This window comes from Zootoca vivipara, chromosome 5 (genome assembly GCF_963506605.1).
Source record: "Zootoca vivipara chromosome 5, rZooViv1.1, whole genome shotgun sequence".
In the NCBI taxonomy this organism is placed as follows: domain Eukaryota; kingdom Metazoa; phylum Chordata; class Lepidosauria; order Squamata; family Lacertidae; genus Zootoca; species Zootoca vivipara.
This window is the reverse complement of record NC_083280.1, coordinates 90770497-90913608: the sequence shown is the minus strand read 5'-3', so window position 1 is coordinate 90913608 and position 143112 is coordinate 90770497. Positions and strand designations below refer to the sequence as shown.

The 143112-nt window shown below is 43.5% G+C and overlaps 6 protein-coding genes across 7 annotated transcripts; 2 read left to right on the top strand and 4 right to left on the bottom strand.

Annotated features, from left to right (window-relative positions):
- Positions 1-14931: 14931 nt before the first annotated feature.
- On the bottom strand, positions 14932-19117 carry LOC118096538 (potassium voltage-gated channel subfamily A member 6-like). The gene has a single exon (XM_035138486.2). It carries the CDS (start codon positions 19001-19003, stop codon positions 17459-17461), a length of 1545 nt encoding a protein of 514 aa, XP_034994377.1. The 5' UTR covers positions 19004-19117; the 3' UTR covers positions 14932-17458.
- Positions 19118-30148: 11031 nt separating this feature from the next.
- NDUFA9 (NADH:ubiquinone oxidoreductase subunit A9) lies at positions 30149-44716 on the bottom strand. The gene is made up of 11 exons (XM_035138291.2): positions 44624-44716; positions 42371-42535; positions 39942-40039; positions 39697-39788; positions 37945-38086; positions 36767-36869; positions 35082-35149; positions 34879-34955; positions 34039-34134; positions 32144-32210; positions 30149-30423 (listed from the first exon to the last, which is right to left on the bottom strand). The coding sequence occupies exons 1-11, from the start codon at positions 44685-44687 to the stop codon at positions 30250-30252; spliced, it is 1146 nt and encodes a 381-aa protein (XP_034994182.1). The 5' UTR covers positions 44688-44716; the 3' UTR covers positions 30149-30249.
- Positions 44717-51155: 6439 nt separating this feature from the next.
- Positions 51156-59560, top strand: AKAP3 (A-kinase anchoring protein 3). The gene is made up of 4 exons (XM_035138491.2): positions 51156-51338; positions 52480-52572; positions 53910-56027; positions 59247-59560. The coding sequence occupies exons 1-4, from the start codon at positions 51156-51158 to the stop codon at positions 59400-59402; spliced, it is 2550 nt and encodes an 849-aa protein (XP_034994382.2). The 3' UTR covers positions 59403-59560.
- Positions 59561-64070: 4510 nt separating this feature from the next.
- DYRK4 (dual specificity tyrosine phosphorylation regulated kinase 4) lies at positions 64071-102820 on the bottom strand. The gene is made up of 18 exons (XM_035138492.1): positions 102522-102820; positions 97992-98091; positions 97190-97274; positions 95692-95759; positions 93811-93939; positions 92449-92607; positions 86960-87091; positions 83754-83877; positions 82684-82847; positions 81472-81608; positions 79437-79577; positions 77266-77404; positions 75040-75127; positions 73344-73516; positions 71295-71355; positions 70288-70417; positions 67555-67715; positions 64071-64339 (listed from the first exon to the last, which is right to left on the bottom strand). Exons 1-18 carry the CDS (start codon positions 102818-102820, stop codon positions 64071-64073), a joined length of 2559 nt encoding a protein of 852 aa, XP_034994383.1.
- An 838-nt stretch (positions 102821-103658) lies between these two features.
- On the bottom strand, positions 103659-114489 carry RAD51AP1 (RAD51 associated protein 1). 2 transcript variants are annotated; one of them, XM_060275136.1, is made up of 7 exons: positions 114400-114489; positions 112414-112469; positions 110612-110747; positions 110156-110265; positions 108870-109019; positions 108025-108135; positions 103659-104662 (listed from the first exon to the last, which is right to left on the bottom strand). In XM_060275136.1, exons 1-7 carry the CDS (start codon positions 114417-114419, stop codon positions 104535-104537), a joined length of 711 nt encoding a protein of 236 aa, XP_060131119.1. In that variant the 5' UTR covers positions 114420-114489; the 3' UTR covers positions 103659-104534. The 2 variants fall into 2 exon arrangements, with proteins under 2 accessions (XP_060131119.1, XP_034993823.1); XM_035137932.2 differs by having other exon boundaries at positions 103662-104662; positions 108025-108147.
- Positions 114490-114560: 71 nt separating this feature from the next.
- Positions 114561-134430, top strand: C5H12orf4 (chromosome 5 C12orf4 homolog). Its single transcript, XM_035137931.2, has 14 exons — positions 114561-114699; positions 116123-116312; positions 116677-116822; positions 119300-119481; positions 120470-120569; positions 120650-120768; positions 121421-121527; positions 122850-123047; positions 123600-123728; positions 124624-124698; positions 126499-126701; positions 132244-132301; positions 133262-133329; positions 134045-134430. The coding sequence occupies exons 2-14, from the start codon at positions 116135-116137 to the stop codon at positions 134135-134137; spliced, it is 1656 nt and encodes a 551-aa protein (XP_034993822.1). The 5' UTR covers positions 114561-114699; positions 116123-116134; the 3' UTR covers positions 134138-134430.
- Positions 134431-143112: the final 8682 nt, after the last annotated feature.

Sequence of the window (143112 nt, the reverse complement as noted above, 5' to 3'; positions counted from 1 at the left end):
AATTGTTGGGTATGGGAAAAGTCTGTTCGCTCTTATAGGATGCGTAGAGCAAGAACGTGTGAAAATTGAGATATTAGGAAGTGAGTCTTCTACACATTCAATCTGCTTCTCAACTTTATAGGGATACAGTGGTGCCTTGGTTCTCAAACCTAACCTGTTCCAGAAGTCCGTTCCAAAAGCAAAGTGTTCCAAAACCAAGGCACACTTTCCCATAGAAAGTAATGCAAAATGGATGAATCAGTTCCAGACTTTTAGAAACACCCCCTAAAACAGCAATTTAACATGAATTTTACTATCTAATGAGACCATTGGTCCATAAAATTAAAGCAATAAACAATGTACTTGTGGTCACACAGTCAATCAGTAGCTGAACTGGGTTCCACACAGTAACACACACAAAAGAGCCGCAAAAACAAAAACGCAAAACAAATAACAGAAGCAGACAGAGCTCAGCGTGGCACCCAAAATGGAGCACGTTTGGCTTCCAAAAAAAGTTTGCAAACTGGAACACTTTGCAGTGTTTGGGTTCGAAGCTGTTTGAGTACCAAGGTGTTTGAGAACCAAGGCACCATTGTAATGAGGTTCACCTCTCTATTGAAGAGTGTGATCTTTGCTTGGAGAAACTGCAGTGTGATCTATTGGACCGGTTGGTTGGTTGGCAGGTGAGGGTAGCTAGGCTCTTGGGTGGCATGTAGTACAGACAAGGGGATTAGCATTTTCAAAGGCAGCTTTGCGGTGAGGAATATGTAGCCAACATACCAAATATTGCTACCCAGTTTATAGAGGTTACAGTGGTACCTCGGTTTAAGTACACAATTGGTTCTGGAAGTCTGTACTTAACCTGAAGGGAACTTTCCCATTGAAAGTAATGGAAAGTGGATTAATCCGTTCCAGACGGTCCGCAGAGTACTTAAACTGAAGCGTACTTAACCTGAAGCGAACTTTCCCATTGAAAGTAATGGAAAGTGGATTAATCCGTTCCAGACGGGTCCGCGGAGTACTCAACCTGAAGTGTACTTAACCCCAAGTATGAGTGTAATTGGTTCCGGAAGTCTGTTCATAAACTGAAGCGTTCATAAACTGAAGTGAACTTTCCCATTGAAAGTAACAGAAAGTGAATTAATCCGTTCCAGACGGGTCCGCGGAGTACTTAAACTGAACGTACTCAAACCGAAGCATACTTAAACCGAGGTATGACTGTATTTTGAAGCAACCCCCTTGAGTCCTCTGATGTTCCCTATTCCAACCTATGACTAGCAGCCATGGAGTTCTCAAAACAGGTGAGCTACTGTCAGGGGACTACCAGGGGTCAGCAGGGAGCCCAGTGGGTCGGTGGAAGGGCTGTGAGATGCTGCTACTTCAGAGCATCGCCCAGGAGGTGATGCTGAGGCTCTGACGGATCACAGGAACAGTGGGGAAGGTCAGAAGTGTCGGACCTGAGCGCTGTAGAGGGAGAAGTGTCAGCAACCAGAGAACCTTCCCAACAGTTTAGTAGTTCAGGGGGGGGGGAGGCAACGTCCCCGCCCTTTCACCCCAGGAATGCAGGGGGGACAAACATTGGGAGCAAAAGCGGAAACTGAGTGCTCCCAGGTTCCTTTGTTGGCACCAGTCTTGACATGCGCCACTTCCGGATTCTGATTCGGACAGTCATGGACTTTTAGCTCTGTCATGTACATATGTATATAATAAAACTCTGTAAAAAAAAAACCATCTACGGAGTTTGAAGCCTCTTACTCGTGAGAAGCCAACAAGCGCCCTTACAGCTACCTTGGCGATGAAATGCTTTGACTGGTTTTGAAACATGGTAGTGTTGCCCAGCTGAGGAGATCTATGGAAGTTCCCCACTTTTCTCCTTCGGGTAGGTATGCCAGCAGATTGAGGTGAAAGGCTGTTGTTGTATTGCTGCATATCTACTAAGTGTTTCAAGTTAATAAAAGTTGTGACCTTTTAGGCCATATTTTTCTCATCTTCGTGCCGGGTATGGCAACAACCAGTCTACCACTGCCCAGTGGCTTTTTAAATTTGTTGTTGTTGTTGTTGTTGTTGTTGTTGTTGTTGTTGTTGTTGTTGTTGTTGTTTTGCCTGTGTTTCTTGCCTGTTTCCAGCACCCTGAGCCCTTCATAGTGATGAATTAGGTAAGGAATGCCACCACTCATTTCAAGCCTCGGTGATAAGTCAGGATGTTCGTCTAAATTATTTAATAAAGTATTAAGAATACTGCCAAGGTAGCTCTATTCGTTTTCCTCCTTGGATCCGCTAAAGTCAAGAACAACAGCAACAAAAACGTCAACAATACAAGCTGAACAGGAAGAGAGGAGAAATTGGGTTGCAGCTGTGGGCATAGTAAAGACGTCATTGTACCTTTTGTGTGGTGTGATTCATAAATTACTGCAATGGCATGTAAAACAACGTCCAGGGGTTCTGATCACTTGGTGGTCCATGGATTCAAGAAGCACATGGGCAGGGGAACTATGAGGGCAATGTTCCTTATTAGGGCCGGCGTGTCCATTAAGGCGAACTAGGCAATTGCCTAGGGCGCCAAAATGGAGGGGGCGCTGGCATGAAGGGGAGCGCTACTGGCTTTGCAGGACTCGCTCTGCCGTGCGGCCGCTGCACCCCGATGCCACCTACCCGCGTCCAGGGCGGGCAGCAGCAATGGCGCCGGTGCAGCCCAGGCATTCCCGGAGCGCCGAGGGCAGCAGCATGTGGAGGACACGTGGGGCGAGAGCAGCCCCTTCCCACGGCATGCGCCAGAGCCAGGCCTTTGGCTCCAGGCACTGTCACTGCGCTCTACTCTTCTCAGGCAGGCGGGAGCAGCTGCTGTTGCGCCCGGTGGTCCGTGGCTGAAGCCCGAGAACGACCAGAGCAACCCAGCCGTTGACATCGCAGGTAAGTGGGAGGGGCGCTGGGAAGGGAAGGGGGTGAAGGCTGGGCCAGCCCCGCAGGGAGGAGGCAGAAGCCGGGGGGGCAGAAGGCGATCTCGCCTAGGGCGCAAAAAACCCTAGCACCGGCCCTGTTCCTTATGAGGGGCAGCTATTGTCAGGGATAGTTCAGCAGCAGGTCAGCACGGAAACTCAGAGAAGAGCAGTAAAATTGATTCTTTATTCACAGAAACAGAATCCAAACAGAGAATCCAATGGGCATTTGCCAGAACTGACGATCTGGGCCTCCCACTTCCCGCTAGGTCTCCTCCCTGGCCGGCTGTTTCCCCAGCAGTCTTAAACTCCATTGGGGAAGGGGTCCTTCTGCTCTATGTACTTTTTGCTCTGCTACCTACAAAACTCTTCATGCCCTTGAAGATAAGGGAGGAGGGGAGCTGAATACAGTAGGACCAACAGGCTCCTATGAATCTGTTGCAACCTCAGCGCCCACCTCCTCTTCAGCTGCCTGCCCTATGTCTGCAGTGCCTTCTGCCTCTTCTTCCCCTCTCTCTCACTCAAACCTAATAAAAAAAATCCTTCCAGTAGCACCTTAGAGACCAACCAAGTTTGTTATTGGTATGAGCTTTCGTGTGCATGCACACTTCTTCAGATACACTGAAACAGAAGTCACCAGACCCTTATGTATAGTCAGAGGGTGGGGAGGGGTATTACTCAGAAGGGTGGTGGGAATGGGTGATTGGCTGATAGGTGTGGTAAACCTGTTGACCTGTTAACGACTGCAATTGGTTTTACAGGAAAAAGCAAGTGGTGAGATGGCTAAAAATAGCTTTATCATGTATAATGAGATAAGAATCCAATGCCTCTATTCAGTTCAGGTCTCTCCATGGTTTTAAGTTTGGTAATAAGTTGCAATTCAGCAACTTCTCTTTCCAGTCTGTTTCTGAAATTCTTTTGTAATAAGACAGCTACTTTGAGATCTTGTATAGAATGTCCTGGGAGATTGAAGTGTTCTTCTACTGGTTTCTCTGTCTTGTGATTCCTGGTGTCAGATTTGTGTCCATTTATCCTTTGGTGTGGGGATTGGCCTGTTTGTATAATGAGATAAAAATCCAATGTCTCTATTCAGACCAGGTCTCTTCATGGTTTTAAGTTTGGTAATAAGTTGTAATTCAGCAACTTATTTTTTTATTTTGTTTCGACTATGGCAGACCAACACGGCTACCTACCTATCACTCAAACCTGTTGCTTGTTCAGCATCCAACATTCTGCCCCTCCATCACCCTCTGACCTGTCTTCTGTGTCCCACCCCCACTCCCCTGGCTCTGAGCCTTCCTCTTCTGAGACTTCCCTACGGGGTTCTCCTGCTGGAGTCTCCCACCATAGCTGCCAAGTTATCCCTTTTTTTAAGGGATTTTCCATTATGCTGAATAGGCTTCCTCGCGAGAAAAGGGAAAACTTGGCAGCTATGTCTCCCACCACTCCGCATCATAGCCTGGAGAAGAGAAGGTTAAGAAGTGATATGATAGCCATGTTCAAATATATAAAAGGATGCCATATAGAAGAGGGTGAAAGGTTGTTTTCTGCTGCTCCAGAGCAGCGGACACGGAGCAGTGGATTCAAGCTACAAGAAAGAAGATTCCACCTAAACTTCCACCTGAACTTCCTGACAGTAAGAGCTGCCCGACAGTGGAATTTGCTGCCAAGGAGTGTGGTGGAGTCTCCTCCTTTGGAGGTCTTTAAGTGGAGGCTTGACAGCCATCTGTCAGGAATGCATTGATGGCAGCGGCGGAGCTTCATGCTCCGCCACCGGGGGCGGAGAGCAGGCGCGCTGCCCCCAGTGATGTGGCACATGTTCTGGGGGCGGGGCGGGGCGCACATTTGGGGACGGGGCGGGCAGCGGTGATGGCATCCCTGGGATTGCGTCGCTCGGGGCGCTCTGCCCCCACCGCCCCTATCTTCCTACGCCCCTGTTTGATGGTGTTTGGCAGGGGGTTGGACTGGATGGCCCTTGTGGTCTCTTCCAACTCTATGATTCTATGATTCATCGTCCAGCCCATCCCTAATGACATACTTTTTACCAAACCATAAAAAAGTAAAAAAAAGTAAAAAAAAATGTGGTTGGGGCTAACAGGAGGCAAATAAAATTATTGAGGAGCTTGTTCTGGTCTTGTAGGCCACCAGTAGATCACCTCAGCTTTTACCTAATGGTAAAATTCTGTCTAGAAGACCTTGGATTTACTTGTACCTCCGTTAAGAAACATTGAACTTGTATCCACAGTTGCCTGCCTATAAATCAGGTGATCTGGCCCAAGTTCTTGAGAAAATTAACATGGTGAAAATTAGAAAGCACTTTTTGGCATAGCAAAACTGGCAATAAATTTAGTGGGCTGGATTACGTTTTACTTCGTTCGGTACCTGGTCAATTCTTAATAATCATATTCTAAAGAGTAAATTGCTCGATTTGGTTTTGTTATATATTTCATTTGTGTTTGTGGTTTTGTAAGGACATTTGATAGTGTGTGCCAGTCCTGTGCGTTTCTATGATATCCTTGAGTAGACGGTATTGATTAGGCTGGCATTATAAAAGCAGCAAGCATTTACTAGATTTATTATTTATGCTACTACCCCTTTCCCTCTATGCAGAAAAATAAGCTGAGCAAAACATTTTAAAACCTTCTGTTATGGCTCCTCCTAGTGGTACAAAAACTAAAATCACCCATGACAATTTCAGTAAGTGGTACCTCGGTTTACAACCTTAATCTGTTCCTGAAGTCTGTTCTTAAACCAAAGCTGTTCTCATATATATAATATTTATAATATTTATTCAGCAAAAACAAACACAAATATTACTAGTATATTCATATTTTTTCTTAAACAGTGCTATATGACTCCCCCCAATCCCCTCCATCTGAATTTCATATCAAATCATCTTTGGCAGTTCCAAAATCCAATATCTCCTCAAAATCTACCTATATATATAAAAAATATTCTTTAAACTTAACCTAATCTCTACACCGACAGCCCCTAACACTTTCACTAAAGGTTATTCAATATTACAATATTTTCCAAGATATAACTAAAATTTCTTCCAATCTTCCTCCACCTCCTCTTGCCCTCTGCCTGGTTCCCTGTAACTTGGCTTCTCGTAGCGAGGGAACCGCCAGAAGACCCTCGGCACTGGATCTCAGTGTCCGGGCAGAACGATGGGGGTGGAGACGCTCCTTCAGGCATACTGGACCGAGGCCGTTTGGGGCTTTAAAGGTCAGCACCAACACTTTGAACTGTGCTCGGAAACGTACTGGCAGCCAATGTAGATCTTTCAAGACCGGTGTTATGTGGTCTCGGCGGCCGCTCCCAGTCACCAGTCTAGCTGCCGCATTCTGGATTAGTTGTAGTTTCCGGGTCACCTTCAAAGGTAGCCCTACGTAGAGCGCATTGCAGTAGTCCAAGCAAGAGATAACTAGAGCATGCACCACTCTGGCGAGACACAGAATTGACCTGTGCCTCCATGGACAGCTGTGAGTCCAAAATGACTCCCAGGCTGCGCACCTGGTCCTTCAGGGGCACAGTTACCCCATTCTGGACCAGGGAATCCTCCACACCCACCCGCCTCCTGTCCCCCACAAACAGTACCTCTGTCTTGTCAGAATTCAATCTCAATCTGTTAGCAGTTAACTGTGGCAGTTAAATCTATGACAACAAAAAAAGGGGTGAAGCGTACACTCCAACATTTCTCTGATGAAAATAGGGGTGTCCCATTCCTTAATGATAATTTTACTATTTATAACCCTCACATCTTACTGGGTGGCTCCCAACATATATAAAAACATAATAAAACATTAAACATTAAAAAAAACCTTCCCCATACAGTATTGCCTTCAGATGGCTCAGGGGCCTGATAACTCCATACCGTCCAACATTTCTCCAATGAAAATAGGGACATACTAAGGAAAAGTGGGGCATTCTGGGATCAAATCAGAAAACGGGATGGCGCATCTTAATCAGGGACGTCCCTGGAAAAAAGAGAGAGTTGGAGAGTCTGGTGAAGTCATGCCAAAGTGGTTTTTTTTTTGTTCCCCATCTTGATTCAAAATGGCACCCAGTGTCCAATCAGATACTAGATCTGCTGCCTCACCTGTCGTGCAATGACTGGAGTGCCAGGGTTGGCAAGACGAGGACGACGCAGAGGAGGGAAGCAATGGCTACCTGGGGTCCTTGGGAGCCCTCAGCAGCCTCATGGAACAAGAAAAGGCACCAGAGAGTGAGGGGCCAAGGGCATACCTGCCAAGTTCCGGCCTGAGAAATAAGGGACTGGACCGGAAGTAGCGCTGCTGCCATTTTGGAACTGGGCGGAGCATGCTCAGAAGCGACTTTTGATGCTGCTCTGCCCTGTTCCAAAATGGCCGCCACACCAGAAGTCGCGCTGCAGCCATTTTGGAACTGGGCAAAGCAGCATCAAAAGTCGCTTCTGAGCATGCTCCGCCCAGTTCCAAAATGCCCACCGCGCCAGAATAAACCAGGGAAAAACAAAAAAAATCCGTTTTTTCGGCTGGGGACAGCTGGAAAAACGGGGGTTTCCCAGGGAATACGGGAGACTTGGCAGCTATTGCCAAGGGGCCAACAGGAGAGCAGGAAGACAACATGGAATACTAGGAGCTCAGGGAAGAAGAGATCACACAGCCCTCCGACACAAGGGGGCTGGTCCCTGGAGGAACCTGACTCCCCACTGACCCCTAAGAACCAGCAGGGGTGGAAGACTGCAGCATAGCTAGTCAGTGCGCAGGAGCCACCAGCCCAGACAATGGGGCCGAGAAAATCTCGAGGGCCAGCGCCCCTGACCCCGGCTCCCAGCACCCACTGGTAACACCCCCTCAGAATCCCCCATGCTACGTTTAGAGACAATATCTTGAGAGGCAGCAGAACCTATGCCGAAAAAAGGAAGTCAGCCCAAATTCACGTTTCAGTTGGCCATCTTGATTTAAAATGGCTGCCAGGGTTCCAATGTTGATTAGGGTTGCTGCCCCCACCCACCTCAGGAACCCTCATGCTGAGTTTGGCAATGTCTCAAGAGGCGTCCGAACGCATAGAGAACAAATGGGCAGGCAAGACATATTCTGTAATATATAGTGGGTTGAGTGGAAACTAAAAATATTGGCATCAGATTTTGCAAATATCCATCATTTTTAAAATCCAGTTTAGTACCGTGGTTTCCCTTGTTTGCTACTTCCTCCTCCAGCCTAAATTAGCTACATAGACAATCTAATCTAGTCAGGGATCGTTTAATAAACTGGGTAATCCCCGCGACGGGGTGAGCTCCTGTTGCTCGGTCCCAGCTTCTGCCAACCTAGCAGTTCAAAAGCACACCAGTGCAAAACATGTGAAATACAAGATATATAAAAATGTACAATAAGAGGGACGGGAAGTATCTGTGTTTAATTGTTAAATGTAATGGTTGTACAGGGAACCAGGCAGAGGGCCTTCTCGGTAGTGGCACCCACCCTGTGGAATGCCCTCCCACCAGAGGTCAAAGAGAACAACAATTACCAGACCTTTAGAAGGCATCTCAAGGCAGCCCTGTTTAGGGAAGCTTTTAATGTTTGATGGATTTCTGTATTTTAGTGTTTTGTTGGAAGCCGCCCAGAGTGGCTGGGGGAACCCGGCCAGATGGGCGGGGTATAAATAATAAATTGTTGTTGTTGTTGTTGTTGTTGTTGTTGTTGTTGTTGTGTTTATTTTTGATGTGGTTATTATTATTATTATTATTATTATTATTATTATTATTATTTTCTCCTTTTTATTGATGATAGAATTGATGTGATCTTAGATACTGTTTTTTCCTTTCCTTTTTTCCTTCTTTTTTGTATTTGTACCATGTTGTATTTTTGTATTCTTTTGTATATATGTGTTTTGATTCCTTGTGCTTTTAAACGATAAAATTTAAATATTGCAAAAGCACTGCATAGCTGCCAAGTTATCCCTTTTTTTTAAGGGATTTTCCCTTATGCTGAATAGGCTTCCTCGCAAGAAAAGGGAAAATTTGGCAGCTATGAAAAGCACACCAGTGCAAGTAGATAAATAGGTACCGCTGCGGCGGGAAGCTAATCAGCGTTTCCGTGCGCTCTGGTTTCCGTCACGGTGTTCCGTTGTGCCAGAAGCATGCTGGCCACATGACCTGGAAAGCTGTCTGCAGACAAACACTGGCTCCCTCGGCCTAAAAGCGAGATGAGCCCCGCAAGCCTATAGTCACCTTTGACTGGACTTAACCATCCAGGAGTCCTTTACCTTTTTGACCTTTACCTAATAAACTGTACGATCTCAGAATGCTATATTTGATGCTGTAATGTCATTGCACACCCTTAAATAAAATGTCGTACTACTGAAGTCAGTTGACAGCGAGGGCAAACACTTTCCCCCAGAAGTGCTGGAAAATCAGCCTCAACAGGAGATGTTTGGGGCAGTGATGTTGAAAATATATGTTAAAAACCGCTGAAATCTAGCAACTGATACTGCTGTTGCTGAGTTTCACACTTCCTTGCTTGGAAATACAGGTATCGGCACCTCACAGCGCTCACTTCAAATACAATGCAAGCATTTCCACTCTGAAAGTTCTTGTTTGAGTGAGATTTCAATCCCAACCCCTTTTTGAGCCCTCCAGAACTCTCTGTCCTCACGTGTCCCAAACCTGCCACACCTTTGCTTTTGAATCAGAGTTGGACTGATCCCTACACGGGTGTAAATGCCATGGAAATAAGTGGACGTGCATTTTCAATATAGTTAAGAGTTGGGCTGTTTTAGGAGAAACATAGACCTGATTGAAAAAGGGGGAAATCAGACACCAGGGTATCACAAAATAATAGTTCAGCACAAAAAGGGATGTTTAATGACCAAGTTCCTGTACTGTTCAAACTGACACTGGCCAAGGATTAGAAAGCATCATCCTTGGACTCATTAGAAACCTGGAATATAGCTGTCAGAGGATGTTGTTGCGACTACTCTAGAGTAACGACACTCCACATTATTGTCTTTAGACAGTTTTATTTAGTGCAGTCTATTTACAGTGGAACTGGTGTGTAGAACATGTCTGGTTAGTCTGATGCAGAATCCGGCAATGGACCGCCCCTCGACATCTACCAGCATAAGAGTCTCGGGACGGCAAACCTCCTTCCTCTCCTTCTCCTGCGTAATTCTGGAACCGGGGGGAAGGGTCTACGCTCCATGTTTTCCTTCTCCCCCCCCCTTTCCCCCTCTCTCTCTCTTCCTCCCTCACGCGTAGCAGGGGCTCTTCTGTGTTGCCGGAGCCCTGCATCCCTCTTCCTCCTTCCTCACTGGACTCCTCCCCCTCCTCACTGGCATTGCTGCTATTGGAGGAGCTGCTCTTGATGAGGGGAGGAGAATCCCTGTATTCTCTTCCCCTTACAATAACCAAACTGAAAAATTAACCTACAAATGAAGAGTCATGAAGAGAGGACTGGAAACAGACAAATTTGTGGCTACTTGGTATTGTTTTATTGATCCGACAAAGACACTGATTTTACACCGCCTAAAACATATGGAGATCTTTGGGAAACTGACTTCTCATAACTGCTGTATGCAAGGAAGATTCCAGGAGAACAGTGGACCAATTCCTCATGTCATTCCAAAATGCATAAACGTTTTATTTTCCCCGATTATTCTAACTGGGTATAAGGAACCTTCCTATGTTCCTAACCAGTTAAACCGTATATAGAGCAGGCATCCCCAAACGCTCTAGGTGGGGCTACCTTTGAAGGTGACCTGGAAATTACAACTAATCCAGAATGCGGCAGCTAGGCTGGTGACTGGGAGCAGCCGCCGAGACCACATAACACCTTGAAGATCTACATTGGCTCCCAGTACATCTCTAAGCACAGTTCAAAGTGTTGGTGCTGACCTTTAAAGCCCTAAACGGCCTCGGTCCAGTATGCCTGAAGGAGCGTCTCCACCTCCGTCGTTCTGCCCGGACACTGAGGTCCAGCGCCGAGGGCCTTCTGGTGGTTCCCTCGCTACGAGAAGCCAAGTTACAGGGAACCAGGCAGAGGGCCTTCTCGGTAGTGGCACCCACCCTGTGGAATGCCCTCCCACCAGAGGTCAAAGAGACCAACAATTACAATTTAGAAGGCATCTCAAGGCACCCCTGTTTAGGGAAGCTTTTAATGTTTGATGGATTTCTGTATTTTAATAGTTTGTTGGAAGCCGCCCAGAGTGGCTGGGGGAACCCGGCCAGATGGGCGGGGTATAAATAATAAATTATTATTATTATTATTATTATTATTATTATTATTATTATTATTTATTATTATTATTATTAAGTGTATATGCACACTAGATACAGGTTGCTCTCACATAGGGCATTATTATTATAGTGGAATAGCTATACTTTATATGTTCGCTATTTACAGGGTGTCTGCACAAAACAATCTGCTCTAGGAATCAACTGCAACTTTTCTCTTTCAAAGAACATTGCCTTTATACCAGGCATAGGCAAATTCGGCCCTCCAGATGTTTTGGGACTACAACTCCCATCATCCCTAGCAAACAGGACCAGTGGTCAGGGATGATGGGAATTGTAGTCCCAAAACATCTGGAGGGCCGAGTTTGTCTATGCCTGCTTTATACCATTCCCCTGCTTTTGCTTCCCTAAATTGAAGGGGTGGATCATGATCAGGAATACAGCAGAGACAGAGACAGAGAGAGGAAGATTTTAACCCTTCCTGCACACAGAATTGTCTCCCCTCCACCAGCTGGCACAAGGAGGACTCATCAACTGACCACAGAATGTCAGAAGTCTGGAAGCAGAGTTACTATTTCACTTCTTGCTGCTACATTGTCCACATTTAGAAGAGCCAACAGATGCAGCACCTGGAAATCAGTGACAAAATTATTCCCCTGCTGAAATAAACGAAATAACTTGTACATTCATTCAGTGTAAAATGTCTGTTGCGTGCGGCCTTGTACCTTTTCACATTTTATGGCCTCTTGAATCACAACAACACATGCTGCTATTCGCATGACCACCAGACAAACCTTTGTGATGCAAGATAAATTTATTCAACCCCAATTTGCATTTCCGTTCTGTATTTCAAAGTGTGCCTTTAAATGTTCTAAAGCGACGTAATCTCAAGTTGCAATAAAACTACAGGCTTTTAGGCACAAGGCCAGGTTTTTAAAGCTCTGTGTCTGAGTGTTCTTGTGTTCTTTCCTTTTCCCTGTCCCTGCGCTTTATCTGGGAAAGTCCGTCCTTTACAGCTGAATCAGAGCAAACAGCAGTCAGGTTTTCCATGAATTGCTGTGTGCTCTGATTCAGTGGTTAGAATGCAGGTTTTCATGGGGAAAGCGCAGTGACCAAAGCAAAAAAACACTCAGACATACAGCTTTAAAGCACGTGACGGACCTGTGTCTGATAAGCGCAGGGCAAAAGGAAGTCTGGATCGGCCTCAAATGGTTTTCTAGAACATTTGTTGTTGTTGTTGTTTAGTCGTGTCCGACTCCTCGTGACCCTATGGACCATAGCACGCCAGCACTCCTGTCTTGCGCTGCCTCCCGCAGTTTGGTCAAACTCATGTTCGTAGCTTCGAGAACACTGTCCAACCATCTCGTCCTCTGTCGTCCCCTTCTCCTAGTGCCCTCCGTCTTTCCCAACATCAGGGTCTTTTCCAGGGAGTCTTCTCTTCTCATGAGGCGGCCAAAGTATTGGAGCCTCAGCTTCACGATCTGTCCTTCCAGTGAGCACTCAGGGCTGATTTCCTTCAGAATGGATAGGTTTGATATTCTTGCAGTCCATGGGACTCTCAAGAGTCTCCTCCAGAACATACACCAGCTGAAAGTGTCCTTGCGCAAGCTCCCACTGCACCGGTCTGGATTTGATTTCAAAAGGTATCCACGGGATAACTTTCTGCTGCAGTCCTGAATGCCCATGCAGAGATACAGCCTATTGAACTCAATAGGCCTCACTTCCAGGTACGTAACTGTGTTCAAGATCAGTTTGTTGGTGCACATAAAAGGAAGCAGGGCAGAAATTATTTTTATCTATCACAACCTCTTTGGAGTAGTTAAAAGTAGTTTGTCTCTGGAAGCTGGAATGTTTAGCCAGCCCTTTCCTTGCTTGGAAGCCAGAGTATGGCAAGGTATGGAAAATAAGTCTGGGAGGTTGTTATGGAAACAGGTCCCTGAAGATGTTTTCTTTCCACAGACATTTCACAAGGCTGTACTCTGTCTGACAGGCAGCTAAAAAGACACTTTGGGTCAGGATATTTTGGAAAGTGGCTTCGGATCCCACCAGCTCCATGGGAACTAAGAATTCTTAGCCCATATTTTCCCAACACCCAGGGCAATGGGAAATGTGTGCTGCATTACTGGCAAGCTGATCATCAGCAGTGCTGCACACAGCAAGCCTCTCAGACTCGTATCGCCTGAAAGTCACATTGGCAGAAACGCCAGCCACAGAGCCAGGTTATTTTTAATGACTGGAGGTATCGGGTAAAACGGAATGAAAGCTATTTTAAGTCAACGTGAAACAGGAAATGTCTAAATACAACATGCTAGGTTAATTCTGGTTAATATTTTTTTTTAAAAAAACCACTTTAATAGAAAAATTTATGTTGATTTTAAAAGGTGGGGTCTCCGGGGCATATCCCAGTGGTTTTGCATTCTTGGGGCAGAACACTGGAAAGTGGGAAGAGGTTTAGTTCTTAATAGATAAATTAGATAAAATACTGGTGGCATGTTTTGTCTTAGCTCCCCAAGTAAACAGTCAATTTATTCAAGTATTTTCCATAAAAGCAAAAAATTAAGATACCTGGAATATACCTAAGGCATATTCCCCAGCCATTGGTTGTTGATGTTGGGGTGCGGCCGGGGGGGGGCACAACTTCTAGAAAATTATGAAGGAAGAGCCAAGCAGATGTTTCTTATTTGAAGCAAAATGTCTAGTTTGGTCCAAAGGTACAAACACACAAGGATGTAAACTAGATCCATCGCAATGAAAACAAGATACTTTTTGTTAGGCCTCTGTTTCCCCTTGGTAGCCCTGACAATCTTATAAAAATCACCCAGAAGACTTCTTCCAAAATTCCTGGGATTTTTTTTTCCTGACAGAGTTCTGGTGTGTGCTCCCTGCGAGTTCCTTGTTTTCCGTCATCTTTGCGTGCTGTGCCACTGCAAGGACCACAAGATCGAAAACACGTGTCCATGGAAAGGTGGACTAGTATCATGACCCATAACAAAATAGTGTGATGGCAGGCGGTGGAGGGTTAAACACCCCCACCTCAGATACTTCTACACTCCAAGTTTGCTGGCTTGGCCCCGTGATTGAGGGGGCCAAGGTCATGTGATGTTCACACGCCATGCGGCATGCTGAGGTCATGTGCACACACCACACAACATGCTCATGGTGTGCATGCATGCAGTGCAACGTGAGTGAGGTAAGCATGTCACACCACGTGAACACACAACCTCCACTGGGTTTTTGAGGGCCTCGGCCCCCTCCTTTGAAATTTTGAAGGGCCTTTGCCCCCACCACCACCACTCCTAGATGGCACCCCGCTACACCCATCGCTCCCCTCTCAAAACTGATTTTCCTAAAAGTATTTTTTAAAATATTTTTTTAAATATTCACTCATCTCTTGAACAGAACTATAGCCTCAGAGGGGCCGCAACTCGCTCACACATACGCACAGAAAGAGGGGGGGGGTCTCCTGTCTTGATAATAAAAAAAATAGTTTGATCCACAATCCATACTTCTATATTCTTATCTATCTATATTCTTATCTCATTGCCAATACAATTAATAAATAGACCTAAATCTAAATTAGAAGAAGGATTACTGCGATGTGTTCACTGTGGGCCTGGTTTGGAAGTTCCAGCTGGTACAAAATAGCCTCTGCTATTGCTCATCTGCTACAAAGCCAGAATAGAGTGGAACTAGGTACAATATTACTTCCCTCTGATTTTCAGCCTAGCCTAGCTTTAGCTTTTTGCTGCTGCATCACACTGTTGACTCCTGTGAAGTTTTTTGCCTACTAAGCCCCCTCAATCCTTTTCACATGTACGAGTGGCAAGCCGAGTGTCCCCCATCTTATTTGTGTGCATCTGATTATTTTCCCCTAAAGAATAGAACCTTACATTTTCTCTGGTTGTAATTTTGCGCATGTGTTTATTATAGATATAGTTACTGTTGTAAACCACTTTGGTATTTTTTTATGATATAGTGGTAATATACATTTTTTTTATAAATAAATAAGAATACTATAGTATAGGGTTCAATTTTGTCTTATGCCCTTGTCATCTGTTAAACCACCTTAGACCTCAAGCAACACTGGCAGGAATCTACTCAGGTTTTTTCTGCTTTATCTCAATGTCTCGAGGTAGATTCTTTTTCCAAACCCGCAAATTTTTCAGCATTCAGTCAATTCTGGGTAGCTTCCTCAAAAACAGACATAGGAGATATGATAGCCATCTTCAAATAGCTACAGTGAAGATGGAGGAAGCTTGTTTTCTCCTGCTCTGGAGGGTAGGACTCGAACCAATGGCTTCAAATTACAAGAAAGGAGATTCCGGCTAAACATTTGGAAAAACTTTCTGACGGGAAAAGCTGGTTGGCAGTGGAACGGAATCCCTTGGGAGATGGTGGGCTCTGCTTCTTTGGAGGTTTTTAAGCAGAGGTTGGATGGCCACCTGTGATGGATGCTTTACCTGAGATGCCTGCATTGCAGGGGGTTGGACTAGATGACCCTTGGGGTCCCTGCCAACTCTATGATTCTATGGCTTTCAAAATAACTTTTTCCAGTGTTCTAGTGCCTCACTCAGGGATGAGCTGCAAAACCTCTCACGTTGTTAAATTATGTAAACTGTTTTGCATATTACTTATCTTAATGGAATACTACACAATCCATTATTTATGGTGTTTTTCTCCTCGTCTCTTTCACTCATACACTCATTTTCTTGGGGTCATTTGCCAGCAAACCACCTGGGCTCCCCCACCCCCCACCCCAGAACGTGCACTTGGCCCATGAATGTATGCTCCACTGAAGGAAACCCTTGGCTCTCTCGGGAATGCATGTATGGCACATGCATTTTCAAAAAAGGTACCCGTGATGATGCTTTTTAAAAAAAATAAATGTTTTTTTTTGTAAAGGTAGGCAGTCTACTGGAAGCATGTCAGAAAGGGCAAGGCTTATAATGCATGCCAGCACTCAGTTTGCTGAGAGGCTATTAGCACTTTGGCACAGTGAACGAAAGGAGGGGCATCGCAGCAGCAACAGGCCTACGTACTTGCATTCGTTTATAAGCCCCTTCCCCCATGCCTACAACACAAAAGCAGGATTCCTGGGCAATTGGAGAAAGCTCACTTTAGGAACAGTTGTATGCACAGGAGCCTTTTCAGACTTTAAAACGAACGTGCTTAAGTCCAGGGCAGAACTTGCTATGGCAGCCACTTTCACACCAACACACTGCATTCATTTGTACATGTCAGAACATCTGAATGGTGTGTAGACAACCCACTGTCAGCCCTCATTTTGTTTGCGTTATGTTTTTCCTTCTGATCCAACGAACTGCATACAACCCCTAACGCAGAGAATTCCACGTACATTTCATTCCAATTACTTTACTTTTTTCCTTTCTACTAGAAAAGAACCATCTAGTCTCCAAGCATGTTTTCTGCGGGAGGGGGGGATGAAATGAGTTTAAAAGTTTTAACAGGTACACCACTAATATTTTTCAGCGTGCACCTGTTAAACTTTTAAACTCACGGCCTACGGCGCTCCTTTTCATCCACTCTTTCTCACAGGCCTGTTCCAGCAGACTGGATGGTGTTGGCAGGCAGCCCCTGGAAGCAAAATTCCAGCTGCTCCAGCCTAAGAGAAGGCAAAGAAAGGGCAGCTTGCAAAATCAACCTTCAGGGAAATCAGCAAAAATATCATGAGCCCCTCCTATTTTTAGACCAAGCATGGTTGATCATAGACTTTCGTCGCAAATAAACGAGCTTCTCCGAGCTGTGTGTATTCACAAACAAGCGCAACATGACACGACATGACATGAATACAAAGGAAAATTTGTGAAATTGCACGCTGCAAATTCTGGACAACAGCTTTCATTACTCAAAGGCATTAGCCAGTGGCTGATGTGGCTGTAAGAAATGTAAGGCTGGCAGTGGAACTCGAGGGCGTAGCAATTCCTAGCCTAATTGCATACTTGATGTGGCATATTGCTTTTGCTTCTGAGAGTAGATAAGATAATACGATCCATCCGCAGGCAACCGCTGGAATGAAATCTTCTCCGCCCCCAGAAAAATAAATAAATAACGGATACACAACAGGTCAACGCCCCGTTGATGGGGGAAGGAAATTAAGCAACTTATTACAGAAGTCAATGAAGCAACATAAATGAGGGAGTCCGTGTCCAAATCACACAGCAGCTTTTATTCCAAGGAGCACAAATCGTTTCCATTCAGGCAAAGAAGTGTTGTCATTCTCCTGCTTCTCCAATGCAAAGATGATCAGCTGCAGTTTTCGTCTGCACAGCTTGAAGCTGGCAGGTTCAACTGAGGGCGATGGAAGTGATCACACGTCCGTCAACAGCTTGTTCTCTTTACAGGCGTGGTTGCTGGTTGGAATAAAGTTGGAGTATTTTGCAGATTCTAAACCTTCTGCCTCCAGAAAGTCGGATTTACTGAGTGTCTGGTTGCTGTCGCCTTTCTTGGGCTCCGAAGAAGGAGACTGCTGCTGTCCACAAGTGACGTGAGTATAACGGGACTGCTCCTCTTGGTCAGTTTCTCGGTGGTAGAAGTAGTTGAAGTTGGAGACAATGACAGGCACCGGGAGGGCGATTGTCAGCACGCCGGCAATGGCGCACAACGACCCCACAATCTTGCCCCCGATTGTCATCGGGTACATGTCTCCATAGCCCACCGTGGTCATTGACACTACTGCCCACCAGAAAGCATCTGGGATGCTAGTGAACAAAGATTCCGGGTCATCGGTCTCAGCAAAATAAACGGCACTGGAGAAGAGAATCACTCCGATGAAAAGGAAGAAGATGAGGAGGCCCAGTTCCCTCATGCTGGCTTGCAGGGTCTTCCCCAAGATCTGCAGCCCCTTGGAGTGCCTGGAGAGCTTGAAGATCCGGAAGACCCTGACCAGGCGGATGACTCTCAAGATAGCCAAGGACATGGCTTGCTGTTGGCCTCCATTGCTGCTGCTGCTACTGCTGCCCTGCGGCTGCTCCCTCTTCTGCTGCTCCTGAGCCAGCTCCGTCCCCAGCGTGATGAAGTAAGGGATGATGGCCACAATGTCAATGATGTTCATGATGTTCCTGGAGAACTCGGACTTGCTGGGGCAGGCGAAGAAGCGCACCAGCAGCTCGAAGGAGAACCAGATGATGCAGAGCGTTTCGATGAGGAAGAAAGGGTCCGTGAAGAAGGGGCGAACGCTGGACGGTGGGCGCACGGGCAACGGGGTCCCTCCATCGAACTGCAGTGAGAGCAAGTCGTCCTCACGCAGAGGGTCCCTGGGGGGCTCCTCTCCGTAGCTGCCGCCCTTGCTCTCCAGGCGGAACTCGGGCAAGGTCTCCAGGCAGAAGATGACGATGGAGATGAGGATGACCAGCACGGAGACGATGGCGATGCCCCGCGCGGGCCCCGAGCTCTCCGGGTACTCGAAGAGGAGCCACAGCTGGCGCTGAAAGGGCTTCGTGGGCAGCGGCCTCTCATCCTCGGCGATGAAGCCCTCGTCCTCGCGGAAGGCGCCGATGGCCTCCTCGCCCAGCTGGTAGAAGCGCAGCTCCTCCACGAAGAGGTCCAGGGGCACGTGCGCGGGCCGGCGCAGCCTGCCGCCCGACTGGTAGTAGTGCAGCACGGCGTCGAAGCTGCTCCGGCTGCGGTCGAAGAAGTACTCGTTGCGCAGCGGGTCGAAGAAGCGCGCGCGGCGCCGGGGGTCGCCCAGCAGCGTGTCCGGGAAGGCGGCTAGCGTGCGCGGCAGCGTCTCGAAGCGCAGCCCGGACACGTTGAGCACCAGCCGCTCGCCCCCGACGCCGCTCGCCTCGGGGGAGGAGGGCGCCGCCTCCGCGCGGCCGGGGACTCCCCAGGGCGGCTCCTCCGGCCCCGCCATCGAAGCCCGCCGGAGCGCCCTCGCTGCGCCCGCCTGGCTCTCCTCCCGCCCGGCCGCCCCGTCGGGCTGCCCGGGGCTGCGCCCGCCTCCTACCTTCCCTCGCCCTCGGCGGCGTCTCTCTCTCGCGCGCGCCTTCCAAGGATGCCTCGCCCCTTCGGCGGCGGCAGTGGCGATGCTCCGCTCCTCCTGTTGCTGCTGGCGGGCTCCGGGCGCGTCTGGCGCTCGCTTGCTCGCTCGCTCCCCGCCGGCGCTTCTTCGGCTCCTCCTCCTGCTGCTCCTCCCCGCCGCTGTCCTCCGTCGGACCGGCGGCACCCCGCTCTCCTTTTCGCTGCCTGCTTCCTTCCGCGCGCCCACAGGCGGAGGCACCAGAATGCCATCTATTCGGACCCCGGGCCAGGATCACCTGATCTCCCCGCTCTCTCCCCTCTGGACAAGGCAACGCAGGTGAGAGCTGGGTAGCGTTGCTACCGTTCTTCTGGCAAAATACAGGACGGGGCGGGGCGGTTGGGGCCGATTTTGTGTTTCATCTGGTGCTGAAGTGACTTTAAAGCAATCCATTCCCGTCTATCGCAGCCTAACGGGATGACCCCTCTGGAATTTGTCGCGCGCGCACGCACGCACCCGTGCACACGCATAGAGGTGAATTTGTAGATCTGTTCGTACTTGGCGAGGCGATTGTAAGATGAGCTGTTTGTACAAAGGCTACCAGTTGTGGAATGACCCTACTAAATGCAAACACTGGTGAGACAGGTGCATTCTGTGCATACTCATGCCCTTCATTTCTGATGCTTACATTTCCTCATCAAGTCTCCTCTGCTGGTGTCTGGGGGAAGAGGTTTGCAAGGAGGAGGTGTTTGCCCACCTGAGTGATGGAAATGGCACCTGGCAACTTCTCTCCTTTGCTAACCCTCTCCCTTGCTGCTTTACTGCCCACAAGGACAGGGCAGTGGAGGTGGCTCAAGAAGAAGCAGTGACTGCTTTTGTTTCTTTGTTCACCTGCCCTTTCACTCTAGGTCAGGCAGGGAGAGCCTTCAGGTGTTGTACTACAACCGTCATCCCTGACCATTGGCTCTGCTGCCTGGAGCTGATGTCCAAGACCACAGTTTACCCATCTCCTCTCCTGTTAGGGGCAAAAGTAAGGGGCTGGACCCAGTAATCTGAAAGTAGGTGGGGAAGGAGCTAAAAGGAGACCAAGAGAAGCAGAGACAGGAGGGCAAGTATTAAATTGAAGCTAACTAAAGAATGAGGCAGTCTTGAGCAGAGATAAGAGGAGAGGGGGCAGGGCTTAGCAGGACATCACAGCCTGTGTGGAGAAGAAGCACTGAAGATGCCCTGGCTTGGTGCGGTTCAGGAAGAAATAATGTGTTTCTTCAGCCAAAAAGCATGCCAGACATAGAGATGATTTTATACTGGACAAAATCAGTCAACTCTTTTGGACATTGTACACACATCGCTCCTTGCTCTGTCTCTGGTGTGTTCCCGTTGTTGCTGTGCAAATACAGACTACACATGACATTAGCCATGATTCATATGTATCCTGTAGTTTCTTGAGAAATGCTGTTGTTTGGAGCGTTTGCCTTCGAAGCAGCTTCCATCCAATTTGCGCAGGTAAGCCACAGTTGAGCTGGTTTGAAGCAGCCGTTGCACATTTGCAGGTGACCCCTTCAATGAAGGGAGTTCTGTGTGGGGAAACAAATCAGGTAATTAATGTGCATTGGGTGAAAATTCCCCTGCTCCCTCTCTGGTGTGTACACCAATGTAAAAAACAAAACCCAAACAACGAGTTGATATTCAGCAGGGGGAAATGACCTTGAAGCATTTTAAACCAGTAATGTGTACATAGCCTTTTTCTCCTCCAGAGGGCATGATTAGAGATGCTCAGTCTTCTATAAAGAGACGGAGCCATAGATGGAGACAAGAGAGCTGGATATGTCATTGGAATAGGAGGACAAATATGTCAAGGGGTTGAATGTGAATTAAAGGCAGAAGGTGGTAGCAGAGGGGGCAAAGAGAATACCACTAGATCAATGGGATGCAGGTCACAGAATGAGCATGAAGCGGAAATGTTCTGCACATGAACGATGTTCCTTGTTGAAGGAGATGAAGCATTTACCAGACAGAAAATTCTGCATTAGAGGTCAGAGATGGCTGAGCTCTTGATGAAGCCAAGATCAAGAGTGTGTGGGGAGTCCGTCCAAAGCTGAAGACTGAAAGAGGAAATTATGGAGAGGGGCTGGAGGCTGCTGAGTGACATAGTAGCCAATGCTGTAGAAGACAGAATCGGGATTCAAGATGACCTAAACTGATTGGAAAACGGGGCCCAAACTAACAAAATGAATTACTGTTGGGACAAAAGAAAGGTTCTGCACTTAGGTAGGAAAAACCAGATGCACAAATATAAGATTTGGGGGGGGGGGGTCACCTGGCCTGCTAGCAGTACGTGTGAAAAGGATCTAGGGGTCTTGGTGGACCACAAGCTTAACTTGAGTAATCCGTGTGATGCAGCAGCAAAAATAAGTTAATGATAGGTTAGGCTGCATCAACAGAAGTCTGGTGTCCAGATCAAGGGAAGTAATAGCAACATTCTATTCTGCCTTGGTCAGACCACACCTAGAATACTGTGGCCAGTTCTGGGTGCTACAGCTTAAGAAGGATATTGACAAGCTGGAACATATGCAGAGAAGGATGAGCAAAATGGTCAAGGGTTTGGAAACCAAGCCTTATGAAGAGCAATTGAAGAAGCTGGGTATGTTTAGCCTGGGTTTGAGGAGACTGGGAGGAGATATGATACACATCTTCAATTATCTCAAGGGCTGTCATATGGAAGGTGGGGCAAGCTACGTAGCGATGCCCTGCCCCCGGGTGCACGTCATGTTTGCTGCTCCGGGTGCCCAAGCGGCTTCCTACGCCACTGACTGTAAAGCACAATGCCAGTGAGATTGCAGCCCCCTCTTATCTCAATTTGCGGAGGTCCCAACCCATGTACATTGTCATATCCCTATGGCATAAACTCCTGAACCACTATCTCATTCAATGCATGTGGCGGGATGACTTCACAAATTTGTGGTCAGGAAAAATCCATGCCAAATTGCTGTCCTATGAGATCTCGCTCACTGAATTCCTCAAACTGGATCTAAATGCGGCAAAAAGGTGTATAAATCAAAGGCTGGATGATGCAGAGCTATACCAAAATTTCTTAGCTGGTGGTGGAGTCTGCTCGCCGTTAAATTTCGGCATAACCCCTATTTACCGTGCTCCGTCCTATTTAACATCGCTTACGGCCGCGTCTCACCGATATGCCTTCATTAAAGCTAGGTTCAATGAGACATAGATTTACTAAGGGCCAGGTCTCTTCAATGTGTGCTTGTGAAATTAAAACATCTGAATCTCTACATGATGTTATGTTTATCTGCCCTTTGTACAGTTCGGCTCGTGCTAGTATACTAAATTCCATAATCCAGCCTATGGCTGACAAACCAGTTGACCTACAGCTTGCCTGGGTTCTTCAAGATGTGGATCCTTATATTACTCTACAGGTTGCTAAATTCCTAACAGCCATCCTCTCGTACAAGAGACGGAATGGAATGTTAGCTGATTATTTATAGTTACAAGAATTTTCTATAATGACATCAGATATTGATTTTAGAGTAGTGCCTAAATTTTTAATCATAATCTTAAACTTTTCTTTTTGAATTGTTAATATTTGTCCTTGTGAGCTGTGAATTGTGTTATATTATTTGTGGCTTGTACGAGTCCGCTGTTTTATATGATTTATTTTGTTGTGTTGTGCTTTATGATGGGCGTAAAGCCAAATAAACATCTTTTGTTTGTTTGTACATTGCTGTGGGTCCTGTTGATACTCCGTAGCTCAGAGTAAGCCCTGATAGCAAGAGCCAGAGTCTTCGCCAGCCCCCCTACAAAAGTTCACCTAAATGTAAAGTAACAAATGGAAATTTGTGCCAGGGGACTGTGCCCCAAGCCTTTCAAGTGTTTAGCACCTGAAAGGTGTCTGTCACCTACAGAGCCTCAGTGAAGAGCAGTGGGGGAAAGTCCATACAGGGAAATCCATCTTTATAGATCAAACCTGGAGTCCAATGACATTTGCACAAAGGGCAAGCAGCAGAAGGTCCTCGGAGAATCATCTCTCATTTCATAGACCCTCATGACAACTGGATGCAAAGAAGGGAAAGGCAATGCTTTCAGCGAACTTTCAAAGACAAGAGGAGGAAATAGCTACAGATTGGTTTACAGTTTAATTTTTATTTTAGTCCAAGGTCGAGGTCAGTAACAATGTGAAGATTCTGAGACAAGTCTCACTTTTGTGCCATGATAAACCTGCTCCTCCTGTGCCTTAATGGGGAGACGGATGATATTGTCAGATGACTGGGATACGGCTCTACATAATTTATCCCATTTCTCTTGAAATTCCTTCTCAGAGCTTTTGAGAGAGGGATTCTTGTGCCATAATGGAACTGTAATTTTTTTTATACATAAAAAACCCCTTAATCTTTTATGGAAGGAGCACATGTCAAATGGCTGGGGGCTGTTGCATTTTTAATGCAAACTGCATATCCCAGGTTTGCTTTGAAATATTGAGAATTGTTCTCATACAGATCTGCAGGCTAATAAAGATGCTTTGTAAATAAGGGTTCCAAAATAAGCGTTTTTTTCTCTCTTTGCAACGTTTGACCAGTGAATGGCCACTGCAGTTGTGGAGTGACCATTCTTCAGTCTTCTTGTCTATATTGTGGGAATGTTGAGGGTGGCAGGAGAGGATATATTATTAATATCCTTCCTAACTTGTGCTAGCAAGTTTCTTCACTTAGCAGAGTGCATTCCCCTTCTTACGCAGCAGAAAGCTGGTTGCAAACTCGTGTGAGTTTCTTAAGACAATACAGTGGTACCTCGGTTTATGAACACAATTGGTTCCAGAAGTCTGTTCATAAACTGAAGCGTTCATAAACTGAAGCAAACTTTCCCATTGAAAGTAATGGAAAGTGGATTAATCCGTTCCAGACGGGTCCGCGGAGTACTCAACCTGAAGCGTACTTAACCCGAAGCATGGGTGTAATTGGTTCCGGAAGTCTGTTCATAAACTGAAGCGTTCATAAACTGAAGCGTTCATAAACTGAAGCGAACTTTCCCACTGAAAGTAATGGAGAGTGAATTAATCTGTTCCAGATGGGTCCGCAGCGTTCGTAAACCGAAAATTCGTAAACCGAGGTGTTCATAAACCGAAGTTCCACTGTAAACCATTCAATCTGGCTTGCCCAGATTGAGATATGTTCTAATATTCCTGGTAAGAGCCCTTTGAATCTCTCCTAAAAGAATAAAGACAAAATAATCTTATTCATAAGTAACAAAAAGTAGTTTTTACTCATAATGAGGCAGAGCACTGTGTTATCCCTGAAGGCAGGCTTTAGGCTTAAACAGGTTTACCCCATATGGAAGATAACCAGCCAGCAGTACAGCCCAGGAAGTTCACAGGACGAAAGAGAAGATCGAAGAGAGGAAGGTGGCAGTGTGACTTGCCCTTTTATCAGGTCTGGAAAGGTCACGCCCACCTACCAGTCACATGCAAGGAAGGATGCTCCAGGCCAGGAGGAACAGGAAGTTCGACAGGCTGGACCAACATCCCCTGCATGACCACTCTAGCAAAACAGGTAATGTTGTACTTGACTGCTCCCAGTGGATTATATATACCGTATATTCTGGCCTATAAGACGACTTTTGAACCCAGGAAAATCTTTTCAGAAGTTGGGGGATCGTCTTATACGCCAGGTATAAGATTCTGCGGTCACCGCATATGGTGGGGGGAGCTCAAAAACGGCCCGCAAGCGCATCCCCGCCATATGCAGCGACCGTGTAAGCAGCTGCCGCTTTCTTTCCGTGCAGGAAGAGGAGATGGGTGGGGCTTTCCTCCCTGCAGGAAAAGAAAGCAGCAGCCGCTTACTCGCGTGTAAGCAGCAGCCGCTTTCTTTCCGTGCAGGAAGAGGGGATGCACGGGGCTTTCCTCCCTGCAGGAAAGAAAGCAACAGCTGCTTACTCGCATGTAAGCAGCAGCCTCCGCTTTCTTTCCATGCAGGAAGAGGGGATGCACGGGGCTTTCCTCCGTGCAGGAAAGAAAGCAACAGCCGCTTACTCGCATTTAAGCAGCAGCCTCCGCTTTTTTTCCGTGCAGCAGAGGGGACGCACGAAGCTTTACTCCCTCCTCCCTGCAGGGAAAGAAAGCGTCACCTAATTACGCGTGTGTAAGCAACTGCCGCTTTCTTTTCCTGCAGGAAGAGGGGAAAGAAAAGCACAGAAAGAAAATGTGCACGGCAGCCTCTTTCTTTCTCTCTCTCTCTCCCCCCCCCCCACCTCGGTGCCTGGAACAACAGAGTGCCAGTGGAGCAGGCTCCCTCCCCTTCTCCCTGTCCCCACCTCCCTCCGAATGAAATCTACGGTAGTTCAGGTAGTTCTTAGCATACCTGCAAGTAAGTGCATTTAAGCACCTGTGCATTTAAGCACTGATGTCTCTCTTTTGGCTTCATTTACTGGTGTTTAAAAAGCGGGGAGAGGAAGAGATACAGAAAATTTTTAATTGGTGTGCGTTGGAATTTTGGGATATACTCATTAAGGTGAGTATATCCCAAACTCTATATTTTGACTGGAAAAGTAGGGGGTCGTCTTATACGCCCAGTCGCCTTATACACCGGAATATACGGTATATATCCCAGAAGCTAAGAAAAAATGACGAGATTCTGTATGTGACTCTACATATATCTGCATCTTCTTTTTGGCACTTTTACTGATACATACATATACTCTTGCCATTGGTGTGTGAGATCCATGGGGAAAGGCCTCATTCTCCTTGATCCGTGGTAGATGCTTCAAGAAATGAGGTAACTGAAGACCATGCAAAAACATTAAAAGGGACATGGGTGGCGCTGCGGTCTAAACCACAGAGCCTAGGGCTTGCCGATCAGAAGGTCGGCGGTTCAAATCCCCGTGACGGGGTGAGCTCCCGTTGCTCGGTCCCAGCTCCTGCCAACCTAGCAGTTCAAAAGCACGTCAAAGTGCAAGTAGATAAATAGGTACTGCTACCGGGTACAGTGGGAAGGTAAACGGCGCTTCTGTGCGCTGCTCTGGTCCGCCAGAAGTGGCTTAGTCATGCTGGCCACATGACCCGGAAGCTGTACGCTGGCTCCCTCGGCCAGTAAAGCGAGATGAGCGCTGCAATCCCAGAGTCACCCGGGACTGGACCTAATGGTCAGGGGTCCCTTTACCTTTACACATTAAAAGGGATTCAAACAGGCCCTGGACAGATAGCTCTCTGTCCCTAGTCGCCTTCAAGGTTTTCTCTAACTTTCTTATGGATAGTATGACACTCCTTCAATAGCTGTTGTACCCCCAGAATAGAAGACTAAGGCCTTTTAACTGAGGCCGTTTCTCTGTTGGGGTCCCAAGAACCTGCTCTGGGTGAGCTGGGTATATGTTAGCAAATAAAACCAGAATAACGGCAGATTTCTAACATGGTGAAAACGTCAGAAACAAACCCAAGAAAGTCGTAACTCCCCAAATCGATAGAAGACGTACCAACATGGACTGCAATGAAGTGTCTTCTCTTATCCAGGCTAAACCACTGTTCCTCGTAAGCTTGGTTTCCACACCCTTTTCCATCTTGGTCACTCTCCTCTGCACATATTCTACCTTGTCATTTTCCCTCTTAAACTGCAGAGACCAGAAACTGGACACAGGACTCCAGGCAGTCAGGTCAAAGCTACTTCCCTTGTACAGCTGCTACTTCCCTTGATCTACACCAGGGGTACCCAAACTAAGGCCCGGGGGCCGGATGCGGCCCAATCACCTTCTAAATCCGGCCCACAGACAGTCCGGGGATCAGCATGTTTTTACATGAGTAGAATGTGTGCTTTTCTTTAAAATGCATCTCTGGGTTATTTGTCAGGTATAGGAATTCATATTTTTTTCCAAAATATAGTCCGGCCCCCCACAAGGTCTGAGGGACAGTGGACCGGCCCCCTGCTGAAAAAGTTTGCTGACCCCTGATCTACACTATGTTTCTGTCTATACAGCCTACGACTGAATTCACTTTCTTTGCTGCTGCATCACACTGATGACTCAGGTTAAGCTTGTGGTTTACTAAGACTGCTAGATCCTTTTCACACCATACAGTTGTCAGGCCAGGTGTCCCTTATCCTATATTTGTGCCTCTGATTATTCCTGCCCAAGCGCAGGACCTTACGGTTGTCCCAACCGAAATTCTTTTTGTTACTTCGGACCCAGTTTCACAGCCTGTTAAGCTCATATTGAATCCCAATTCCATCTTCTGAGGACGCTCCATTTGGTGTCATCCACAAATGTGTTGGCCGTCCCATCAAGTCCTTCATCCAAATTAACTGGTTAGATAGTATAGCAGGGCATCTGCTGCTGAAGGAATAAGGTTGCCTTCCATTTCTATGTAGGAGTGCCAGTGCAAATAAGTGTAAATAGTGTTTGACTGTCTATCAGCTCCACCTGGTACGCAGGCTGAGACCCTACCTGCCTGCAGATTGTCTTGCCAGAGTGGTGCATGCTCTGGTTATCTCCCGCTTGGACTACTGCAATGCGCTCTACGTGGGGCTACCTTTGAAGGTGACCCGGAAACTACAACTAATCCAGAATGCGGCAGCTAGACTGGTGACTGGGAGCGGCCGCCGAGACCACATAACACCGGTCTTGAAAGATCTACATTGGCTCCCAGTACATTTCTGAGCACAGTTCAAAGTGTTGGTGCTGACCTTTAAAGCCCTAAATGGCCTCGGTCCAGTATACCTGAAGGAGCGTCTCCACCCCCATCATTCTGCCCGGACACTGAGGTCCAGTACCGAGGGCCTTCTGCCGGTTCCCTCATTGCGAGAAGCCAAGTTGCAGGGAACCAGGCAGAGGGCCTTCTCGGTGGTGGCGCCTGCCCTGTGGAACGTCCTCCCATCAGATGTCAAAAAGGAAAACAGCTACCAGATTTTTAGAAGACATCTGAAGGCAGCCCTGTTTAGGGAGGCTTTTAATGTTTAACAAATTAGTGTATTTTAATGTTTCTGTTGGAAGCCGCCCAGAGTGGCTGGGGAAACCCGGCCAGATGTGCGGGGTATAAATAATAAATTATTATTATTTATTATTATTTGACTTGGATCATAGAGGCAATGATTCAAATCCTTGCCCAGCTCAGGAGGAGACCTCAGCCAGTCTCATCTCTATGCCTGACCTACCTTGAGAAACCATGAGGCTAAAACAGTGACAACCTCCATGTCTACTACCACAGTCCCCTTGAAGGGGGTAGGATACACCCACTCCAGCTGCAAAAAGCTGCAACAAACTCCTGGGTTGCAGCTGTTGGGGGCTCTATTATTGGTTTTAGTGCCCCAACTGTTTAAATTTTGGTTTTGATTTGCCTTTGTTTTAAATAAAAGAGCATAGGATGTGCCATGGGACCCAGGTGGCGCTGTGGTTAAACCACTGAGCCTAGGGCTTGCTGATCAGAAGGTCGGCGGTTCGAATCCCTGTGACGGGGTGAGCTCCCGTTGCTTGGTCCCAGCTCCTGCCAACCTAGCAGTTCGAAAGCATGTCAAAATGCAAGTAGATAAATAGGAACCGCTATAGCGGGAAGGTAAACGGTGTTTCCGTGTGCTGCTCTGGTTCGCCAGAAGCGGCTTTGTCATGCTGGCCACATGACCTGGAAACTGTACACCGGCTCCCTCGGCCAATAATGCGAGATGAGCGCGCTACCCCAGAGTCGGTCACGACTGGACCTAATGGTCAGGGGTCCCTTTACCTTTACCTTTAGGATGTGCCTGAGAAGAGAGGGGCAGGGGAGAGCAAGGGGGACCCGCAATCACAGTCGTTCAAGGTAGGAGGTATGGAGCTGGGAGTTGGGACAGGCTGGGGCACACAGTGACTGACTGTGCCATATGCCAGTTGTCCTATCAGCCAGCCTTCGGGTCTGTGGCTGCTGTTGCTGAATGCCAGGTTGGCCCAGAGCAAGACCTCCCTCATCCATGAACCTACCCAGACCCTGAGATCATCCTCTGAGATCATCCTCTGTGTGCCCTCCTACATGAGAGGTCCGGAGGGTGGCAGCACAAGGATAGGCCTTTTCTGCAGTGGCTCCGCGCTTGCTTGCAGAATGCTATCCCCAGGGCATTCCTCTTCAACCAGACCTTTGGCTGATTAACATCTTATACTCTTTAAATGTGTTTGTGTGTGGGGGAGGGGGTTACTGGTTTTTGTTTTTTATTCTTGTTTTATTATGCATTTTGTGTTTTTATATTGTATTTTATGTCGTGAACCATCTTGAGATCTACGGATGAAGGCGGTATACAAATTTAATAAACAAACAAAGGCTAAAACTGTTCAGCATCGCTGACACTGGATTGGGACCAGTTGTAAGGGTAAAAGAAGTGTAGACAAGCAACAGCCCTTGCAACCAAGCCTTGCTAATTCCGATACTGAAATCTGGAATTGCAGCATTCCACTGTATACAGGAGGCACAATGCCTTTGTCCTACACGCTGACAGAACTGAGTACAAACCACTTCCACTTATTGTTAGGACACTGAGGTCCAGTGCCGAGGGCCTTCTGGCGGTTCCCTCGCTACGAGAAGCCAAGTTACAGGGAACCAGGCAGAGGGCCTTCTCGGTAGTGGCACCCACCCTGTGGAATGCCCTCCCACCAGAGGTCAAAGAGAACAATTACCAGACCTTTAGAAGGCATCTCAAGGCAGGCCTGTTTAGGGAAGCTTTTAATGTTTGATGGATTTCTGTATTTTAATATTTTGTTGGAAGCCGCCCAGAGTGGCTGGGGGAACCTGGCCAGATGGGTGGGGTATAAATTATTATTATTATTATTATTATTATTATTATTATTATTATTATTATTTGGAAGAGAAATCAAAGGCAGCTTCATTTCTAAAGTACAGTACTGGTCCTCTGCTGATCTGGAGTGCTTAGCTCAATCTTTTTAACATGTCTGAAAGCAAGGGACACAGATCCGACAGATAACATACCTCTTGAGCAGGGGTCTGGCACCCTCATTACGAAAATCTACAAAGGGACAATACAGGATTTTCTTGGCATATCGTACTCCTGAATAAAACAAGTGACACTAATATTGTAAAGGTTACATGATTTATATAGGGTTTTAGCTTTGTATGTACAGATTTCTTCAGAAATGAGTTCAGTGTAACCAGTCTGAAAAACTCTCAAAGTAGATTACATGTCGGTAACAGGCTTGACTATTTTTGCTTCCTCAAGCTCAGCTTCCAGCCAGCGGAATGTGCGGTGGCGACGCAAGACTTCAATTGCTTTCTGTTCTATAGGAGTTGGGACAATACCCAAGTCCTCCAAGCCAGGAAGATCAGGGAACCTCATATCTGTGGTATGGAACTTCAAACAAACAAACAAAGAAGAAATGAGTGAACGGTGAGCCATCTTATAAATTCATCTCTCACACAGCTGCATCTTTACAAATCAAGTATGCAATATTGTTTGGATCTTATTTGGGGGGGGGGGGGTTCTTTAGATTCCAAAGAGTTCATTAAGAGTTTCACATGAAACAGTGTGAAATAAAAAGTTAACTTCAGCTACAAAATATACAATTAGACTTTGCCAATTTTAACATCTCTCTCTCATACCTGGTCAGAGGCAAGAATGTTGAGTGTATTACCAAAGAACAGTTTGGATTCTATTTTCCTATCTGTGATTAGACTAGAATTGCAATTGTCACAACTTTTGGGTCTGGATTTAAGCTCAATGTGTGCCTGGACTTAAACTCCTGCACAGCAGAAGACATGCCTAAGGCTCTTTGCAAAGTTTCCACATTTTGCACTTGTCATATGGGAGGGTCCTCTAACACCCACCCACTCTTATTGGGGGTTTGCAAACAATAACTTCTAGGGAATACCTGATATCCGATTGACCCACCACCAAAAAGATGCATCCTGCTTATTAAGAAAAAAGGAAGGGTAACGGGAGATGAAGCCTTTAGAGCTACACAGGTTCCAAAGACTAGAAAACAAGAAAGAAGCAGGAAAGAAAACTGCACTAAAGGGGAGAGGGAAACTGCAGCTCTTTAGGACCCCAGGGATTCCTCTTGTCTGGCGTCCAAACAATTATCTTGTCAGTCACAGCTCTGACATTGCTCATTGGCTAAAACAACAAAAGGTGGGAGGAGCCAGGCAGATTCATCCCACCACAGTAATTGCTTAGAACAGTGTTTAGACATTTGCTTTATAACATTTTCTCTAGGACGTTAAATACTTTTTTAAAATGAAAGCTCATAGTCAAGGTCCCCTGCTAGCTTTGGATCTGGTACATCTGTACCCCTGCATCTACCTCTTGGCAATCTTGAATGGACTCAACAGTCTGCAGCCGTCTTTCCCAACCTAAAGATCTCCAGGTGCTTTGGACACGAAGCATTCCTAACTGTTTTTCATTATGGCTGGAGTTGTAAACAGAAACATCTTTAGGGCATCAAGTTTAGGGGGACTAGTCTGAAAGAAAATTACCGGTACCTCTGCTTCCCCGCCCTCTACAAATAAGAAGTCTGCTTCAAGTAAGGCACAATTCAAGATTTAATTCATGGGTAGGCAAACTAGGGGCCAGATCTGGCCCAAGTGCCTTCTCAATCCTGCTAGCAGACGGTCTGGGAATCAGTATGTTTTTACATGAGCAGAATGTGTGCTTTTATTTAAAATGTATCTCTGGGTTATTTGTGGGGCATAGGAATTCGTTCATTTTTCCCCCTTCAAAATATAGTCTGGCCCCCCACAAGGTCTGAGGAACAGTGGACCGGCCCCCTGCTGAAAAAGTTTGCTGACACCTGATAATTGATACGTTGCAACTCAAAAACTAAACATTGATTCCATCCCATTAATAAAAAATTCCATACGTGTGTAATGTTAGAATGCATTCAACCCTAAAAATAATACTGAGAAACCACACACAGAGATAAACTTGTTCTGTATTCATATATAGAGAGAGTTCTTATATTGATTATCATTCTGATATTCTGTATTAATTGCATTTTGTTCCATTCTTAGCGACTTTAGGATTCGCAGGTGATAAGCAATAAACGAGATGAAAATGAAAACAATCTTACACCTACCCGATCCACTTTGTCCCTTGTTATCCATGGCTCAAAAGGATTTATCTCAAACAATCTTGCAAGTAAGCTGTAATTCAAAGTGCCACAATAATTAATACCATGGCTGAACACTGGCAATGATAGAACTGTTCTTCTCTCAAATTGGCTAGTGAAGTTTCAGATTCTCCTTCGAATTGCTCCACCAGACAAAACAGACTACTTTGTACTGTATATTCCGGCGTATAAGACGACTGGGCGTGTAAGACGACCCCCAACATTTCCAGTTAAAATACAGAGTTTGGGATATAATCGCCGTATAAAAAATACGACCCGGCGTATAAGACGACCCCCGACATTTGAGAAGATTTCCCTGGGTTAAAAAGTAGTCTTATACGCAGGAATATACAGTATTTATTAATTCTATCAACCAAAGTAACTGTTGAAAGGAAAGTTAACCGAAGCCACAAGCCACACGTGCTGAAGTTGGGGAAGTGCTGAGAGGACTGAGCTAGGGGAGGACGGGACTGGAGCAGAATCTGACAATTCCCTTAATAATGTTGATTATCTGAAACCTGAAAATGTGTAATAGTAATTTCTGTTCTGCAAATCTCATGGAGGGCATCCATCATATTTGAGATGGTACCACCCTTTGGAGTACATATAGACAGGGCCAATTCCAGATGACTTCACCAGGTGGGGTGGCAGATGGGGGGTGAAGGATATGATTTGGGTCTGCTTCCCTTCTTGGGCTTATTATTAGAGTGGTCCTTGAATCCATGTCTGCTCTTTCCTGGATGAGACCTGCCACAAGGTTCCCAGTTTCCATTGCTGGAATGGGCTTCCTGGACCTGCTAAGTCATCAGTGTCTTGTGGCCACTGCATAACCTGGGCGAGGGCCTCATACCCAGAAAGATCAGGGCAAAGGCTGGAGGAGGGAAGCCATGGTCAGGGTTCAAGGCACCTTTCCCTAGGATGCCAAATGCCCTCCAGGGGCCTCCGGAGAAAGCCCCTTTTTAAAATGATGGGGAGGGGGGCCATTTCTTCTCAAAACGCATTACGGTTCCCTCAGTGTGAAAAGTGAGGTTACAGGAAACCAGGCAAAGGGCCTTCTCGGTAGTGGCACCCGCCCTGTGGAACGCCCTCTCATCAGATATCAAGGAAATAAACAACTATCTGACTTTTAGAAGACATCTGAAGGCAACCCTGTTTAGGGAAGTTTTTAATGTTTGAAGTTTTATTATATTTTTAAGATTCTGTTGGGAGCCTCCCAGAGTGGCTGGGGAAACCCAGCCAGATGGGCGGGGTATAAATAATAAATTATTAATTATTATTACTATTATTATTAATAATAATAACAACAACAACAACCAGTTAAAAGTTTTCCTGAGAGCATTCTGGTTGCCATTTCAGAGGTCCCAAAATAGAGTGGCTACATGCTCTTGCTTAGGGCTCTCTTCACCTTGAGCGACGGAAGGCAGAAAAATTCTCCTGGCACATATTTTTAATGCCACCTCCCTAACTCAACTGCAGAACCTGAGTCCAGACTGATTAAGGCTCAAGCTACACATGAAATCTAATGAGGTCCAGTTCTCACTCCCAAAAGCAAGCATACAGCAATTGCAATCAAACAGACAGAGATAGTACATAGAGAAGAGGTGTGTCTTAAGCCTGCCTTCTCTGCCAGTAATCCACCTCCCAAAAACATTCCCCACCCCTAAACAGAGATAACATCTCTTCTATTCCCTCCAAAATCCAGGCCTAGTCCCCTGTTGAAGAATGCGGCCTGCGCACCTGCTTTCAATGGCAGAGATGAACATATCTGTGTGCGCACACAAGGGGAAAAACCAAACAACCAACACAGGTAGTTGGACCCTCAGAGGTAACAACTTGTCAACAAAAAACATATTAAGACTTACTGATACAGAGGACGGGGCATAGGATATGGAAAGAAACTTCTGTGGAGTACTGCATAAGCATATTCTACCACGTCGTGAAGAAGGTATCTGTTAGGGCTGCAAAGAAATGGACATTAAGTTGTAAATTTGAGAATGAGGCCTTGGTCTAAAATGGGGTGCTTGGTACCAACAGGAAGGATATATGAAAGCCTTTGTTTTAGCCACGATGGTCACTGGTAATGAGCAACTTTCACCAACGCCTCCCCCCCAAACCCACAACCAAACCTTAATTATGTAAAAATATAGCCAAAAAAATTGTCACAAAGGTTGCACGCCACCCCTAATCTCTGCCAAGAGGTGGCAAGGGGGGTTCCAGGTGGTTATGTTTCTTGAACTTCTCTTCTCACAACTGACTAACACAATATTCTTGTAGAATTTATGCATACTTTAAGGGTATAATAAAATTAGGGGTTCAGGTAGGTGAACAGGGAAAATAGCATTCTCCCCAAATGCTTATACAACTGCCTTTTGAAACTACAATTTATGGAAAGCAGCTACTGGCTGATGTCCAATAAAAGAAGGTATCTGTAGTGAACACATACCATCTAAATCAGGCATCCCCAAACTCAGCCCTCCAGATGTTTTTGGCCTACAACTCCCATGATCCCTAGCTAGCAGGACCAGTGGTCAGGGATGATGGGAATTGTAGTCTCAAAACATCTGGAGGCTGAGGTTGAGGAAGCCTGATCTAAATCCACTGCAGAGTTTTAAAAACAACAAAGGAGGCTGGGAAATGCCTGTAGTGATTTAAGGTGGTCTGGGTAATAATAATAATAATAATAATAATAATCAACAACCTACCCAGTCAATGCATAAGTTTTTCCTTTTGAGTCGGGGTCCTTAATAGCACTAATTATAGCCTTTGCTACATCAACAACCTATGGGATAATATTTAAGAAAAATTAGCATATATTTTAAAGTTACCTTTTTTAAAAAGCAAAGTCAAAAATGTAATGAAATATATACAAAAGGAAAAGAGGTATAAAATATGTATCATAACCTACATAGATAGGCTGCTTCACAGTTTTCTTGCCCATAGCAATCATAGGCACGCCCCAAAACCAGCGCATGTCTGAATTAAGATAGATAAATTATTGGAGGATAGAAGTCAGGCTGTTAGAGATCAAAGAGCAATAACAATAAGTACTGGAAAGTCAAGCTCTCAAATGCACCTGAAGGTGTCATGAGAATTGCCTGCACTAAGGGCACACTGCACGAATCTCCTGCATCTGGCCCAAGAAAATGTAAACACTTTAACTGAGGATGCTCAAATCTTTCAGCAAGCTGAAACTCGCTCTTTGGATACGAGCTACTGGATTTGGCAATTGAACATTATTGTTTAAAAATGTTACGCCAATGCAGTGGGGTGTCAGGAGAGACTGATCTATGAAGCTGGAAGTCCCTGGTTCAAATCTTGTCTTTGCTATGAATATACAAGTGGCCTCAGACAAGTCATTCATTCCTAGCTCCATTTCCCATCTCTACGATGGGTATAATCTGTTGTAAGGGTCGCTGAGATAGCACTGATCACTTTAAAACAGGCACCCCCAAACTTCGGCCCTCCAGATGTTTTGGACTACATTTCCCATCTTCCCCGACCACTGGTCCTGTTATCTAGGGATCATGGGAGTTGTAGGCCAAAACATCTGGAGGGCCGCAGTTTGGGGATGCCTGCTTTAAAAGTAGTAAAGAAACATAATAAACCCATGAAAAAATTATGGTCATGTTGCTCCAAAACTGCATACTCATAAGGAAACTATCAATAGGAAGCATATGTTCAGTTTATTTATTTACTTACTACAACAACTACATGCTTCACTCACGGTAATTATCTGCAACTGTTGTTAATATTTGTAATTAAAATGACTGGCATATATTTGTATAGTACAATATAAAATACAAAAGGGTTAAAACACACATTTTCTAAAATTTCAGAGGTCATCATGTTCAGCATTTTAACAGTGTTTCCCAAACTTGGGTTCCCAGCTGTTTTTGGACTACAACTCCCATCATCCCTAGCTAACATGAGTCAGGGATGATGGGAATTGCAATCTGAAAAACAGCTGGAGTCCCAAGATTGGGAAGCACTGTTCTAGAAGTTCCATTTCGCCTGGGCTGAAATATGACAAAGATGGGAATAAGTGTGGGCGGGCCGGGGCGGGGTGGAGGGGAGATCTAATAGGGAGGGACTCAGGAATATGATTTCATTTTTAAAAAATAAAAATAAACCAAGCAAACATCTTCAGGAAGTTATATATATTCTGTACTGGCTTGGCATACTGTACACTCACAATGCTAAACTTAAGTCTCAGAAACAGATAGAATTTTCTGGTGGGCTGGAGTGAAATTAGTTCACTTAGCTATGCAAAGCCCATGCAAGACAATTAGGATTCTGCTATTTACAGGAAAGCTCATCTGTTGGCCCATGAATACAACACATTTCCCATGGAATAAAAGGTACAGTAGGCTAAAAAACATATTCTTTCCTGGCACCATAAGATCTGAAGCAAAAGCTCAAGGATGATTGCCGAATAGATTTGAGTAAGATCTTAATACAGATTTTCACAATTATTCTACAATTCTAATTAAGTGCAAATGCAGTGTGAAGAGATATTCCATCCCTTGCTCTCTGATATTACTTTCTCCCAAGGAGAAAGTACAAATTTTATGCTGCAAGGAGTGTACTTACTTGCATAATGGTTGAAAAACCTATCCTCTCTCCCGTACATTTCAGAAGGCTTCATGATGATGGCATCTGGAAATTCTTCCCTCACAATCTTCTCTCCAATGGCCTGCCATCAGGTCATTAGAAAGTGATTAATTTCCCATGCAAGTTCAAGATACACAATACTACGAAACTATAATAAATTTTAGAGATACCCTTGGGTAACACATTGCATACACTTGGCCCTTTGGCATAATGTATTTATTTATTTATTTTAAAATTCCAGCCTAGGTTTGCAAGAATATACAAATCTATATACGTATTAACATATGGCAACCTAACAGTATTTTTTCTTTTCTTTTTTCATTCTCACACACTTTCTTTTCTTTCATTCTTTCTTCCTCGCTCTCTTTTTATAAATGAAATTCTCTTAATAAAATATTATTATTAATAATAAAATGTTCCAGTCTATCAGGCAGAACACATATTTAGCACCGTGAAATATGTAACCTAGGAAACACAAGAATTAACAGCAAACAGAATAAAGTCCATGCAGACAGCAGGGTAACTACAATGAATGAAAAGACAGAAAATCCATCAAAGGGCTTATCTACACTTCCATTTCCTCCAGCACTTTTCCCTAGGAAAACCCAGTTTAGGACTGAACTGGAGCAAACAGCAACCAGGTTTTCAATGGATTGTTGTTTGTTCTGATTTATCACTAAAGAGCAGGTTTTCTAGGGGAAAGCAGAAGGCAAAACTGCTCGGACCAGTACCTAGAAAGCACTGCTCATATCCCATGCCTTCTAGGCCCAGGACAAGCGGGAGTGTGAATGAGCCCACAGACCGTGTCTTTCCAAAATTCCTCTTTGCAACCAGTAAGTGTATACAAATTTAAGTAATCGGAGTCACTCAGTTTTTCAAAAATCGAATTTTCTTGAAATATTTTTCAAAAGCAGCCTTATGGCATCTAGGAAATCTGTATGAAAAGGTGCAGACATACACAATAACACAAACACAAACACAAATAACTACAGGTGACATTGTGCTTAATCATAGTAGAAAGTGAACCGATTAGTGTTAGCCACCCACGAGAAAGGACAAAAGACATTCAACAGTTAACGTTTCCGACAAATCTACACAAGAATTTTAAAACTGTTCAAACACTATGCAAACCTCATTTCAACTAATGAAAAACTTACTTTATTTCTAAGGTATTTTGAAGGACTTTTCACGTCTGCATTCAGATGAGAAATGTGAACAAAAGTTTCTATCCCAGCTTGCTTTGAGAGCTGAGCAATTTCCCTGGGAATATTAACAAAGACGTCTTCGTACTTAAAGTGACTGGAATAAAGCATAAAGAACAGAATAAAAACCAAACTCCTTACAAAATTTAGCAGGTCATCATATCACAGCCTTGATGGTGAAGCATAGTGCCTAAGAGTGCAATCCTAAAGGAGTACAAAACCCCACAACTTACCAGGTAGCCTAAGGTAACTCAGTCTCTTTCAGCAAATTATTGCTCATTATGGCAAATGTGCCACTGCCCTCTTGTGACCATGACAAGCCTCAGCTTTCTTCTCAAAGTCAGTAGCTGATCTTTATCTGCAAAATTGGGGGGTTATCCGAGGGTTATCTGGCTGCAACTCAGCAGCACAGGGCCAAACCAGAAAATCAGCTGTTAGCCTTTCTTACCAAGGGCAGCCAAAAATTGTGAGCCATTGAAAAATGAAGATAAGATATACTGAAAATGCCTTCCAGGGCTGTTGCAAACATCACAGAGGTAATGGACAGGAGATGTTTTGAACACCTGATAGAACCCAGTTCCCCAAGATGGCAGAAACATACACCAGCTCTGAAGTTGAGAGAGTACTAAAGAATGAGTCCTAAAAAGCAACAGGAAACAGAAAACCACCCACCCCTCCTTCATTTTCCACCATGCTGGCACAGATAAGCCACAGGATACACAGGTTTATTTATAATAATAATATAATAATAATTTATTATTTATACTTCGCCCATCTAGCTGGGTTTCCCCAGACACTCCGGGTGGCTCTCAACAGATTTAAAACAGAATAAAACATCAAACATTGCCTTCAGATGTCTTCTAAAAGTCAGATAGTTGTTTATTTCCTTGACATCTGATGGGAGGGCGTTCCACAGGGCGGGCGCCACCACTGAGAAGGCCCTCTGCCTCTACTTCTGGTCCCCTTCCCTCTGTCCTTTTGGCTGGTTCCTAGGTCTGGTTTACGGATTTCCAAAGATACAGCAGTTTCTTTTGTGCGCAAAAGATGAAGGAATCTGAGCAGACAAGAAGGTATGAGAACTGTACGTGCTTACAGTACGTGGGGTTGTAATTGCCTGATGCTGTCAATTTTTGTGTTTGAGAGAGGAAAGGGGCAGTTAAAGTATTTTAAATCACTAATTTTAGAAGACTTCATAAGTGTGTTACAGTTTTCCATTCAAAAGCATCTGTGCCAGGGAAATAAACCTTCCTCCTGCTTCTGCCCTGAGTCTTTGCATCACTAGGATGCATCCACAAAGAAAATGTAAGGCAGGGGTCAGCAAACTTTTTCAGCAGGGGGCCGGTCCACTGTCTCTCAGACCTTGTGGAGGGCTGGACTATATTTTAAAGGGGAAAAATGAAGCAATTCCTATGCCCCACAAATAACCCCGAGATGCATTTTAAATAAAAGGTCACATTCTGCTCATGTAAAAACAAGCTGATTCCCAGATCATCCGCGAGCCAGGTTTAGAAGGCGATTGGGCCGGATCCTGCCTCTGGGCCTTAGTTTGCCTACCCATGATGTAAGGCATAAGAAATGGGTCTTTTCTTTGGGGGAAAATCAGACTGAACCCTAGAACCTCATATAGTTTTATTTTTCCCTTTCTAGAAGAAAAAATTATAGCTATCTTTACTCAATCTATCCAAGGGAGCCAAAGAAGAAAGTTACCTTGTTTCCCACTCTTTGCCAACAAGATTGATGACTACATTGCTGTGCTCAAGAGCTCTTCGGGTAGAATCTTTGTCACGCGGATCCCATTCCTGATAGCCACAGCACAAATCAAGAGAGAAATGAAACAAAGTACAAAAAGCATTTTAGGAAGATGTTATTTATGGCCCATACCCAACTTTCAACTATTTAGCAAGTGATGCTGGTCGATCATTAACCAGACTGGATTATTACAAAGAGCATACCATGAACAGGAGCTGTCCCAGGTCACCCATGGGTCGAAGGTACATGATATCATAAGGCTCACAGCGATATGGGACGATGACTTGGGAGCCAATACGCCCTAAAATTAGAAAGGGGTTTTAAAAGAAGAACTAGGGCATGATATTAATTGAGGATGTTCTATTTTAAGCACTCAGAAAACATCAATGCTTAGCTATAGGACTCTACCTGCTGTAATCAATACAATAACTTTTATTTCTTTAAATTGTATTTCCAAAGTGGCTTCATGGAAGCCACAATCCAAACACTACATACCCTGCAGACATTTTAATTTTGGTTTCACAGCTTCTGACAACACAGCAAGCTACCCTGGAAACTGAGGGACGTTTCAAAAGGGAAAAGGAGCAGCTGGATCTATTTGATTGATTGACCTACTTAAAATGTTTTTAAAAATCTGTTCCCCTGCTGGGAGTAACTCAAGTTCTTGAACACATTTAAAAGATGTGAGTTGCAAAACCAACATGGTGTTATTGGTTTTGGGATGGGTATAAATTAATTAATGGTAGGATTTTGATTATTTGGGATATGAATGAAAATGCATGCTGCAGAACTGGGCCAGACAGGGAAACCCTGGCCAGGTTTACACAAATCAGCCTGGCTGAGCAGAGGTATTAACATAACAAAAGGTGTGGGCGGCCCATCTTAGCGGAATCTTGGACCTGCAGGGACAGAGGTTGCCAAGGTGATGGGTGTGTGAGAGAGGTAACAATAAAAGTGTATTTAGCAAGGTGTGTAGGGAAGAAGATGGGGGAACAGAGAGAGAGACCCATCTTGGGCAGGCTGGAAGAGATGCCTTGGACTCCAGAGCTGATACCGTGCTGGAAGATCTGTACTCCCTCTATGCAGACTGAATGTATAAATATGTGAATAAATCATATTTTTAGGACAGCCTCCACCGTATCTTGATTCTCAAAAAAAAACACAACACAGACCCTGGGTGAGTGCCTGGAACTCCCCTGGAATCTTACAACAGCTTGGCAGAGATTGAAGGTGGCACCCAACCTTTGTAACAGTGGGGAGGACGGGGACGGGACCTTTAAGAGGTGGACTCAGGTGATAAAAGGGTTGAAAACTACCTTCTTGAACCGCAAGGGCTCCTTGGGGATGTAGCCTGCTTCCCATCCCTATCTGGCACCAGTAAGTAAGTAAAACCTTTATTGGCATCAAACAAACTCGCATACAAAATAATAACAGATTAAAACTGTCACTGTGGCAAACGCTGTGCCAAGAGAGGGAAGGGAATAATCCGCCATCCGCTTTCACGACAATGGGGCTTCCGGCGACTCAGACGACTGCAGAGTACAACGCCGAGAAAATAGTAAATTAAGATATTGAGCCACCATCTCGGTGAGGACCGGGTCCTTCCCCAGCAAGAGGAACCGCAAGATTTCCCGCTCTGGTCTCCCTCTGGGAATGCAGAGCCGGTCCAGGAACCGTTGACGAAGGTCGACGTAAAGGTTACAATGAAAAACCATATGTGGAAGGCTTTCCACCTGAGGGTCATGACACGGACAGATCCTCTCATCCTTCGCCCTGCCCGAGAATCTTCCCCACAGGAGGTTCGATGGATTTGCATTGAACCTGGCCAACGAAAATGCCCTTCTTTCCTGTGGGTTCAGTAGGAAGTCAAGATAGTTAGGTTTTGTTTCATGAGCCCACGGGAGGTGGAAAAGAAGGGGGGAACATGTTGTGCCTGCTGCCGCTATAAGATCCTGTCTCTCAATGTCCCACAACCTAGTAATGACTGTGGCTTTGGCAGATTGTAAGGACATTGAGCGGAGGAGTTCTATTGAAAGCCCCAGAATACAGTAGTACCTTGGGTTACGAACATGATCCGTTCCACAGTTCGTAACCCGAAAAGGTCGCAAACTGAGCGCCATTTCTGCGCATGCGCAAAGCGCGTTTTTGTGCTTTGCGTATGCGCGAAGCGCCCCGCTTCTGCGCATGCGCGGGACGCACGCGCGCCGAAAACAATTCCGGGGGGGCGGAGTTCGTAACCAGAACTGTTCGCAACCCGAGTGGTTCGTAAACCGAGGTACGACTGTACTTTAAATGGGTAACAGAAAGAAAAAAGAAGAAGTTTGGTATTTAGGCACACAGTAACTATTGGGACATTTAGTGAAAAGCAAGGCATGCAATCAGCTACAATGGACACATGTTAAGACCTTCACATTTCGAATATGTGCAGGCAATACAAGATGTTGAATCACAGGTCCCAGTGTCAAGCAACAGGAGGAGGAATCGTAGAACTGCAAAGTTGGAAGGGACCCAAAGGGTTAGGGTTAGCTTTGCAAACTTACACATGGGTTTACATTTTGCAAGAGACACTATATCAGATTCATTTTCCTGCTAAATATCCAGACACCTCAAATTTAATTTTGGAGAAAATTACCCAGGCGATTGACAACGTATCGTCCCAGGAAGCCTGTAGCCCCAAAGACAGTGGCCGCAATGCCACTGACAGAGGAGCGCCCACTCCTTCCATGAGGAATCACCGAGTGATGAACCTGACGGTCTTGCTGGAGTACAGGAAATGCAGCTGCAGAAGCACCATAGCCTAAAATACAAGAAAATGGAAGCGATACATGAATGGACAGTTACTACACACTTAACCAAGTAGCTCAGAGAATCCCTAGTTATAGTTAATCCACAATAGTCTACCAACTACTAGAAGTTGTTTGGACCAGTGTTTCCCAATCTTGGGTCTCCAACTGCTTTTGGACTACAACACCCATCATCCCTAGCTAGCAAGACAAGGATGATGGGGTCAAGGATGATGGGGACTGTAGTCCAAAAAGCAGCTGGAGACCAAAGGTTGGGAAACAATGGTTTAGACTGAGAAACAGTGAAAGAAAGCACATAGTTTGCTCAAGTTTGATGAGCTTGGTGGCTGAAACAAGACATGAGCTCCAACCTCTGCCTTTGGGCAGGAAGGATGCAGTTTGACTTACTTTGTATAAAACAAGCCCAAAGGAGGCCCCTAACCCGCTCACAGGTCTTTGTATGATCAGTGGAAACAGTTGGTCCTGGCAATTATTAACCACTCTCAGTTCCACCCTGATAATTGCCACCTGCCCAGATTTTAACTTGTCTGAATTAATTTAAAGATGTATTTTAATTAATTGATGTCTGTTTTTATGTATATTGTGTTTTTTTATGATGTTAGCTGCTCTGAGCCCGGCCTCGGCCGGGAGACAAATAAAAATTATGTTGTTGTTGTTGTTGTTGTTGTTGTTGTTGTTAAATTATGTTGTTGTTGTTGTTGTTAACACATTATCCACAGTACCACAAAAACTTTATCCAGAAAAAAGAGAAAATAGTAGTAATTGTTACTTCAGATCACAATAAATTCTTATATCTATATAGACTTCCTGTCACCCCATCATGTATCTACCACTTAATCCACCTACCGCACTATTCAGTCTCTTTTATTAATTTTCATTAATGATTTCATTTTTTCATAAAAACCATACACCGCTTGATTATTCCTGCACTGCAGGGGGGTTGGCTTAGAGATAACCCTTGGGGTCCCTTTTCCAACTCGACAATTCTGTGTTTTTATGATTAAAACAAAAAACAAACAAAAACAAACAAAAAAACTCAAAGTGCTTTACAAAAGATCAAAGCAGTAAAAGCGAGGAAAAATTCTCAAGCTTACTATAAAACATAACAGAAAGTTAAAATGCGAGGCAGATTAAAATCGCCTCTGCTTCAAACTACAAGAGTCTGAAGGCAGCCCTATTTAGGGAAGTTAATATTTAATGCTGTATTGTTTTTAACACTCGATTGGAAGCCACCCAGAGTGGCTGGGGAAACTCAGCCAGATGGGCAGGGTATAAATATATATATATTATAATTATTATAAAATAAAAAAATTCCTTCAGTAGCACCTTAAAGACCAACTAAGTTTTAAGATATCTGATGAAGTGTGCATGCACACGAAAGCTCATACCAAAATAAAAACTTAGTTGGTCTTTAAGGTGCTACTGAAGGAATTTTTTTATTTTGTTTCGACTCAGACCAACAAGGCTACCTACCTGCAACTATTATTATTATAGTCAACACAAAAAACAGCGACAATTTGTTGTTGACAAAGGACATCTGGACATACAAATTACCTTAGGGCCTCATCAAACATCAATCCGGCCCTGCCCCTGAGACTGTCAAACTGCCCTACCAGACACCGTTGAGCGAGTCTGGGAGGTTCTATTCAAATGAATAAAGACGATAAACAAGGGAAATGGGGGTCGGGACGTATGTGTAAATAAAAAGAAGCGAGAAGCGGCTTTCGGGATTTTGCCACAGTCTCCACTTAGAAGCCCCAGGTGTTCTGCTGCCTCTAGCCTAGCAGAGGGAAGGCGCCTGCCTCACCTCCAGTGGCAGGGAGTTCCGAAGGGCAGGCGGAAAGCGGGGCCTCGCGGGCTTCACCACCGAGCCCTTCCCGCCCCGCCGCCTCGGGAGCGTCGCCCAGGGGGAACTCGCAGGCTCACCGGTCCCTGGACCGGAGGAGGCGCCGCCGTGACCTTCCCGAAGGGCGGCCCCTTAGAGACAGCCGCGCTTTCCCCCCCCCCCGGCTACGAAGAGGGAGCGGAGGGAGGGAGCCCCATTCGCGCCCCCCGCTGCCGTGGTCGCCCCCGCCTCTTACCCGCCCTCGGAGGAGTCAGGAGGGCCCTGCAGGGGAGCCGGGAGCACCGAGCGGAAGCCGCCATCTTGCCCCCGTCGCCTCGCCCCGCCCCGCGACGGGTGCCGCGCGAGGCCAATCGAGTAGCAATCAAATGGAAACGGCCTCCCCGAAAGCGCGTCGGGCGGGGACGACGGAGCGGGCAGGAATTGATCTGCGGGTCTTCGACAAGGCGGGCGGGCGAATCTATTTTTGTTTTTGTTTTCAATAACAAAAAACGACGGAATTGGGGTGCAGGTGGGGGCCACATTATTTTTTATGAAGCACAGGTATTAAAAAAGGACCAGCATGTTGTTCTATTTTGTTTTATTTTTATATTCTTAATTATTCTTATTATTTTGATGCATTTTTATCATTAAGGTAACTGATGCACATGAATGATGTTAAAAGTAATATATCTCTGAAAATAAAATATGCAGAATACAGGACTGTAAGGTGTTTCCTAACATTTTGATGGAATTTGAATCCAGTTTCAGAAGGGGGGGGGGAATCAAAGACTCCCTCGCCATCATCGTAAAGGACTTTCTAAATTACATTCTACAAAAAATGACTACGGTAAACCTAAAGTTACCCAAAATCAAAGAGAAGGCCTTAAGGCGTGAGCATAACAGAAGATGAAATAAAATAAACAATTAAGCAGCATCAATCGCCAGGTGAAAATGGCAGGTGAATTTTATAAAAAAAAATTAAAAAACCTATATTAATATTTTGATTCCAAATTTAGAACTACTTTTTAATAATCGCTGGAAGGTGAACCTACCGTATTACAGATTTCTGGTAGAAATCTAGAATAATATTACTTTTGAAATAAAGTAAATATCCCAGTTGTACGGATTGTTGTAATTAATCAAGATGTTGAAATAGGTTTTTAAACTTTGACAGGTAGACTAAGTCATAGAGCACCTAGGGTTATTAATTTGAATAATTAAATCGGGGCAGATAGCTGACTCTATAAGGGGCGCATTAAATATAATTAATCACTGAAGCACTCCTGCAATGGTCCTTTCTATTCAGGCAACCAAAGCTTTTAATAAAGTTAATTGAGATTTTCTAAAAAGCTTATTAAAATTTCTGGAATTTGGCCAAAAAATATATATAGGAGTCATTAATCAACTTTAAAGCAACAATTTGGCTTATCTTCATATCAATGACAGGGATTGTAATATTTATTCAAATTGTAATGCTATTAAACAAGGCCTTATCTCCACCTTTATTTGCTTTTTATGTAGAACCTCCTGCTGAACTCATAAGAAATGACCCAAAAGTAGAGAATATCCCAATAAATCGTGCACAACACTGTATTTGAATATTTGCTTATTCTTTTTATTATTAACAAATCATGAACAATCAACAATCAATGTCTTTGATTTCAGATTTTGGCAGACGGTCAGGTCTTCAAATAAACTTAAAGGATATCAGAAACGCTACGTTTTAACAAAAAGAGGTTTTCTGGGAACAGAAAACAACTTATGGAAAAATTACACATATATCAACACATTACAAGTCAATAAAATATTTGGTCGAGATTCTCCCTAAAAAAACCTTGAGATTGCTAGAAAAAGATAACTTCAAACCTGTCATTATAAGCTGTAAAAAATAATACATCCCCCCCCCCCCAAGATGGAGCAAAATGAGTATTTCCTGGCGAAGAAAAAATTCTTACATAAAAAAATGAATATTCTACTATGACACATGATTGGGGGGGAAATCAAGATTTTTAATAAAAAATCCATGATATATAAACTAAATATTTTACTAAATAAAAGTGCCTGCTGCACAAAGTTGAAAAGCATTTGCATAACACTAAATGTGGTCTATCATATTTATTTAGTAAATATTTAAATAATAATAAAATAAAACATTTGCAATGACACAAATAAACAATGGACACAAGCTTTACTGAAGGCCTTATTTATCTCAGAGCTTTCTTTTTCTTTTTAAGGAAAACTTAACATTGGACAACACAGTCTCCCCAAGGAACTAAATAAACCGGAAACTCTTGTGTTGCCTTGTAAAAGGCGGAGAGGTGGATTGCCATGCTTAGTTGTGCAAGTCTGATTAAAGAAAGGAAGTTATGAAACTGTTGTGTGTGTTTATATGTTTTTTGCTCATCTAAGGCAGGCTAGTTCATGTTTTTGTCCCTTGAAAATACATATTCAGATAGTTTTATCTGAGGATCACTGCATTACGTCACTTTGTTTACAATCTAATCCTAAATCCATACTGAAGGGTGGGCTAAGGGTATGAGAGGCTATCAGATGGTGGCAATGTAAAGTTATTAAGAAGGCCTGGGAAGTGATATACTGTACAAAGATCTGAAGAAAGTGCTGGAAATGATCTTTGTTTAAAAACAAAACAAAAGCTATGATTCTGAAAGGTACAGGAGTTAATGAGCTTATTGTACAAAAGACTGTGTTCCTGCATCTGAGAGTCGACGCCATGCAGAACATATCATGCAGGTCATATTAGATAATCTGAAACCCGAGAAAGAGAAAGGACATTGTTTATTTATTTATTTTTAAAAGAGGAAATGTTTAATGCATCCCTTGCAAGCTTTGTGTATGGGTTTTTACATTAGCTGAACTTTTAAAGGTTGCTTGTAATAACATGAGTAAGGTTTTAAAATTGGATTATTAAGAATATAATATTTTATGAATAAGCATAAAATAATGGAACCAGGAGGGGGAGTGGAGGGAAGTCAATTAAGATGTATGATTTAAACTTTTGATTGTGATGTTTTGTTTTGTTTTTTGTTATTATAAAATTAATAAATTGTATCATCATAATAATAATCCAAAATCCATACTGGGCAGGGTAGTTGTAGAAAAAGGATGGCTAAGCTCCTGTACCTTCAGTATCTGAACGGAAGAGCAGGTGCCATTTTGCCCAGCCAGCTCCAACTTTGGCAACTCCCTCCAGCACATTTTGTGGGATATGATCCATGAGAGGCAGTCAAGTTCAACATTCCTTGTAATGCTAGAAAAGACATGCGAGGGGGTGTTTGATCCAGCCAGTCGAAAACTTCCTGTTCCTCCTGGCTGGAACATCCTTCCTTTTGCATGTGATAGAAGGTGGGCGTGACCTAACCTGTTCAGGTAACAAAAGGACGAGTCACGAAGCACACCCTCCTCTCTTTTTGACTTCCTTCTTCGTTTGACCAGCTTTTAGCTAGGACTGCTCAGCTAGCAGAAACACTGGGATTATTTCCCCATATGGGGTAGATCCACATGTACATATTTGTAACTAAGTCTGCCTTTAGGAATCCAACTGTGAACTGAATTCTTTTAAGAGGGATTCAAGGGGACTGAATTGTAGAACCACACGAGCCTGTAGCCAGCTATCTGCTGTGCCCATAAGAAGGGGGAATGTAACTTTGCTACATAAAGGAACTTGCTAACGCAAGTTAGGAAGCATATTCATAAACAATATATCCTCTCCTGCCACCCTGAACATTCCCACATACAGTGGACACTTGGGTTGCGAACATGATCCATGCGGGAGGCACATTCACAACCCGCAGCGTTCGCAACCTGCAGCGCCACATCTGCGCACGCGCAGGTTGCGATTCGGCGCTTCTGCGCATGTGCAAACTGTTATTTTAGTCCTTCTGCGCATGCGCGAGTGCCGAAACCTGGAAGTAACCTATTCCGGGACTTCCGGGTTCGGCGCGGTGCGCAACCCGAAAATGCGCAACCTGAAACAGCCGTAACCCGAGGTATGACTATATTTTAAGCGCAGAGGGCTTCTCTTTTCCACAAGGGAATGATTAAAGGAGCCTTTAATTTCATATCTCATCCCGGCCTTGGGTTAGCCTGGCCCCCTCCTTGCAGTGTTGACTGTTGCCATGGAAAAGCCAGTTTCTCCTTGTGCTTTGTGATGTCAGTCTGCATTCTGGCAAGTGGAGGGTAAGAGAGGAGACCACAGTGTGGGGAGCTTTCAAAGAATATCCTAGAAGTTTTTGGTGGGTGGGAATTCTTTTGGATGCTCGCGTTGATGTGATAGAGGTAGGCAAGGGCCCTTGGTTCTGCAGTGAGCACATTATGGCGAATTTAAAGGTGTGGAACTGGGTGGTGACATAGCTGCCAAGTTCTCCCTTTTTTAAGGGAAATTCCCTTATGCTGAATAGGCTTCCTTGTGAGAAAAGGGAAAACTTGGCAGCTATGGGTGGTGATAAGCGACATCTGCTGAAATTCCTTTTTCTCCATGACTTCTGAAGGCATGTTCTCTTTTCCACTTGGTGACCCTACTGAAGAGAGCCCTAATTTGACCAGGGGGCACCCGGAGAAAAAGAATGAACTCATGAATTCTTACCAGCTGGGTTGTACTTTTCCGTTCATCTACAGTGGTGCCTCGCTTAACGAATGCCCTGCTTAACGAATTTTCCGCTCAACGAAAGGTTTTTTCTAGTGGAGGTTGCCTCGCTAGACGAATTCGTTTCACGAAAAACTCGTCTAGCAAATCGCGGTTTCCCATAGGAATGCGTTGAAATTCAATTAATGCGTTCCTATGGGCAAAAAAAAATTCAATGCATTCCTATGGGATTCGCTAGACGAATTTTTCGTTATAAGAAAAGACCCGTGGAACTAATTAAATTCGTCTAGCGAGGCACCACTATACTCCAAAGATTGAGCCAAATGGCCTTGCTGCTGTTTTGTCTTTTTTGTAGTAAGGGTTAAGGATCAGGAAATTTCCCTTCTAGTGGGGCCCACCTAATTAATGAGAAGTGAATGAAAAATGGAATATTTGCATTTCTTCCAGGTTAAGAGAGTAAAGGGTTAAGTTCCTGTTGCTCTCACTCTTTGCCCTATTTCTGAGGTCACATGGGGGGATTTATCAGGTGCGCCTTTATGTAGAACTTGCTCACGGATCTTGAATATTGAGTAGCTGTTATAAACAGCTTAATAGGGCAATTTGCTAGGCAGTCACGCCAAAGGCACAAAGCCAAAGGCACAAAGGAAAGCCATTTCCTCTTTCCCAGGCTAAACATACCCAGCTCCTTCAACCATTCCTCAAAAGGTTTGGTTTCCACATCCTTGATCATCTTGGTCACCCCCCTCTGCCCACATTCCAGCTTGTCAATATCCTTCTTAAAATGGCGGCAACCGTAACTGATCACAGTACTCCATGTGTGATCTGTAAATTTCTTAACAATAAATCAACATTTGCTTTATTGTGCATGAATGTGAATACTTAAATGGCATGTACTTTCCCCCCAAGGATAATGCACAGATCAACTTAATTAACAACTCTGTTCATCAAAATATCTGTATTTTATGTCAGAAGTGAAATGGCTGAGATGCACAGGAAATATAGAGCGATGGGCAAAAGTGTGTAACTTTATAAAACCTCTGCTGTGTCAATTTCTCATTTTGCTCAATTAGTGGCACTCAGAATTGGAAAGGACAATTCCATTAGAGTAAATGGGAGTTGCAGGAGAGCATCCTGTTACTTAATTTCATTTCAATGGGGTTGGAAAAGGATAATTTTCCAATGGATTATCCCCAAGGATGTTTTGCTGTACTGGATTTGATGTTAATGCCCTACAACTTAGTGGAGAGCTGTCAACAGCAATTATTTTGTTCCTCTCTCATAGATTCTTTTATGTATATATATATATAGCAACTTATGGAAGCCATTCCTGGAAGTTGAGAGTGTCAGCAACATTTCAGAGACGTGTCTTGGGCCTACAAATCATATGAAAAAGAATGGTGGGTTTTTAGAAAAGGAAGAAAAAGGACAGAAAAGTTACCATAGTATAAGACAGGGACGTCCAACTCCCAAGAGACTGCGATCTACTCACAGGGGGGGGAAACTGGACGTGATCTACCCATTGGGGGGGGGAGGTCAAAGTTGTTGGCGGGATCAAATGCCCCTTTTCCTCCGCGGACAAAAACGAGCCCGCGATCGACTTCTAACAACTGGGGGTCGACCTGCCGATCGCGATCGACCTGTTGGACATCCCTGGCATAAGAGATTGAAAAACAATATTGGCATTCATGAATGTTTGATATCTTTGTTCTGTTTTTCTGCTGCCATTCCGAATTAGTTCATTTTGTGCTGGCGTTTTAGGTAGCTAGTTTTTCTAAAGTTATTGGGGGTATTGTGATTCATCGTTAGCGTGCTTCAACAAGTTAATAATGAGTTTTGTAGTTTTCTTGAATTATTTGTATTGCTATTTTTGATGTTGTTCTGCTTTGGTTTTGCTGTCTCCTTTAGGCTTTCTTCAAGATAGCAAAAGTGGAATGTAAATATAGATCTTTAAGAGAATCTGCTTCAGATAGGGATTGCAGTACTGTTTGTTTAACACTTTTTATTATCCTCCAGAAGCTACACAGGGTGGTATCCAGTGACACAGTTCTGCAAAGTGACTCTTCCAATCCTCTCTACTTGCACTCCATAAATCTGTTCTGGAGTCCCGTCCCGTCCCCAGGGGTGTAGGAAGGGGGGTGCGGTGGGTGTGGTGTGCCCCGGGTGTCATCCCTGAGGGAGTGACAATATGGCACACCGCGGAAGGTGGCACTTACCTGGGAGTGACACGGTGGCTCGGAGCACTGCGCTGCCCAAAACGGCAGCGTGGGACTTGTGTCCGCCAGGCAGACTCTGTGGGCAGCTTGCCGCCCCGCCCCCCCAGGCAGATCGCCGCCCCGCCCCGTGGGTGGCTCCCCCCGTCCCCCAACAGGTGCCGGAGCAGCTAGCTACTCCCCTGTTCCCCTCACCCCTCCATAGCAGATTTGGGGGCACTGGAAGAAGAGAGGGAAGTTTTGTTGTGTAAGTGTACATTCCTTCACTAGTGAAAATGCTTGGTTAGTGCCCAGTCAGAGTAGCTAGCTAGAGCACATGTATTGTACCTAAAACAGTACAATTTCTCCCTTACGTTTCCTTGTAATTTAAAGGATTTGCAGAAGCTAGGATGGCATTTACCAAAGCCTAGTTAAATGTGATATCTTGAGCTATTTTAGAAGGTACAAAAATTATACACACCCAGTACTTTTTTTCTGTTTTTTTAAAAAATGTGTAGGGTCAAGACTCAAGAAAATCACCATTTTATAGTTCAAATCGGGGGAAACAAATACAGTAAATGGACAAAAGTACCAAGATTCACAAAATGTTTAGGGGTATTGCATACCCCTCTGTCCCCCGCTCCAGAACAAAGCACTGTACATACATGTTCTTGTGGTTTAATTTAAGTTGAAGATCTTGTGCATATTAATGTCCCTTGTGTAGAAGGAGCTTGTCTGGTGAAGCAAAGCTGCAGTTCTAGCTTCTGGCCAGGGGTCTTGCTGTTGCTTAAAATGAGGGATTGCTTAAAAGGGCTGTGAATGCACTAGCAGAGCTGATACAGCACTGATATAGCTCAGTGGGTAGAGCATCAGACAATTAATCTTAGGGTTGTGGGTTTGAGCCCCATGAATCTACTTTGTGGACTTTTGTAGATATGTAACTTTGAAAACTCTGTGTTTCCTACCTCCAGTAATAGATGATAGGGATTTTTTTTTTTTTTTAAGGGAGAATGTTGTGTCTTGCCAGGGAGCCTCAGAATTTTAAGTTAACGCCTTGTTTTATTTAGGGTTTACATAATTTTAAAGGGGTTGAATGTTGTGATTTTGAAATCCAGACGTTTGCTTCTGCTTTTATAGAGTTCTATTTGAGTCTGTGTTTGTTTTTATTGACATTAACTTGTGTTAATTTTTTACAAATACATAATTCCCTTTTGATTCGTAAAGGTCTGGTAACTAGGTACAGTACAAATAAATCTGAATTAAGCTGAATTAATGGCCCCCTGGAAATTTAACTTTGGTTGTATTCCCTCTTTATTGCAGATGACAGAGAGTATCGACTGGTTGCAGAGCCAGAGTGGATTGTGTAAAGTTGATCGTTATACCGCAAGTGATGAGGAGGACCAGAACTGGGCAGTAAGAAGTTGATAGTTATTTCGGCATAATTGCTTTCGGGAGACTATGTTGTTGCTTCTTAATGTGATAGTACTGAAGATGTGTTTGATCCTTTACGTTTGAGCTCAGGTGCCGACAGGATTTCCTGCGTCCAGTATACTATATGTGAATTGGGTTCTCTGACCCAGTGACAAAGAGCACACAGATTTGCATAAAATGTGTTTTCCTTTGCAGGTGGAGGGGAACGCCCCAAAATAAACCAGCAGCCACAAATGTAATGTCTATCAGACAGAATCTGAACTGGTGAAGCTTTTCCCCATAGTTCTGCTTCCATACCAGAAAAGGCCTGTTGAATTTCTGCCTGCCACAGGGCACAAGGCACAAGGACCCTGCTTCTCCCAGTACTAGCTCTAAGCCAGGGGTGTCCAAACTTTTTTCAAAGAGGGCCAGATTTGATGAAGTAAACATGTGTGAGGGCCGACCGAAGGGCCGACCAAAGTTGTTGTTGAGCTTTTTTTACAATTTTACCCCAAAGTTGTTGAGCTTTTTACTTTTTATTGGATAGAAGTTGTTGAGCTTTGTTTGTTTTTTTGAGCTTTTTAAAGGATTTCCCCCCCCCCCCAAGAAACAAACTGCACCAGGGGCCAGATGAAACCGACCGGTGGGCCAGATTAGGCCCCAAAACAGACTTTGGACATGCCTGCCTAGGTTTCCCATCCCGTATCTACTTATCTGGGAGTAAGTCCCATGAAACAGAAAGAGACTTCTATTACAGTACCACCTCTACTTACGAATAACTCTACTTACGAATGTTTCTACTTACGAATGGAGCTCCGTCCGCCATCTTGGATGTGGTTTAGATAGGATTTTTTCTACTTACGAATTTTTTCTCCAAATGCATTCCTATGGGATTCGACTTACAAATGTTTTCTACTTACAAATGTGCGTTTGGAACACATTAAATTCGTAAGTAGAGGTACCACTGTATAGCCTAATTGCATCACACATTGGGGTTATATTCCAGAGGCAGCACGTATACACGAAAATCATATATAGCTATTTATTCACCTGGCTGACAAGGGGCGGAAACCCCACAGGAAGCCCTACCCCGTTGTCTCCCCTGCCTTCCCTCACTCCTCCACATGCGAGCAGGGGCAGAGGAAGGGGGGGCGTGATGGATGCCCTGAGGGGGGTGACAAAATGCCGGGTGGCACAGACTAGGCAATCCATATCCATTAGAATGGCACTTGTGACTTTCAGTGTTTCCCGGAATCAAAAGAGCGAGGAAGTTGTACTTAGTGACTACAAAAACCACGGGAACTAAACCGTTGTGAAATTGTCTTTTGTTTACTGTTTAGACCGACTCATCCAAGAAGCTTTGTCAGCAAACTGCCCCTGATCCACTCAAAGTTTTAAGTTGGCTCCGAAAAGATTTGGAAAACTGTGCCATCGGAGTCCAGAATGTGTTGAATGCCAGTAACAACGCAGGGGGAGCAAAATCGAGGGACCCATCCACAACGAGGCAAAACATGCCGCAACGCAATGTACGTTCCCCGGGCGGTTTCAGTGTCTGCGATGAGGAATTCAGTGTGAACGTCAGGTCCAACACGGCTTCTCCCACCTTTCACTTGTCCATGAAGGCTGCTTGTCAGAAGGAATCCAAGGATGAAGAAAGCGATGGCTCTACTTCACCAAACACAAATCCTGATCCAGATGACGTATCTTTTTATTGCAATAGGCTTTCCAACCTTGCCATAGCTATGGCCCGGAAAGAGATGACCGACCGGTCAGATGGCAACAACACGTGCATACATAAGTCGCTTTATGGCCCTGCTGGGGACCATGGCCACAGGTCTATCGGGGTGGGCACGGAGGACATCAAGCACAATGTACCACCCAAGATGTGTGAAGGCGAATATGAAGAAACTCCAGCTTCTAAGAAGAAAACCACATTTTATTACAAAGAAGAAAATGCCGAAATACCTAATAAGAGTGACCCTTACAGGGACGGGATCAAAGGCTGCAACCGCAAGAAGCGCTTTGGTCAAGACGAGTATGGCAACTCGCTTAGCAAAGGCATATTGGTTTATGCCAACAACGTGGTTTCAGATATGATGGTCTCGGTTATGAAGACCATGAAGGTGAAGGTGAACGACTCAAACATTGCTTGTGCAGTGCTGAAGAAGGTTCTGCTGAAGCACTCCAAAGAGGTTGTGTCTGATTTCATAGACTCCTGCATGAAGAACTTACACGATGTCACCGGAACGCTCATGACCGACTCTGACTTTGTTTCAGCCGTGAAGCGAAGCCTCTTCACCCAGGGAAGTCAGAAGGCGTCTGAAATTGTCCAAGCCATGCTGAATCGGTTACACAATGCTTTGATTGTACAGAAGCACGTGAGCGATAGGGGAAGGTCTCAGAGCATGGCCTTTGCAAGTGTCAAGACAGGGTCCGGACATGATGGAAAGTCTCAAAACATGAGGTTTTCTGCCACGAAAACAGAATCTTGTAAAGAAAAAGAAATGACCTGTGCAGAAACCGTGGGCAACCACATAATAAAGGAGGGCCTCACCATGTGGCACCAGAAACAACATGACGACTGTACAAATCCCCAGTCATCAAAGGCTGGGTGGAATCCAGAAAATCCAGATCTTGCTAACCTCACAACAGATTCTTGGGCAAGAGACCTGATTGTGACAGCATTACTGCTGATACAATATCATCTAGTCCAGCAGGAGAATGCATTGAAGGAGGCCGAATGTGGTAGGAGCAGCAAGGTGGGTGGAACCGGTTTCGGGTTCTTGTCTCAAGATAAAGGTGGCAATGCCTGTCCACTACCTTTAGCAAAACAGTTTGAATCGCTGAAGCAAAGTGACGACGAGCAGTGTGAGACAAATGCCGAAAATGATATGTCAAGTGTCGTAGTCATGCTCATGCAAAAGCTCATCAATGAGACGGTCAACAAATTAGGAGGAAACGCTGGAACTTTGATGGCAGACGAGGCCTACAAGAGCGCTTACAAATGCCCCGAGGGACCTGGGCCTTCAGGCGCTACCGAAGGAGACCACTCCTATGAGGAGGCCATTTCTGGACTGACCAAAATGATTCTGGATCAGTTTGACGTCAACAGGAAGGAAGGAGGCAGCGGGCCGTTCATTGACAACCTGGTGGATACAGTGACCAAATTGTGTCTCATGATAGCCAAATACAGCAATCCTGAGTCAGCTCTGGGGGATATGGGAGACGGGGAAGATGCTTGCGGGCCTCTGTATGCAAAGGCCACAGATTCTGCAGAAAGCCGAATAGGGTCAGGGGAAGACACACTGTCTGGCCGCAAAGTGGTTGTAACCAACCAGAATGCTCCGGAGAACATTCAAAACAAACAGCTTCAAGCCATTCTTCAGTGGGTAGCAGCCTCTCAGCTGAACGTCCCTGTGTTGTACTTCATGGATGATGATGAAGAGACCCTGAATAAGGTAAATGGGGGGGGGAACTAGTGGGGGCATTTGCGTGGGGTAGTATTAAGTTGTGCATGTATTGCAATAAGTTTTGTTGCCTCTGTATTTCCCTGATATATCACAGATAACCTTTCAGGCAGGGGTATTGGGGAGGCATCTTCCAATTTCGGTTACTCTCCCTCTTGCCCATCCCCTTCTCTCATCTCTTTTCCTCCTGCTGCAACCTCTCCTTCTGCTCAGGTTGCTTCCATGCAGAAAAGAAAATTGCTCAAATGGAAGGAGAAAACAGCAGCTCTTTAGAACCCCAAAGATTCCAAATAACTCACTAATCATCAGTCACAGTTTTTACTTCATTCATTGGTGAAAAACACTGAAAGGTGGGAGCACCCTGGCTGGCCTCTTCTCATACTTAGGCAGCTTAGAAAGTTGCCTGAATATTTTGCTTCCTAACTTTCTTTCCAAGAATGCTAGAGACTTTTTTTTTAAGTGAAAGCTCAGAGTCTGGGCCCCCTTGCAGGCTTGAGCCCTGGAGAACTGCTCCAATTGCACCATTATAATCAGTGCTATTTTTCTAGAAAAATAGGTGCCGGAACTCATTCTTTTAGAATGGCAATGGCACCTACCTGAGAGATGGCGGAACTGAGTTCTGGTTAGTTATGGCTGGAAAAAAGCCCTGATTATAATGTTGCCATTGGATGAGTTTAATCTTGTTCAAATGGTATTTGGTACCATTAGTCAAATTTGGACATTTAGTTGGTACAGAACCACAGAACACAGTTTTCTGGTAGTTCCAGTTCTAGGTCTGTGAACTGTCCAAGATGATGGTGATACTATTTAGCCCCACAATCTTTGTCCTATGGGATGCCTCAGGGCCCTATTTTATCCCCTGTACTCTTTAATATCTACATAGAGACACTGGCAGTGGTCATCTGGGTTTTGCAAGAAACAAAGCAATAGTCATGCCAATCTTCAAGAAAGGCCAACCCAGTGACCCAGAGAACTATAGACCCATTAGCTTGTTATCAATAAAGGGGGAAATTATGCCTGCTACCTCTGCACTAGACTGCCTGCCTTTCTGAATGCTAATAGCATCTTTATTGAGATACAAGCTACATTTAGAGAGAACTACTTAACTTTCCAAACACTGTATACAGTGGTACCTTGGTTTACAACCATAATCCGTTCCGGAGGTCCGTTTGTAAACCAAAACAGGTTGTAATCCAAGGCGCACTTTCACCACTAATGGGGCCTCCAAAAATATTTTTTTTCGTAATCCCGAAAAAATGGGTTGTAATCCAAAAAAGGTTGCAGACCGGGACACGCACTTCTGGGTTTGACGTGTTTGTAATCCAAAACGTATGCAAACCAAGTTACCACTGCAGTTCTATTCCACCTTGCCGAGACCTCTACAAGCAAACTGTATGTAGCTTTTATGGACCAAAAATCAGCCTTCAATTCCATCACCAGAGCCAAGTTATGGGGAAAGTAGGACAAGGTTCTGGTTGACAATAGACTTTTCTGCCTCATCAAGGCAGCTATTAGTCAGATGTGGTACCCAGCGACAGCTTTTCAAGTGAAATATCTCTGTCTAGAGGAATCAGACAGTGCTGCATCCTTGCACCATCCTTGTTTAACATATTTATAAATGACCTAGAGGATGACCCACCTGGCCACAAGCCCAAACCTGGGGTCAGGATGACACCATTAGTACTGTATGCTGATGACGCAGCCATTCTGTAATGTTCCAGACCAGGAGAAACTAAAGAGGTTCATGTCTTATTGTGTACAGAATGATCTAAAAATTAACTTTGGGAAATCTAACATCTTGGGTTTTGAGAAGAAATTTTCCCAATGCAAATGGTCACTAGACAGGCATTAGAAGCTTTCAATACCTGGGGCCGACATTCCATCACACGACGACATGGACCACCCATAGATCTGTGGCCCTCCAGAAAGCACAAGTTAGTCAGCCGGCCACTCTTTACCAAAGGGTATATTCCACCTACCGTCAAAGTATTCAATGCCCAAACAGCTGCCCAATTACTATATGCCTCTAATATCTGGGGTGGAGGAATAACATTTGAGTTGAATCATCTCCAGGCAAAATTCTTGAAGCCTCTCCTCCAGATCTCATGGAAACTGGGGGGGGTGCCCTCTACTGACCAGGGTCTGGTGGGCAGCCTTAAAATACCAGCTTAAGGTCAATGTTTTCAAACTGGGCACAGGACTTCTCCAACACGTAGCTCAGAACAATTTCATAAGATGCTGGTCCAAGCTCAACGCCCGAAAAGCTTCCTCAATTGGGCTGTCCCCATCTCTTCTTGAGCACTTGGGCTTCAACATAGCCTTTAAATCACTAAAACAAAACCGTGGGCCATTGTGTACGGTGATCTACAGGCCCGTTCATACTCATTCTGCTCACCAAGAGCTGTGAGTTTACAGTATATCGGGACACTTTACATAGCTGAATATCTAAAGAACTTGACAGTGGTCAACTACCGCTGACTTTTTACCAAGGACAGACTGAATCTCTTTCCTTCTGAATTGCTTCAAGGCAAATTTGTGAGTATTCCCTACTCTGCTAGCTTATGCCCCTGTACGAATCAGGTAGTAGAATCTATACAGCATATTCAACTGGCCTGCAGACTATACAAGCAGGTCAGACAACAAAAGATTATTCCTTTAAGTGCAAACCTTCCAGAAAGACCCACACAATTTTATGTTAGGCACCTATTAGAGGATAGGATTCCAAGCGTATCTTTGGCAGTTGCCAACTTTCTTTCTGAGGTGGTCAGGATCAGAGAGCACTTTGTATTAGTTAAAGGTCTGGGACAAGCTTCGTTTTATCCGACGCTCAAGTATTATGGATGTATTTTGTATTTTTATGTGCTGGAATCTATTTGTGGGTCTTTGGACTGCATTAAAGAATTGACTGACTAGGCAATGTTCTGCTTCCAGATGTTTTGGACTACAACTCTCCATCAGGCCCAGCTAGCATGAGTAACGGTTAGGGATAACAGAAATTTAGTTTGGAAAAGCTGGACGACACTATGTTGACTTACCCCTGTGCTGGGCCTGATTGTATAAACTGGGCTTATGAGTAGAAAATAATTTTGGAAATTGGCTATTGGGCAGATGGTGGAGGAGGGTGGGAATGTGAAAGTTCTGGTGGGGGGATATGAACCAATACCAGCTCTCCAAATAAATCACACTCATCGCTGTCTTTTCGCCCAACAGCTTCAGCAACTCTCCACAGTGGCCGTGGACAGGGGCTACAGCGTAGGAGAAGTGATGCAGGCAGTTCTGAAGTATGAGAAGGAAAGGCAGCTGGGGGAGGCCTTGGGCAACTTTGTGCGGCTGCCGGTTCTGGACTGGCTGCTTCAAAATCTGTGAACACGGCGGCCTCTCCCTGCCCCCCTCCAAGCGCAGGCTTCTCTTCCGTCACAGCATTAATTTCCACAGCACTCATTGGTCAGATATGATGTTATGAGTTTTACTAAATCTTCCCCTGCTGAGCAGTCAAATGAATAAAAGGAAATACTTAAGTGGCGGGGCAGTCTTCATTCCTAGGCATTTCAACTTAAATGGGGCATTTGAGTCCAGCTTTGGAACTTGCTCCTCCAGTGATGGCCACCGACTTGGAGGGCTTTAAAAGGAGACAAATTCATGGAGGAGAGGCTTTTGGTGGCTATGCTTTATCACTACAGTTGGAGGCATCAATGCTTCTGAATGTCAGTTCCTGGAAGCCACTGGAGGGAAGAGAAGCTCTTGGTTTCGTGTCCCATTCCCTGGCTTCTCACAGGCATCTGGTTAACCTCTGTGACAATGGGATGCTGGACTTAGGTGGGCAGCAGGCTGGATCTAAATTGTTTTTCTTGCAGCAGTTATTCTGTTGCAAATGTTTTAAATACTACATTCTTTGTCACCAATGTTATTTGAATTATACTCTGTCTCTTACCGTTCCTCTAGAGCAAAGAGGCTTATTAGTGAGGCCACAGAGCCTTGAGGCCTCCCTGCACTAATGATTTAGAGTTTCACAGGAGCACAAAACTTATTTGACAGAGGGACCGGCCATACCCTCAGACTTCAAGTTGACACTGCAAGCCATCGTTTATGAATGCTTACAAAATTATGTGGGTGATCGGAGTTCAGATGCCACTCCTGTTGAAAGCATCATTTCCTCCTCTTAAGCTCAAAATACAAAATACATTTTTTTACAGAGTTCAAAACCACATGGCTCCCTCCAATGCTTCCATTAGAAAGTAGTAATTTCAATATTATCGCAGCAATCAAGATTTTATGGCTACCTTAATCATTTTGCGAAATCATCTGTGTTGTGGAACCTTGTGCTATTATGGGATTCCAACCAAGTCATGGCTAAAACGAATTTGGTTTTGCTTAATGTTAATGATCTGGGAACATCAGCAAAAAACAACCACCCAGAAATGAAGCTTTCTGGTGAAAGACTGATCCAGATATTGCTTTGTTCTGGGAAACTCACCAGAAACGTAAAAGGTAAAGTTAAAGGACCCCTGGACAGTTAAGTCCAGTTAAAGGTGACTATGGGATGCAGCACTCACCTCGCTTTTCAGGCCAGGAGAGCCGGTGTTTGTCCACAGACAGCTTTCCAGGTCATGTGGCCGACATGATTAAACCACTTCTGATGCACGGAGGACCATGACGAGTCCCACAGAGCACGGAAACACCAGTTACACTCCTGCCGCAGTGGTACCTACTTATCTATTTGCACTGGTATGTTTTCGAACTGCTAGGTTGGCAGGAGCTGGAACAGAGCAATAGGAACTCACCCCATCACATGGATTCGCACTACTGACCTTCGGATCGGCAAGCCCAAGAGATTCAGTGGTATAGACCACAGCGCCACCTGTGTCCCTGCTCACCGGAAAGACCCCACCCTTAGCAAGCTTACAGGTTGTTGCATCAGATAATATTTTGCTGCATCAGATAATATTTTGCTGCATTTGGAAGCCCTAAACCTGAGGGGTGGTGGTGGTTATTACCATCTTTTTCATCTTCTGTTGCTCCTCTCAACTGGTAGATTTGCTTTGGGAACCCAAGGGTCGCTATCTGTTTCGTCATGGCACAACTGGGGACTTGAAGTTGTCTTTGACATTAGTCTACTGTCCCAACTCCCACCACCAGCTACCCTTCCTGCATGGGATACCTCAATGATTAAAGTAATAAGAAGGGTGGAGTAGCACGTAGCATTTTCTCCTATATTTAATAGTCTCACCTCACTGATGCATGGAGTTCTATCCTTTAGAACAGGCTTCCTCAACCTCGGCCCTCCAGATGTTTTTGGCCTACGACTCTCATGATCCCTAGCTAGCAGGACCAGTGGTCAGGGATGATGGGAATTGTAGTCTCAAAACAACTGGAGGGCCGAGGTTGAGGAAGCCTGCATTAGAACATAACTACAGTACACCTTTTCATGCAACACACAGAAAGTTTATTACTCTGGCAATACGTTCCTTACATCCAAGACTTTAGGGCCAGCAAGGCTCCTTTTTGTGGCGGATAAGCTTAAATCCTCTTTAACTGAATATTTTGAGTCAAATACTTTGCCTGAGCTCTCCCAGGTGACACCATGGGATGCCATGAAATTTGTAACCATGAGAAACCAGAGGGAGGTGTCTGAAACTACCTCTCTCTTTTTGTAAAGTACCTAGAACCTCCTTGATTAAAGAAATCTCTGATTTGGAAGTTCCTTACAAATGTACTAGGAGCTCTAAAGTTTATTATAAGCTTGTGGCTAAACAGGCTGACTTACAAGCTTATGAATCATAGAGTTGGAATGGACCACAGGGGCCATCTAGTCCAATCTTCTGCAATGCAAGAATCTTTCACACACACACACACCCATGTGGGGCTCGAAGCCACAACCCTGAGATTAAGAGTCTCATGTTCTGCCAACTGAAATTGCCAAGATCCCTAAACCTTTACTATTAAGAAGGCAATGCTATTTTGAGTTTGGATGAAACAATTCTAAGTTCCTTGCCAATGCGATTACAGAAAAGAAGTGTGGTTTCTTGTGTCCTCAGTTCAAAGGGCAGGAACTGTCGGACCACAGGTGAGATCCGCTGTGCATTCACTTATTTGTACTCAGCTCTTTATGGGTTAAGATTCACTGGATCAATTTGCCATTGACAGCTTTTCGCCCAATGTTCACATGCCTCAGCTGAGTACAGATCATAGAGACCATCTTAACAGCCCTGAATAGTTAGTTGGGAGGTAGCTATCAGCTCTCTTAACAATGGGGAACCTCTGTGATACATTGGAAGAGGCATGGTGATTCCTGGCCTCACTTTGAAGCAGCCTTCCTTCGTATACATTCTAGCTGAGCTTTGGTCCTTTTTGACCTTCATTTTAAGTACTGAATTCTAATTTTCTGGAAATTATTCTCCTTTGAAATTTAAAAGGGACCCCATTGCACTTTCTGGACAACTTTCCATTTACATTGATAGCACTGTGGTCCCTTATTCTTATTTGTACCTGCACCTCACACCAGATCCTGGAGGCATTCTGGATTAACTCCAGGATCAGCTCTCCTCTAGTTACAGGTGAAACTCGGAAAATTAGAATATCGTCAAAAAGTGCATTTGTTTCAGCAATGCAACTTTTTTTTCCTTTTAATTTTTACAAATGCTTTCTTTTGGAAATTCCACAGTAATAAAACAAATAGTTACAATAATACAAAAATAAACATCGCTATTACATTTCATTAATTAGATTACATTTATAATTGACCTGCCTAACGTCAAATAATTACAATGACCACAAATAAAGGCTTGACATACTCTTGCTTTGCATGTCATGCATCTATCTCATATATTGGTTTCACCTTTTAAATTGCGTTACTGAAATAAATGCACTTTTCGACGATATTCTAATTTTCCGAGTTTCACCTGTAGTTGTTTCTAGAATTTTTCTCTTTGTTGACACCTCAACAAAACTCATATAACAAGAGTGACTGAAATGGCCCCGTCATTAAAATACATTCTCCTTTGCTTGGGTCCTTTTATTTCCTTCAGGGTTGTTACCAAATTATTAGCCCAGACTGTTCTTTACATTTCTGGAAAACCCAGTAAAATACACATCTGCAGTCACTGTTGGAGTTGAAGTTCATTGATAGCACTTTTAAATTTTCTTTTCTTCGTGGGTGTCCTGTCACATGCGTGGTGACGTTTCTGTGGGTGGCCTCTAACACCAAACCCCTTATTCCGTTTGCTTCTCACCTGAGCATAAGCCGGCTGTTTTGCTTCCAGTGGCCTAGTGGCACCAGTCACTGGAGACGGAGGGCAAACATGGAATTTCAACAACACAGTTAGAAAAAGTTGTTTTCTCAAGATCTCTATGAAATTCATGTGAGAGATTATCTTGGAAACTGGAATGGTAGCACATATAAAAGGCTTTTAAAGTGTGTGTGTGTGTGTGTACAGGGGTCTCACACAATGCCCCTTTATCACTATTGTGCAAATTATAGGGCTCCCATCTATTGAATTGGGGTCACAAGGCAGAGCTCTGGTACCCCTATCTTGCTGCTCTTTCTGATTTTTTCTTTCTTTTTCTGGGGAATGTTTTAAGTTGTGGTTGTTGTTGTTTTTAACACCTGTCGCTTCTGGTGTCCTTAACCACCCTGAGGTCCTCGGATATATGGCGGTATACAAATTTAATAAATAAAATACGACATGACACTCAAAAAACCAAACCCCTAACTGAAATAACAACATGAGCTGTGCAAGAAATGTCTTGGAGGTTAGACAGAGGTCGTATTTCTTCACCTTGCAGTACTCACGAGTAAAATGTTCAACCCCACCCTTGTTCTGATCAAAATTAATTTCTGTCCCTCAACAGAAGAGCAAAATATATTCTATTTGAACTGTAAAATAGTACCCATTTCCACTCATACAATCTTCCTCCACACCAAGAAATCTGCACAGACAGTAAACAGATAGTTATGTTAAATTTCTGTTCTTGAACATTTTGCAGCAAAAAAAGTTACCTAAAAGCAGACCACAAATGATATGCAAAGAGGACTAGTCATTGCTTGTACTTGATGGGTGGCAAGATGCTTGTATTTTTGTGCATGACCTTCTCAGTCCTATGGTCTCTCTGTTCTCTTTTAACAGTTTTGTCCAACAGGGTTTCCGGTTCTTTTTCTGGAGTTTCTTGCTTGTTTGAATCCTCCTTTTCCTCTTCGTTTGCATCTTGGGAGGTTATGATGGGAGATAATTTCTGATTTGGAACAGATAACTTTTCAGAGGGGTCTGATTTTATTTCTCCAGCAGGTTGGTGCCGTGCGGTTTCATCTGCAGAAAAGGGAAGGCACAAAATTAAAGAGAAAATGTAGTAATCACAGGGAGCAGCAAATCCAGAATTGCTTTAGGACTTCAATAAATACAGAGAAGGTATTTAAAGAAGGTTTTGGCACCTGCTTAAAACACTTTTGTATCCAGCCATATGGATGCTGGCATAGTTTATAATTGTTTTTAACTGTATTCATAATTTTAATATTTCTTGCAGACCACAATTTTTATATACGGTCAAACCTTGGTTTACGCCTACCTCGGCAAGCGATTGCTTTGGCGAGCGACCGCCGCAGACCCGGAAGTCTTTACATCCGGGTTCCGCGGCGTCGGATGCGCAAACGCAATCTGCATAGCTCGCGCATGCGCAAAAGCGATCAAAGCTCGCGTGTGCGCAGAAGCACTCTATCAGTGCTTCGCGCACGCGCAGAAGAGTGCCTTCGGTGAGCGACCGCTTTGGCGAGTGACCGCCTCCACGGAACGGATTGCGGTCGCAAACCGAGGTACCACTGTAGAGGTTATATATTAAGCAACATATAATTTGCTCAAGGTTCGAGCCCCATGTTGGGTGAAAAATTCCTGCACTGCAGGGGGCTGAACTAAATTGCCCTTGTGGTCCCTTCCAACTCTACAGTTCTGTGAATCAAAGTGTTGAACGTTGCTACACACACCGAAGCCAGATTTCTCCTCTCATTCCTCCTCCCCTATTCACAAAAAACACAATTAAGCAAAAACCTAGAAACATACATACAACTGTCTACCATTGCTCTCTCTTGACAAATGTTAATTATAAAAACAAGCTATCGAAACTGGCAACAACCAACTGGCAACAACAGCCTTCTCCTGGCTAGCTGCAACGGACGTGCTTTGAGGTGTGGCCTTATGGAAACCAGCTCTGAGCATGCTCAGACTGTTCTCCAAGGCAGTTCTACTGGGCCAATACTGAGGCTGCTCTTAGCCCTGACAGCAAGAGATGGAGAAGAAACCCATGCCTTCTTCTCCTTAGTCACAAATATGCTTTGGGATTGCGATGGGCAGAGAACAGCAGGTTGACCGAAATGTTTGCCGAGCTTTCCTGCGTTTGGACAGAAGAGTAAAATGCATGTTGTACAGGGAAGAGTGTGTGGCTCTGAAATTTGTGGGGAGGGTTATGCCTCAGGAAGGCAGCCTCTGCTAGAGATACCTGTACCTGTTTGAAATTTCTGCGAGTGGTGCAGGTCGAAGTGCAGTGGGCTGAAAGAACAGGAAGGTTGAGATGTGTAACAAAAACCAGTATTTCTAGCACACCACCAGGGCAGGCCCACCTATGAGGCTGACTGAAGCCACCACCAGGAGCAGCAGAATCCCATGATCACCCTTGCTCCTCCCTGCTGCCAACTGCCAGAGAAGCCAGGAGAAATGGCGGCAGTAGCAGCAGCTTCCAGCGAGATCTCGAGATAGTTCTGCGAGATGTCTCTGGAACATACCTGCCAAGTTGCCGGGCCGGAAATAGCAGACCGGAAGTAGCGCTGCCGCCATTTTGGAACTGGGCGGAGCATGCTCAGAAGTGACTTTTGGTGCTGCTTTGCCCAGTTCCAAAATGGTCGCCACGCCAGGAGTCGCTCTGCAGCCATTTTGGAACTGGGCAGAGCAGCATCAAAAGTCACTTCTGAGCATGCTCCGCCCAGTTCCAAAATGGCCGCCACGCCAGAATAAACCGGGGGGAAACAAAAAAAAAATTCTGTTTTTTCAGCTAGGAACAGCTGGAAAAACGGGGATTTCCCGGGGAAAACAGGAGACTTGGCAGCTATGATGGGCAGCAGAATCCCATGATCACCCTTGCTCCTCCCTGCTGCCAACTGCCAGAGAAGCCAGGAGAAATGGCGGCAGTAGCAGCAGCTTCTAGCGAGATCTCGAGATAGTTCTGCGAGATAGTTCTCTGGAAGCTACCATCACCGGGCAAGTGGAGCAGAGATTTTGTCTCTCCACACTACAAACATGTAGCTGCCCATCACTGATAGACTCTCTCGACCTTAATAATCAAACACGGGGGAGATAAAAGCTTCCTCTGTTCTCAGTCTCTCCTTTCTCCCTCTCTTTCCAGGGCAAACATAGGCGACCAACCTCTATCCCTGAAACAGCTGAAGGCAAGGGGGAACTGGGCTCAGGAAACAGACATCAAATGGCCTGTTTTCTTAGCAAATGCATCACAGTGATAGCTTCAGTAGCAGAAAACAGACTTCCTCCAACCCCAAAGCAAACAGCGTGTGTGTTTGTGTACACATGTTGACTTGGTCTTGGAACTGGAGGATAACACTCAAGGAAAATGATGTTTATATTTTCAGTTCATTCCCCCTGCCACCCCACATCAATTTCTGGGTTGACGGAGGCTGTTATGATGTCCAGGGAACAATTGCCATGGGCTGAGAGTATTTAGGAACCGGGGGGGGGGTGGCAAGGGCTTTCCGGGGTCCTTTCCATTGACGAGGGGCAAGCATGGACACCAGAGCTTGAGAGCACTTGAGATGTGGCAATTGCACGGTCCTCTACTTTCAGAAATTGCCCACACAGGTGCAACCTACTCCCTGCGGATATCTGAACACGGTCCCATCATACTTTTATCCTGCTCGCCACACTTCAGGGGAGCAGAAAACCGAGTAGGGTAGAAAGCAACGAAATGGGCAGCAAGGTAACCAAATAGATTCTGTGAAATGTATAGGCTATGCAAATTAAGGAAATGTGCATTGTTTCTATTATTTTGTATAATCTGTTTTTCAAAGCGCTATGCAATTTTGCAATAAATTACATGGAAATAGTTTTCTTTTTCATATTTTTTTCTGCTTTCCTGCCTGTCATGGGGAGGGGCAAGGAGGCATATATTGTGCTACAGCCCCACCATACAATCACTGAAAATCTTATGCAACAAGTCCTCTGGCACTGACTATTTCAAACATATCTTTTCGACCATAATGGATGGAAACTTGCTGCTGCTGCTTCTTTATGTGGAGTTGGAATTCTTTGGAAGCTGAGTTCTGCTACTAGTATCCCATAATGTGGCCTTTCTGGTTTCCATAGCATGCAAACTGCCCAAGAGAGAGAAGCACACCTCAAGATGCTGCTGAATTTGGCAGATGCTTCCTGGTGTTTTGGTTTTGGTTTTGGTTTTGTCTCACTCTGAAATACCTATTTAAAGACAATTCATTTTGGGGGAAAGAAAGAACCGAGAACTATGAGTTCACCTCTTTCTGGCTGCGCACTCTTATGAGCATTTTCCTTCTTCTCTGCCTCGCCTGACTTTGTAGGAGGCTTGGGCTTTTGCTTTGCTTTATGTAACCATGGGTCCTGCATCCAGGAGTGGCGCATTGCATCTTCCGGAGTCATGCGCAGGGAAGGTTTCCACCTGGACATAAAACATAGAGAGAACATCAGTATGGAACATTATGCACATGTATTCTATACAGCAAGGGTGGCCACCTCCCAAGAGACTCTGATCTACTCACAGAGTTAAAAACTGGGAGTGATCTACCCCCTTTTGGGGGGTTCAGGTCAAAGCTGTTGAGTTTTTTTTTTAAGGAAGGGAAGCCCTGTTTTGGGGGGTTTAGGTCAAACTTGTTGAGCTTCTTTTAGGAGGGAGGGAGGCCCATTTTTGTTTAGGGCTTCAGGTCATAGTTCAGCTTTTTTTAGGGAGGAGGAAAATTTTGGGTGAGCTTTTTTTAGGGGTGCCAGTGATCTAGCAGTGATCTACCACAGACATCCAGTGATCTACTGGTAGATCACAATCTACCTGTTGGATGTGCCTGCTATACAGTCATACCTCGGTTTAAGTATGCCTCGGTTTGAGTATTTTCAGTATTTTGAGTATTTGAGTATTTTCAGTACTCCGCGGACCTGTCTAGAACGGATTAATCCACTTTCCATTACTTTCAATGGGAAAGTTCACTTCAGGTTAAGTACGCTTCAGGTTAAGTACGGCCTTCCGGAACCAATTACACTCATACCTCAGGTAAAGTACGCTTCAGGTTGAGTACTCCACGGACCCGTCTGGAACCGATTAATGCACTTTCCAGTACTTTCAATGGGAAAGTTCGCTTCAGGTTAAGTACACTTCAGTTTAAGTACTCCACAGACCGCCTGGAACCGATTAATCCACTTTCCATTACTTTCAATGGGAAAGTTCGCTTCAGGTTAAGTACAGACTTCCGGAACCAATTGTGTTTGTAAAGCGAGGTACCACTGTAATACAAACCTAGGTGCATATGGGGATTATTACTCACGTTATCCTACATGTGACAGCACACGAAAACACCACATTCATATGGTATGACCTTACTGCACAGTAATTGCATTTTCACAGCAGTTTCATCACTGCACGTCACATAATTCACTCTGCAAAAATCTGAGTGTCTAATATATAGGCACTGCACCCCAAAAAAGGCAGAGGACCTTAGAGCCGGAAAGCAGGCAAAATGAAGAGGAAAGATAGATGAGGGAGATCAGTTTGGAAATGCCAGAATGCATAGGTAAGTTTTTAACAGGCATTGAAAGGAGTCAGGTGGGTCCTGGGAGACAGAGCTTCAAGAGCAATAGATCTAACTTTAGCCACCTTTGCACCCAACCACCAATACCTCCTAAGCCACCAAGTGAGTGTGGCCTTACACTTCTAAAATCATGTCTTTAATTCTGCCAACTCAGCTCAGATGCTGACTGTGATCCCATCTAGTATCACCCTAACTTAGTGGTTTTAAAACTTGTCTATCAACGGACCTCTTCCCTGCATGTCTGCCATGGGGTCCAAGCAAGTTTATGGAAAACATAAATAGGATAACTCTCCATTAGCACATGGTGTGAACCAGCCACTTGGAACACATCCAATATGTTCTTTAAAGTGGCACATTCTCTTTTCCATCTGTTCTTTATCTTTCTTATACAATTGTTTGTAATAATTTTGAAAACTCTTCCTTATTTCCACAGGGTTCTGTATTATCTTCTCTTCCATCTTGATGTTTGTTATTGTATTCATTTTTTGTCTCTTCTTCAGCTGCCATGCAAGCAATTTCCCACATTTATTGGCTGATTCAAAAGTCTTTTGATTCATCATTTTAACCTTCCATTCTATTTCTTGATTTAATATCTGCGAATACTGTACTCGTAATAAATTTTATACTTTTTTGAATCTGCTGATTCTTTGGATCCGACCTTAATTCCTTCTCTTTATCCTTTAATTGATCCAATAGCTTTTCTTTTTTTTCTCATTTTGTTGCTTTTTCATTATTGCATTTTGCTGTATCAGAATTCCTCTCATGACAGCTTTACTTGCATCCCAAATCACCCTTTTGCCCATTCCTGTCTTCAGATTAATTTCAAAATAGTCCTTCAGGGTTTTTTGGGCCTCCTTTATTACTTTTTCATTCCTCATTAAGATGCTGCTTCCTTCCGCAAAACATTTTCATTACATACTCTGGCACTATGGGGAATCAGCAAATCAAACATTGCTACCATAACACAGCCCTAGACATTTACCAACGCTTAAGGACAGAAAAGAGGGACGCGGGTGGCGCTGTGGTCTAAACCACTGAGCCTCTTGGGCTTGCCAATCAGACGTTCGGTGGTTCAAATCCGCACAACGGAGTGAGCTCCCGTTCGGTCCCAGCTCCTGCCAACCTAGCAGTTTGAAAGCACATCAAAGTGCAAGTAGATAAATAGGTACTGTTCCGGCGGGAAGGTAAACGGGGTTTCCGTGCGCTGCTCTGGTTTTGCCAGGAGCAGCTTAGTCATGGTGGCCACATGACCTGGAAGCTGTCTGCGGACAAACGCTGGCTCCCTCAGCCTATAGAGCGAGATGAGTGCCGCAACCCCAGAGTCCTCTGCGACTGGACCTAACGGTCAAGGGTACCTTTACCTTTGTAAGGACAGAAAAGCAGGGTTTAAGAGCCTATATATGCAATGGGCAAAACAAATGAAAGCTATCTTACACAAGGCACTTTTTCAGAAAATCCAGAAAGGCACCATCATATGTTTTCAATACAGCGCTCAGTTCCTTTGAGTTGGGGTTTCTTATTCTCCCCCTACTATTTGTAAGATTCTTTGGAGTACCGCTGGAATCTTTAAGACAGAAAAGCAACATTTTAAAACTGTATACACATTTGCATAATATTTAAAGTTTTGATGCTGGAAGAGTAAGTCCACAGAAGATTTAAGACTGCCCAGATAATATTTATTTAGAACAGGGATGTCCAATGCTGTAATGTTGGGATCCACCCTATTCAGTTGGAAGTGCATTTTGCCATAAAAACCAATTCCTTATTTTTATGGTCAGACCCCCATAACCCGCTTGGTCACTCTTAATTTGCATATAACCATATATATTCACATTATTTGGTTACATACATTGAAGAGTTTTATTCTTGTTCAGCTGGTTACGTTTGGTGTGTTTCTTAATTTAGAAACTGACTTGAATAAAGCAACTGCATATAATATTATGGAACATATAATATAGAAAGTTTTAAAAACAAACACCATTCTTCTTCTCTGTGCCATTTTTGTGTGCTGTATGGGCAGATTATTTGCATTAGAGTTGACATCAGCTGGAACATTTTCAAGCTAAGGCTTGATATTTTCCGTCTCGACAGACCAAAGCTTGGCAACAGAGCCAACATGCCCACTATAGTCCGAGCCCAAACTGCAAAAGCAGGCTAAGCATCAGCACAAACCCAGATGGCATGATAAGAACAACGAGCACTAAATGAATGTGGACAAGCTGCAAGACCAATCCCTAGTCTGCACTGAGCTCTTAATTCCAAGGAAACGAAACCAAAGGCGGCAGCCTTGAAATCTCTGCCACTCGAGAAGCTGGGGTGTGTATCTAGAGCATATAAATATGCATTGCGCAATACAATATGAAGGTCTTTCTTCCACAAATGCCCTATCCACCATAATGATGGGCACTATGCGAGTAAGTCAATAACAGCAAAGGACTTACCAAAGAACGTCCGTCTTCTTGATGCACTCTGAATGAAATCAGCTGGTGGAAGACCTAGTATCTTTAACACACACACAAAAAGTCAGCCTGAAGAGCAGCTCTGTTAAGTATATAACAAATTAATGGTCTTGCACCTTTAACATGAAGGACATGTTGATAGGATGGCTGGGCTCTTTTTTATTTTATTGCAGTCAGCTGAAAAGTGGCAGGGGGCGGGGATACCACAAAAAGTAAAAAAATAAGGGTTTTGAGGAACTCATCAATAGTTCCAATCTAACTGGAGATTTCTACCTGTACTGGATCTGATACTCTTCAAAACACTGTTATCAATGATTAAAAAATGAAAGTTATGCCTGGGACAAAACTGGGAGGGAGAACTAATGTATCAGAAGACAGAAATAAAGTTCAAAACTATCTTAAAAAACTGGGCTGGAACTAATAAAATCTCTGTACACATCTAACCCAATTTAGAAACTGACTTTTATAATCAAATGAGAGTGTATCTGTTAAATCAGGCATAGGCAACCTTGGCTCTCCAGATGTTTTGGGACTACAACTCCCATGATCCCTGACCTCTGGCCCTGTTAGCTAGAGATCATGGGAGTTGTAGTTCTAAAACATCTGGAGAGCCAAGGTTGCCTATGCCTGTGTTAAATGGTACATTTTGAGTTTCATATTCTTCGCAAAGAGTGCTGCCCTCCTTTTTCTGGGTCAACTCTATGGGCCTGTTGCATGCTAAAAGCCCCTAAAGGGGCTTTTAATACTTGGGAGTTAGAGTGTTTAAATCACTTCACACACATAATCTTCTTGTAATCCTTGAAACACCCAACAGGTCTATGTTATTATCCCACATTTCAATTTCCCGTCACTAGGTGATATTTTGGTCTTTGTGTTCTGGGTTGTATGAGTTCCTGTGCGGATATTAAACATTTTACAGACACTCTAATGCCACTGTAATGCCACTTATATGCAAGCCATTTTTGCAATGCAACATTTTATTTCATAAGGACATATTTTGTACAGAAAACAATTTTGTGTGTGTGTGTGCATCTTCTGAGACAAACACTAGCTAAGTTGTGTTTAAAATGTTTGTAGTAGACATCATTTTTGTTGGACACACTGAATTCCTCAGACTTTAACAGAGGAGCACGGATAAAATGCACAGGTACCGGTAATGAAAGAGATACCTTCGTTTCATGTGAACAAGCATGACTGAAACCTGGTGAGATGAGGCTGATAACCTATTCAAAAGGCATGGATCAGACAGAAAGGAGGAGAAGTAGCATTGCGTGTAAAGGATGTGTATGCCTGGAAGGACACCCATGACTTGGAGCACAGAAGGCAGGTTCAGAGTATTGGGGCGCTGCAGATTGTTGGGGACGGTATGAACTGTGACCACACTTCCATGGGGTTGTGTCTCTGGAAAAGTAAACCTCTGCGTGCCATCTGATTCATATTGTCCCACCCCCTGGCTTTTTGCAGGAAATCCCGAAAGCATCTCTCACAGATGGCTGTCCAGCCTCCAAAGACCTCCATTTAGGGAGACTGCAGCACCTCTCAAGGTAATTGTTCCCATTGCCAAATGCTGTTACCATTAAGAAGTTTCTCCTGAGATCTGCCCTCCTGTACCTTAAGTCCACTAGACCTAATCTTGCCTTCTGGAGTAGCAGGCGACAAGTCCTTGCTTGTTTTCCATGTAAAACCCTTTCAGATATCTGAAGAATGCTATCACCTCAGCCTTGTCTTCTCCAGGGGAAATCAGCCCAACCTTCTTTCAACCTTCCACATTTGTTGTCCTGCTCTGAACACTCCCAACATCTACATATCCTTCTAAAAGTGCACAGTTTTCCAGGTGAAGCCGAACTAGTAAGGAATAAAGTGGAACTTTGTGAGACAAATCTTAGAGGAGTTTCAAAAACTACTTGCGATGTTGCAAGAAAGAAAGAAATCCCCTTTGTGAGCATGCGCAAGTTCTTGTGTATAGCTAAACTTGTTCTTTAAAGCCTGGGTTGTTTCTGCACACCTGCTAATATTAAAATCAGAAGTTACCTCCATAATGCATGCAAGCTGCTCCACTTCATTCTCTCCAGGAAAAAGTGGGTACCCTGTGTAGAGTTCAGCCATAATGCACCCTAGGCTCCACATGTCAATAGGGGTTGCATAGGGGTGACCAAGAATCACTTCTGGGGAACGATAAAATCGACTCTGGACATATGTATACACTGGAATAAAAAGACAGGGGGAAAAACACTGGATACATAAATTATCTCCTCTTCCATTGCCACCAATCCTCTCCTCAATGCAAGCCCCTAAGCTCCTTTCTTAACTCCCATCATTTTGAGGTTTCCAACCTTTTTGAGTCCAGAGGTTTCCAACCTTTTTGAGTCCAAGGCTCCCTTGACCAACTACATTCTTTCTGCAGTCTATTTATTTATATATACTTTTCTAGAAGATAGTGTGTTGAACCAGGGATCAGCAAACTTTTTCAGTCCACTGTCCCTCAGACCTTGTGGGGGGGGGACTTTATTTTGAAAAAAAAAAGAATGAATTCCTATACCCCACAAATAACCCAGAGATGCATTTTAAATAAAAGGACACATTCTAATCATGTAAAAACACCAGGCAGGCCCCACAAATAACCCAGAGATGCATTTTAAATAAAAGGACACATTCTACTCATGTAAAAACATGCTGATTCCCGGACTGTCCATGGGCTGGATTTAGAAGGTGATTGGGCTGCATCCGGCCCCCGGGCCTTAGTTTGGGGACCCCTGTGTTGCACTATCAATATAGCAAAAGTTCATATTCTAGCTCACAGGTTTTCAACCTTTTTGGGTCCACGGCTCTCTTGACCAACTACGTTCTTTCTGCGGCACCCCTGTGGGGCTCAGGAGCCCCTTGACTGCAGAGCTGGCAGCCTCTCACCCCTTTTTGAACACCCTCCCTTGTGGAGTGTTCCCTCAGCCTCCTCTCCCCTCTCTCGGGGAGTCCTCTGGGCAGCAGCCCCCACCGACCCTGGGCTCTCCGCTGCCCTATCCACCCCAAAGAGATGTGCCTCCTCACACTGTCCCCCCAGGAGTTTGGGAAGAGGATGCCCCCAGCCTCAGGGGCCCAACAGAGACTGGCCAAAGGTGAACATGAAGCCAGCACCTTACTCACCTGGGGAGGCAGCAGTGGGCGCTGCCTGGCCTGTATGGTGGGAAAACTCCCCTTCAGCACCGGGAACACAGCTCCCAGGCAGGTCTTGCACACAGTAAGCACAAGAAAGGCCACCTGCTTGCCAGGCATCCCACTAGTTTCTCCATTCCCAACTGCAAGGGCTTGCGGACTGGCCGGCTGGGCACCCTGGCCCACTTGCTTGCTTACTTACTTACTCCAAGGCCGCCTCAGCTCCCGGCACTCCCCGCCGCCCCAGAGCCAGCCCCAGAGACACCATTCAGCTGAGGAGCTTGTAGCCAGGGTTGCTGCAACAAACAGCCATGCGAGCCTTTGGGAGGCAGAGATGTGAAAGGGCATCAGAGGAGGGAGGGAAGGAAAGAGGGACAGAGGCCAGTGTTGATTTCCCTTTTTACTTCAAAAAACTATTTGAAAAATTCATTGTGCCTATGTTTCTAACGCCCCCATGAGCTGCCCCAAGATTATAAATTTCATACTGAAGATGTGAAGTATGAAGTACATAAGGAAATAAATCAAAAATTAAGAAATCTAATAAAGAAAATTACATCTACTTGGCTTTTCTGCAAACCTCTTTGGTGTTCATAGCAGCTTGATCCAAAGTCGATAACTTTAAATGAAACCTGCCCAGGCTGGGGTTGGTTTATTAATATGTTCTCCTAAAAGGAGGGAAAGCGAAGAAGGGGGAGAGAAAATATCAACACACACCTATCAGGTTAGCAAACTAACGGCAAAAACATTTTTACAGGAAAAAACAACCCGCCTGCAAATATATGGTGGGGTCTGGTGAGAAATCCCAGCATCTTTGACCTTCTCCTTTAGGTGTGACTTATTTTGTGGATGAAGTGTTCATATAGGAACGCAAAGGTCATTCATTTGCTGATATATCCGCAAGAACTCAAACAATGCTTATAAATTATAGGTTGCCATTTTGCTCTCATGGCTACATTCTGAAGAAGTATTGACCATTCCCTAGCACCTTGGAATGCTTAGCTCAGAAGGGCTGGTTAGTCAGCCACACTGAGAAAATGCCTCCCTGAGACTTTATCATGTTCCCTAGGAGCCATGAAAATTAGCCCCAGAAAGGGAATCAACTGTTGCATACCTATAGAGGGGCCACATAAACCTGCTGGGCCAATCTGGGAAGGAATCAAAAATGCCTCCCTTGATGGGGGTCATTTCCACCCACTTCAGATCTCAGTTCTCTAACATTGAGCATATAGAACTCTGCATGAGCAAATATACATTTTTTTTATACACCGAATGGCACATTTAAGCCAGGCTAAGGATGGCAGCTTCAGACCATCTTTTGCGCTCTCCTCATTCACCCTCATTTGGAGGCTGTGAGAGATTTTACTGTCTTGGGCTCCATGATCATTGCAGATGGTATTAAAAGACGCCTGCTTCTTGGGAGAAAAGCAATGACAAACCTAGACAGCATCTTAAAAAGCAGAGATATCACCTTGCCAACAAAGGTCCGTATAGTTAAAGCTATGGTTGTCCCACTAGTGATGTATGGAAGTGAGAGCTGGACCATGAAGAAGGCTGATCGCCGAAGAATTGATGCTTTTGAATTATGGTGCTGGAGGAGACTCTTGAGAGTCCCATGGACTGCAAGAAGATCAAACCTATCCATTCTGAGGCTCCAGTAATTTGGTCACCTCATGAGAAGAGAAGACTCCCTGGAAAAGACCCTGATGTTGGGAAAGATGGAGGGCACTAGGAGAAGGGGATGACAGAGGACAAGATGGTTGGACAGTGTTCTCAAAGCTACGAACATGAGTTTGACCAAACTGCGGGAGGCAGTGCAAGACAGGAGTGCCTGGCGTGCTATGGTCCATGGGGTCATGAGGAGTCAGACACGACTAAACGACTAAACAACAAAAGGATGGCAGCATACCAATTACAAGGGAAAGTGCTTTTATATAGATGGTGTCTCATAGAAAACAGGCCTTAATTAGGAGCCTGTACTAGAGGAAACTGAAATAAGCTAATGCTTTGGTCTATATATTTGGTCATATGACACTCAGTGATTTGGAAAATTCACTGAATGGTTAAAGCTTTCCAAACATCACTGCTGCATCAACATAAAACAGCTATTGTGATGTTAAACGCTTAACCATATGAGAGTCATCTATACCTCATTGTTTCATCACTCCCTTTAACTTTCATTGAGGTCCGAGTTGCAAGCTAGACATGACATTAAATAGTGACAATGGGAGTTTTCCTTCCAATGCAAATAGCAGTTTCAGAGGTGCATTTTTTTTGGCCAGGATAGAAATCAAGAAGATAAGGGTTAAACTCCCCTTTGCTGCTTCCAGCAATTATCACCCCCAGCACCTACTATTTGTATTTTTTTTAAAGTGCATGTTAAATGCAGATACACACATAATGTCCAATCTTGTTTTGACCTAACTGACCCCATTCATTGAAATGAACTCATCACACACACACACACACACACACACACACACACACACACACACACGGGAATACTGAAATGCCACAGACTTAACCTCCATTTTGCAGTAGAATACACAGAATATGAAACAACACAGTTTGGGGGGGGGGTTTACATATTTTTTTCTACTCCTTGGTGTAAATAACAATCCATAATGTGCATGAGAGTTAAAAATTAGTCACTGACAAGGTACCCAGAAGATCTTAAGTGAAGGAGAGAAAAAGAATGTACTGTAATGTAATTTTGGAAACAATATTTTTTTGTCTTGTCTAAAGACTTGGACTATGCTTCATTATACAAAATCTGCAATGATATATAAAAAATGGCTGTACTTACAGGCTTTAGATCACAGTGAATAATCTTTTCTGTGTACAACAACTGTAAGCATCTTAATATGCACAGGGTGAATCTACGAATCAAACCCAGCGTAAAACCTTGGAAATTATTTTTCTTGATTAGTTCATACAAATTTATACTGTGGGATGAGAAAAACGAAAAGCATTTACACATTATACTGTGAAGAAATTTAAACGGCAGAAAAAAATATATTACTTTATTTACTACTTCTGACTGAAAGGATAAAATCTGAACACACATTTTCCAAGGCACTTAAAGTCCAAGACTGAATGGATAAAATCTGCACACAAGGCACTTAAAGTCCAAGACCATGTCAGAATATTTACATCCTTCAGAACAAAAGTACAGTGGTGCCTCGCTTAACGAATGCCCTGCTTAACGAAATTTCCGCTTAACGAAAGGTTTTTTCTAGCGGAGGTTGCCTCGCTAGACGAATTCGTTTTACGAAAAATTTGTCTAGCGAATCGCGATTTCCCATAGAAATGGATTGATATTCAATTAATGCGTTCCTATGGGCAAAAAAGAAAAATTCCAAAAAAAATTCCTATGCATTCCTATGGGATTCGCTAGACGAATTTTTCTTTATAAGAAAAGACCCATGGAACGAATTAAATTCGTCTAGTGAGGCACCACTGTATGGCTATCTAGTTACATCATAAAAGTTTCAGCATCTCTGATGGCAGCCGCTGAGCAATGATGGGTGGAGTGAAAACTGAATTGGGCAGGTTACCATGCATCAAAGTTGCTCAAATGCCTGGGTAGGTTCCCTTAATGACTTCTGATTTTTATATAATTTATTTATTAAATTTTCACCTTGATCTTCCTTCCAAAGGAGCCCGTGGCTGTAAATACTTTGAAAGTTTCATTAAAAAAAAAAATCACTTCCAAGGTGTACAACACTGGAACACCATACAAATCTTCCTGGTAGGAAATTAGTTCTACCATACCACAGCAAACTGTACCAGAACACCTTGAGTTCTGTGAAACACCCTCCCAGCAGATGTCAAGGCAATAAGCAATTATTTTACTTTTAGAAAACAACTGAAGTTTTTAGGGAAGTTTTTAATGTTTGATGCTGTACTGTTTTTAATATTCGGTTGGAAGCCGCCCAGAATGGCTGGGGAAGCCCAGCCAGATGGGCGGGGTATAAATAATAAATTATTATAGAAAGGGTCCTCAGATGACAGAAAACCACAATCTTTCATTATGGTTATTTAAAAGAATAGAATTGTAGAATCGTGGAGCTGGAAGTGTGCAATGTAGGAATTTAGTGCAATGCAGGAATCCTGACAAAAGCACCTATGTCAGATGGCCATCCAACCTCTGCTTAAAAATCTCCAGTATCAATTTCAAATCATTCTCGTGTGTGTGCATGTGTATTCATTTTAAAGATTCACTATTATGAATCTTGCTAATAACTGGGACTCACATTTGGGCCTGTTCCCCGCGGATCCCATGGATCAAGGGGCATTCAATGGGCTACTCCCTTGGGATGGGCACAATGAATGATGCCTGAATGATCAGGCTCCATATAAGGCAGTTTCATACGTTCAAAAATTATAAGCAGATCCGCAATATGCAACTTGATACAGATCAATGATCAGATCTCCATTCAATAAGGGGTGGCTCGAATAAAAAATTCAAAAATAATTGGGAAAAATTTGGAATATATGTAAAAGAGCTTGGGTTAAAAACAATATTTCTTGTAGAACTCCCAGAAGGAAAGTATTGGAAGCAGCAGAGATGTGAACAAATTTGAAGCCAGGGAGGAGGAGAAGGGGAAGTCGAATTGTAAAGAAGATATGAATATGAATATGAAAATGTACAAAGCAGGAAAAATGATGCAGTAGAAGACAAAATAAAGTATGCTGGAAACGTACATGATTGTTTATCTGTATTTTCAGTTGGTTTGTATTTTAGTTGGATGTTTTGTTTTGTTTTATACTTATTTTAAAATTAATAAAGATTTTTTTAAAAATTTAAAAGATCAGATCTCCATTATACTGCTTAGAGAGATGCCTATGCTTGTGGAACAGAAATGTGAATACTTAGCTATTGCTTCCCCTCCCATACCCCCATCTCTAATTTAGGCATGAATACACACAACGGTTTACATAATTGCTATTATAGATAAGGAAAAGTTGTCTTACCCTAAAAGTTCAAAGGAAATGCAGAAATGATTACGGAAGTAAAAATATTCTTTCATGTGGACGACATTGTGAGCGTTGTCCTCATCCTTTTGCCGTAGAGCACTGAGGATGCTGACTTCTACCAAGGCTTGATTATGAAATCTAAGTGCAACAGAAGGGTTTTGGTTTTCATTTTTTTTACACAAGCTGATGCCAGAAGCTAGATCATTCCCGTGTGTTGTTGAAAACAGCACTTATGACAATATGTCTTGTACTTTGGGATTGTTCTCCCAAATGTGTTTTCAAAAGCTGGTCCTCGACCGTAATAAAATTATTCATTCATTCACTTATGACAAATTACTCTTAGTGCCCTTCAGCTCTCTATATTGGACAAACAGGCCAAACCCTACGCCAAAGGATAAATGGACATAAATCTGACATCAGGAATCACAAGACAGAGAAACCAGTAGGAGGACACTTCAATCTCCCAGGGCATTCTGTACAAGATCTCAAAGTAGCTGTCTTATTACAGAAAATTTTCAGAAACAGACTGGAAAGAGAGGTTGCTGAATTGCAACTTATTACCAAACTTAAAACCATGGAGAGACCTGGTCTGAATAGAGACATTGGATTCTTATCTCATTATACATGATAATGCTATTTTTGGCCATCTCACCCCTTGCTTTTTCCTGTAAGACCACAGTCGTTAACAGTCAACAGGTTTACCACACCTATCAGCCAATCACTCATTCCCGCCACCCTTCTGAGTAATACCCCTCCCTACCCTCTGACTATACATAGGGTCTTCTGGTGACTTCTGTTTCAGTGTATCTGAAGAAGTGTGCATGCACATGAAAGCTCATACCAATGACAAACTTAGTTGGTCTCTAAGGTGCTACTGGAAGGATTTTTTTTATTTTGTTTCGACTACAGCAGACCAACATGGCTACCTACCTGTAACTACTCTTAGTGCAGGCACACTACACAAAATGCAAAGCTGAATGTGATGTTTCTATACTTGTCTGATCACAAGAGGGCTTGTCCCATGTGCACTATGTGTGTTCTTCATGTGTTTAGTGTGAAGTCCAAAAGGGGCTTCTAACCATGTCCAGCAGTTAGAAACCTCCTCAAGATCTTCACACCAAGAGAACAAGAAGGACATACGTTGAAAGAAGATTGGAAAATGTTTATTGAATATACGGGGGAGAAATTGTATACACTTGAAAAGTTTGGCAGCGTTAAGATAAATTTGACAGGGCAAATAAGCTTTGATGGCTGTAATAATGGAATACTGAATGGTTTAGTTTATGTAAAATATCCAGGGAATTATGTCATGCAAAATGAACCATGGAAAGGGAGGAAGGGAAGCCACTGATATTTTAAGGTTGTTTAAATGAATATTCTAAAATGTAAAACAGGAAAATTAATAAAAAACTATAGAATTAAAAGATATAGCCCTCAAAATAACTTACAATTTTGAAAACCTGAATATGAATTTTGTTTGTTTAGTCAGAAAGCTGTAACAATATTTTCTGCAATTTCTTGTTAGCTGAAAAATTTGTGCAGTGGTACTTTGACCTATAGAGTGAGATGAGCGCTGCAACTCCAGAGTCATCCACAACTGGACCTAACGGTCAGGGGTACCTTTACCTTTTTACCTCGGTTTAAGAACAGTCCTGTTTACGAATGATTCGGTTTACGAACTCCGCAAAACCAGAAGTAGTGTCCCAGTTTGCGAACTTTACCTCGGTATAAGAACAGAATCCGAATGGTGGAAGGGCACCGGCAGTGGGAGGCCTCATTAGGGAAAGCGCACTTCAGTTTAAGAACAGTTTCAGTTTAAGAACAGACTTCCAGAACGGATTAAGTTTGTAAACCGAGGTACCACTGTACTGCTTTTCTGACTAAACACTAATTAAAACCACTCCTATCTTCTGCTAAAAAAATAAAACAAATCACAATTAAATTAAAAAAATTAAAAAATGTCTTTCTATTCAACTAATATCTAACATTGTGGTATTTTGATAAAGTTTATAAAACTTTTGACATACCGTACCTCTTTTTGTTCCTTATTATTTTCACTGCTACTTTTTCACCTGTCTTGTGGTCCAAGCACTTCACAACATGCCCAAATGACCCTTTCCCAATAACAGCCAGTATTTCATATCTGTATGCGATATGATCACTTAGAACCTATACAAGGTGACAAAAAGTGGAAAGCAAAAGTAGTACGTGCCCTTGTATCTCTGGTGCTAAAAGGACCTAGGGTCCTAGTAGATCACAAGCTGAACATGAATCAACGGTGCAATGCAGCAGCGAATGCTATTCTAGACTGCATTAACAGACGTCTAGTGTCAGGATCAAGGAAAGTAATAGTCCCACTCTATTCTGCCTTGGTCAGACCCCACCTAGAGTACAGTGTCCAGTTCTGATCACCACAATTTAAGAAGGACATTGACAAGCTGGAACGTGTGCAGAGGAGGGCGACTAGGATGATCAAGGGTCTGGAATCCAAGCCATATGAGGAACGGTTGAGGGAATTGGGCCTGGATAAGAGGAGGTCAAGAGGAGATATGATAGCCATCTTCAAATATCTCAAGAGCTGTCACATGGAAGATGGAGCGAGCTTGTTTTCTCTAGCTCTGGTGGGTAGGACTAGAACCAATGGCTTCAAGTTAAACAAAGTAAATTCCGACAAAACAACAGAAAGAATTTTCTGGCGGTGAGAGCTGTTTGACAGTGGAACGGAGTCCCTTGGGAGGTGATGGACTCTCCTTCCTTTAAAGTTTTTAAGAAGAGGTTGGATGGCCATAAGTCATGGATACTTTAGCTGAGATTCCTGCATTGCAGAGGGCTGGACTAGATGACCCCCGGGGTCCCTTCAAACTCTACAATTCTGGGATTCAGTGATTCCATGAACAAAACACAAGTACATGTTCCATGCATTCACCATCCAGTGACACGTGGGTAGAAGGATCACAGGGATTAAAATAAAGACTCTGGCTCAGACCAAAATCTTCCTTCTCCTTCTAGATCAAAATCCAAGCTGAAGAAGAATTTGGGGCTGAAAATGCTCATCTCATCTTTGAGGTGAGCATTATGAGTCCCCAAGATTCTTATTTCTGAGCCAGGATTTATGAAACGGAATGAGAAAATTACTCTTCACTTCCTCTCAATGGACAGCTCTCACACAAGATGAACACCAATAGTTGTGCATTGTTTCCATAGTCACAGATGCCAAAGCAATACGGCACTTTCAGCCTCTTACCTTTTTGTAGGAGCCATGATCATCATCATAGGAACTGTTGTTCTCTGCATCAGGATAGCCTTCAATCTTTTTAGCTCCCAATCCAAGAAACCACAGCTCTCTATATTCCTTAATCTCCCGTTGTTCATACGTTGTTAGCTGGCTCTTAAAATGTTTCAAGGCTTCTGATTGGGAGACAAAAATCAAACACTGAATACTGGATATTGTGTTTATTTATATATTCTGCCAAGGAACCCAAAGCAGCTCACCATTTAAATACTAACTCAAACAGATTGTACATAATATTGATAGACCAATTTCAAGAGCCGATGGCACTATCTTCCTGGCCTGGACTTCTCTTCTCTGCATTCACATAACTTAACCATCATGCAGGGAATAAATAACTCATTTCCTCATTCTCCCCCATCTCTCAGAAGGTACTGTTTAAAGCAGTTCCCAAAAAATGCTGGCTATGGCTGCTGGAAGTTGCAGAATAAAAACATATGGAGAGCACCGGGTTAGAGGAGACTAGTATTAGTGTCCCTGCATCAGTGAGCTCAGTAGGCAATTGCTATTCTTATTATCCCTGTAGTGCAGGGGTAGGCAAACTAAGGCCCGGGGGCTGGATCTGGCCCAATTGCCTTCTAAATCTGAGCCACGTACGGTCTGGGAATCAGTGTGTTTTTACATGAGTAGAATGTGTGCTTTTATTTAAAATGCATCTTTGGCTTATTTGTGGGACCTGCCTGGTGCTTTTACATGAGTAGAATGTGTGCTTTTGTTTAAAATGCATCTCTGGCTTATTTGTGGGGACGCCCACAAGGTCTGAGGGACAGTGGACCAGCCCACGGCTGAAAAAGGTTGCTGACCCCTGCTGTAGTGCAAATTGGCGCTGGGAAAACTGAAAGGCTGGCCTGAGATCTGCAAGTAAGTTCACAGTTGAGATGTGGTTTGAACCAGTGTCTGTCCCCCCCCCCAATTTTATAGCTTATATATTTACCCACTCCAAGTCTCATTCAAGCATTTGTCACAATTTTGTCCTCATCAATTTGTTTCTGTTAGGGGAAAAAAATAGCATTCAAAATTTGTACCTGCTGAAGTCAGGGGCAGCTTTAGATTGTGGCCTTTTTCTGTTTCTGACTTGCTGGACAGAACTACTGCACTGTTTTCACGATGAGCTGAAGGAAATGATTGGCCTTGGGCTCTGTTTTCCTGCTAAAGAGTAATACAGTGCCTTGTAAAATACTTGCCTTAAGCCCATACATCTAAGCCCCTTTTTCTCAGTCCACCTCTACAGTAAAATAATTTCCAATGAGTAATTCTTGTCTGATTAAAACAGGCATCCCCAAACTCGGCCCTCCAGATGTTTTGGGACTACAACTCCCATCATCCCTAGCTAACAGGACCTGTGGTCAGGGATGATGGGAATTGTAGTCCCAAAACATCTGGAGGGCCGAGTTTGGGGATGCATGGATTAAAACAACAACAGAGGCCATCTTTAGACAGCTGTAACAAAGGCAATGAAGAGCCTTCTGCATCTGTAGGCATATAGGCACATATGTATGGACAGGAACTGGTATTTCTCTGCTGGGGGGTCAGATTTTCAGTTTTAAAATGCCACACACAAACTTGCCTCTAAACCCAACAAAGATTTCCTCTTTCTCTTCCTGCTACCTCCACTCCTTGCCTCATGCTTCAAGTCTTAACAATAATTTTTTTCAAGCAGCTTGAAAGTTTACCCAATTAAAGAAAACAATTTAAAGCTTAAAAATAACACCCATTATTTAAATTTTAACAATTGTTCCAGAGAAAGGGGAAAAAGGAACTTTTTTATGACACAAGAGCAAACCAATATCTACTATGTACCATCATCCACCAGACCTCAGCTCTGCAGGGACGACTGTAAAGTATTTAATCACATTTAATCACTCTTGCTATCTATGGACTGTCAAAGCATAATCCTGTGCTCTAAAAGTGCTGGCTAGTAGACTGTAGGACAGGTATCCCCAAACTGCGGCCCTCCAGATGTTTTGGCCTACAACTCCCATGATCCCTAGCTAACAGGACTAGTGGTTGGGGAAGATGGGAATTGTAGTCCAAAACATCTGGAGGGCCGAAGTTTGGGGATGCCTACTGTAGGATATGGTGGGAACCCCACAACAGCATCACCTCTTGAGACAGCAGAGCATCTCTTGGTACAAGCCAGCACAACTCCATTCTGTTGTATTTGCACCACTACGGTGTAGCTCTGCTGGGAGGGTGGCCAAAGCAGGTGCAGACTTGGGTGGGAATGGGGAGCAGCATATACATGCCAAACCCTGTATCTTACGAAGTCTTCAGTGCACCTTTGATACAAGTGCAACACTGAGAATCGGCTTCAGGTGCACATTCATCTCCAATGTAGTCCTACGGATTGCAAGGCTCACGGCTAATTGTGATTATGGCTAAGATGTCACTACTTATCCAGAGAACTCCAGTTCAGGGGCCTGCCTTGGGTGTCCCCACTGAGGGGGGTGGGAAAATGCTAGGCGGCACTTACCAAGGGGCCTGCAGCGCACCCAAGCCACGTATCTCTCCAGGGAGTGACGTAGTGGTTTAAGCACCCGCAGGCTCCGCGCTGCCCAAACGTTCCGCCCGTTGCCTCCCCCTCAGCTGTAGGGTGGCTGAGTGGGAGGAGGCAGGCAGACTCCTCAGAGGCCCTGCCATGCCCCCATGGGTGCCCACAGGCACAAGGCGCCCAATCGGCTTGCTCCGCCGCTGCTCCAGTTCCATCCAACTGGAAGCTGAGTGATGGGAGGCAGAGGGACCCCCTGATACAAACTGTAATGGTGGCATGTGTGTCCCCTCTCCCACCTGGAGGGCCAGGGCTGCACATTCCTATGCTAGAGGCAAGGGATCCCTTCCTCACGCCCCAGCTCCATCTCACTTCTGCTAGCCTCAGGATCAGATACGGTGGTACCTTGGTTCTCAAACGCCTTGGTACTCAAACAACTGGGAACCCAAACACTGCAAACCCGGAAGTAAGTGTTCCGGTTTGCGAACTTTTCCCAGAAGTCGAACATGTTCCGTTTTGAGTGCCACACTTCCGTTTTGTGTGTTACGCTGAGGTCTGTCTGTTTTTGCTATTTATTTTGCGGCTCTTTTCCTTTTGTTTTTGCGACTGCGTGGAACCCAGTTCAGCGACCTGTGGATTGATTGTGTGACTGCAGTACATTGTTTATTGCTTTCATTTTATGGAACAATGGTCTCGTTAGATAGTAAATTTCATGTTAAATTGCTGTTTTAAGGGGTTGTTTTTAAAAGTCTGGAACGGATTAATCCATTTTGCATTACTTTCTATGGGAAAGCGCGCCTCGGTTTTGGAACGCTTTGGTTTTGGAACGGACTTCCGGAACGGATTAAGTTTGAGAACCAAGGTACCACTGTACAGACCTTGACTTCATTGCTACCAGTGCTCAGGGTCAGGGGCTCTGCCATTCTCTGCTCGTTCAGGCTCCATGGATTCTAAGGGTCGAGAAGCCTCTTGAAACACGCAAGAGGGATTGGCCACTGCTGGGATGTAGAAGGGATGGGAGTGACAGGCAGCCAGGCCCAAGAGGATGATAACCACCAGATGTGGCTAGCCAAGAGGGGGAAACAAATTGTTACATAGGTTATCAGTGAAAAGGGTGGGCCAAAAGGGCTCAATGTTCCATGCAGAAACCTGGCTACAGATAGCACCCCATGTTTGTCTCAACCACCACATTCTCTCGGGGCCCTCTGTGTGTGTCTGTGCTCTTGTCTTCTGCAGGAGGGCCCCACCTCCTGGATTTGGAGGCGAGGGTTACTGTATATAAGGCTTGAGCTTTTCTACCAGGCTAGGTAGGGCTCCTTCTACAATCAACATGATCTCCATTTACTAAAGAACTCAGAATCAGGGCCGTCTTAAGCATGTCGGGCGCTCCCGGGCGCCGTGGTGCCCAGATCGCTCCGGCGCCCCTGCCCCGCCCCGTTTCTTGCCGTGGCTGGTGGGCAGGCACAGCGCGCAGCGTGGTTGCTGCGCGGCTCCAACATGCCGCGCCCCCCTGCCGGCCCGACGCCCTGGCGCCCCGCGCCACCCAGCCTACCCTTAGAGCCGGCCCTGCTCAGAATTTCCTCCTGCAATTTTGAAAATCTTAAGAATGCCTGGTAAACGTCAATGTTTATAAAAAAATTCTGACACAATGAGATGCACGCATCTACATACACGATATTCCGTAACTTTTCTAACCACAACAATAAAACGTAAAAACGTAGTACTAAGCTCTGTTCAGCTTACCTGATGCAACTTCTTGGTGGATATTTGCGGAAGGATAGCCTCTTGCTGCTGCGGCTTCACAGCACTTGAAACCAAATTCCTCTTAACTTGGCACTCCAACTGAGGGAGCACACTAATGCTGCTATTTAATTTCTAATGGAATAAATAAAGTTAGCACAAAAAGAAATAGTTTGTATTTGGTTTCATAAAGTATTTAAAACATTAAAAAATAACTTTTACAGGCTATATGAAATCATGAGCAAATAGATTGACACAGCAAAATGAGTTTTTCCTGCTACAAGAAATGAACTAACTGCTCTCCTTTGTGTCCTTTAGTATAGGAAGATCCTGACTCCCAAACAAGCCAGAGGATTTAGAGGAGTGGAGTGTCTTTCTCCTGCCTGGCACTAAACAACAGAGCAGGGGTCGGCAACCTAAGGCCCATGGGCCACAAGCGGCCCACAGGGGTCGTTTAACCGGCCCACGAGCCACCCCCGAACCGAGACGCCCACTCAGTGAGTCCCCGTGTGGTGCACCGGAAATCACACCTGCACAGACGCAGATGCCGGAAATCACAGGCGCGCACGCTCACATGCATGTGCAATCTGGCCCACAGAGGAATCTCCACTGGAGTGAACGGGCCCAGGTGAGGTAAACCTTGCCGCCCCCTGCAATAGAGTCACTCTAGACCCTTCCCACAGAAGTTAGGAAAATAGACTGAGAGTGTTCATCAGGAAGCAGTTTCCAGTGGCAACCTGAACTCCACATATGTAGAATCATATTTGTAATCTATTCAGGACATGGGAAAAAAAAATTCAGAGAAGCGGAAATGACAAGGAACAGAGGCTAATTTTTTAAACAATGCCCCAAAATTGCTCAGATGTTAATGGCCCAGAGATGGAAAGAAGACCAAGTCTCTACCAGAGAAGGATGGCAGATTAAGTTGACGGATTATGCCAAAAATGGCAAAAATTACCGGAAGAATCAGAAACCAGGAAGACCAAATTTTAAATAAGAAATGGGAAAAATTTATAATTTATCTTAAAAACCATTGTAAACAGCAAAGATCGTTAGTAGGATTGGAATAATACTTGTAGTTGAGCATTAAACTACATTAAACTTGTAGCTGAGCATTAAATTTTGAATATAATGGAGGTGTAAAAGATTTGGATTATTATAAAAGATGCAGGAGGAAATGGTTAACAAAAGGACCCACAAAGTGGAGGAGGGAAGTTCAGGAGATTCTTTGGAATCTTGTTTTTATGTTGGTTGTTGATAATTGACTACAAAACTTTAAACAGAAAAACTAAATATTTTTTTAAATTAATCAATTTTTTTTTTATTTTAAAGTTGGCAAGTTTGCTTTGCTTTGCTTTATTATACATATTGCCATGCTGCTTTTCTTTCAAATGAATCGTAAAGCGGTTTACAAACCATACATTACAATAACAGAACAGAACAGGACAAATGCAGCATAATTCTTACCAAGCAATTAACAAATCATGTGAAACAATTGCAATCTACAAAATGCCATTAACAAAACAACTAAAAAAATATATAGCTAAACAGCACAATTACAACAAAAGTCATATTATAGGATGAACAAATTAATACGGCATTTAGTATCAATAAAACAATATTAACAGATTTCCCAAAATGGCAACCCATAAATAAACTAAGCACTGCTGAATTCATATACACACTTCCCACCCCCCATAACTCATAATCCTTCACTCTGTTCAGTCCATTAAAGGACACAAACACAGCATCTTCCGCCTGAAAGCTCCCCAGGGGCAGCACAGGTGAAACCAACCAGTTGTAAGGTAAAACTGCTTGAAAGTGTGCTACAGGGACATCCAACTCCCAATAGACTGCGATCTACTCACAGTATTAAAAAACTAAAAAAATTCCTTCAGTAGCACCTTAAAGACCAACTAAGTTTATATTTTGGTATGAGCTTTCGTGTGCATGCACACGAAAGCTCATACCAAAATATAAACTTAGTTGGTCTTTAAGGTGCTACTGAAGGAATTTTTTTATTTTGCTTCGACTCAGACCAACACGGCTACCTACCTGTATTAAAAAACTGGCAGTGATCTACCCATTGTCGTTAAAAAAAACTAGCAGTGATCTACCCAAACTTTTTGAGCTTTTTTTGGGAAGCAAAAGTTGTTGAACTTTTTCAGGAAGCCAAAGTTGTGGATTTTTTTTGAAAGCCAAAGTTTTTGTTTTGCTTTTGTTTTGCTTTTTTCTAAGGAGATTGCTGGGGGGCCAGAGATCAACCAGGATCTACCAGGAACACCCCGTGATCTATCAGTAGATCACGATCTACCTGTTGGACATGCCTGCTTACAGTATTATCATTGCCTGGAGACAGATGGAACTTGCCTTTTAAACTTCAGGATAGATAGACCTATACGTTTACTTGGATCACTGTCCTGCTTTAATAAACTCATCAAGTATTTCCTCTCTCTCTTTTTATATATATAAAAAGTGCACCTTTTTCTTTTCTTCAAAAAGCATAGTAATAGTAATTTAGGACATGATTTACGAAGAGTTTTTAAAAAATGCTAAAACATACATTTCAAAAAACAAAAACAAAACCAGAAGCGTTTTTAGTACGGTAGGCATTTTAACAATAAACATTCTAAACGAAACCAAAAGACTGTTTCTTTATGCAGTTACAGCAGCCAGAATCTTAAAAGCGAAATATTGGAAGAACGAATCTACACCAACAAGAGAGGAATGGCTATTAAAATTATGTGAATGCTTGGAACTCGCTAAAATGACGGAGTTAATATGAAACAAATCGGTAGGTAAGGTTGAAAAAGAATGGGAATGTTTTAGTAACTATTTGACAAAACACAGTTCCAATAATAACATTTGGCTGTGTCTAGAATGAATTTCACAGATAGAAAAATATATTTTTTTCACCCCAAGTTGAGGGTAAACAATTAAATACAGATTAAAAATAGGAGTAAGTTGAACTGAAACAGCAAAGAGTTAGACGGAAGCCAACAAAACAATAAATTGATAAGGGATTTCAATCCAACACGAAGGATTTTGTGTACAAAATACCCTAGTATTAGTTTGAATTGTTTGAACATTGCTTATCGATCAATAGGAATTTTTAGTTTTAACACTTTCTTTCCAATGTTATTAGAATTATATATTTATATCTATAGACATATCTTAGATCTCTAAACAATTTTACTATGTATATTGTAACATTCATCTTCATCTAAGAATATCTACTGTAAGATTGACTTATCTTTCTCTTTTTATGTTTTTCCATTTTTCTTTTGTGAAATTTTTGAAAATTGAAACTTAAAAAAGTAATAGTAATTTAGCTAAATCAGGCATGGCCAACAGGTAGATCGGTATCTACCGGTAGATCCCCAGGACATTTCTGGTAGATCGCGGGTAGATTGTGGGTTCCTTAGTGATCGCCAGCCTAAAAGAAAAGAAAGAGCTCTCCCCCTAAAAAAAACCCTCAATAACTCTTGTCTCTCCCCCACAAAAAAGCTCAATAACCATGGTCAATTACAGGGAGAGCTCCTTCCCTCTTCCCGATACTGAGCTTACCAGTATGTGTGTGACTGCGTTAGTGCATTGCACAGAATGGCTGGATTGCTCCCTGTCCCTCTTGCCTGCCTAGACTAGAGCTCCCCGGCTCCTCCTCCCTCATGCCGGCAGAGAGGGAGGGGTGTGTGTGAGTTTGCTCACAGAGGGATTTCCCCCCTGTCCCTGTCTCTTTGAGCCACTGGGAGCCAGCTAGCGAGAGAGGGGGGGTGGATGGGTGCCTCTAGCTGAGGGGGTGGGGGAGAAAGAGAGAGAGGGAGAGAGGGAGGGAGGGAGGTGGATGGGTGCCCCTAGCTGAGGGGGTGGGGGAGAAAGCGAGAGAGAGAGAGAGAGCAACGTTCAAACATGACAGATGAGCACTTTAAGGATTCCCTGAAGCTGGCCCTGACACAGTACTCGTCTGATATTGAACAGTTGGTTACCAAAATGGTGATGCAGGTGTCACACTAACAATGGATGAAGGCATGTATTTTTTAAGAAATCTTGATAGGTAGGTTAATGGAGTGGGTAAAGGAGTTTGTGCGGCGTACAGTTTTGTGAGTGTTTTTTATGCAATTCCAGGGTGGATAAAAATCAATGTTTTTTTTAAAAAAATAAAAAAAATTGGATTTTTTTGATTTAAATCGGATTTTTTGATTTAAATCGATTTTTTAAAATTTAAATAGGATTTTTTTAAAATAAAATGCTTTTTGAGGAAAATATATTACCATCCAAAGGTTATTCCATCATGAAATAAAGATTAGTTTTTTAATTATGTAGAATAAGGTTGTATATGTTTAATTTTGGGGGTAAATAAATTCCATTAATCCATTCACAATGTCATGCTCTTCCAGAGGTTTTTGTAAGATTATTGGGCAGTTTCTCTGCCTACAAGATATTATCACAGATGCTTGGTTTACTTTTGCAGTTCTCAAAACTGAATTTGACTCAACAGAGGTCACATGCCTCTTCTTCACAGCAAAAATGTTATAACATGAACAGAGTTGAGAAAAAAACCTTAATCCTATTGTTCTACAAACCTATGAATACAGAAACAACCCCTTCAGTGCTAAGTTTCAAGAAGTTCAGTGAATAGAATAGAAACAATATTTTTCTGATTGTTTGGAGTGGACAGTATTTAGGTTTTTCATGTGTAGGCTGGGCTGACTGTCTAAATTTCTTTAAATATATATATATTGTTTTTGTTTAGCCAAATTAGTTAACAAGCATGGGTGTTTGTTTAAGCAAATAACATATGCTGTAATGTTATTGTTTCAGTTGAATAAATCTATTTAAATAGTTATTATTAAGGTAATTATTATTTTTCTCCTTCCTAAGTACAACAGTAAAGTTGTCCAAATATGAATGATTAACCTATTAAACTGGGGATAAAAAACTAATATGAAAAGTTATTCTGAAAATCTTCATCTACTTGCATATTAAAGTTATACCAGCAATAATTAGTCTTTATGTAGAAAACTATGATTTAAATCAAGCCTTACTGACTAGTGATTTAAATCGTGATTTAAATCAGTTTGATTTAAATCAAATCCACCCTGTGCAATTCTCTCCCAAGAAATCTCTAAAAGTTTCTGTTGTCCCTTGTCCCCCGTAAGAAAAGTATTTGGGCAGTGCTCCCCCAAAAAAGGTTACCAAATCTGGTCACCCCCCTTTCCTTCTCCCTAAAAAAAGCTCAACAACTCTGAGCCGAACCCCCCAAAATGGGGGTAGATCACCGCCAGATTTTGATTCTGAAAGTAGATCACAGTCTCTTGGGAGTTGGCCACCCCTGAGCTAAATCATAGCAACTTCTACTTAACACAGAATATACAAGTTAAAATATACTTCTGTTCCCATACTGTATGGCGGAATGCCTATACAACACTGCAACAGCCGTATTATGAACCAACATAGACACACACAGTTTGCAGGAAAGAAGCAAAACAAACTTCCGCAAGGGTTACCTTCGGCTGCACTCTGCGGTTCCTCCTCATTGGTAAACAACAGATGTTGGAGACACTGAGATCACAAAAGTTTGGGGCACGTCTTTCACACCCCATAATAACAGAGCTCCATGATTTAGGCCTGTCTCCATTAAAATGTTCACTCTGAAAAGTGAAATCCAACACCACACTAGTAGATGGTACAGTGGTACCTCGGGTTACAGACGCTTCAGGTTACAGATGCTTCAGGTTACAGACTCCGCTAACCCAGAAATAGCACCTTGGGTTAAGAACTTTGCTTCAGGACGAGAACAGAAATCGTGCGGCGGCAGCGGGAGGCCCCATTAGCTAAAGTGGTACCTCAGGTTAAGAACAGTTTCAGGTTAAGAACGGACCTCTAGAACGAATTAAGTTCTTAACCAGAGGTACCAGTATACTTGATATGAAGCTTTTGTGCTGTATTTTTCTTTCTTTCCCTCAATTAGTGCTTCTCCAACCTCACTGAATTCTAGAATCTTGAGGCCCCTTGTTGGCATGCACAGGTATTTATTTATCTGTGTATGTGCACCTTGTTTTCTCTCTCTAAAAAATCTAAAAAAAACATTTACAAAGCAAAGTTTGAAAAATGGTCATTTTTAAACAGCAAGTTGAAAATGAAATCTGTGTGTGTGTGTGTGTGTGTGTGTGTGTGTGTGTGTGTGTCAGAAAGCAAAGAATAGCCAGGCGTCAAGATATGAGTGGCACTGATTCACTCACAAAGGAGAGACAGATAACCGACTGGGTGAAGGCAATCCAGTTGGATGTTTTCTGAAGTTCCCTCCTTCCCAAGGCTTTCCCATTCTTACAGCTGTTTATTCGTAAGTACATTCCATTGAAGTGAAGCTTAACTATTTTGAAGCAAGGGCTGCCTTCGCCATTGCAGCCCAGTCTTCTCCAGCCGGCTGTTGACATTGGGGGTTTGGGGGGGGGCATGGTGACAAACGGCAAAAACCACCAGAACCCACCTACCCAATTTTATGCTGAATTAACTTTGCTTAACAAATTTTCCTTGGGTCGAGTTTACTGTGGCTGCCAGTTGAAGGAGGAGGATGTCATGTGGACAATACCAAAGATATTGAGACACATGCAACTGCAAATCTGTGAAGAAGCAATCTAACCTAAAACGCAGTGAATTAGGGTCTCTTCATACACCCATTCCCACCCACCCCTGGAGTGAGATCAACTTCCTCAAGATGCAATCCCATGCTTTTGAGGAGCATGCCAGCAGCTCAATTGCAGGACCAAACAAACTGGGTCGCCCTCCACTGCAATCTGATCAACAGGTAGAGAGTGAACTGCTAAAAATAAATCAAACCATATTTATCTCACCTGCGGATGCCAGTCTTTATGATTCGTCAGCCCTTTCTTGAATTTGTGTGTCAGGGATGTGTTTTCTTGGGGAATTAAATGAGGCACCTCCCGTTGTCTTTGGATCACGGCTTTGGGATCAGGTAGAGTCTGCAACAGCAAGCCAAGAAATTACGAGCAGCTTCCCACTGTGCACATTCTAAACCCTGAGAAGGTATCTTTGAACATTTCCCAGTCGGCAAAGACATCAACAAGCCTTGGGGAAATGTGCCCATTTCAACAGTGGGAGAGAGAGTACGTGAGCGACAAAGAGGGAGGGAAGGAAGGAGACAGGGCAGGTGAACAGGTTTGGTAGTTATGTTCCCTGCCTCACACATGTCTTATTAATTGTAGTATTCCCTCCTGCCAAGTGGCAGAACCGTGGGGAGCAGGGGAGAAGATGTGGCTGAACCTGATTCCCCCTGCTGCTCAGCTCTAAGGAGGGAAATGAATACAGGTGATCCTTGTTTTGTGGGGGGGCGGGGATCCTGTTCTGGACCCCCGTTCACGTCAGCAGAAGAGCATGTAAACCCTTTGGCACGATGGGGGCGTGTGCACGATCACACATCATTTAGACAGGCCTAAACCGGGAGCTGCCTGTACAGGAGTATAAGAGGAGGGCTCTTCATTGGCTGAGGGAAGGGAGCGTAACTGCAAAAAATACTTATTTCTTTCTCCAGCCATGCCCCCCCTCCCCCATTCTTAGCTGTTTGACCACTCAGGGGTTAACAAACTTTTTCAGCAGGGGGGCAGTCCACTGTCCCTCAGGCCTTGTGGGGGGGCTGGACTATATTTGGGGGGGGGATGAACAAATTCCTTGTTGTTGTTTAGTCGTTTAATCGTGTCCGACTCTTCGTGACCCCATGGACCATAGCACGCCAGGCACTCCTGTCTTACACTGCCTCCCGCAGTTTGGTCAAACTCATGTTCGTAGCTTCGAGAACACTGTCCAACCATCTCGTCCTCTGCCGTCCACTTCTCCTAGTGCCCTCCATCTTTCCCAACATCAAGGTCTTTTCCAAGGATTCTTCTCTTCTCATGAGGTGACCAAAGTATTGGAGCCTCAGCTTCAGGATCTGTCCTTCCAGTGAGGACTCAGGGCTGATTTCCTTCAGAATGGATAGGTTTGATCTTCTTGCAGTCCACGGGACTCTCAAGAGTCTCCTCCAGCACCATAATTCAAAAGCATCCATTCTTCGGCGATCAGCCTTCTTTATGGTCCAGCTCTCACTTCCATACATCACTACTGGGATGTATGAATTCCTATGCCCCACAAATAGCCCAGAGATGCATGAGTAGACACATTCTACTCATGTAGAAACACGCTGATTCCTGGACCGTCCGCAGGCAGGATTTAGAAGGTGATTGGGCCGGATCCGGCCCCCGGGCCTTAGGTTGCCTACCCATGGCTTAGTTCTATGAATAGATAGGTGGGAGTGATACAGACCCCTGAACCCCCAATCTATTCATACACACACCCTCACACGACACCCCACCTTTCTGTTCATACAGCTGAGCACCCTGCTAGTCCATTCACTGGGTGTGACACATTTGAAAGAGAAGATATTGTTATGATTATTAATACCACACATTTTCACCTGATGGGTCTCAAGGAGGCTTGCAGATATAAAAAAAAACTAGAGCCACTAAAAATACAGAGAAACCAATAATTAAAAATCAACATTCACACAGACACAGACACAGACACACACACACACGTATTTCAACTTGCCTTGAAACTTGCATTATTTGTAGCTATGAAGATGTGCAACAGTTTAGCAAATGAATTGTTCATGCATGCAATGGATCATTATAAATAATTATGAATTGACTGCTTACCAAAGGTAATTGGGCATAAGCTGCTTCACTCGATGCTTGATCTATCTTTGTTTTGCTTCCTGTATGGCATATGTCTCCCTTAGGAGTCCTCCCTATATAGAAAAATATAGGTTAGGAGTATTTCTACACAGGAGGCTATTCTACAGTGGTGCCTCGACTTATGAATTTAGTCTGTTCCGAAGGCACCTTCGTAGGTCGAAAAATTCGTAAGTCGAAAAGCGCCATTGGAAACGCGATTTCCCATAGGAATGCATTGGAAACGAAAAAATTCGTAAGTCGAAGCAACCCCATCTAAAAATTCATAAGTCGAAAAAACCCTATCTAAAACCGCCACGGTTTCCGTTCGGATGTCGAGAAATTCGTAAGTGTGCGGCCATTTGCCCCATTCGTGAGTTGAAAAATTCAGTTGTCGAGTCGTTCGTAAATCGAGGTACCACTGTAATTGTTTGGATACACTATATTTTTAATATGCTAGTTGTGATAATTTTATGCCCATTAAAATTGTCCATACAGTAGTTATATTTTATGTTTCTAAAGTAAAAGAATGACTTTCAATCTGGAAAAGAACAAAGAAGTGCTAATGTAGCATTTTTTCCCATTTTTTTCGAAAATTTCCGTTTCCCCCCGTAAAAAAACCGGAAAAAAACTGGGGGGTTTTCCAAGCTTCAAAATTCCCAGAAATTTTACATCTCTAGGGGTAGGTGATGGCTTCTACTTCCCCTCCCCTCCAATCTAATACTACAATGCCTAACAGCCACCCGAGCCAAACTGCGCGAGCAGGAACCGGAAAAAAGGGGGGAGTTCCCGCCTGTGGGCTGCTAAATAGAACACGCCATGCCCCCTGGCCGCCTGGATTGGTAGGCCTGGGGTGTGACGCAGAGAGCACTGCCTATGACGTGGGGGCTAGCTACACCCCCACGCTTGTGTCCAGCCCACAACTCCATTTCCCTGGGAAGGGAAATGGCTTTATCTTCCATTTAGAAGACATCTGAAGGCAGCCCTGTTTAGGCAAGTTTTTAATGTTTGAAGTTTTATTCTGCTTTTAATGTTCTGTTGGAAGCCGCCCAGAGTGACTGGGGAAACCTAGCCAGATGGGCGGGGTAGAAATAAACTATTATTATTATTATTATTATTATTATTATTATTATTATTATTTCCTTATGAGGTGGTTTGTCTATCATCTCAGGTGTGAGGTACATCTGGTAAGTTTTACAGCTCGTTTTGTTTACCCCAACTCCTGCCTGCCCCACTTTCTTGACACTCCATAGATCCCTCATAGACATCTTTGAGAAGTGAAGAGTATGCCAACCAGCTCTTCAACAGGATGCAAATTCTGGTCTCACTTTCACATGCATTGGTCTACTTCCCAGAGATCCAGCTGAATCCTATATGCTATGTTTGTTGAGTTCTGTCAAGCGTTCACAAGAACCGTTGCAGTTACCTAAGCTGTTTGACAAAAGCTCCTACGGAGGACAACTTTCATTTCAAAATAGAAGCGGCTTATAGCCTAAGCTTTGCTTACCACAGGGATCGGGCTGGCCTGATCCAATTCTAATTTTTTCTCCATCTTGCTTTGAGCTGTGAACAACAGCACTCCGTTCCCTTTCCTGTAAGAAAGAACAGGGAGAGGGAATGTATAACGAAGCCAGAGATTTCCTGCACACTTGAATGTTCTCCAGTGGAAAAGTAACACATTATCAGGCAAAAGCACTGGTACAACAGAATTTATTTTGCTAATTAGCACAAGTAGACCCTACTCTGGCTCCAAACAGCCTGACAGCAACTTGTAGAATCATACGACTGGAAGGGACCTCAAAGGTCCTATAGTCTAGCTCCCCGCCAATGCAAGAAACCCACTGATAGGTGGCCATTCATCCTCTGCTTAAAAGCTTGCAATGGAGGTGAGTCTTTCTGAGGCAGCCTGTTCTACTGTCAAACCACTCACACGACTAGGAAGTTACTTCTAATATTTTAATTGACATTTTTTCTTGTAACTTGAACCTGAGAAGTGGTGATTAACTCTTTCCGCACACTTTAGGCCCTAAGGAAAGAGCTGCGTTACCATAGTACTAGTCTTGGAAAGGCAAGGAGTCTAATGAGATGCGTTCTTTATTCTGTGAGCTGTGGTACTGGGATGCCCTGTCACCCTGGGATTCCCCTCAGCACATTTTCAGGCACCCTTGCAGCTCATGAGGACTACAAACATATTTTGAAAAAGGAAAGTCAAGAGGCTGAGGATCCATAATCCTCACTTGTGTTATATATATTGTGCTAAATGGGGGAAATAAAAGGTATACAACTGCTGCGACATTAGTTTTGCTTACCTTTTGGTAAGCATTTGTTTTTTCTCCAGGCTTCCGTATAACCGGGAGCGCACTTGATCTGCCTTTTCTTATTTTTTCAGCCTTGGTGACAATCTTCTTCCTAAAGAGTAAACACGGAGAAAATCAATCATGCGAACATTGTAATAACAACATTATTCCAAATTTAGAAATATAAGCTGAAATAATTTGAGGAAATAATGTGTACCATGCTTAGAAGAGTGTTTTTTTATTGTCGAAAGGATAATATATATTAAAAGTAAAATAAGATAAGGATCAGTAGCCATGTAGCCAGCTAGGACTACAAAAGTTTAACTAAAAGTAAAGAATACTGTGCAGGAACAAAGGTTATTATAGTCTGGGGCATGTCAGGAAATAAGGTAAGGGGGGAAAGGAAAAGGATTAGTTGAACTTGCACATTTTCACTGATGCTTTGTTCTGTTAGTAAGCAACTGGAAGTGTCCTTCCTATTATCAATGTTAACATTTAAAAATCAAACATTGCTATCAATGCATGACCAGCAATAGTTCAGAGCTCACCAAGAAAACCAGGAAAACGTGGACCATTCTATGATTCAAATGACCTATTTCCTTCCTCAATAACAGCAGTAGGCCTTTAAATCAGCTTCCTACACACTTTAATTCAGTTTCTCTCATATTTTAGAAGCTCACATTCTCCTTCTCAGGTGAACCCTACCCTCCATCGCACCCAAAACACTCCCAATGCAGACCCAAATATGTTTAGGGGGGGGGCTCATTGCTACTCTTTCATTGTTTGCTGCCACGATTGAGACTCAAGAGCAGGAAGCGAACAACGCCTTCCTCCAGCTGCTGTTGGGACGGATCCTTCTTGGTATCTCAGAGACCCTGTCAGTACGCCCTGTTCCGCCCACGTCTTAAGCGTGTGCATGGGCTAGGCGACTGGAGCACCTTCACCGACCTTCCGATCACAGGAACATAGACACAGCATTCCCGGAAAACAGGTCCTGGTGCAATGGACTCACACCTGCTCATTGTGAGCACCTCAGACTCAGCAGAGTAAAAACAGAAGCATAGCTGTGGAGGTTTTGAAGCATACCCTAATTTGTTTCTGACAGTCACTACAAAACACTACGGACATACATGAGAAGAGCAGTGTGGTGATTAGCCCAGAGCCAGGCCCGAACAAGTAAGGGTTAAAATTTTGTGCCAGTTAGAACCCAGAGGGGCGGGCTCAGCCAGGGTATAAAAAGCCCTCCCTGGAGAGAGAGGGGAGAGTTGGTGAGAGGAGAGGAGAGTGAGAGCTAAGAGTCCGACGTGAGAGCTGGATCTGGGAGTGATAGGTGATTGGTGGTAGTTAACAGGCAGGATAACCAGTTATTGTGAAACTTGTTGTGTTTATTAATTAGCTGTTTTTAGCGGTAATAGGCCGGTATAGGTCATCTATTATAGGTTTATTGAACACTGTTTATTATCCAGCAACCACAAGCCTTTGTACATGTCAGGGGTTCTTGCGACTACTCTAGAGTAACGACGCTCCGCATGCTTGTCTTTGAACAGTTTTTATTAGTGCAGTCTATTTACAGTGAGACAGGTGTGTAAAACATGTCTGCTCATTCCGATGCAGAATCTGGCACTGCCCCCCCCCCACGTGATCTTCTCCAACATAGGAGTCTTGGGACAGTGAATCTCCTCCCTTTCTTTCTCCTGCGTAATTCCCGAACCGGAGGAAAGGGTCTACGCTCCATGCTTTCCTTTTCTCCCTTCTCCCCCTCTCTTGCCTCCCTCCTGTGTAGCCGGGGCTCTCCCATGCTGCTGGAGCCCTGGCCCTCTCTCTCCACTTCCTGACTAGCCTCCTCAGAGCCCTCGCTTCCATCACTGCTTGGGGAGGAGCTACTTCTGATGCAAGGGGGAGGTTCTCTGTACTTTCTCCCCCTTACAGTACACAATAAAGCAACTTGTTTATTCACATCCTCCTCGTCTGTGGTAAATAAAACGAGCAGGTACCAATTAGCAGTCTGGTGAGCTGCAGCTGAGGTACCATTGGTCATTGGTGTAGTACTCATAGACCGTGAAACGTCCGGGGGTGCTGCACAGGTCTGCAGGGACCGTGACAAGCAGTTCCCATGCAGCCATCTATCTTATCTCTACATAGATAAGATCGAAAACATTTTAGTACCAGAGACGGAAGAACCAAAGAGCAGCTTCCGCCCCCTCCTTTCTCATAACATGGAAGCAAAATAAAAAAGATCAGGCGATTCTTGCAATGGGAGGGGTGAAATGCTTTGGGCACCAAGGGGGGATTAATGCTATTGTCGAGGCATCGGTGGGCCTTTCCTTTCATCCTAAGCGTTCATTCTTGGGAATGCAGGCCTTACCTTTCCATAGGAAGCAGGAATAAGAAGTCAGCAGAAGTCAAGAGGAGGTTAGGAGCAAGTGAGTTTCAAAACCTCCAGCATGATGCATAAACATGTAACAAGTAAAAACATAAACAACTTTGCCAGTTCATGTACAGTACTAGCTGACTGGGGGTGGTACAATGCTTTTGGGGTCAACAATCCAACCCTCTGCTTGCTGCCAATGTGCAAAGCAGTAGGGTGAGGGGATTTGCAAGGGCAAAATGGTGGCTTTCAACATTCCTCCATCTGCTGCTCATCTTCTGCAGTCACTCAAAGGGCTGCAAGGGAAAAGGAGCAGAAATAGGATTTATAATCAACCCACCGTCATTTCTCCGCAACAGAACTCACAGACTCCCTGCACTTCCATGCCACATTTGCGCATTGGCCACAAACGTGCCAGCAACCTGAGAACCCCTTATTTGGCACCAAGCATGGAGTTCTGCACTCAGTGGCTGATCTTAGTTTCCCTTGCATGATGTGCGAAGCAGGCCTCAGTGCAACTCTGTAAGTGTAGGTTAGGGGTACTGTTCGTAACAACTGGCTGTAGTGCGCATTTAGCGGGTCTTGTGGAGAATGCACACATAATCTATCCACAAAGAAGGGATTGTGCATATCCCTAGCCAATACAGGCCTTGGAGAATGGACATTTTGTACGTTCTCCAAGAAATAATGCGATTCCGCCACCTCTATCTCTACTTCAGAATTTTGCAATCTGCAACCCATGGATTGCTTCTGGCCCACTGCTTAATCTTACATGGCACAAGAGAGGAAAGAGGGAGTGGGGTCCAAGGAAAAGGATTCATTCTGACCCCCCCCCCCCGCGGGTCCAGTTTCCTTTTGAGCTGTTCCCCAGTCAGCTGAGCAGCACAAGGGACATCAAAGGAAGCGGAAAGCTATATACCTTCCTTCTCATAAGTCTTTTTTTAAGATTAAAAATAACTTTATTTTCATATTAAAATTACAAAATAATATAACATTACAAAATAATATAACGTGGAACATAACATAATTAAACATAAGCAAAACATAATCCTCAATCAATACATAAAAAAAGAGAGAAAAGGAAATGAGAAGAAAAAGAAGAAGAGAAAAAGAAGAAAAAAGAAGAGAGAGAGAAAAGGATCTAGAAGGAATCTGGAAGAAGCACCACAGGTAAGAAAACGGGGGAGGGGGGAAAGGGAAAAGGGGGAGAGAAAAAAGAAAGAAGAAAGAAGAAGAAAAATATGAAAAATATGAAAAAAGAATAAAAATATCAACTTCCAAACATTTAAGATCGGTTCCCTCTCTTAAATAATTTCTACTAGACTTTCCCTTATCATTAGAAATCTAAACCATATCCTGATTTCTTTATAATTTCCACTTATTTTACCAGCTTGTGCATTTCATTCTAAACATATCACCAATTTCGAATGTATACCTTGTTTATAAAAATAATCATCTACATATTTCCACTCTTCCTTTATTTTTTGTTTGGGGATCCTCCTAATTATCGCAGTTAATTTTGCTAAGGTCATATATTCAGCCAATTTCACATGCCAATCCTGTATACCTTCTCATAAGTCTTATGGGAATTGCCACCCATGCTGCTCTTAAGCATGGCGCCAATTGTCACAGGAATCACTTGGGAGGAGAGAGTTAAACTGCTGATGAAAGGTAACTCAGCAGGGAAAAGACGACTGTGAATGTGAAGGACTTCTGGTCTTGGCCGCTACCAATCTGGGAAGTCCTCCTAGCCTCTGGAGTGATTTTCATGCCTCTCTGCCTCACCCTGGCCAGTATGAAATATTCTCAGTTCTACTAACATGTTGAGGGGAGTCTATTACTGTGTCTGTGTTACCCAGGCATCCCCAAACTTCGGCCCTCCAGATGTTTTGGACTACAATTCCCATCTTCCCCGACCACTGGTCCTGTTAGCTAGGGATCATGGGAGTTGTAGGCCAAAACATCTGGAGGGCCGCAGTTTGGGGGTGCTTGGTGTTACCATTGTTCATAACAGGATGTTAATGAATGAATCTGTAGAGTTTTGCCCGTTTAAGAATTCCTGTTCTGGAATGAAAGTTTGTGAAAGTTGTACAAAATGGTTGGTGTAGGAGAAAGTATGCCATCGTTTCCCTGCCCCAGCCAGTAACCTATAAGTAATGATTCAATTTTCCTACCTCGTCAGAACTGGCTGAGATGTTATGAGCTGAGGAACTAAGGCATTCATCTTGTTTTCCGAACATTCCTCCATTGACCTTAACACAGAGAGAAAAGTCTTCCATGAGATTTCCAACGAATCACCAGTTTCCACACTGGGAGCCCCAGAGAGACTCAGGTTGCATGGAGTAGGGCAAGCAACAGCTCTTGGGGCACCAGAACACCCAGTTCTGTCTTGATAGTCGCCTGTCTCCAACTTGTACTCAGCAGCCCTTTGCTTGTTTTGCTCAATGAGTGATAGCTTCTTTTTCTGTGGCATTCCCACTACACTCAAGAGCTCATCCCAGGAATGGCAAACGTCAACGAGGCACCAGAATGCTAGCTATCAATTGAACTCAGCACATACACAAATCAAAGTAGCGGCATTCTAATGTAACCTTTCAGTTTTGCCAATTTTTCTTTCCCCCACCCCCCCAGTATTTATAGCATCCAGAGAGAACAGTGGGATATAGAGGGTACATGACAGACTAGTAGAATTTTAGTGTCTGTGATGTAACAGTGTCACACATGTAAGGCTGGAATTCCTGAGGATACGGTGATCGAGCATCACGAAACTGCCCAGGTGTTATCAACATTAGACATACGGCAGGGCAGTGGGCAGGAAGAGGGCCTTTTCAGTAGTAGCACACCTGAGCAGCCTTGCCGGGGCTCCTTGCCTGGCATCATCTTGGTGTTCTCTGGGTGCCAAGTGAAGATCAACTTAGGTCACCTAATGTTCCGTTTCAAATTTTTTATGGCTCCCCAGCTCCTTAATGGTTTTGTGTTTTACTCTGTGTTTAAATTGTTTTGTTTTTACTTTTTTGATTGCATGCCAGAGAACTTTATGTTATAACAGACAGGCTGTTTCATCCAAGCTGCACTCACACTTCCTTTACAGGCCAAAGCAGGGCTTGGCAACACTTATGGGGTGGCATACAAATGTGGGAACGAAGAAGACCCAGCACACATGGCAACTGTGATCAAATATCAGTGAGAGCCAGTGTGGTGTAGTGGTTAAGAGCGGTAGCCTCGTAATTTGGGGAACCGGGTTCGCGTCTCCGCTCCTCCACATGCAGCTGCTGGGTGACCTTGGGCTAGTCACACTTCTTTGAAGTCTCTCAGCCCCACCCACCTCACAGAGTGTTTGTTGTGGGGGAGGAAGGGAAAGGAGAATGTTAGCCACTTTGAGACTCCTTCGGGTAGTGATAAAGCGGGGTATCAAATCCAAACTCTTCTTCTTCTTCAGCTGGAAGAAGCTGGGAGAAATGGCTTCAGTTAAGTGCTTGATGTTGTGATTCTTAGCCATTAGAACTTTTCTTCAGCTCAAACTGAAACTGAACCAGTTTCGTGTATTTTGCTCAAGGTGTCAATGAGGAATACTTAAAGTGGCTGACACAAACAGCTTTTTTCTCTTTATACAGATATTTTATTTCACTGAAAAGGGACAGAGATACATAATATACATTTACCAATAAAATCCACACATGAATGCAAACATCAGAATAAATGTATAAATTTCTGAAAATATGTTTCCTATCGAAAGGATGAAGCTATCAAGGTGAAACTTCAAGATTGCTTTTAGCAAAATATCCAAGTTACAAGTCTTGCTTTTAGCAAGATATCCAAGTTACAAGTCTTCATAATGGTCTTCATAATGATTCAAAATGCAGCATCTAAAAATTGGAAGCTAGCCTAGATCACAATTGACTTCCATGGGGCCATATCTATGAAGTATTAAGCCAGCCAATGATCTGAACATTTCAGTGTGTGAGTGTGTGGGTGTGTCACAACAACACTGGAGTTTAAGTGCTGTCAATACCTCACACCTTACACTTTTTGAGAATGAAATCTTTTAAAAAATGCATCAACTTTTTCTCATTCAGAATGATAAATATATATGGGCTGAAACAAAACCCACAATTTTAAAAAAAATTCTACACCACACCCAAAGTATTTAATGTCAATCTGCGACCCTCTGAAGCCATCGCAGGTACTTAGTTATTGGCAAAACTCGGGTGCAGTGATTTCACTCTTGCCAACCTAGAGAGGCCAAGCCTGAGACCTTGTGTGGGCGATTTCACGTGGGTTCTTCCCAGCTGTGTGGCACTGCTTCCAGATGTAGCTGAAAAGATTGTTGGAGAGGTACATTAAGAAAAAAAAGTAGACTAGAATATTGTATTCATGCTTCACTGCCTGCATAGCAGTGAACTCTGAGTGCTGTACATGCAATTTTGTGTAAGACACAAGCTCATCTCTGGCACATACTCTTCTTCAAGCTCATTTCATCTCTTTAGAGGCTTCAGAACAAAAATTTACAAAGGAATTCAACAGCATGTTTTGCAAATTGTTAGGTCAGTCCGAGCTTTTCAGCTTGCCCAACCAAACCATTTCCCCTCTCCTCCCTGAGTACTGTTTGGGGGGGCTCTCCAGACCCCATCAGAGCCAATTTTGGGGGTGAAGGAAGAGATGGAGGAATTGTTGACCTAGCTCCTACTAGTGCATCTTCTTCACTGAATCCAGCCCTTAACTATACAGTGGAACCTCGGTTTATGAACACCTCGGTTTATGAATTTTTGGTTTATGAACGCCGCGGACCCATCTGGAACGGATTAATTCATTTTCCATTACTTTCAATGGGAAAGTTCGCTTCAGTTTATGAACGCTTCAGTTTATGAACAGACTTCCGGAACCAATTACACCCATGCTTCAGTTTATGAACATTTCAGTTTAAGTACTCCGCGGACCCGCCTGGAACGGATTAATCCACTTTCCATTACTTTCAATGGGAAAGTTCGCTTCAGTTTATGAACGCTTCAGTTTAAGTACTCCACGGACTGTCTGGAATGGATTAATCCACTTTCCATTACTTTCAATGGGAAAGTTCGCTTCAGTTTATGAACAGATTTCCGGAACCAATTGTGTTCATAAACCGAGGTACCACTGTACAAATGCATGGGGGCTGTAAACTTTAAAGGACTTTTTGCATGACGACATGTCCTCCTCAAATATATCCAGTCTCCTATTAAGAAGCAACCTCACTTAAAAAGTCTGAGTCTCAAAACAGTGGGAGACAGGGGAAAATATGTGGGGTTACCCATGGTTCAAGTAATCTACAAGATGCAAGAAACACCAGTGAAAGAAATAGTGGACGAACTAAACAAAGTAGCATTCAGTATTACATAATGCATAATTTCTAGTACACGGAGGGGTATTTCTGTTGTTGTCAGATCATCTCCAGTTTGTGCCAATGTTTCCATTTTGTCCCCGAGATTCCATCCCGTCTATTAGTAGCTGTCAATGTGAAATGGGGAGGGGGGAACCTCATGCATTCTGAGATATGGAATTCTTCAGCATCCTAAAGCCAACCTCCCCTCTGTCCCAAGGCAAGTCCCTGGCAATACAGTGGTACCTCTGGTTGCGGAAGGGATCCGTTCTGGAGCTCCGGTCAGATCCCGATGTTTCCACAACCGGAGGGACCGCTTCTGCGCATGTGCGTGGTGCGGTAGACTGCTTCTGCACATGTGCGCGCAGTGAAACCCGGAAAAATACCTCCGGGTTTGCCGCGTACGTATCCCAAAGGATATGTAACCGGAGGTGAACGTAAGTAGAGGTACCACTGTAATGAGTCCTGTGTTTTACAACCTTCCACTTTGCACTAAATACATCCATCTAGCATCTATCATGCCTCTTTTTGAAAAATAGCCTTGGCACCTGCCTTTTCATTTCCACATAAAACCTCTTTCAGCAGACACCCTGGCTTTTGCCTTCTAATACTATATAACTGTTTTCATCCTTGACTTAAGTGTGCTTTTTTGGAGAATGGTCATCCTGGAACCCACATTGTTCTCTCTTGAAGCTTCCAGAAGAATGCTTGTGCATTCTTCAACCTCAACCCCTGCAGTTCTGCTCAGTGAAACCTGGGAAGGCCTGATATTTTTTCTGGGTTGTTTTTTTGTTTTGTATGTTTTCCAAAAGCAGTCCAGAAGCCCCAGCCTGGTGCCCATTCTTGCATGGCTGCATCCCATGAGCCTGCCGAAATGAAAGCTGTAGCACGGGATGGGAAGGCAAATTCTCCCTGCCATTGGCATCTACTATCCAGCCACAAGAATCCATCTTCCCCTTCCTTCCTCCGTGTATCTCAGCAAACTCTAGAGCAAGCAAACTCTTGTTTTGACTTGCGCCTCCTGCCTGATCTTGCAGGTCACTTTCTTCCCTTCTTCTCTTCCTTGCTTTGGAGACAGCATGTGCCACAATGCAGCTGTGCAGCTCCAGCTCACTACTGCTCTTTCTCCCTCCCCTTGTGGGTAACTTGACTACGCTGTTTGTGTCTCTTAATGCCTTTTAATAAACCCGCTCTTCTGGGTCAATTACCCAAAGTCTCAGTTCCATTTTCCTTCCAAGAAACTTTAGGATGACAATTCAAAGCAAAGGCTCAATGTTTTTGAGGATGGGGGTGGGCAGGTGTGGAGGACCCCCTGGTCCTGAATGGGGTAACTGTGCCCCTGAAGGACCAGGTGCGTAGCCTGGGAGTCATTTTGGACGCACAGCTGTCCATGGAGGCGCAGGTCAATTCTGTGTCCAGGGCAGCTGTCTACCAGCTCCATCTGGTACACAGGCTGAGACCCTACCTGCCTGCGGACTGTCTCACCAGAGTGGTGCATGCTCTAGTTATCTCCCACTTGGACTACTGCAATGCGCTCTATGTGGGGCTACCTTTGAAGGTGACCCAGAGACTACAATTAATCCAGGATGCGGCAGCTAGACTGGTGACTGGGACTGGCCACCGAGACCATATAACAACCAGTCCTGAAAGACCTACATTGGCTCCCAGTACGTTTCTGAGCTCAATTCAAAGTGTTGGTGCTGAACTTTAAAGCCCTAAACAGCCTCGGCCCAGTGTACCTGAAGGAGCGTCTCCCGCTCCATTGTTCAGCCCAGACACTGAGGTCCAGCTCCAAGGGCCTTCTGGTGGTTCCCTCACTGCGAGAATTGAGGTTACAGGGAACCAGGCAGAGGGCCTTCTCGATAGTGGCGCCGGCCCTGTGGAACGCCACCAATCAGATGTCAAAGAAACAAGCAACTATCTGACTTTTAGAAGACATCTGAAGGCAACCCTGTTTAGGGAAGTTTTTAAAGTTTTGTGTTTTATTGTGTTTTTAATATTCTGTTGGGAGCCTCCCAGAGTGGCTGGGGAAACCCAGCCAGATGGGCGGGGTATAAATAATAAGTTGTTGTTGATGTTGTTGTTGTTCAGCAGCCTGTCTTCTGTCAAAAATAAGAGCCAGAGGCTACTGAGGAAAAAGGTTAACCTGAAAGACCAGATTAATATATTTTTCATTATCCATGGTTCCTGAGGGGCTTTACCTGAACATGGAAAATAGATGTAGTTAATGATTATATTGTTATCCTGGTTTTCAGACAATGATTTTGCATAGATATAGGAATCCTAAGCAACCATAGAAACAGTGTATGTATTTAATATACCTGGTGATGTGCAGTTAGGCTTCTTGGCCAAAGAAGGGCCAGATGTTTTCAAAGGCTGTCCAATCTGTTCTAGAGAACTTGACAAATTCTGTGAAGCTGGTTCAGATTTGCCTGGAAGTAGTCCTATGGTTAAAAAATAAGAAAGAATAACTTTGGAAAACCATTTTAATGGATGGATGATACAGAATAGAGGCTATATTTAAGAAATATGGAAGTCACTTTTAAAAGCAAATTAATTGGACAGCTACTGAAAAAAACAAGCACATTCCTCTGACATATACTTCAATTTTGGTTAACAAAAAGTTTATCGCAATAAGTTGCTAAAAAGGTAAAGGTAAAGGACCCCTGACAGTTAAGTCCAGTCACAGACCACTCTGGGGTTGCAGCGCTCATCTCGCTTTACAGGCCGAGGGAGCTGGCATTTGTCCGCAGACAGTTTTTCCGAGTCATGTGGCCAGCATGACTAAGCCGCTTCTGGCGAAACCAGAGCAGCACACGGAAACGCCATTTAACTTCCCGCCGGAGTGGTACCTATTTATCTACTTGCACTTTTTGGCGTGCTTTCGAACTGCTAGGTTGGCAGGAGCTGGGACGGAGCAACGGCAGTGCACTGAAAATAAGGTGTTTAAATTGTGCACTTGCACGCCTCTAACTTTCTCAGGATTGCACTTCAGTATGGAAACAACAGCATGGGAAGTTGATTTCATAAAACACTCGTGTGAAAAGGCCTGAAGCGCAAGTTTCACTTAACTTTAAATTAAGTGCTATTTTATGCATACCACACACACCTCTGAAAACCAGATGCCAGAAAGCTTGGCATCCAGGAAAGAATCAAATCTGCTTACCTACTGAATCCCTTTCTGATTTGGAATGCTTCTTTTCTTTCTTTCTGCTTTCAGCATTTAGCTGCCTTCCTTCTTTTCTGTTTCCTGTAGCTTTCTTCTTCACAACAAATTCAACATCATCTTCACTGACGCTGGAATAACCCTCAGATTCTTCAGTTGCAACCAGAAATGGGAAACAGTCAGGTACAAAGTAATGGCATAAAGTTTAGTAGTGATAGGCTAGGAAAATTAACTATCTTTCTACCACATTATTAAAAAAGAAGTCACACTGTGGGAACTTTACTACTGAGTAACGCAGGTGGCGCTGTGGTCCAAACCACTGAGCCTAGGGCGTGCCGATCGGAAGGTTGGCAATTCGAATCCCTGCGATGGGGTGAACTCCTGTTGTTTGGTCCCAGCTCCTGCCCACCTAGCAGTTCGAAAACATGTAAAAGTGCAAGTAGATAAATAGGTACCGCTCCGGCGGGAAGGTAAACGGCGTTTCCGTGCGCTGCTCTGATTTGCCAGAAGTGGCTTAGTCATGCTGGCCGCATGACCAGCAGACAAATGCCAGCTCCCTCGGCCTATAGAACAAGATGAGTGCGCAACCCCAGAGTCGCCCACGACTGGACCTAACAGTCAGGGGCACCTTATTTTACCTTAAGTGGACTGTGGCCATACAGTGCAATCCAATATATGTCTATGCAGAAATGAGCACTTCTGAACTTTCACCTTATTCCCAGACACAGTCTCTCCTTTTTAAAGTTATCAAAATAATTAACCGAACTTTGAAAATATTTCACTCTACCTATCATGGCCGAATTTCTACTTTTGCATTGAACCAACTGCATATTACTTACGTTGCATTTTGTGATTTTCATCAACATCAATATTTCTCAAATAGGTTATTGGTTAAAAGAGAATTATGAATGTCTCTTCCTTTACCAAAGGTGTCATGGGTTTTGAAGACACTCGAACTCAGGGCGCAGGGGAGAAACGTGCTAGGAGGAAGGCACCCTTGGCAAATCCACACCGTGATCAACTCCCACCTGGAAACCAATGTCCCCACTGTGGAAGGACGTGTGGATCCAGAACTGGCCTCCACAGTCACTTACGGACTCATTGTTAAAACCATGTTTATGGAAGACAATCTTACTCGGCTACGAGTGATCGCCAAAGAAGAAGAATGAATGTCTTTTATTTCTGGTCCTAAATACATATGGGACTGCAGCCCAAAATGTCAACACTACTTTAAGAGCAGCAAATGCACAGGAAAGAAATGTTTCTATTGAGTCTTCAAGAATCACCTTGTTTCTGCGAATTGTTTACTTTATGGTTCCTTCCTGGTGGTTCCTCCACTGATAACGCTAAGGCAACTTCCAAATCTCTCTGGTAAAGTCTGTGATCCAAGGCAAGTCTGAAGTAATTTGAAAAACAGTTATGGAAAACACATTATCAATATGTAAGTTTATTCAATATGTAAGTTTATTAACCTCAGTGCCAACACAAATAAAAAAAGAAACTATTTCAGGCTCTGAAACCAACTTTAAATCCTGGTTTTAGATTTTATAACCTCCATAATTGTTAAGATCAGTTCCAATAAACTGATCTTAGGTAGGCAAGGGGAATTCGCACCACTCCAAGGGAATGAGCTTATATCCCCAAAGCCCTGTTTCTTAACCACAGCTAGGAAAAAAACCAGTGTTGTATCACAAACACATAAGTAAATTTAAAATGAATGGATTTTTCTTGTTTTGTCTTACCTTTTGTTCGGTGAACTCTTTTGGAAGTGAATCTCCTGTTTGGGGGGCTTTTGCTCCATTTTCTTCTTTGTCAACTCAGAGCATGTCCTCTTTAATTTTTTGCTTGAAGGTGCAGTTATATTTGCAAAATCTTCATCTGTTTAGCAGAAGCACATTAGACGCACTGGAACAGTGCAAGTTCTTCCAGTTGTTTTTTTTTTTAAAAAAACCATTTTAACAATATGTACAATGCATTAATTGTAAGATATTCTAGCGCTTTAGATCTTCTGCAGTAATCCAGCATGACATAAAGCAAAATACAAGGAGATATTGGCACAGTCATAGCAGAGCAGGACAAGGGCAAGGAAATGGGGATTTCATCTCTCTGCTTAACATTGCCTCCTCCCGAGTGGCACCCACTGCAAGGTGTGAGTGAAGGACGCTGAAATGGAGGGTGTTTGCCTCCTTCCATTGCCACGGTCCCCATTTCTCCTTGCAACATGTCAACTGAGAATGAGGAGGTTTGCTGCATCCGGAGTTAAGAATGCTATTTTTCAACACCCCAAAGGCCAGGGAATAGGTTATGCTTATTTCATATGAAGCAGCCTTGCTGTGTCTGTTCAGAACTTTGTTAGGAAGGATTCTTTAATGAAAGCTGGAGGGTCTTAAAATCAGATTTACGGGGAAGAAGGAGACATCGACCAGCTTTGTCCTTTTTCCATTTATTTTTTGGTGATCTCTCTCATGTACCCAGCCAGTCTTTCAAGCCCGTCCAGCTTTCATTACCCAGGACATGGTATGTACAAAAATATCCTCTGTAACTAAAAACTGAAAACTATTATGTTGTAAACAAAAATGCAAACTAACTGTTGTGTGTGACACTGGGTAAGGATATCCAGACAGTAGAGCTGGGCAATATTTCGATACTTTGCCTGAAACAGGTATGAAGTCCAGATTGCAAAGACTGTTTCAGACCGGTTCAGTAACAGGAGGAACAACTGACCGGAAGGAAAGAAGCAGTCCACGTTACTTGCTAGGGCGAAGAGGCAAACACATAGACAGATAAGCAGGTGGAGCACCTTCAAGACTGGGCTGTGGGGGGAAAGGCCAGGAGCTCCTTCGCCCGAGCAAGCGGGCAGCCTTCTTCCCTTCCTCTTGGTCTTTCCTCCCTCCCTCCACAGCCCAGCTGCTTTTTCAGATGTTATTTCGGTCATTGTGATATATCACTATATTGTGATGGTTAGCTGGTGATATATTACGATGCTAAAAACCAGGTATCCCCCAGAATTTGAAGTGCAATGTCATCAATATACCAATGATATCAAACTCTTATTTCTCTTTTTATCCGATTCATGTGAAGCTTTCAGAAGTCCTAAACCGGAGTCCAAGATTATTAATGGGCTTGATGAAGGCTAATAAACTGAAACTCAATCCAAGTAAGAGACAGGTAGTGCTGGTGAGTGGTTCATGCAAATTTGAATATTGTATGGCACTGTACATGGGCTACCCTTGAAAACCGTTCAGAAGACTGTTTGGAAGTACAAAATACTGCAGCTATGATATTAATTGGGAGCAGATGTACAGAGTGTACCTTGCCAGACTTAAAACAATAGCACTGGCTTGTAGTATGTGCTCATATTTAAATGTACAACAGGTTTGGGGGAAAGCTGCTATAAACCTTTGTAGAACCAGTGCAAGCAAAGCTTAAACCCAATGAACTTTTCTTCTAGTTGCACTCATATAAAACAGCTTCAGCAAGCTTCCATGTTACTTTCCCACTGAATCTGTCCCCCTTTGGCATGAAAGAATCACGAATGACTTACCATCATCATCTTCATCCACACTGCCAAACTGAGAATAATCAACTGCTTTCTTATTCCTAGAATAATAAAACATGCAAATGGATAAGAGGGGTCATTTTTTGTCTAACCCATGGAACCATTATGCATATGTAAGCAGTTGTTGTATTTGAATCAAAATATTCATATTTAATTGCTACTGCTTTATGCAATGATGATTCTGGGAAACATGTAAAAGTAAAATTAATTTAGAAACCGTACACCTGACTTTTCTTAAGATACTGTAGCAGCCGCACAATGCCCAATTATATATACATTACACACACATGTATACGTATATGAAACAATTATTCACTTTATTTTTTTACTAATTATTTTGCTGTAGTAGCTTCTTTATAGCTGGCTGCCTCTGAATTTTTCTCACTCATATTTCAACAAGAGCATTAGAATTAGTCTTACTGAAATAAATTCCGGGGGAGCCAGCTATACAGTAAAGAGCAATCTATGCATAAAAATGTAAATTAAACTAATCCATTTTAGCTTGGTATTACTGTAATAGATTTATGATGCTGTAGTTTCTGTCTCTGAATCCTAGACTGCTAAAAGAAAAATATGGATAAAAATGCATGTTTCCATATCTTCAGGCACCAGGCAAAAGTGTTCAATCAGTCCATGGCCTGGCTGTAAAAAAACAACCAACAGCTTTTTAAGTGTGTCTGTGGGAGGGAGGATATAGGCTTTTTGTTTCTTTGTTATGCATTTTGCGTTCTCACTTGGTTTTTTTTTTCTGTGATCTTCAGAGGAAGGGCAGTATACAAATTCAAGAAACAAACAACATTCCCAGGTGTCAAAAAAGACTATTTATGTATGCCACTACTGTGTGTTTTGTTAGCCCAAAAATGGAAAAAGAGCAAGGTCCCAACCAAGGAAGAGTGGCAACAAAGTTGATAGAATATATGCAGTTTGCAGACTTAACATATAGAATAAGAAAACAAGAAGAAGATACGTTTAGAGAAGACTGGAAAACGTTTGTTGAATACATGGGGAATAACTGTGTGCACTGAAAACACTGGCAACATTGAGATAAATTCAACAGTGTAAATAAGTTGTGATGGATGTAATAATGGAATACTGAATGGTATAGTTCCTGTAAAATATGCAGGGGTTTGTGATATGTAAAATGAAGCATGGAAAGAGAGGAAGGGAAGTCACTGATATCTTAAAGATGTAAAAATGAGTACTTTAAATTGTAAAACAGAAAATTTAATAATTTAATAAAAAATTATACACAAACAAATAAACAAACAACAAAATGTTGGAAGGAAGAAGATATCCCATCTAAGTCAGACTGGCAAAATAAAATAAGAGTGCGCTGAACTGGCGAGATTATTAGCAAGGCTAAGAGACGTTACAGAAGAAAAAATATTCCAAGTGCTATATATAGAGAGTCTATGTAAAAGAACATTGTCAAAAAATCAATCCGTTGGCAGGTTTTGATTGCGCTTCAGTGTGTAAATAGGATAATTGTATAAAATAAAATTTATAGTAAGTCAAATAAAACAGAGAAAGTAAAGTTTAAGTGCGTATTTAAGGAATTTAATTCGGGCATTAAAGAGGAAGATCGGAGGACTTCACAAATTTAATCACAAATGGATGTACAAAGCAAGAATGAGTTAAAGGATGAACAACCGTTTATTTTTTTTATTTTTCATTTTGCCTATAAATATCTATTGCACCCTTCCCTTATAAAGTTTTCAACCAATAAAGCACTCAAAAGCAAAAGAAAGAGATAAATTCAACAGCGTAAATAAGTTATGATGAATGTAATAATGGAATACTGAATGGTATAGTAGGGAAGTCACTGATATCTTAAGGATGTAAAAATGAGTACTTTAAATTAAACTGAAAAATTAATTTAAAAAATTACGTATGCACAAACAAACAGCAGCAGCCCAAGGGCCTCCGCCCGCCCCCTCCTCTCCTGCCCCGGCGCGAGGGGACCCGGCTCACCTCCGCGACGGGCGCGCCATCCCGGGGCTCCGCTTCGGCCCTCGGCCGGCCGCCAGTTCAGAATTCCGCGCGCGGAGAAGAGGCCGGAAGTGACGGTCACAGGAGGCCGGAAGTGACGGAAGGCAGTCCGCCCCACCCGCGCGCTCTCATCCCGTGAGGAGAACGTTCCGAGGACGGAAAAGTGGGCGGGGCGTGTCCTGGTGGACGCGGGTGTTCCTTCCTCTGGCCGACGCGGGGACTCCCGTCTCGTGGGAATAGGCCATTCCGCCGAAGGAGGGCAGCGAGGGAGTCCAGGAGCGTGTAAGTTCTTTGGTGGGGGGGGGGGGTTCCTTGTGTTCTCCAAGCCAAACGCAGACTCTCGGGCTGCTTCCATGTCGCCTCAGGGGTGAAGGCCGGGTTGGGGAGGGAGGCAGGTCGCTTGTCCGAAAGGAAAAAGAATCCGAGGAATGCCTGCAGTTTTGTTTTGCTATAATGTAACGGGTGTTATCAACGCATGTCGTGAAGGAGGAAACCAGGAACCGAGTCTGGTGGTTCCCCCTGCAGGCGGGGGGGGGGGCGGGACTTGAATAAAATATTTGGGGGCCCAAGCAAGCCCCGCCCTGCACAATTGATCGCAGTGCCGGATTTACGTATAAGCTAAACAAGCTATAGTTTAGGGCCCCACTCTTGGGAACCCCCCAAAAAAGTAAATGGGAAAAAAATCCCTGCATACAGCAACAGTGTTTTTGTGTTGTGTAGGCTCCTACGATGTAAGCCTGCTAGCCTGCTCCCTAAAATATCGCTGCTTTGTTCATTTCTATAGGAACTTTTATTATTGCCAAATGCCAGTGTGTTTGCATTATTAAGTTTGTTACGTACAAAAAATCAAGTTAGAGCTTAATAATTATTTCACTATTAATATACTTCGTCTTAAATGTATTTCAGTTCAACAATTACTTTGATAAAATACATATTTTGTTATGTGCAAATGACTTTAGATACCTATTAGGTCCATAAATGACCATATAGCATATGTTTAACACAAAAAAAAGCCACAATTTGTTGTTGACAAAGGGCAGCTGGACATATAAAGGGCCCCCATTACCTTCAGTAATTTAGGGCGTCATCAAATCTAAATCTGGCCCTGATTAATGACGAAGAATAGAATAGAATAATTTATTATTGGCCAAGTACATTTTCCAACATACTTGGAATTTGTTTCGGCTACATTGCATTGTAAACATACACACACTGTTCCACTCACAATACAAATAAGCAAAGAAACCTGCCCATAATTGACCTCCCCTTCAGCTACACATCTACAAATTTTACGATTTAATGGCACAAGGGAAAGAACTGTCCCTGTGCCTGGCTGATTTTGTATATGAAGACCTGTAGCGACATCCAGATGGGAGCAGGGCCGGCTCTAGGTATAGTCCCGGTGGCGCCGGGCGCCGGGCGGGCAGGCGGGGCGCTGCGCGGCAAAGCCACGCGCTGTGGGGGGTCGGAGCGATCTCCGTGCCTCAGCGCCAGGGCACCCGACCTGCTCGAGACTGCCCTGGATGGGAGTAAATCTAGCCGATGATGACCGGGATGTAAAGGTTCTGCTGCAATTCTCTCTGCTCTCTTCTTCAATCTCCTTTTTTTTTACTTATAAAAAATTCACTTACTGACTCCCCTCCCCTTTCTGTGTGTTTGTGTAAAGATATAATGGTAATAGCATTCTCATTTTGCTTCAATGCAGGAAGGCTTTGAAATGAAGGGTGACCAAGGAACAATCTGTAGTAAGGAGAGAGGGTTTTTGTATGAATTCAGCGCTGGAAACCAACATTTTGTGCTTACAGTTCCTCTGAAATTCCCAGTGCAAGAAAGTGCTACCCATTTACATAGGCATCTGATGCGTCCTTACAACTTGCCGTGCTTCATAGAAAATGGTAAGGATTTATTCTATACAGTACCATCAGTTGCATAGGGCCTCTTAAAAACTTGGATTTCACGTAATGCCATTGGTGGGGGGGCTTCCTTCCCTCCTTTCTCTGAACTCTTCCCCCTCCCTTCTTTCTGCTGTGGGAATGCTCCCTCCACCTGTGAAGCAGACCACCAAACTGTAATGCAGAAAAATATTACATCGGGTATGAGGGACTTGCACACCAAATGTGTGGAACTTACAACCTTTCCTATGAATGTCCTCTTAGTAACATTAAAAAAATGAATTTACCCTTTATAATGACTGTAAATTAATAAGATAAGCATTTCAGTTAATGGATAACCCCCCCAAAAAAACTGCCATTATTTCAGATTTAAAGGAATCCCTGAATAGATTCATTGAGGAGGAATCCATAAAAGATCATGATGAAGAAGCAGAAGGAGCCCTGGAAGCTGTAAAATCTGGCAAAGTAGATTTGCACCAACTGGCAAATGCTTGGGCCAAAACGTATACTGAGGTAAGAAGTCTCCATAGCATTATAGATGCTTCAGAAGATGATGCTGGAACTTATTTTTGTCCATATAGCATACTCATTCTTTACTGGATATTTCACTCTCTGATTAGAAATACATGAACCAACTATTGTTGTTTTGGCTCCATAAGGATCCATGCTCAGAATGAGTTTGCTTTCCATTGTTCAGTTATTTGCCTTCCTCTCTTCTCAGGCTCTAACGAATGATGGTTAATTTGAACATAAACTACTTCGCAAGGCATTAACAACTAATTGTTGCTAGAAGGCTGATTGAGTTTTCATCTTTGGCTTATGCCTTCCCTTTTTCTGCTAATACATGAATTGCTAATACCCTGTTTCTCATATTTTAAGACATACCTATAAAATAAGCCATAGCAGGATTTTTAAGCATTCAAGGAATATAAGCCATACCCTGAAAATAAGACATAGTGATAGGCGCAGCAGCAATGCCGGCCGCAGCAGGAGGAGGAGGAAAAAAATAAGACATCCCTTGAAAATAAGCCATAGTGTGTTTTTTTGAGGAAAAAATAAATATAAGACATGTCTTATAATATGAGAAACACGGTACATGAATTTAGTTTGTTTGCTTTTTTCCTTTTGTAACAAACACTGGCAAAAATGTTATTAATGCATTATATATTAGATACTTAAGAATTGTGTGTGCTTGCACAGAATCTTTCAGTACAGTGGAACCTCTACTTATGGACATAATTAGTTCCGGAGGTCCGTCCGTAAGTCGATCCAGGTCACTGATAGAAGCGCCGTTGTGCACAGGCGCATTAGGTGGCAGCGCGCTTCTGTGCATGTGCAAATGGCAGAAGCTGCTTCTGCGCATGCGTGAATTGCTGCAAACTTGGTATTTACTTCGGGTTTGCCGCAGTCGCAACTTGGATCGGGCCCAAGTAGAGGTGGTCGTAAGTAGAGGTTCTACTGTAGTTGGTAGCCCATGGATGGATTTAAGTTATTAACAGATAAAAAAAAGATGGGTGGTACTGTGTTTTTCTTTCTGGGACTGATGGGAGTTATAAGTTCAGAAGCATCTGGAGGGCTGAAGTGCCCCACTCCTAACTGTTTAAAGGTATGTGGTGCACTAACAAACTTAACTGAGAATTTGATTACTTCTGTAATCTACCATATTGCATTAAGTTTGCATTGATCAATACAATCACTCGTACTAGGAAAGTACTGTTAAACACTGACAGTCTGAGCCATTGATATTATTTAACATACTGCTCACAATCTTTAATGCAGATAAAGAACATTTTAAAGTTATCTTACTGCCTTTTCTAAAGATTCTTATAAACACAGAACATCAGTAATTATTCAAAAGGAATGGGGTTTAAAAAGAAGAATGATGCTGAATAATTTCTTGTACCTCTGTGTGATTATTTATATTCGTTTGTAAAAAATATTTATATACTTGGGAGGGACTTCCCTGTATCCCTCGTCCCCCTGTTATTCCTAAAAATATCAAGAGTGGTTTACAACAGTTGTACATAAAACCCATACAATAAAAGTAACATATAAAACAGTTAAAATCAGAAATCAGCTAACTGTTGTGGAAAGATATATTCTTAATTGCCTAAATAAGCCTGATGGAATAGAAAACTTTTCAACAGGAGTTGAAAAGTTGAAACAATGCAGAACAATGGAATGAAAACCTCCATGGTGTGATTGGTGTGTGATCTCAGATTCTGGTTGGTAGTGCTGCCATTGATAATTCATATATTAATGGCAGTACTTCTAACTGGCATATGCTCACCAATCATTTTCATATCTTGAAGAAGAACCTTATATAAGATTCTTCTTCTATATAAGAAGAACCTTACATAGCCAAATAGTAAGATACTGAATTGTATAGTGAATCGTAGCCTGTCTTGTATCTCACATTAATTTTCAGAAATCCTGTATCTTAGGACATGCCCAATAAATGTGATAGATTCTGGCACCGTGTGCCCTAATCAAATTCAAGTTCTCACATATTTCCTTTCATAAATCTTGTTTCTCCAGGGACTATTGACATCAACTTCCAAATTAAGAATCATAGATCTGAATCAAAGCCCCCTTTTTGACGGATTACCTGAGATCAGCATCTCTTGGGAAACTATGGCCCAAATCAGGGATCCCCAACCTTTTTGGGCCAGTCGGCGAAGTGCCTTTTTTGTGCTTAGCATCTTGTTGGAGTTGGAGCATAAAAAATACGCTTCCTTGGAGTTATAGACAGTTGCTATACAAGAATGAATGAGGGAGAGATCACCAGTTTGCTAGTTGTGGCTGCGCCTTGTCCAAAGCAGTTGTCAGCATGTGGATTCTGAACCATGGAGGCAAAATCTTCAAGGGAAAACCCACAAATTTTATCAAAACAACAATGTCCCACAGGCAACCAATCAGTATAACAATTAAAAAAGAATTTTCGAGTCTTCATGTGCAGGGCACGTTATCATCATTTTATAATTTTCCAGGCAACATTGGAATATGCAAGACCTGAAGACCCAAGCTGGGATGAAGATTTTGCAGATGTCTATCATGATCTTATCCATTCTCCTGCTTCTGAAACTCTGTTAAATCTGGAACACAATTATTTTGTTAGCATCTCTGAACTGATAAGTGAAAGAGATGTGGAACTGAAAAAATTACGAGAAAGGTAATTTTTTTAACCTGGCATTTTCTGTTAGCCCTAAAATTATTATAAGAGAGAAGAAAATAATCTGGTGTGTGTTATTTTTCTAAAGAATTACTAGAGATTTAAATACTGTCAGGAACCGAAGTGCAGACAGTTGATTTTCTTTTTTTAATGGACCTCCTTTTTTAATGTACTGTTCCCGCCAAAGACAGTTTTTGAAGTTTCCCTTTGCCATAGAGTTGAGTGTGTGTGACACCGTTGATTAAAAACAAATCTGCAGTCCTTTACAAACTTAAAAGTAAGGGTCCTTATTAAGTTGATAGAACTAGTTTAAGGGTCATAGTTTTTTTGGATCCTCGCCACTAGCTGTGTAGTAGCAGGTCACTATTTCACATATTTAACTTGTGCTCAGCTTCACATGCTTGGTGGCTGGGCAGCTGATACAGCACAAGTTAAATTCACGCAAGGCAGACAGCTTAAAAGCTCTTTCTGTGCCCAGTTTTCCTCTCTGGGGAGAGAGCTTTTAAGCTGTCAGACTTGCTTACTGGGCTCTGGGAAGATCTCACACAGGCTCTGTAAACTTCCCTACCTTTTCAAAGAAAGGAAGAAAGCTATGCTAAATGGATATTGCAGCATGTAAACTTCCCTGCTCCATCATCTGGCCATGCTGGCTGTTGCATTTCCAAACATCTGGAGGGCAGCTGACATAATGGCAGTGAGAGGAGACAAACCTTTTTTGGTGGCAGAAACCCTGTCGCGAACTCTCCCCCAAGGGAAATTTGACTCCCGCCCCCCTTTGGTGGTTTTCATTCCACCAAGCCTTTAATGGTTTTTAGTGCTGATTGTTATGCTCTTTTTCAAGATGCTGTTTTTAAGGTATTTACTCTCAGCTTTTCTTCTATTGGCATAAGTTTTTGGTGGGGGGGAGCCTCTTGTCAGGGCCAAATTGTGATGCATAAATTTTTTTTTACAAACAAACAAAATATTTCTGACTAGATTTTTATTGTAGGCAAGGTGCTGAAATGGATAAGGTGATGCAAGAACTGGGGAAGTCATTATCAGATCAAGATGTAAACATGCTGGCAGCACAACACTTCGAATCCCAGCAGGTAAATGAAGCACCTGGTTGGAATAAATTGGGCAGTTCATTTGTTGTTAATCAATTGGCTGAATTGATACCTCCTTTTAGGTTTTGGAGAACAAGTGGAACAATGAACTGAAGCAAACCACAGCTATCCAGAAACAGGAGTATCAGGAATGGGTGGTAAAGCTTCACGAGGATCTGAAAACCCCCAGCACCACTATCGGGTACCCTTCTTTCTTAGTTTTCTTCATAAATTACTGGTTAGGGATTATATCTGTTAGGAGTCTGTCGCTTCTTCTGACCAAATGTTTAATCTAGTCCTGGATTAGTTTATGGGACTGTTATTTTAGTGTAGAAAATCAATATCCTAATATGGACTAAAAGCATACAGGAGGTAGGAGAGACCCCAATAGGATGTTACTCTGTCACAACAAAGGGGGGTCTGCTTGTGTTGCAAGATCAGCACCAGGGCCTAGATATGAATGAGGCAGCTGGTTGCCTGTTGGCTAAGAGTTTCTCACTCTGTGCTATGCTGTTTGTTTTCACAAAGTGCTCAAAGGGGTGAGCAGTGCTCTTCCCCGACCCATTTTGTCATTGCAACAACCCTGTGAGGTAGGTTAGGCTGAAGGGCAGCGTTTGGTTCAGGACCACCCAGCAAGCAATTACGGCTTTGTGGGGATTTGAACATTGGTCTCCCAGATCATAGCCTTACACTCTAAGCTGCTACACCACACGGGCTCTCTGTAGCTCTGCCCTTGAGGCTGTTGCAGTTCACATGGTTAGGATAAAATACCTGTTGCTGTCAAATTAATAAATACGGAGGCAGTGGGGGACAGAAAGCTTTGTCTGGCTTCATTTTCTTTCTTTTTATTTCAGTGATGAAATCAATGTCCAACCCAATCAGTGGAGAGAATCTGCAGAAGGCAATGGGAGGCTTTTTGAAGACCAGAGACAGCTGGAAGAAAGTTTCACTATTCATCTGGGTAAGTGAAAGATTGAACGCCCAGAGCTTTTTCTCACAGCCACGTTTTCATTCATTTCCAGATTGAACGTGTTTGTCCACGTATCCATATTCAATGGCTCAACACACATACAGACCACAAATTACCAAATTTGAAACATGTATTGTGATCTAAACCTATGTTGGTAACCACATCAGTGAGTAAAAAATCATTGAAAAGCTTGGCTGGTATTGATTACAACTTATGAAAAAGGTTGTGCCAAGTGCAGATTTTCCATCACTAAGTTTACTTAGTGTAAAGCTAGTTTCGTGCACCAGCAAAAGTAGTTTACTTTAGAAATCAGATCAGTGATGACTATTATGTCTTCTCTGAGAGCCCAAATGATTTTTCTAAATACAAATGGACCCAAAATGGGTTTATTTCAAATAAAGGTAAAGGGACCCCTGACCATTAGGTCAAGTTGTGACCGACTCTGGGGTTGCGGTGCTCATTTTGCATTATTGGCCGAGGAAGCCGGCGTACAGCTTCCAGGTCATGTGGCCAGCATGACAAAGCTGCTTCTGGCAAACCAGATCAGCACACGGAAACGCCGTTTACCTTCCCACCGGAGTGTTACCTATTTATCTACTTGCACTTTGATGTGCTTTCGAACTGCTAGGTCGGCAGGAGCTGGGACCGAGCAATGGAAGCTCACCCCGTCGCGGGGATTCGAACCACCAACCTTCCAATCGGCAAGCCCTAGGCTCAGTGGTTTAACCCACAGCGCCACCCCTTTATTTCAAATTGACAGATGCTAAAACTGTCTGATTTCCCCTGAAGTCAGATTATTGTTTTCTAGATATTTTTGTATTCCACCCCCCCTCTGCTATTGATTGAGTTGCTTGATATTGCTGCAATATTAGCAGACGCTGCTGATCTCTCTGAACTGGTGTACTTTGCCTTCATGAGGACATTGCTACACTATGGTTAAGTAAATTTCTGTTCTGATCTGGGGTGAGTCTACTGGGCTTATTTCACTACACATACCTCTGTTTTTTCACAAGTTACTAAGAGAATGTATATGTTCACCTTTGGGGAGAGAATGTGTGTAGTTTGATATTAGAAGCGAACAGTAGTTAAACGTCTTTAAACTGAGACACACAGTATAGCTCTGGTCCTTGCTATTGCTCCCTCGATATGTGGGATCAGGTAACTGATTTTACAGTGTGTTTTAGATTAGCTTTAGCAGTAAAGTCAGATTATCTGGACATGGTTATATAATTCACTTTTGCTGAGGTGATTCCAGCTCCTTTTGGTCTTTCTCTTTCTCTTGCACACACACCTTCTTTTTTCCTCCTCCCTAGGAGCCCAATTGAAAACGATGCACAACTTGAGACTGCTGAGGGCAGATATGCTGGACTTCTGCAAGCACAAACGCCATCACCGCAGTGGAGTCAAACTCCACAGGCTTCAAACGGCACTGTCGCTTTATTCAACTTCTCTTTGTGGCCTGGTCTTGTTAGTGGATAATCGCATCAGTTCGTACAGTGGGATCAAAAGAGGTAAGTTGTCCTCATTGAATTGGATTTCTTCCTGTGGAGTTCAGGTCAAAAGTTATAAAACTACGTACTTTTTTTGCCCGATCTAACATATAATGGATCATTTGACAGCAACCTCTCATTCTTCCTATATGAGCTCCCTTGTATAAATGGCAACTCCCAGAGGGGTAGCTGTGTTAGTCTGTGCCAAGGAGACGAGTCTGAGGCATTTGTCCTTTAACTTCTTGCATATTTTATTGTTAAATCTGGGGGGAGGCACAATTTTTCAAAGCAATATAATGAAGTGCATCACCCAAATAGTTGTAAGGCCCACTTGTAAGAATGTAAAATGGGATAGAGAAGTCAACTTTGCACCCTTTTTTTCTTGCTGGTTTTAAATCGTTGGTTTTAAATTTAAATCGAAGCCCTCCTGCATGCTAGAACCTTTCCCGACACCTAGTCTTCTATGTGAAGGGAATGTTTTTACACAGGAAAGTATTCAATCGCGTGAACTTCTGGCTCATAAACCAGGTTCTTCTCCACTGAGACCTACAATCTTTCTTTCCTTTCTTCCAGATTTTGCAACAGTTTGCCAGGAGTGCACAGACTTCCACTTCCCTGGGATTCAGGAGCAACTTGACGTTGTTCAGCAGGTTGTACTTTATGCCAGGGCACAACGCAGCAGCAAGTCCAAGAAAGTGCATGGTCAGTACTAGTTGTGGTTGCTTTCCTTCAAATATAAACTGAAAGTGATTTCTAGTGTCCTTGCCAGTAAAAATGAGGGAAACAAGGATTCCAAAAGTGTTATTTAAGAATACATTTCTACGCACAAAATTTTTAATTCTCAAGTTTCAATTGATCACTGCTGCTTGTGTTAGAAATGTTCCAGTTTCTTCTTCCTTGTTTGTGTAGAAAATAACTTGATCTTTCCTTGTGCGACATAATATATAACCAAGACAGATTATATATATGTGTATGTATGTATGTATTGTCCAGTAGCACCTTAGAGACCAACTAAGTTTGTCAACATTTTTGCCCTGCACCCCCCCAAAATGTGGCTTTCCTCCTCCCTAAAAAAAGCTCAACAACCTTGACCTGAACCCCTAAAAAGGGGGTAGATCACTGCCAATTTTTAACTCTGTGAGTAGATTGCAGTGTCTTGGGAGTTGGCCACCCCTGCTGTATATAGTGGGAGAATGGGGTGGGGTTTTTCTCAGGAGGGTAGTAGGAGATAGGTGATTGATTGACTCAATGGGTATGGTAAACCTGTTGACGACTGTTAACAACTGCAATTAGTCCTACAGAAAAAAGCAAGGGATAGTATGCAGATGATTAGCATATGTAATGAAATGGGAATCCAATATCTCTATTCAGACCAGGTCTCTCCATAGTTTTCAGTTTTCCTGCTACTTCAGTGTATCTGAAGAAGCATGCATGCACACGAAAGCTTATACCAAGAACAAACTTGATTGGTCTCTAAGGTGCTACTGGACAATTTTTTTATATATTTTGACTGCGTCAGACCAACACAGCTACCTATCTGAATCAAGATAAATTCAGTTACATATGATATACTAATATTTTTTTTTATAATCTACAGATTCAGGAAACAGAAACAATGGCAATGAGGATAAATCTAAGAACATAGAACAAAACCTGTCAAATATTTTACCTGGTACGTTTAGTTTTGCAGTTTGTTCAGTTAGATACTTTCCTTGCTAGAATTCATAATGCATTCTTTTTGAAATTCCTGTCAATTTATCATTCCAAGCTAGTTGCCTAATGTGCTTTAACTGAAAGGCACCCCAGAGTTTCCAAGGGCTAGGCAATTTTGAGATGGGCCACAACCAGTAACCTAATTAAGGTCTCTGTGAATTAAAGAATGATTTGTGTCATCTTGAAGCACAAAGGGAAGAAGAGCTAACAAAGGATCTGGTTTAATAGGTTGCTGTGTGATTTTGGTAAATACTATCTTCCAAAAATCTGCCACTCTGGCATAGTCCTCCACAGGTGAAAAAGCACTTCCTTAACTTGAAAACCCCACCAACAATATGCAGAGAGACTCCAATAAATATAATAGAGGTGAATTGGAGTCCTGTGCCATCAGGCTAGTCTCCTGTGCTTTAGCAGAGATAGAGTGTAAATGAAGTCGAGCTCACGTAGCTTTCCATTCAGCTTCAGTAATTTTAATATTCATGTCCTCCCATAGCTGACAAGATCCAGAGCAATCTGGGTATTGGAAATACAGCAACATTTTATAAATTTCCACATTCACCCCATTATTTCTCTAAGGTACAGTGGGACCTCGACTTACGAATTTAATCCGTTCCGAATGCACACTCGTAGGTCGAAAGCTTCGTAAGTCGAGTTTCCCATAGGAAAAGCGGTTTCCCATAGGAATGCATTGGAAACGGAAAAAATCGTAAGTCGAGGAAACCGCATCTAAAAACTCGTAAGTCGAGGAAACCGCATCTAGCCGCGAACGGGTTTTCCGTTCGGATGTCGGAAAAATCGTAAGCGCGCGGCCACTTTTTCCGCTCGTAACTCGAAAACATCGGATGTCAAATAGCTCGTAAGTCGAGGTCCCACTGTAGTGTCTCTCATAGACTTTCAAACATTCTCAGAGATCGAGGAGGACCATAACTGACAGAGAAGACTTGGGCTTTCTGAAACCAGGAAACTTTTATACCTTATAGTAAGGAATCCAGCATTTTAGCTAAAGTAGAAGTGAAGATGTAAAAGGATTAAGCTTTTGGCCCATCTCTTCCATGTCGTGTTAGACTAAGGAAAGGGTTAGAGACTTTTTAAAGTGAAGCAGAGATGGCAAGGCAAAGAGGCAGGGAGGAAAGTGTGTCGTTTCCATTGAAACCCACAGGAATATTTTAGCATTACAAGTCAGTACTTGGAATAGTTGACCTAATTGACAGGAGTCAGAATAAAGACTAAGGACATTCCAGATCTCTTACGCTGTTCACTAAAGGATTCAAAAATATTCTGCCACTTTTTAAAAGTAGAATCGGCTATATATACGGTACCTGGGAAGAATTTAAAATAAAAACATAAACTTTGGCAGAATCACTGTTTTCAAGGCTGCTATATGCCCAAGCCAATATAAATTGAGCATGATCCAACTTACAATATCTTTCTCAATAGGAACTGCCAAAGGAGTAAAATTGTGTTTCACAATCAAGAAGTTAAAATCTCAAATGAATTTGTGACTGTTGCACTGCCTTGTTTTGACTATGTTCTATTTGTCCACGCATGTAAATGTTAAATAGCATGGGGTACATTTTTACACTTTGCCATGTAATCTTGCCAAAAAAACAACATGAACTATATTTAATTCTTACCTAATAGAACACATCTGATATCCAGAATTCGGATGTGATGCTAAAATACTTCCCCACATTTTACCCCTTTCATAGGTTTTGGTTTTAAATTTATCACTAAACTTATTACAACATTTTTCCCTTAGGAGAATTTTACATCACCCGTCATTCAAATCTCTCTGAGATTCATGTTACTTTTCACCTCTGTGTGGATGATAATGTGAGGTCAGGCAATATTACTGCCCGGGATCCTGCAATAATGGGCCTACGAAATATCCTCAAAGTGTGTTGCACACATGACATTACCACAGTTAGTATTCCTCTTCTGCTGGTACACGATATGTCTGAGGTAAGCAATTTATCTCCAGTGACTCCTTTTTCCTGCTTAACAATATTATGGCTGACCCTGCTAGTTTCCCAAAGTGGTGCGCATCGACCCACAGTGAATAAAGACCTAGGAGTCTAAAGGTTCCTGGAGTAGAAAAGCAGTTTACAAGATGTGTGAAAAACCTAATTAGGAACTGTGATCTTCAGAAATAAAGGTCATGGGCATATACAGAGTGCATCTTCCTTGCTACTGAAAAGCCTCTCTATATTTAACAAGATTTCACAGTGGGGGCAGTGTTCTCAGACCATACTATATTGCTTTTTTAAAAAAAGTATACAGGTGAAGAGTTTCAGTTTTAGAACAATTGTGTGTGTGTTTTCAAAAGAAAAAATCTTTATTTCCTCCAAAGATACAGCTATAAAAGCAAGCTGCCTTCTGGAAAACTTTAAGGAGCTTTTTAAAAGACCTTGGAGCTTGGCTTCAAAGCTACATTCCCCCTCACCTCATCATCACAAACACATACCGTGTTTCTCCGAAAATAAGACACCATCTTATATTTCTTTTTCCTCAAAAAAACACACTATGGCTTATTTTCAGGGGATGTCTTATTTTTTCCCTCCTCCTGCCGCGGCCGGCATTGCTGCTGCGCCTATCACTATGTCTTATTTTCGGGGTATGGCTTATATTCCTTGAATGCTTAAAAATCCTGCTACGGCTTATTTTATGGCTATGTCTTATTTTCGGAGAAACAGGGTACTTCAGGCCTCCATGCTGCTGCATAACGCCATCATTTTAAGAAGTTCTCTGCACTGTTTAAAAACCTATGTTAAAAATGGGAGGAGGAGCAAGCACTCTCTCCCACAATTATTTTTTCTCCCATCCAAAATCAGTAGGACCGTAAGTAAAATACTCACACTTTGTTCACTGGTATTCTGCCTCCCTCTCCCTGCTTGCTCGGTAGCTAGCCTAGCTAGTACACACATTCATGGGGCTCTGCAAAATGGGGTGTGTTTTGTCACTCAGTAGGCACATCCTGTGAGGAAATAACAGTCAGAATCTAGAATCGATTCTGATTGACTTATTAGGGCTTCATAATACCTGCCCTCTCCGGTTTATTAATAGGATTTTGTGCTGTGTGCTCATTCCAGTATTGTGATTGGCGTGATTGTTGAATAGCAGAAGTTGCCATCTATTAATGAACACACAATTACCAAGCGTTCATTGGCTTTTATCTGGCAGTATGTTGCATCATGATCCTTAGAAAAAATGTCACTGGTATTCACAAGAATACAGTGGTACCTCTAGTTACGGACTCGATCCGTTCCGGGGTGGCGTTTGCACCCTGAAAAGTCTGCAACTAGAGTGCCATTTCTGCACACGGTGCGATACAATTTGCAGAGATTTGCAGAGTGCTTCTGCGCATGTGCGTGCGGAGCGAAACCCAGAAGTATACACTTCCAGGTTTGCCGCGTTCGTATCCTGAGAAAATGCAACTGGAGACTGACGTAACAAGAGGTACGACTGTACTCAAAAATGGGATTTCTCTGTTAGCCTACTGACATATGCCTATGTGTGTGATATGTGAAAATGCATATCGGAATGATGGGGGCCCTTGAGAGAAACGGGAAATTTGTGACTGCCCCTTAAGAACAACTCTTTTGATGTGGAAGGAGGGGAGTTTGGTTTTTGCCCAGGGATGTCGCCACTTACCCTGATATTGGATCACCCTGCTTTTAGACTCTTGGATAATACCAGCAGTTCCTGGCCTGGGAATCAATGGAAGTCTGTAGAATGGGCGCCATTAAGGAGGAGCTTCTAATTGCATTGCTAGAGAGGACCCTATCATTCCTCCTGCGTAATAAAAAAATTCCTTCCAGTAGCACCTTAGAGACCAACTAAGTTTGTCATTTGTATGAGCTTTCGTGAGCATGCACACTTCTTCAGATTCCTCCTGCGTGGGCTCCGACTCCACCTAGTGGACAGAGGGGAAGTAGGTGTCTCCTAATCAGCTTTTGTTCCCACCTGAGGCATTCTCATCACTCTTAAAAAGGTAAAGGGACCCCTGACCATTAGGTCCAGTCACGGACGACTCTGGGGTTGCAACGCTCATCTCACTTTACTGGCCGAGGGAGCCAGCGTACAGCTTCCAGGTCATGTGGCCAGCACGACAAAGCCGCTTCTGGCGAACCAGAGCAGCGCATGGAAACGCCGTTTACCTTCCCGCCAGAGCGGTACCTATTTATCTACTTGCACTTTGACGTGCTTTCGAACAATCACTCTTAGTTCTAGCTTATTCTACCCCCCCCTCCTCTGAAGCCCCTCTCCACCCAGAGCAGCAGCTTCCCCATCTGCCCTCCAGATCTTCCAACCTCCCTCCATTTGGAGTGGCAACTTCTACCCCTTTACTCCTTTCCTGAACATTTTTTTTCAGGTTGTTTGCTAAAAAATGAAGGGGAAAAAGGCTTCCCCTCTTTCTTTCCCTGCTCAACGGACTGTATTCAGGGAAGGGGACTTGCATCGCAGACCCATAGAGTCGTTCCACATGGTTCAGTGCACCTGATCAGGCCCATGTCCATCTTGGGTGCGCATGTCTGTAACTCCCCTTGCCTGCACACATGTTTACAGAGCAGCAGCCTCCAGCACTTTCCAGCAACTTTTCAGGGGCTCCCATAGGCCACAAGGAAGAAACAGTACCTTGACTAGGTATTGATACATCACCCAGGACTGGTTTGAGGGCCAGAGCACAGTGGCGCTTTCACCTGGTGGTATATTGCAGGTGAAACCACTGCCATCGGGTTTAGGCGTCATCACGCATTGGCCCTCATACCAAGGGGGGAACAAGGATTGGCCCTGGCCCCAAAAGGCACCATGGCCAATGGCGCTGGTAACTCCCTCTGTGCTCTGGCTGCAGGTGCCACTTAATACTCATTCCTCACTTGTAAGAAATCATTATTTCATTGTGGCAGCACCTGTACTCTGGATCTCCTTCCCTATTGACTTCAGGCAGGTGCCTCTGTTGTACTTTTTGCCAGTTGTTAAAACATTATTGTTCAGACAAGCCTATCCAGATACATTGACATTAGTATGTTTTAATCTCTCTTTTCCTGCCAACCTAGCAGTTCGAAAGCACGTCAAAATGCAAGTAGATAAATAGGAACCGCTACAGCGGGAAGGTAAACGGCGTTTCCATGTGCTGCTCTGGTTTGCCAGAAGCGGCTTTGTCATGCTGGCCACATGACCTGGAAGCTATACGCCGGCTCCCTCGGCCAATAATGCGAGATGAGCATCACAACCCCAGAGTCGGTCACGACTGGACCTAATGGTCAGGGGTCCCTTTACCTTTAATCTCTCTTTAGTCTATGGTTAATTTTAATTGTTTTTTAAATATTTTGACTTGTTTTTGCTTGTTTTTTATTTACAATTCTACTATTTCTTGTAAACTACTTAGAGCTTTTATTACAATCCAGCGGTGTATAAATTTTGTTAAATAAGATAAACAAACGGTGTTGTTTCTGAGAAGATTAATTTTATAGATTTCAATCCTGTGCTGTTCTCTGTGCCCGGGCTTATTTTTATTCTGTGCATACCCAAAATGACAAGTACACACATTGTCATCCAAAGCAGTCATCATCCAAGTGTCACATCCTGTTTCTTCCATAATGCCTTTTATGGCATCAGCTCGTAACCTCACTGACTGCCAAATGTGCTCCTAATTTCCCTTCAGAACAACAGGACCTTCCTTTTTAGAGTCTGGTTTTTATCTTCGCCAAGACGCAGATCAAAACCACCGGCAAACACCCACATTGCATGTGAGCAAGAGAGTGTGTGGGCAGATGAAATTACAATGGAGATCTAGTATTTCTTCCGCTAAGCCTGAAAAATCCCTATATCTGTATTCCGTTATCCCTTGCTACTCTTTCTGATTCATATATTACATAACCCCAAGGGCTAAGTAAACAGACGTTAAGGATTTGCATCATGAGAAAATTGATTCTAAATGTTTCCAGTTTACAAGATGTTTTGTGGTTTTACCTTCAGTCTGTATTTTATACATATTCACTGAATCTAGGTATTTTAGTCTTGCTATCCTTGTAGGAGGGACCCAGGTGGCACTGTGGGTTAAACCACAGAGTCTAGGGCTTGCTGATCAGAAGGTCGGCGGTTCGAATCCCTGCAACGGGGTGAGCTTCCGTTGCTCGGTCCCAGTTCCTGCCCACCTAGCAGTTCGAAAGCACATCAAAAAAGTGCAAGTAGATAAATAGGGACCGCTCCGGCGGGAAGGTAAACGGCGTTTCCGTGCGCTGCTCTGGTTCGCCACATGACCTGGAAGCTGTCTGCGGACAAACGCCGGCTCCCTCGGCCTATAGAGCGAGATAAGCGCCGCAACCCCAGAGTTGGACACGACTGGACCTGATGGTCAGGGGCCCCTTTACCTTTTATCCTTGTAGGACATGGTGGGACAGATTTGACTGCTTCCAAACAATGAGTGTGAAATTGAACCTGAATTTAACAGTTATTTATTTTATCAAATGTAAGCTTCGACTTTCTACACTAGGTCCTCAGGGTGGCTAAGTCAATAATGTTGAAAATACAACATTAAAAAGCAAGTTAAAGCACAGTTGGTAACTGATAAAGCAGCAAGATAAATGCAGTCACCAGCTGATATAAATTGGTGTATTTTGAGAACCCAAGAATGAATTTACAGAGCTTATTTATTAGCAGACTTTTGAAATGATTGAGACGCTTAATGTGCATGGCGGGGGAGCAGATTTAATCACACTTAGTATAGTTTGACTGTGGCGTGATAGAATCAGAGTCGGAGAGGTTCTTTTAGGCCGTGTAGCGAAACCTCCACTTGATAGAACTAGATCGTCCCCAAGGTGGCTGCCCAGCCTCTTCTTGAAGACCTCTAGAAAGTGAGAACCCACAAACCTTCTAGAGACTTGGTCCCATTGCCCTATGTCTCACTGTTAAATGAAATGAGACTTGTATAAATAAAAATATTGGGGGAGGACGAGCAACCGGCAGTGGTCGGGGGGAGGGATTGAGTGAGCATAGGTAAAAAAGGTAAAGGGACCCCTGACCATTAGGTCCAGTCGTGACCGACTCTGGGGTTGCGCGCTCATCTCGCATTATTGGCCGAGGGAGCCGGCGTATAGCTTCCAGGTCATGTGGCCAGCATGACAAAGCCGCTTCTGGCAAACCAGAGCAGCACATGGAAACGCCGTTTACCTTCCCGCTGTAGCGATTCCTATTTATCTACTTGCATTTTGACGTGCTTTCGAACTGCTAGGTTGGCAGGAGCTGGGACCAAGCAACGGGAGCTCACCCCGTCACAGGGATTCGAACCGCTGACCTTCTGATCAGCAAGCCCTAGGCTCAGTGAGCATAGCAACCGTATATTCAATAAATTTGAGATGAATGAAGAAATGGTGACCCAAAAGAAAAACAGTTAACTTGTTGCAATGGCTTATTAATTTTTGTCATTTGCTGAGTGTCTTGAGCTGTATATAAAACCCCTACTATTTAATTGATATTAATCAATTTTGTTTTTTATTTTAAGGAAATGACTATATCCTGGTGCCTGAAAAGGGCAGAGCTTGTATTTAAGTGTGTTAAAGGTTAGTAGTGCACAGTCATATTCTACATTTTTTGGAAATGCCAATTTCAAGAGTAATGGGAACAGCCTTAACTCAATGAGCACATGCATTGCAAGCAAAATCCCTGGCATCTCTGGTTACAAAGCTCAAACAGTACAGTTAGGAAAGACCTGAGACCTTAGATCGCTGCTGCCAGTCAGAATAGATAGCACTAGACTAGACTAAATCAGCATGAGTCAACTTGGTATGTTCCACTAAAGTAGTGATTTCTGAACTGTTTGAAAACTAGACTTAACGACTATGCAAATGTGTGTGGAATTGCAGCCTGAACCACACTGCATATCAATATTGTTATTTTCTTCTGAACGGAGTGTCCATCATAAAATCCACTATGCCAAGAGCTCTTTGTCTTATTGAGCTTTTCAAGACCAGAATAAACCCTTTGGGCCTTCCCGTTGAGCATACCAGATAGACACCATAAACATAGAAGAAACTGCTCTGCATGATCTAATAATAGTACTGTACATTAGCTAAGACCATGTTGACTTATTTCTCTGCACTATGACTGTGAAGGTGGGGGAATAAGAAATTCAGGCTGCCTCCAGTCCCAACCAAGCCTTGTATGAAAAGCAACATGTTGCAGGAAGCTGTCCTTGGTTCTGGGGTTGTGGGCAATGTAGTGTGGGGAGATAAGAATTCCTCTTCCAAGGATGTTCCTTTCCCGTTCTATTCCACATTGAATTGTACTAACAAAACCACTGAAAGTCTGCACTTCTTTAGGTGGAACTTGGGCAAAAGCTTGTACGCTTGACTCAAGCCAGTTCTTTTCATGTTGTCATGTGAAGCTGTTGTAGAAAACTGGGAGCGCCTAATTGGCTTTGCTCAGTCAGGTGGCTTAATCACAGAAGCCAGGTTCTATTATATACAATCCTGCTTGGAGCCATGACTTACAGGGTCACTGTGTTTTTGAATTCCTTCCAGGATTCATGATGGAAATGGCTTCATGGGATGGAGGGATTTCTCGGACGGTTCAGTTCCTGGTACCGCAGGTGAGTTAGTTAACACACACACACACTTTAAATTTTGCTATGTTCTAGAACAGACATTTTGATAGGTTCTAGAACAGAAATGGTTCATAGATTTCCCTGAGTGTTGTTATTAAAAAAAAATCTTGTGACTATGAACTTTATGCCAAAAAGCACCTCCCAATCCCATGGTTTTGTTAGTATTTTAAATAATAATAATAATAGCAGGGTGGTTTATCAGATGGAAGGCCTGCCCTGGATTTGAATCTCAATTCAGCTTTGGAACTCCCTAGTTTATATCCCAGCTTACAGGTCCAATGTACGGATAAAATGGGGGTAGTCAACGTATATGTTGCCCTGAGCTGCTTGGAGGGAGGGTAGGATAAAAAATATAATTAAGTGGCTATTTGTAGCTGATAAGCAGAACTTTGCAAATATGTGACTTAGATTCACACATTTTGTAAAATAGCTGTTTGTATAAAATAAACAGAGTTTATTTTGTGAAATGAGAGGTGTGTTTTATTTATTGCTGGGATGAATCTGAATGTAGCTGGAAATTCCCTCTCCCACTTGATGTGTAGAATGCACTTATGAAGCTCCTTCAGGAGGAAGAGCTGGATATAAATTAAATAAATAAAAATTTAAAAGTTGAAAGGAAAGCTCAGAGGCTTAATTTGTGTTTGAGCTAGAGAGAACAAGAAACATATTTACTCTTTGGCTCTCTTCCTTTTTATTACAGAGTATTTCTGAAGAAATGTTTTATCAGCTGAGTAATATGTTGCCACAGATTTTCCGTGTCTCATCTACGCTTACTCTGACATCCAAACACTGAGTGCCATCAAATACTCTGAAAAAGAAATATAGGAAGACAACGGTGAAGTTCCTTGAAAAAGCTGGGATTGAAGACATACTTTAAAGCTTGCACTTTTGTCTGCATGCCCTCTCACCATATTAGGGGCTGTTTTGGGTCCTCCAAGCTTCAGAAGCAGTGGGGAGAGAGGGGCAGTAGGGAGAGTGCTAGAAAAGGCAGGTGCTCAGAAGCCTAATTGCTGTATGAAATGCCACAGTGGAGCTCTGGGTCAAGCCGTAATGTATTTTCCTGTACAGTACATAAATATTGTCAAAGAGATACACTTTTTTAAAAATAATAATAATGGATCTCTTGACAAATGTGTTGATATTTTGTATTGAGTGTAATGCTGATCTCATTTACATTGTTGACATTTGACATTCTTTGCATTTATTTTTATGTGCGAAATGGCTACAACTTGCTTCAGTGCACAGGTTGCAGTCATAAGCTTCTGTAGGCTGGTGGCCGCTGCTGGGAACAGTGGTCTATAGCATTGTTGTCACACACACACCCCCCAAAAAAATGTTTTGTACAACTTACCTGTGGCCAGATACCATGGCTTTGTGCATTTGACCTGCTCACATTCCACATCATTGGCTGCTAGGAGCCAGGGAAATGCACAATTTTAGGAAGCCAGAATATGGGTTAACGAGGGGAAGGGAATTAGACATAACGCTGCTGTTTTCATTTGCAGCCATGTGTATATTTTAGCATCTGACCTTAGTAAGAAGCAAGTTTGGCGAGTCAATTGCAACTTCCTTCCAAGTGGAGTGCTGGTTTAACAGAGCGAGATACTTTTCTATTCCTGCATTATTATACTTGTTCCGTAATACATAGTAAAGCATGAAACATGATATGTAAGCCCTTTAGTAGTATGATATATTTAAACAAAATGAGAAGAGAATCACCTTCCTTGCAGTTAGCAAATAAAAAGTAATGATCATTTCTCACTATCTTAGATTCGTGCCACTAGATTTGTGCGGTGTGGTACAGTTCTGAGCCTTAGGTCACATTGTTTAATGTATTTTTAATCTTTGTTGGAAGCCGCCCAGAGTGACTAAATAATAATTATTATTGTTCTACTGATCATTCTTGTAATTGTCACCCATTTCCAGAATGGAATTTTCCTTTCTGAGGTACAGTGTTTTGGTGTTGGGATAAGATATGACATACCAGCTCCTCTGCTCTCCCACCACTCCATTCCTCTTGAGAGCCTGTGCACAGAACTGCTCTGGAAGATAAAGCTGTCTTTTCTTTCAGCTTAACCTATAATACTAAATAACCTGAAACACTCAAATAAACCATGACAGGCATCAATAGCACATGCTGTGAGACAAACACCACCTTGTCCTTGTCTTCAGACTTCACATCAAATGAATGGATCAGTGTGCAGAATCTAGCAACTTTATTTGTGAGTGGCTTGAAATAAAATGAAATTTATTACGGTCCCAGACCAGCTTCACGTACCGTACTAAGCGAACATAAAACACAATAGAATTAAGTTTGAATTAACAATCAAATATAACAATAAACAATACAAATATGACAGCCATTAGAAATGTGGTTTAGGTCTTAGTCTCTAAAATATTATCTAGAGTTTGCATCTGAGGCCTTAGTCTTTGTAATAGCACAGCTTGTTCCCTGAGTTTTATGACAGCAGCGCAAAATGGGACCACCCTTGGCGTGATCTCTGGATCCTTATCCTCTATCAGGGATTTTAAGCATTGAGGTTCAGACCCACTTGGAATTTTCTGTATAACAGGGGTGATAAAGACCGAGCGAATATGCTCGCAAAAACGACATTGTAGCAAGACATGAGAGACAGTTTCCACCTCTATCACGCCACAGGGGCAGACTCGCTCCGCATACGGTTTACCCACATATCTGCCCTGCAATAAGGCAGATGGCAGCGCGTTGAATCTAGCGCGGGTGAACGGCCGTCTATATTTATATACTTGTAATTTTGACAGATATATTGCTGTGGTAAAACCTCTCCCATTGTCTTTGGTCGCTGGGTACACATTCATATCACTCACATGACACTGAAATTCTACGTCCCAGATTCGTTGGGTGAGTGGCTCTGTTTTGCTTCCAAACCGATAGACACAGACCCATCCATGCAGTTTTAGGCCTATTACGTCATAAAGGTTAGGCCTCTCCACAATTTAAAATGTAACCTATTTAAGTAAGGGTCCTTCGTTTAACCCAAAGGAGGACCTGCCTTCTCAAGGTAGGGAGCAAAAATTCCAAGCAAGCTGGAAGATCAGTGGGAGTTTGGAGACCTTGGAGAGGAGAAAGGGGAGCAAAATTAAAAGGGTATGTGAACCTGATGCTTATACAGTAGAGTAATAGTGGTTATGTTCACGAACTGCTCCTTTGATGTGAATAAGCATACTTTTCTAGAAGAAGAAGCACCTTAGAGACCAACTAAGTTTGTTCTGGGTATAAGCTTTTGTGTGCATGCACACTTCTTCAGATACTCTCTTCTAAAAGAGTAACTCTGCCTCTGTTTTTTAAAGAAATAATTAATACGTGGTCGGCAGACAAGGAAGGACAAGAACCCATTAGAAAGGGACGATAGGGAAGGACTCTGAGAAAGTTCCCCCATACAAAGTACCCACCATTAGAGATTGGCAAGAGAAATTAATCAGTTATATTGATTTGGCTAAATTAACAAATTCGATCAGGGGTGGTTCAAGTAAAAAATTTAATGACAATTGGGAAAAATTTGGAATATATTTAAAAGAACTTGGGTTTGAAACTAATATTTTGTAGAATTCTCAGGAGGAAAGTTAATGAAAGCAGTAGGAAGATAAATAATTTTAAAGTCAGGATGGAAGAGAAGGGGAAGTTGACTCACAAAAGAAGATCCGAATACAGAATTGAAGAGCTGATAAAGTATTTGAGAAGATAGAATAAGTTTTGTTTGAAATTGTACGATTATTTATGTATTGATTTTGCTTATATTTTAGATGGTTGTTTTGTTTTATATTTATTTTAAATTTAATAAAGATTTAATTTTTTTTAAAAAAAAAAGAGAGAGAAAGTTCCCCCATACAAAATCATAATAGTATTTGCTGTGTCCATTTAGTTCAGTAGTCCAGCCTGGATCTCCAGGTGACCTTGCATTAGTTGCTCCAGCGTTGCCCATTTTTTGCTAATCATCCCTGTTCACTGCAGACTGCTCCACCCCTTCTCACACCTGACAACAGCATTTTTTGTTGGGGGTGTGTGTGTGAAATGGATTGCAGCAGCAAGCAAATAGGAGAGCCTGGTTCCATATTTGCTCATATTTGGCTTTCCTGCGTCATTGCAATACACCATCCATTCAAATAGATTCTGCCTCACCTACACAAACGACGCTAACAAAAAACCCCACACATGTTAAGCAAAATAGAAACATCGTCACCCGACCCCACCCACCCACCCTCCCATCTACCTGTCTTCCCCTTTTCTTCCTAATGTCTCAACAAATGCAACTGATTTGTAAAAATGTTATGAGAGACATTGCGCATATCTTTGTAAACCAAGAAAACCTTTAATAATAATAAAAATTTTCAGCTCAACTTGAGTTGAGTTGAGTTGAATAAAAAATTTTAAAAAATAGATTCTGCCCCTATAAACATAGGATTTTAGCAATAGTGACCAATGTGTTCATAGACAGATTAGCCCTCTCTCTCTCTCTTTTTAAGCCACCTAAGCTAGTGGATTATGGTGCTGGAGGAGACTCTTGAGAGTCCCATGGACTGCAAGAAGATCAAACCTATCCATTCTGAAGGAAATCAGCCCTGAGTGCTCACTGGAAGGACAGATCCTGAAGCTGAGGCTCCAATACTTTGGCCACCTCATGAGAAGAGAAGACTCCCTGGAAAAGACCCTGATGTTGGGAAAGATGGAGGGCACTAGGAGAAGGGGACGACAGAGGACGAGATGGTTGGACAGTGTTCTCGAAGCCACTAACATGAGTTTGACCAAACTGCGGGAGGCAGTGGAAGACAGGAGTGCCTGGCGTGCTATGGTCCATGGGGTCACGAAGAGTCGGACACGACTAAACAACAACAAAGCTAGTGGACAGTGAATGCCGTCATAATGGATTGTAAAGCCATTGTTTTTGCCTCGTGAACCTGCTGTAAGTCAACTTAATTGGAATTACCTGAGTTCCACAATTATTATTCTGTAATTGTTTTGCAATCTGGATTCTTTTCATCGCTATGTAAGGGGGAAAGATGGGCTGAAGGAAGACAGCTGAGGGCTGCATCTGGGGATGTCAGTTTTTGTTTCTGGGCAACCATTTTACAGCTGCTGTGAGTCTGAAGCTAAAGGTCAGTGTAGAGACGCTGCGGAAGAAAGTTCCATGCACATTCCAGCTGTGAACACATGGCTGCTGCTTGTCTGTTTCGGAGGAATTTTCAGTGTACCCTCGCATGCTTGCCTTGACCTCGCTCCATGCCTTCCGTCTAGTGTGAATCAGGCAGAAGCTATTCTCTAATCTCACGTCAAATAGGCATTCTGCACAGGAGATGCTTTGAATTGCTGCATATCATCATTAGAACGGTGGCTATGAATGGATCTCGTTTATCTTTAGCCCAAGGTTTGCATCCACAGGACCATCAAGCCAAGATCAAGCTTAAAAACTCTGGAACATTGAATGATTTATGGAATTCATTGACTTCTAAATATGAGGAATGTTCAGTTCCTTTAAAAAGGAGAGTTGGGCCAAAATTATCTCATTTTCGGATCATTTTCATGTGTGAAAAAAAAGCTCCTCCCATTTTTGGCAATTTCCTGCACTTGTTACAAGCATATTCACACTGTTTCCATACTGTTCCTCTTGGGGCCATTTTGTCAAGCAATCGTCTGGCAGCATATTTCACAATGTGACTGCAGAAACTCCATTTGTATCACATCACATTTATCCATTTAAAATTTTATTCTGCTTTTCCTCCCAGACTGAATCATTTAAAATCAGGGGTAGGCAACCTAAGGCCCGTGGGCCAGACGTGGCCCAATTGCCTTCTCAATCTGGCCCGTGGACAGTCCAGGAATCAGCATGTTTTTACATGAGTAGAATGTGTCCTTTTATTTAAATTGCATCTCTGGGTTATTTGTGGGACCTGCCTGGTGTTTTTTAAATGAGTAGAATGTGTGCTTTTATTTAAAATGCATCTCTGGGTTATTTGTGGACCATAGGAATTCATTCACACACCCACACCCAAAAAATATAGTCCAGCCCACCACATGGTCTGAGGGACGGTGGACCGGCCCATGGCTGAAAAAGGTTGCTGACCCCTGTTTAAAATCAAATTGGCAGTGCAATAGCATACACGTATACACAGAAATGGACACAGGTGGCGCTGTGGGTTAAACCACAGAGCCTAGGGCTTGCCAATCAGAAGGTCGGCGGTTCAAATCCCTGTGATGGGGTGAGCTCCCGTTGCTCGGTCCCAGCTCCTGCCCACCTAGCAGTTCGAAAGCACATCAAAGTGCAAGTAGATAAATAGGTACCGCTACAGTGGGAAGGTAAACGGCGTTTCCATGCGCTGCTCTGGTTCGCCGGAAGCGGCTTTGTCATGCTGGCCACATGACCTGGAAGCTGTACACTGGCTCCCTCGGCCAATAACGCGAGATGAGCATCACAACCCCAGAGTCGGTCACGACTGGACCTAATGGTCAGGGGTCCCTTTACCTTTTTATACACAGAAATAAGTCCCACTGAGTTTAATGCAACTTCTTCCTGGGTATTTGAGTGCAGGATTTCAGCTGTAAAGGATTAAATAACTTATTGGAATAATCAACTATGGTTCTAAAACTCAGTACTCTAGCTTCCATTAGTTTTGTTTTTTAAGGGTTGAGCTGTCCCACCCAGGTGAGTGAAAGGAAAGGGGTTGGAATATAATTTTGTGAAGCCTTCCTGCCTCTCCTCCATTTAGTCACATGGTTTGCAGTCTCTCCATTCATTGCTCACTATCTAAGTCCATTCTAGAGATCATTTCCTTGCAAGGAGCCCGGCCCACAATATTTCAGCCACAGGGATGGAAGGAAAGGACCCTATTGAGCCCTAGGCTGATCGCACCATTCATTTTTATTAATAGATACCTAAAAGATGGACAGTTGAGCAACTACAAATCTAATCTGTTGAAACACTTAGCTGTTACTGCTTAAGATAATGATCTGTTTGTTTATAATTAGACTTTTTTATATGGCACAAATTGAAGTCTCTACAGCTACAAAGGCTTTCGGCAGCTAGAGGACATACTTTTGTAACATCAGTTGATAAAAATAAGATGGTCTTTTTAATAGAACAAGTTACTTACATTTTATATTTAACCACTGTCAGTGCTATTATTTCAAAATACTTTCGAAATCTGATCTTGATCTTGCATATGTTAAGAGCTGTCACAAACAGATGCCTTTGCTCTTTGGCAGGGGTCGGAAACCTTTCCAAGCAGGCACACCAGGTCCTAAAGTTCCCCACCCTTGGTAGCCCATTTGGCAGGTGGGCGCTCCCCACCTGTCAATCACCTGACATCACGATGACACCAGGCAACCCATTTTTCATTTGCAGCACTTTTCTAGACTAATTTAAATCTGATTTCTCAACTTGGGCGTACTAGCTTTTAACAAATTATTCCCATTCTTTGGCTGCGTAGCAGCTTAAAAAAAAAAATCCAAACCAGAAGGAATAATAGCAAGGGTTGGGAGAAACACACGAGTCCGTATGCTCAATTGGATCTACTTCAGAGGGAATTCTAGGTATGTAAATCTGAGGCACTGCTAAGGAAGACAAAGACAAAGAAGAAGGATTTCCAAGGGATCTCCTTATTTTAATGTCAAATTTGCCTGTGCTCAGTGCAAAAGGATTTCCAGCACATGTACATGGCATAACATTCAACTGCTGCTTACATTATAGAATCATAGAGTTGGAAGAGACCACAAGGGCCATCCAGTCCAACCCCCTGCCAAGCAGGAAACACCATCAAAGCATTCTTGACATATGCCTGTCAAGCCTCTGCTTAAAGACCTCCAAAGGAGGAGACTCCACCACACTCCTTGGTAGCAAATTCCACTGCCGAACAGCTCTTACTGTCAGGAAGTTCTTCCTAATGTTTAGGTGGAATCTTCTTTCTTGTACTGTAGTTTGAATCCATTGCTCCGTGTCCGCTTCTCTGGAGCAGCAGAAAACAACCTTTCTCCCTCCTCCATATGACATCCTTTCATATATTTGAACATGGCTATCATATCACCCCTTAACCTTTTCTTCTCCAGGCTAAACAGACCCAGCTCCCTAAGCCGTTCCTCATAAGGCATCGTTTCCAGGCCTTTGACCATTTTGGTTGCAAAATGGTGCACCTTGCACAATGGTTTGCATACAGAATACAGTGGTACCTTGAGTTACAAACTTAATTCATTCCAGAGGTCCATTCTTAACCCGAAACCGTTCTTAACCTGAGCCGCACTTTCGCTAATGGGGCCTTCCGCCGCCGCCGCCCTGCCGCCCTGGAATTTCCATTCTCATCCTGGGGCAAAGTTCGTAACCTGAGGTACTACTTTCGGGTTAGCGGTGTCTGTAACCCAAAGCGTTTGTAACTTGAGGTTCCGCTGTCTAATAGGATATAGCTTTAACCCACAGAGACTTGTGCAGCTACCAAAGACAGTGAAGAAAGTAATCCCAAGCTGATAAGGACATTCTATAGATAACGGCTCACAAGGCTGGGAGCCACATCTCTCTTGCGATCCATACTGAGACATACATGAATGCAGGAAGCTTATTTCACTAGCAGAAAATAAGACAGCGATCACCACTACACCTGCTGACAGTAGCATCAATTGTCAAGGTGCAGTATGGATTCCTCACATTTGCAGGCAATGGTGATAACTTGTGGCGGCTTACCCAAAATTAACACATTTGTGGAGCTCCCTGATGTATTTGTTCAACTGAAAAGCACAGGGTCAATGTTCAAGTGAGCTTTTGGGGGGGGGGCAGATACCAATGAAAATCAGTTAAGGCTTGTATTTATTAGAAATTCATGCATACTTCCACACTCTTGTATGCAGATTGTCCTTCCTGACAAGTAATTGGAAAAGCTTCCCTGTATGCCTGAGAATAAGTCCTTGCTTGCTTTGTTTCTCAGTTTATATATGAGACCCTCAATGCTGTCGTTGCTGAAGGATTCTAAGGTGAAAGGAACATGATGTTTGTGCAACTTCAGGAAGCACATGAAAAGGCAGACTCTAGAATTGCACAGTGCACAGTTAACAGCTATGTTGATGGACACAGAGACATTTCTTTCCTTAGGGCACCACTTCTGCGCACCAAGTGGGTTAGAATCATAGAATCATAGAGTTGGAAGAGACCACTAGGGCCATCCAGTCCAACCCCCTGCCAAGCAGGAAACACCATCAAAACATTCTTGGCATATGCCTGTCAAGCCTCTGCTTAAAGACCACCAAAGAAGGAGACTACACCACACTCCTTGGTAGCAAATTCCACTGCCGAACAGCTCTTACTGTCAGGAAGTTCTTCCTAATGTTTAGGTGGGTTGATGGCTAGGTAAAGGTAAAGGTAACCCTGACCGTTAGGTCCAGTTGTAGATGACTGGGGTTGCGGTGTTCATCTCGCTCTATAGGCCAAGGGAGCCGGCGTTTGCCCGCAGACAGCTTCCAGGTCATGTGGCCAGCATGACTAACCAGCTCATGGCGAACCAGAGCAGCGCACGGAAACGCTGTTTACCTTCCCACCGGAGCGGTACCTATTTATCTACTTGCACTTGACGTACTTTCAAACTGCTAGGTGGGCAGGACCTGGGACCGAACAATGGGAGCTCCGCCCGTTGCGAGGATTCAAACCACCAACCTTCAGATCGGCAAACCCTAGGCTCTGTGGTTTAGACCACAGCGCCACCCCCGTCCAGGTTGATGGCTAGAGCAATGTAGTACATGTTCAGTCCTCAGTCTTT

Excerpts from the sequence above, each read along its gene's own strand:
- LOC118096538 (XM_035138486.2), bottom strand. The coding sequence starts at position 19,003 with ATGGCGGGGCCGGAGGAGCCGCCCTGGGGAGTCCCCGGCCGCGCGGAG.
- NDUFA9 (XM_035138291.2), bottom strand. The coding sequence starts at position 44,687 with ATGGCGGCTTCCGCTCGGTGCTCCCGGCTCCCCTGCAGGGCCCTCCTG. Across the intron at positions 42,536-44,623 it reads CCTGACTCCTCCGAGGGCGG|GCTATGGTGCTTCTGCAGCT; the intron begins GTAAGAGGCGGG and ends CTTGTATTTTAG. Across the intron at positions 36,870-37,944 it reads CAAAATACCTTAGAAATAAA|GCCATTGGAGAGAAGATTGT; the intron begins GTAAGTTTTTCA and ends ACCTGATGGCAG.
- AKAP3 (XM_035138491.2), top strand. The coding sequence starts at position 51,156 with ATGGCACACCGCGGAAGGTGGCACTTACCTGGGAGTGACACGGTGGCT. Across the intron at positions 51,339-52,479 it reads CTCCCCCCGTCCCCCAACAG|ATGACAGAGAGTATCGACTG; the intron begins GTGCCGGAGCAG and ends TCTTTATTGCAG. Across the intron at positions 56,028-59,246 it reads ATGAAGAGACCCTGAATAAG|CTTCAGCAACTCTCCACAGT; the intron begins GTAAATGGGGGG and ends TTCGCCCAACAG.
- DYRK4 (XM_035138492.1), bottom strand. The coding sequence starts at position 102,820 with ATGCCACAGAAAAAGAAGCTATCACTCATTGAGCAAAACAAGCAAAGG. Across the intron at positions 71,356-73,343 it reads AGCTTGCATGCATTATGGAG|ATACTAGGTCTTCCACCAGC; the intron begins GTAACTTCTGAT and ends TGTGTGTTAAAG. Across the intron at positions 64,340-67,554 it reads GAGTGCGCAGCCAGAAAGAG|ATGAAACCGCACGGCACCAA; the intron begins GTGAACTCATAG and ends CCTTTTCTGCAG.
- RAD51AP1 (XM_035137932.2), bottom strand. The coding sequence starts at position 114,419 with ATGGCGCGCCCGTCGCGGAG. Across the intron at positions 109,020-110,155 it reads AAACAATTCGCAGAAACAAG|AATCTGAGGGTTATTCCAGC; the intron begins GTGATTCTTGAA and ends TTGCAACTGAAG. Across the intron at positions 104,663-108,024 it reads GCCTAACTGCACATCACCAG|CTACATCTGGAAGCAGTGCC; the intron begins GTATATTAAATA and ends CAATCTTTTCAG.
- C5H12orf4 (XM_035137931.2), top strand. The coding sequence starts at position 116,135 with ATGAAGGGTGACCAAGGAACAATCTGTAGTAAGGAGAGAGGGTTTTTG. Across the intron at positions 116,313-116,676 it reads GCCGTGCTTCATAGAAAATG|ATTTAAAGGAATCCCTGAAT; the intron begins GTAAGGATTTAT and ends CCATTATTTCAG. Across the intron at positions 126,702-132,243 it reads TGGTACACGATATGTCTGAG|GAAATGACTATATCCTGGTG; the intron begins GTAAGCAATTTA and ends TTTTATTTTAAG.